Genomic DNA, 144179 nt, shown 5'->3' with positions numbered 1-144179 from the left:
GTATTTCTCAATGGGCAGGCACTCGAACGTCGACTCCTTCTATCTCTGTCAGACGTACGCGAGAATACCTAAACATCTGATACGGGACAACGCGAATCTGCTGATCCTGTTTAAACAGGATGGTACCAATTTGAAACACGTGTACAACGATCACGTGAATACCGACATGTCGTACGATAAATTTTGCTCGTTGTGCCACGATTGTTGGCAACAAAAGTACGAATTCGTAGTGATAGACAAGGACAGCGCGCTTTCGAACGGCCGATACAGAAAAGGATTTAACGTGTTCGCGATACCGTAAAAGCGATCAGTCGTTGCCGATACCTCGTCGAAGGTGAAACATTAGCGTTATTACAGAGAGAGAGAGAGATCGACACTCTGCTTTTTTTTCCGCGATGGCTGCGATCGACGAAAGCGAGACGATTCGCGAACGCGAGAAGGTCGTGAAAGAGATTGCAAAGACGAGTAATTCGATTCGCAAGAAACTTCGCGCTTTGAAGACCGGTAAGATCGAGAAGGACATTGAGTTGGACACGCACTTTAAACCTCTCATCGGGCCGTTGAAAAAGATCGTTGACAACTCGAGCTTGATCGCGGTGAAAAAAGAGGAGCCGACGGAGAGCGACGCTGACGCGAAAATCGAACCGCTATCCGTTCAACAGCGCGGGGAGGAGGAGGAGGAGGATGTTACACCGAAAAGAAAGAAGAAACGATCAGACTCCTGGCCGGATCTGTCATCGACACCGTGTAAATCTGATCAATCGAAACGACCGATAACCTCTACACCGACGCGAACCGTGCAACGTACAAGTCCCGAATTTCTTGAAACCGCGAATGTTTTCGAAACCACGGACGACTCGATCAGGACGACCGTTCATAATCGGTTGCAAACGTCGGAGGGTCGAAAATGGTTTATAGAATCGTTGGAAGATCACTTGGGTCCACTGAGCCGAATTTACATCGCAGATGTTTTGGGCGCCTGTCCATCGATGGACATAGCGTACGGCGTTTATCTCGGCAATAATAAATTGATGCTCGGTAATAAAAGTTTTGATGTGGACAAAGCGGATAACATTTATATCGACGGCGTACGATACGCCGGCACACCCGGTATTTACGAGTTGATCTTCAAAAAAATACCCGATGACGCGATCTACACGGAGGACGATAAGATCAAGTACAGGAGCATATTGTTGGCAATAACGAGTGCTCATAAATACAAGCACGATCCTCTCGGGCGACTAAAGGGCAACGTGGGATTCAAGTATCGATTTGTAATCTCACCGTTGATGTCTACCGAATCCAAGAAGAAAAAATCTGGAAAGGGATTATCCATGCCTCGCGCGATGACGCTAACCGACAATAAGATCGACTACGTGCACTGGGACGACCCCAACGAGCTGGTGGATCGTCTGCGATTGCTCGACAATGCCCACGACGACGAGATCATGTCGATCATCGAGGAACTTCGCGAAGCCGGGCTTATTATAAATTAAACCATGCGACGGCGATCCGTTCAATCAGCGTCGAAATGCCGATCAACAAATTTGGATTGTTCGAGCACAGCGGAGACGCGACGAACGCCATTTCGTACCATCGGTGGAGCGGATTAATGAGAAATTTCGTGCGCAATAACGCTCTGTGTCGCGCCGCCACGGACTTTGACGCAAAGTCGCGCAAGATTCGTCGCGTAGCGCAACCTGAGACTGACGGTGACGCGGTTAACAAACTGTACGTTGATCAATTCTTTAAAATATTGAACAATCAACGAAAAGAATCAGACGAGAAGCAGACTGCGTTCGAGAAAGATCTGCAAGCGTTACGGACTGCGATAAACAAGCTTCGCCATTCGACTACCGTTGAATCGGACGCGACAACGAACAAGAATGGACAAACGGTTCAACAGAAACGACTATCGAAGGCGTTCATCAACGACGGCGAGGAACGGCAACGAACAACTCGAGAACGGTCGATGACGGACGGCTGTCTAGCGGTTCGAGAACGGTTGTCGGACGGTTGTCGAACGGTTCAAAAACAGCTTAAAAACGATTACGAGCGGTTTAGAAACAGCTGCGAATTACGCGGAGACAGGAAAGGCTACAAACGGCTAGAGAACGTCGACGACGACGACGATGAGTGGTAAGAAGCAATTAACTGACGACGACGACGACGACGAGCGACAACGAACGATTCACGAATGGTTCAGAAGCGGTTACGAATGGTTCAGAAGCGGTTACGAACTGTTCAGAAGCGGGTACAAACGTTTGGAAAGTGCTACGAACGATGCACTAGAAGCAGAAACGGCGACAACGAAACATGAGACCGTTAAAATCGACCGATGCGGATAAAAATATCGAAAAGCGACGGTTGGTGGACGAACTGCACGCTCCGGCGAGAAGAAATTTCCCCGCAGACACGTCATAGTAGGCTGACATCGTCGAGATGCGTCCGTACTCGCGTTTCAACGGAGGCTACCACTACATACTCACCGTCATCGATGTGTTGAGCAAGTACGCGTGGGCCGTGCCGCTCAAGGGTAAAGGCGGCAGCGAGACAGCCGACGCTATCGCTGAGATAATTCGACGCAGCGGGAGGTGCCCTAGTAATCTACAAACCGACATGGGGATGGAATTTTACAACACCGACGTGCAACGTCTCGTGAGAAAACACGACATCAATCATTATTCCACGTATTCGGTGTTGAAGGTGTCGGTCGTCGAGCGATTCAATCGTACGTTAAAAAACAACATGTGGAAGATGTTTACGCTCAACCGAAATTACAAGTGGGTCGACGCGTTGCCGCGACTCGTGTCGGATTACAACGCGCGCAAGCATCGAACCATCGGCATGCGACCCGTCGACGTTACCCCCGCGAAAGCCGAAAGACTCTTGGCTACGGTGTACTGCGCGATAAAGATCGCGGGATTCAAAGTGGGTGACTCGGTGCGCGTTAGCAAATACAAAACAATTTTCGAGAAGGGCTACACACCGAATTGGACCACCGTGGTGTTTAAGATCGTTAAAGTGCAGCGTACCAATCCCGTAACCTATCTACTCGAGGACTATCGTGGAAAATCCGTCTTTGGAGGGTTCTACGAGCACGAGTTGCATCGCGCGACTTATCCAGACGTGTATCTCGTGGAGAAAGTACTGCGCAGGAGGGGCGACGAGGTTTACGTTAAATGGCTGGGATTCGATGGATCGCACAACTCATGGATACACAAGAACAATGTTATTTAATTCGTGTAAACTGTATTTTTATTCTTAACATAAAAAAATGCAATATCTAATATGTAATACATGTAAAATGTTTGAAATATGAAATACATATAAAGTACGTAAAAAAAAAATAATATACACATGTGTAATATTTTTATTATAATATTCTTTCCAATACTGTAATATAATACTCACAATACGTTACGTTATACTACATTCACACACATTCGTACATACATACGTTATACTACTACTACTACTACATTATATATTACGTTACATACATATACTATACATACGTTATACAATACACACGTTACAAAGGTATTCGATAATGTCCCCACGGTAACGTATCGGTCGAATTAGGTATAATGTATCGCTTGTCGTCGTACGGACTCAGAGCGATTTTTGTTTCGGATACGGTGTACACCTCGTGTTTTTCGGACCTTATGCAAGCCTGCTGTCGCTTCATTTCAATTTCGTCTCGCAGACATCTCGTGTAATCGTCGAACGTTATCGACCTGGCTACGACGTTGCTCTTGACACCTTTCGCTTTTTTACAGTCTTTCTTACCATCCACTCGCAAGGCATACATTTTCGCCCTGAGTCCGACGAATTCGGTCATGATCGCACCGTTATTCTCGTCCTTCATCAAGCCCGGCACTTTTTTGTTCTCGAGCGTTATACCGTACGCGTTTTCGACCGCGTAATCGCTTCTAGCGATATCGCGTTTCACGTTCTCGTACACATCCTCGCACCTCGATATGAATATCAGACTGTCCGTATCGGTATACATAATTCTACACTTGTCGCGATACAGGGGAGACATGGACTCGTGATGAAATTCGTACAAACAGACTTTCGATATGTCGAGAATACACATGCCGACGTAATAGGTTTGTCAAATTTAACCTCGAGTTTTCGCAGTTCGACGGCTATCAGATTTCTGAAAAAAAAAAAAAAAAAAAAAACGCTCCTGCGTGAAAATTTGGTTTCGAGATCAGTGCCTCCGCTCGTATCTACCGTTCCACTTTGTCCACTAATTTTACATCGACGTGATTTCGAAACGTCTCCATCTTTTCCCCCGAAAACGCGTTTGTTCATCAATTTATACAGATTTTTCTCGAATCTTTTTTGGCCATTGGTTCGAAATTTGTATTGAGTTCGAGGTAATTGCAAGCTGGGATTGACGAATTGCAATACGCGATAAATTTTGTGACGCGAAGACCGGGGCGCTGCATTGGCTGTAGGTTGCGGGTAGTGTGTGGACATACGTGCCTATCGTACACGTGGCGAGAGATTTTGTCTGCCGTTTTGCCGGGTGGTTTATCGAGCGTCGGACCGAACGTAGGTCCGCGTTCGCGTCGTGGTTATTCTGCGGATACTCTAGAGCGACTTCGAGAAGTAACCCCGGGACGAATCCAAAGCGTCGCGCTTAAACTCGAAATTCGAGACGTCTTCTACCCTCGAAAGTCGCATAAGGCAATGGTTGACACATTGCCGCCTTACAAGTTGTTTACGTCGAAATAGATCAGGTATGACATGGTTTCGATGTATCGTAAGATTGCATTTACCTGTTATTGGGCCTGCGCGTGTCTGCCGGAACATTGACTCAGACCCCGCGTATACCGGTTCGATGAACTTACCATGTCAATGTCGTCTGAGGCATTCGAAATTGATACCCGTATGCTTCAACATGCGTCCCCACTAACCCTGGTAGAGTGTAATATACGCCGGATCGAGTCCATACTCGCACGCAGCTATCGCGAAAATTGCAACGATATCGGCCAACAACAAGACATCGCTCTTCAGATACAGTCGCTGTAGTCATCCGAGCGTTCGATGGAGAACGCTGCCAGACGTTGACGGCTTGCTCGTAAGCGCTCTCGGACTACGGTGTCGCCTTCAATGAACTGTAAACGAGTCGCGCGATGGGTAGAACGCAAATCCCTCCAACTTTTCGACGCAGTCAATGACTCGTACGTAAAACACCTTTTCGCTTCAATAATTCGAAATCTTGGTCGGATAACGCGGAAAATTTGAACTTATAATTTGTACTATCCTTATCGAGGAGGATGCTATTTTTCGAACTCGCGCTAAGAATTTATACGATCGATTAATTTTATTTGATTCAACTTTTTGGTATTTTTATCCTCAGTGCTTTGACGTTTTTCGTAAATGATGTATTTTTCCTGCGTGATTGGAAGTAGTACTACCGTCCTTCTAGGCTGTAGCTATTTCCTTGATAATAAAATGCGCGTCGTAACCCGATAAATTAGGAAAATTATTGGAATGAAGTGAGAATTTTTATAATTTAAGTTACAATTAGAATGCGCGGGACCTCTATAACGACCGGTCCAAGTGACGCGTGATCGCGTATCGCGCACGTCGTCTGGCTCGAAACGTTTTTTCGCACACGTGGACAGTGTCGTTGCGCTATTAATTTTTCCACTCGTCGCGCGTAAGATCCGCCATGGGTATATTATCGGACAAGAATGTTCTTTACGTCGGTGTGCTAAACGTCTAGTTCCTCGGCGAACACGCGAGCAATCCTTATCGCGACGAAAATCATACGCGGATAACGAGTCGTCGTACGAGCACGCACGTATATCCTAGCTAATACCCATGATGTTGAACGTGATTTGGGACGTTGCCGGATCGCCATCCGTCTATCTCGAGGGTACATTCCAGGTCGGCGTATACGACATATGGAACTCGTTCCTGTCCTGCTGTGATCTTGGAATCTCAGCCACTTGTCATCCTCGCGATCGGTAGTCGATGGCACAGTTGTTTATCTCTCGCAGTCTATCCGTGGCTCCATTTCTCGCTCGATGAAAATAATGTAAACATCGGCAAAAAGAAAACACAAAAATTTTGAAAATTATTTTAAATAAAAAATAAATATTTTATAATTTTTAATTAAAAGGAGTATAAGGTCTCACCGATCGCAATGTATTTCGACCATCGTATCTGTTCAATTGCGAGCTCACGAGGCTGATAGATTTTTATCCCGCGAATTCCCCCTTGTCGTCTCGCGGGTCCGGCACGTACAGCAAATTGACGTGCTTTTCTCTCTTCAGGTCGGTGAGCCGTATCGGGAGAACTTCGCTCTTCTCTCCTTCGATGGCATACACATTGATGGTGTCGTTGAGTCTTCCACTTTTTAAGCTGTTTCAAAGTCATTGGAACTCAATCCTTGTAAATTTAATACTGTTGTGTAATCAGGTACGAGATTCCTCGATATGTTGATCTGGACAGAGCACGCGGCGACCACCTGACCCTCGAAGCACGCATTTTCCATCGATTGCACTTTTATCCCGCCTTTTTCATTTATTTTTTGCGGTAAATGATGTAACATCCCGCGCGCAAATGATGTTATTGGTTTCACGTTCACTGTCAATTGAGTAATACGCGACAACGCCCAGCGCGCTAATCGCGTTCCTGAACCTACTTCTAGCTCGATAAAGTAGCTCGATAACTGGTAGCTTCGTACCACTCGCCAGATCGGACTCACTAAAGAGTTACGGTTTCCCGTTCTGACACTTTGTTCGCCCGTTTGTCACCCGTCACAACCGCCGGTGAACGACTGTGTTTATCTTTACACTTGCGTGTTTTTTGCACGAGCGTTCCGCACCGATCGAGCACCGATGCTTCGGCGTCTTCGAGAAATTTTTGCGATTCGATGTAATTTATTTTTCACGCACCGGTCAATACACGGCCTTCGACGCGGCAATCGATCTCTCGGCCAAACGAGTCTTTCCGCGGTTTCGTTACCCTACTACTGCCCGCTCGCGTGCTCACCACCGGTATGTACGAACGTCCCTCTGTATAGAGTCTTTCGCACCATCGAGTCGCGGATTGCTTGCCACTAAAGATAACCTGTTTCCGACAGTCGAGAAGCCGTCTTGAGACTCCCGCGGACGTTTGTAACGACAGTCCCTTCTTCGAAGCTGCTCAAATAACTTCTCGCATCGCTGTTCCCATGCGAGATATTCTGTCCAAGGTACGATTTGGTTTGGTCCTTCCACCAGGTCGCGTTTCCGTTTTCTCGAGATGTTCCTGTTTTTTTTTTAATACATCTGTCTTTTTTTGTTTAAATCACTCACCTTCCTTCGATGGAGCAACTTGCACGTGATTCGATCCGCACGCTTGAACAATATCGTTTGCCACTTTTGAATGCATAGTGCGCAAACATAAAAGAACCAGAACTGAGTAGGGAGACATTAATCCCTATTATGCTCCCAATTTATCAACATCATCAAAGTCACGTTCATAGTTTTTTTTTGCAACATCAATAGATATTAGGATTATGAGAAGGTCCAGGTACATATACATACGTATCGAATTGTTTCATCACCACCATTCGACGTATTTCCCAATACCTGTATAATCTTGATGTATGTTTCTTCATCATCATAGAGCTGTCACAAAATTTAGACGCCCACTCGCGATATTCACATAGTCTAATATTATACTGCACACGTCAGCACGGCGAGCTGACGGATTCTTCCTCGCTAACGCACTGCTTCCGCGCAGCCGTCGATCCACTTTTCGTCTAACTTTAGAATCCCCGTATAAAGGAGAATCGGTATTTATAACGACTCTTTGTCTATGCGAAGCGTTGACCGGTTCCGCGTATCAGAGTTCGCGATCGCGAAGAAACTGCACCGCGATATTCTTTGCACCATCCGTCAATTTCACTCCTTGATCTTCTTCACGCAAACCATCGATGATATCTGTTGTAATACACATTCCATTATTAAACAATCGTCAGATTTTGGGATCCACAGTCCTCTTCAATTTCCACCCATGTTGTGCACGTTTGTATAATGTCCCACTTCGATATGTTTTTTATTACTATCATGCAAATCGAGCACATGTGCAATGGATTATTTGAAACAATGGAGTATTACGAGCACTGTGGCAAAATTGAATGGTCATACGTCGTACGCTCGGTTACATCTCTCGCACGTTCACGTATGTGCGCCACCAGTGTCGGTGAGCGATCATACACGAAATACACAAGTGGATCTAGCCGTATTCAAAATAAAAATAAATTGCGCAACACTTTGTACGTCCATCCAACGCTAAAAATTCGGGACGCGACACTATTTTTTTCATAACTTCTCTACGGTTATTGTCTTCATCGCTGTTATAGGTGCTGTCCGGCGACGACGACAATCATGAAGAAGTCACTGTCGTCCGTTAACTCGCGATCCATATCGGAATTATTGTCATCTCCTTTATCGTGAAAAATATTTTTCTGTATTGAATACTTGACACAAAAAATTTCACCCTTGAATATGAACGTTCGCGTCGCGAAAACTAGCCGAAGACTGATCCACAAGATGTGGATCATACTCATCCTGGCGCAACGGATGCTATGCGTTCGTAGTTAATTATCGTTAGACATTTTTGTTTATACTTCCAGCCGCCGATCGGCGCTTCGCTTTTTTGTAAGATTCCGCGCCATAACCGGAAGACGCCGCGACGTTAAAATCGTAATCGTCAGCGGCCTCTTCCTAAAAAAACAATGAAGAGACTCCGCAACGGTTAAATCGTCATCGTGACATCATTTTATCAATTGTTTACCTCGGTTATTTTTATCTTCAACCGGTCGTCGGACCATCGACGTTCGCTTTTTAGTGAGACGCCGTAACCGATGCGCTCGCATGTTCTAGAAAGGGTGCAGATCATGCGAGTCATGTCTACGCGCCTTGTTTCTTATATTCGCTGATAAATTCCAGCAGCCTAACGCGCCCTTTGTAATACCCCCGCGCCGATAAGTGACACACGCCCCCCTCTTGGCGTACCTCTTGTCAATACGATATGTTTTATAATATCTATAAACATTTCCCCGACCCGCTCGCGTACCTTCCCCCACCTCTTCCCCTCACCAACGAGCGTCCTCCCCCCCTCGCTCCTCCCTCGCCCTCGGTCCCCCCCCGTCATACCCTCGCCCTCGAATCGAGTCTTCTCCGCGTTTTCGTTACCGCTACTACTGCCCGCCGCGTGCTCACCACCGATATGTACGAACCGTTTCTGTAATAGAGTCTTCGCACCATCGAGTCGCGCGATTCTTGCCACTAAAGATGATCTGTTTCCGACAGTCTGAGAGCCGTCTGAGACCCGCGGACGTTTGGAACGACAGTCTTCTTCGAGCTGCTCAATAAACTTCTCGCATCGCTGTTCCCATGCGAGATATTCGTCCAAGGTAGCGATTTGGTTGGATCCTTCCACCAGGTCGCGTTCCGTTTTATCGAGATGTTCCATGTTTTTTTGTTTTTTTTTAATACTGTCTCTTTTTTAAATCACGTCACATTCTTCGATGGAGCACTTGCACGTGATTCGATCGCACGCTGAACAATATCGTTTGCCACTTTGAATGCGATAGTGCGCAAACATAAAAGAATCAGAACTGAAGTAGGGGACATTAAATCCATGATTATGCTCCCAATTATCAACATCATCAAAGTCACGTTCAAAGGTTTTTTGAAACATCAATAGATGATTAGGATTATTGATACGGGCAGGGTACATATACATACGTATCGAATTGTTCATCACCACCAATTCGACGTATTTCCCAATACCTGTATGAATCTTAATGTATGTTGCGTCACAATCATAGAGCTGTTCACAAAATTTAGACGCCCAATAGCGATAGTCAACAATAGGTCTAATTTGATACGGCACAACGTCAGCACGGCGAGCTGCACGTGATTCTTCCTCGCTAACGCACTCGTCCCGCAGCCGTCGATACACTTTTCGTCTAACGTTAGAATCCCACTTATAAGGAGAATCGGTATTGATAACGACTCTTTGTCTAGCGAAGCGTTGACCGGTTCCGCGTATACCGAGTTCGCGATCGCGAAGAAACTGCACCGGCGATATTCGTTGCACATCCGTCAATTTCACTCCTTGATCTTCTTCACGCAAACCATCGATGATATCTGTTGTAATACATTCCATTTGTATATCATCGTCAGATTTTGGAGGCTCCACAGATTCCTCTTCAATTATCCACACCATGTTGTGCACGTTATGTATAATGTCCCACTCGCGATAATGTTTTTTTATTACTTCATGCAAATCGGGCACATGTTGCATGGATATATTTGAAACAATGGAGTATTACGACAATCTGTGCAAAATTGAATGGTCATTACGTCGTACGGCTCGGTTACATGCTCTCGACGTTCACGTATGTGCTCCCAGTGTCTGGTGAAGCGATCATACACGAATAACACAAGTTATCTGAGCCGTATTCAAAATAAAATAATTGCGCAACACTTTGTACGTCCATCCAACGCTAAAAATTCGGGACGCGACACTATTTTTTTCATAACTTCTCTACGGTTATTGTCTTCATCGCTGTTATAGGTGCTGTCCGGCGACAACGGACGATCCTCGTCGGATGAATCTACATCCATTGTTGCCTCGAAATTATTGTTCACTGTTTTTTTGAAAAAAATGTTTTTTTATACCGCTTACTCGCCACAAGAACTTTAGCCCCAAGTATCAACTTTTAAGAGCCGCGATAATGTTTTTTTTCTTATCGTGTGCAAATCGGGCACATATTACGCGGAAATATCATAAACAATGATTCACGACATCTTGAACAATACCGGCCATGCGTCGTTCCGCGTCTCTCAACGAAGTGTTTTAGGCGAGCGTACATGCCGAAATCAAGGTCCCATAGTGCAACCATACACGGAGCACATAGTGCAAGTGCACCACCCGTTCAATAATAAAAATATATTACGCAATGTCTTTCACGTAAATTTAGCACTATTCTATCGATGACTTCTTCATGATTGTCGTCGTCGTCACTGAAGTAGTCACTGTCGTCCGTTAACTCGCGATCCATATCGGAATTATTGTCATCTCCTTTATCGTGAAAAATATTCTTCTGTATTGAATACTTGACACAAAAAACTTCACCCTCGAATATGAACGTTCGCGTCGCGAAAACTAGCCGAAGACTGATCCACAAGATGTGGATCCATAATCATCCTGGCGACAACGGATGCTATGCGTTCGTATAATTATCGTTAGACATATTTTGTTTATACATTCCAGCAGCCGGATATCGGCGCTCGCATTTTGTAATATGTCGCGCCATAACCGAATACCACCGCGACGGTTAAATCGTAATCGGCAGCGGCTCTTCCTAGAAAAAAAACATGAAAAGGACTCCGCAACGGTTAAATCGTCATCGGTGACAAATTTTATCATTGTTTACCTCGGCTATTTTATCTTCAAACCGTCGTAGGGCCATCGACGCTCGCTTTTGTAGTGAGACGCCGTAACCGAATGGCGGCTCGCATGTTCTAGAAGGGTGAGATCATTGCGGAGTCAAATGTCTAACTCGCTGTTTTGTTTATATTCGCCGATAAAATTCCAGCAGCCGAACGGCGCCGTTGTAATACCCCCGCGCCGATAAAGTGACGATCCCCCACCCCGGGGGACCACCCTCGGCGTAGAAGTGGACACCTACCCCCCCCCTCGGCGGTACCCCTTGTCAATACGATATGTTTATTAATATTTAATAAACATGTCCCGACACGCTTGCCGACCCCCCCCCCCTCGCTCCCCCTCACCAACGAGTCGTCCTCCCCCCCCCGCTCCCCCTCACCAACCAGTCATCGTCCCCCTCCCCGGCTGACCCCTCGTCTACGAGTCGTCCCCCCCCCGGCTGTCCCCTCGCCACCAAGTTGCCCCCCCCGGCAGTCCCCTCGCCACCAAGTCGCCCCCCCCCGGCTGACCCCTCGCCACCAAGTTGCCCCCCCCCGGCTGACCCCTCGCCCCCCAGTCGCCCCCCCCCCGGCTGACCCCCCGCCACCAAGTCGTCCCCCCGGCGCCTTCCCCCCCCGCCCCTCACCCCCCCCCCCTCGGAGCTCCCGAGGTAGATCTGTTATTGATATATCTACTCTTTTCAAAGAAATCACTTATCAAAGGAGCAATGCCAATTCTGAATTCTGATGAGCCTCCGATGAAATTAGCCAAAATTGATACCAGTGCAGTAATAGAAGAATCTCAGGACCTGATAGAAGAATTACAAAACATATCAAAATTTTCAACTCTCCCTACAAATTTTACAGTCTTACAGAATACAAAATCACAATCAGATACCAATGAATTTGCCATTGACACTGAAAAAGATACGCCAGTAACCAGTGATAGCAAATTACATTTAATTACATCGAATGAAGTTATTAAATCAACCATTAATCTTTGCAACACAATTAATAAAAATGATCTAAATGGTTCTAAATCTCTCTTTCAACAAATATGTGCCAACGAAATCCATATTAACCAACCTGGGGTAAAATGGAACTTTCTCAAATCATTGGAACCTCCAATACTAGTCTTTTCAGAATTAGAACTTGCATCAACACCGACGCGTGGGGAGAACAAAGTTCCAGTTTATACTAAAAAGGTGAGGTCTAAATTTTTTAAATAAACAAAAATATCTTTAATGAAAACAATTTAACTTTTTCAATAGGTAATCTTGGATGATCAACTTTATGTAAAAGTATTCATAGGCCAAAAGAATATTGTCGAATGTATAAGTGATCTCAAATGTCAAGAGAGGATTTGGAAAATTTATTAATAGAAGTAGATAAGATGATAGTATGTCCTGGTAACCCGAAAGTAGCAACATTTAAGAAAATACATCCTCAGTGTGCATATAAAGATGAAAATAACAAATGGAGACATAACTATTGTCCAACTGTTGTAACGAAGGGCAGTGTATGTCAGTACTGTGTATCTTTACACAAAATATTTGCACAGCATATTGATCGCCAACGTACTTCTAAAAAACGACTTGTCTTATCACCAACGACAAAAAACAAAGTACAATTACTTTACAGAAGAGCTCGAGTGCGAGCTCGAAAGCTAACAAGAAAAGAAACAAAAATCAAGCAAATAACAGAATATATAGACAAATTGCAGAAGAAAATGGATGAAATTGAGACTGAAAGTTTGGAGAAAAAAATTGAAAAACTGAATCTACCAGAACCACAAGTAAGCGGATAAATTTGTGTTTCTATTATTTATGAAATTATTAAATATAATTGTAAAGCCTCTCCAACATTATGTTCATAAAGAATTTTCAATATTAATGATTTGTAAATATTCAGAATTTCTTTTTAATTACTGAACCTCAAGATACTTCTGCGTTTCCAGATGTAAAATAATTTTAAAAAATTTGATATATTTTATAATGAGAATTATTTTAATTTGAAAAGTAATGGTTATTTTATTAAATAAATACTATATGTATCGAGGCAGTAAGAAATATACATCTTATTAAATATGTACATTTGATTATTTATACATCTTATTAAAATGTACATCTTATTAATTATATACATCTTATTAATTATACACCTTATTAAAATATGTACATCTTATTATTGAAGTAATATAAACTTTTTTATATTTAATATTAGACAATAAAACAATATATTGTAATCACTGTTGGGTTGCCATGAATCACTTCCTATATGCCACCGTATAAATTTTTTAGCAAGGTTTTTCGCATGGTTTTTTATTTCATCACATTTCCCTTTATTTCATTAAAAATTTATTCTTGCATGCCACTTGTATTGTGCCGCTTTCTTCCTTTTTTTAGGTTGTATTGATTAGAGAATGCATTTCAACTGCACGAAAAAAATCTTCTACAAATAATAGATACAGTAACGAATGGATGCTAACATGTTTACTCTTACACATTCGGAGTACGGCAACGTACAACATGCTTAGAGAAAATAAAATTCTTTCACTACCTTCTAAGTCAACTATCTGCAGATACCTTCGTAGTTCTAATACAGGGTGTGGTTTTGATGAGAAGTTTTTCACTTTATTTAAAATAAAATTGGGGAAACTTTCAGAAGATGCTCGACATGGAATTTTAACATTTGATGAGATACAACTGAGAGCGAGTCTTGAAGTCAACGTAAAAAATATGAAATTCGATGGTTTGATTGATTTTGGCACGGAAAATTGTCCTGATGTTCCGAATGCTATGGTACAAGCCGATCATGCTTTAGTATTCATGTTTTCATCGGTAAAGCATGCATTCCATCAACCTATCGGAATGTTTGCATGTAAAGGTGCAACATCCGGAGATGCATTGGCCGGATTGGTATTAAAAGCGATCGTTGAAGTTGAAAAAGCTGGTGGAAAAGTTCATGGTATAATCTGTGATGGGGCGTCAACTAATAGAAAGCTATGGACTAAGTTAGGCATAAGTGGAAAGCTGAAGATAAATGAAAAAGAAGGGACAGTTACACCTCCAAAATACTTTTTTCAAAACCCTGTCGACGATTCTCGAGTTGTGTATGCTTTTTCAGATGCTCCCCATCTTATAAAGTGTATACGGAATAATCTTTTTAATAAAAAAAAATTTAAGGTATTCATTACTATCATGAATTTTTCTCTAATATTTTCTCTAATATTTTATGTTTCAATATTTTTTAAATATATTTCTCAGATAAATGGACAAGAAGTTGAGTGGAGATTTTATCAAAATTTATTTAAGGAGGATAAGAAACTTCTTGCAAATCTCAGACTTTGTCCCAATAAGTTAACAGAAAATCACATTAACCCTACAAATACCGCGAAAATGCGGGTATCTTTTGCAACTCAGGTACATTTGATTTTTCATTAATCTTTATGTCAATACCCGGGTACCCTGGTACCCACTTGTGCATATACGAACAACGGGCGCACATTCCGGGTATTGACATAAGGGTTAAGGCCGGTATTCATAGTTATTTAAGACCATTTTAAGTTCAATCTTAAGATGTCATGAACCAATCACAGAGCTGTATTAGCGTCTTAAGACATTACTTAAGACGGCCTTGATGACTGCGAATACCGGCCTAAGACTGTTTTATCAGTATGTGCTGCATTATTCTATGGCTTCAATTAAAATTCCTTCTATCTATTAGGTTTTCAGTAACACTGTTGGTGATGGTTTAAAAAGCTATCTTGTTAGAAACCACCCTGATTTTATTGGCTGTGAAGCCACTATTTCATTTACGAAAAAAATTAATCAGCTTTTTGATGCCTTAAATCGAAAATTCTCGAAAGAAGGTATCAAAATTGGTAGCTCAGATTTAAAGGTACTTATTTTTCTACGTTATTTCAATTCTATGATACGTAATATGATTCTATAGGGAAATAAGCTAGGAATGTATTATATAATTAGGTGCTACGTGAAACCATTATCTGGCTCGATGAATGGGAAAAAGAATTGGCAGCAACTATTACTCCTATTCATTTTTTGTCGCATCAAACAGCAGAAGGTTTACGCGTGACATTGCACTCGACTATTGCATTGACAGAATATTTACTGACTACATGTAATTTCAAATACGTTTTAACAGCAAAGTTGAATCAAGACTGCTTAGAAGTAAGCACTTTTTTTCAAATAAATTTCTTCGGTCTTTTAAACATTTTGTTTCAATGAAATTTTTTTCAGAGATTTTTCGGCATAATCAGACAAGCTAATAGTCAAAATGACCATCCTACTTTACCAACATTTATGCAATTATATCATTTATTATCAATTTATAAAATTTTGAGACCTCCAAAATTTGGAAATTGTCATTTTTTATCACATGAAAAAGAAAATCAACCAAAAATAACAATGGAAGAATTCAAGGCTGTTTTTTCATCGACGAAGACCTCTTTTCATGAAATGCACGTTAAAAATTTGAAAACAAAAATGGATGATTTAATTATGTATACAGATTGGGAATGTGACGATATAATTGACAATGATTACGCAATGGCTGACGTAGTAGATTGCATAATTTACTATATAACAGGATTTGTATGCAAAAAAATGTTGAAAAAAACAGTTTGTGAAAACTGTCGTAAAGCTTTTGCATATGATAGTGACAATGGTATAAGACAACTTTCAGAAGCACATCTCGTTAATATAAAAACTCGTGGAAAACTTATTCATCCAAACATAAAAATATTTCAATTATTTAAAGAAATTGAAAATGTTTTTGCGAAAAACGTTACCAATTCAAATGTTTATCAAAAAACGCTGGACGACTTAATCGAGAATGATATTTTTTGTTTTCAATTGGAATTTCCTTGTAACGAGCATAAAAGTGACATTTTATCATATTGCATTCATTATTACATAACTCTTCGAATGCGACAGTTTGCAAAACAAGAAAATCGCAAAACTAAAAAAGTTTCTCGAGAAAAAAAGAAATTATCAAGATTATGTACAAATTAATTTAATACTGTTATGGTATGAATATTTCATAGCTAAATTTTATGTCATTTGAATAAAATAATTTTTTTTAAACTGATGTTCGTTTATTTTAAATTTTACAGCTTTATTGCTTTATAAAGTAATTTTTTAATGATCCATTTTAAATCATTTATGGCATTTTATGGTTACGTATACAAGCACAGACGTGGTCTACTAGTGGCCCACGTGCCGCTAGCGCCTCCTCGCGAGAAGGACTAGAAGTTCTTCAATAAGGGCGTCAGTGTACATAGAGCCGTGGCATCACCTTCCTTTCTTACACCGTGAACCACCCTAATACAGGCCAATCGCGAATCCGGGGACCGATTAATACTCCCCCGAGCATTGGTCCTTCGAGCCGGATTTTACTTTCTCGCGTCTAGAAACTTCCGCCGACCTTTCGCGCGATTCGATTGGAACATCGCCTAATCATTCTTAGTCGCATCGATTAATCGGCGCGTGCAATATTGTATTTTTCGCTTGTGCGCGTGCCATTATTCGAGCACTTTCGCTCCCGTATCGAGTGATCGGTGCGTGCACGTTCATCCCGCGTGATCCCTCTCGCCCTTCGTCGCACTCGGCACGTCGGGACAGAGATATCCGCGTAATTGTCGTTTTGCTTGCGCGCACGCCATCATCTCGAGCCCCCCTTGCTAATCACTGCATAATCATTGCAGTATTATTAATTCGGAATAAGCGGCGCGTGCGCGTTTTCGCCCCGCGAGATCTCTCTCGTCCGTTCGTCGCATCGGCACGTCGAGACAGATAGTCCAGTCAAATTAGACATTTGAGCTCGGAAGTGAAGCGGTATCAATGAAACCTTTTTAGGGTTGTTGGGGGGATGTAGAAGAGCTTATTTCTGAGTTGTCGGGCTAATCGGACCGATGGGTTTTTAAGGGGGGAAGAAGGAATGAAAAATTTCGTTTTTTTGCAATAACTCGGCGAATTTTGACCGTACATGATTTACTAACCTCTCATTTTGTAGCTCTTTTAAAGCCCTACAAATCATTTCCTGAAGACCCTAACTTAAAATCAATATTTGACGGTCAAAATTCGCCGAGTTATTGCGAAAAAAAACGAAATTTTTCATTCCCCCTCCTCCCTTAAAAACCCATCGGTCCGATTAACCCGACAACTCAGAAATAAGCTCTTCTACATCTCCCCAACAACCCTAAAAAGGTTTCATTGATACCGCTTCACTTCCGAGCAAAAGCCTTTTTTTTGTCTAATTTGACTGGACTAAGAGACATCCACGGATAATCGTAGATTCGTTGGCGCGCGCACCATTATTCTAACTTTCTGCATAATCGTTGCAGACTCCGCATCGCACATTCGACAGCGTCAAAGGCGTTCGAATACTCAACCATATTCCATCGCCTTCAATCACCTTCGCCTCTCGCGTCAATCAATTATCGATCTCGCCTGTCCATCGGGACATCAAGTCGAATAATCGGCGTGTGCTCTTCACGTGATATCCTTCGTCCGCTCGTCGCAACGGCACGTCGCGGCCAAGATATCCGCGTCATTGTCGTCTCGTTCGCGCGCACGCCATTACCTCGATCCCTCGCGCTAATCGCTGCTTAATCGTTGCAGCTCTTATTAATCTAGAATAATCGGTGCGTGCACCCTGCGAGATCTCTTTTGTCCGTTCATCGCTTGGGCGCATTGCGACGTGGGATTGCGCGTAATTGTACTTTCCGGCGTGCGTACCATTATTCAACATTTGATCTCGGCGGCGAAACTCTGCAGAGCCATTGCAGATTTCGCAGTGAAAATAATATTGCTAAATTAAGGCGCTCGAATATTTGAGTATACTCCATCGCCATCGATCAGTCGTTCGAACTCGAGTCGTCCGTCCGCCCCCCTCGACCTTGGCGAGCGGCGCGGTGTATTCGCTTATTGTTTCGGTTGTTTTCGTCTCCGAAATCCGGAGCGAGACCTATTTCGTGCGTTTGTTGTGCTGGCTGCCATCCCCCAAATTCTATCGACTTTCGAATTCGTCACTCCGTTCGGACGTTTGTGTATTCGCTGACGGCTGACGAGAGCAATAATATTTGTACCGTGTGTTTCGCAAGCGGCTTTCAACTCAAGATATCGAGTATCGCATTTCGACTACAAAATGACTCAGGGCTGCAAATCGCGGCGCAAGCTGTGCGTGCGGCGCATGCAGGAAATACACAAATATTCGATGCTCGCGGTAGACAATGTAGCTATGAGACCGACCTTTATCGTTCGATATCCGACGGTACCCCAATTAGTTCAGGATTTTGAGGAGGCTCACCTCCAGGTGATACAGGACGCCACGGACGAAGAATTCGCCACCGAAGACGCGATACGGGAGGAATTTGATAAAATGCGTTTCGCGGTGATAGGAAGGTACAAAAGTTTCGTGCCCGCGCGGGGGATCGATGAGCCCTCGCGGGGTGCTCCGCCAGTACATCACTCCGCGATCAAATTGCCGAAGATCGATCTCCTTAAATTCGCGGGTGATCTCGCTCTATGGCCGTCTTTCATCGCGTTGTTTAACACGGCAATTCACGAAAGGGATGGCGTCTCCGCCATCGAGAAGTTTCAATATTTATTGGCTTCACTATCGGGAGAGGCGCTCGGGGTCGTAAAAAACTTGCCGTTGACCGCGGACAACTACGCGATAGCATACGACGCCTTGACCTCGCGCTATCAAAACAAGCGGAAGCTGGTCGATCGCCACGTAGACTCGATGCTCAACGCTAAACCTTTGAAGGCCGAAGAGGCCGCCCCACTGCGTGCATTATTGGACACGTTTGTAGAGAATACGCGCGCGCTGACGGTGCTCGGATTTTTCACTGACGCGTGGGATTACTTACTCTTCAAATTTTTATCGGACAAGCTCCCTCGCTCGTTGCGGAAGAAGTTCGAATCGGAGCATCGGTCGGAGGAGATTCCTCACTATACCGACTTAACTAAATTTAGGGAGGAGGGGGGGTGATCTGCGTTCCCACCATATGGTTGGTAGGGGGGGAGGGAAGGGGGAAGGGCTTAAAGATAGAGGAGGTCCTAGGGGAATCAGGCGAGCGCGTCGGGACATGTTCGATAAACAAATGCCGCCTCGCGTCGATGTTCGGCCGACAGTATTCATAAACATCAGATGTCATTTCACACTTCAAATGCGAGCGAGCGCCTATGGCAGGCGGCTATAAGGGTGCATCCCGATGGAGAAGAAATAGCGGAACGGAACAGTAACGGAAAAGAGATATGGTGGGGGGTTAACCAATCAGAGTAGTTCCGTTTCAATTCCGTTCCGTTATTTAGTGAGTGGGTTCCCCATGGCACGGAGCAGTTACGGAACGGAAAAGAAACGGAAAAATTTCTAACCTATTCTGTCGAAAGTTCGCAAATAAGTGCAGTGGATCGATCGGTTTGCAACATTTTTATTTTTGCAAATAAAGAGCAATATGTCGTCATCGGTAGGTATTACATGTGAAAATAAAATATATATGTTAAAATCCTATGTTTTTAATATGTTAATGCTAATTAATGTGATATATAGGGATGCACCCTAATTTATGACCTGCGACTAGCGTGACACCGCGATCTTTTTCACTTTTTTTCGTAGGAAGAGCCGCTTATCGGTGTTTCGCGGCGCCATTCGGTTATGGCGTCGCGCGTTACAAAGGCGAGCGCCGATGACATGCAGCTAGATTTTATAAACATTAGACGGCATAAGCGCGGCAACGCGACTCAATTTCTATGAGTATCGACAAACGTCGATGACAGAATTTATAAACAGATATCATCTCGCACTGCGGATGGCCGAGCATCGATGGTCGCGCGACGTAGGTACTCAACCAACAAATTTTACGACTTAACCGTCGCGGGTTACAAAGACGAGCGCCGATGACAGGCTGCTAGATTTTATAAACACTAGACAGCGATGCGACTCAATTTCTATGGGTGATATTGTTTCGGTGCAGTGTATGCACACCATGCACTAAAACAGAAGAAACGATACGCGATGCTCTAGTTGGAACAAGAGGAAAAAGCAATAGAAAAAATATATAAGAAAGAATGAAGCGAGTCAAAATCACAGTCTGTGATTTGAAAGTCTACGCGTCGATACATCGATTGGAAAAAAAGTATAGCGAGATGACAATAATGCAGATATGGATCGCGAGTTAACGGACGACAGTGACTAGCAACATGGAACGGATAATTGAAAAGAACGAATTGAAAAGAAAAAGTAATCTTAACAATAAGTATATAACCTTTTTAGGCTATGATCACTATTTAATAAACGATATCGCCGATGCTTTGAAAAATGATGAAGATGTGCGAGACGAAAGATTGAGGGATGTGCGGCGAATATCGCCGGTACAGTTTCTTCGCGATCGCGAACTAGGTATACGCGGAACCAGTGAACGCTTTGCTAGACAAGGAATCGTTATCAAAACCGAGCCTCCTTATGCTTATGACTGGAATGGCGCCGCGAAACACCGATAAGCGGCTCTTCCTACGAAAAAAAGTGAAAAAGACCGCGGTGTCTCGCTAGTCGCAGGTCATAAATTATAGCCGCCTGCCATAGGCGCTCGCTCGCATTTGAAATGTGAAATGACATCTGATGTTTATGAATACTGTCGGCCGAACATCGACGCGAGGCGGCATTTGTTTATCGAACATGTCCCGACGCGCTCGCCTGATTCCCCCCCCCCTAGGACCTCCTCTATCTCAAAGCCCTTCCCCCTTCCCCCCCGCCAACCATATGACGGGAACGCAGATCATCCCCCCTCCTCCCTTTCGGATGACGGCGGCGCTAGAGTGTTTCTTCCCGGCAGACCCTTCGGTCGCGAGTCCTTTCCCCCGCCCCTCACCCTCCCTGAGATCCCCGGCCTAGAATTCTCATTTTTATGCTTACTGCGCCGCGTGTCCAAAATGCACGGAACAGCATTCGTTCGCTAAATGCCCCGGTTTTCTACATCTCTCGGCCAAGGAACGGCACAATCTTGTTCGCGAAAAAGGTTGTGTCTAAATTGTTTCCGTGCGTGACATAGCATGAAGACTTGCCCTAGCTCTTGGACCTGCCGGTCTTGTAGGTCGAAGCATCACTCCCTCTTGCACTTTGGACTGCGCAACGCCCCGCCTTCCGCGACCGCTCCGACGGTCACTCCGGTCGTTAACGGCATCGCGGCGCCGTCGAATACAGGCGATGCACTTATTGTTCTATGTCCAGCATTTCGAGTCGCGTGATCCTACTGTCGACAGTTTGCGCGGAAGCACTCGACGTGCATGGCAACGATTTCCCGGTTTGTATGTTGCTCGACAGCGCGAGTTAGTCGAATTTCATTACCGAAGGTTGCCTTCAGAGAGGCGGCTTCGCTCGGACAAGACATCGTGTGCCGGTGTTAGGCGTCAACAAAACTAAGGCCGCCATGACGAGGGGCCTTACCTCGTTCATTATACGGGCGCAAAGTAAAGACGACATTCGCTTCCCAATCGAAGCTACGGTGCTTCCGCGCATCACCTCGCCATTGCCCAGCAATCGAGTCGAGTCCAAATCGTGGAATCATTTACGGGGGCTGCCGCTCGCGGATCCGGAATATTATTTGCCCGGCTCGATTGATGTTCTACTGGGAGCGGAATCTTTCGTGTCCGTACTACGCACTCTTTGCACTTCTTCGCCACCACTATTGAGTCGATTGATGACGCGGTGGGACAATTTTGGGAACTGGAGAAAGTTCCCGAGCATACTCCTTGCTCCGTGGAAAACCAACGTTGCAAAGAAATATTTGACAGAACCACTTATCGCGACCATTCGGGTCTCTTCGTTGTTTCGTATCCATTTGCGTCGGAGCTCCTTACGTTCGCGGATTCCCGGCCGATAGCCGTTAATAGACTACGCGCACTCGAGCGTCGATTTAAATCGAATAAAGAATTTCGAGAAAGTTATAACGAGTTCATGCAGGATTACTTGGATAGCGGTCACATGGAGTTAGTAAGCGACCCCTTCCCCGTGGACGGGCGCGTGTATTACTTGCCCCATCATGGGGTTTATAAATTAGACAGCACCACCACAAAACTTTGCGTCGTTTTTGATGCTTCGTCAAAGTGCCCAAACGGGTTGTCATTAAACGACACATTGATTAGCAGCCCAAAGTTACAACCGGATATTGTCGCGGTGCTACTCCTTTTTCGCGCTGAGCCCGTGGCCATTACCGCGGACGTGAAACAAATGTTCCGGCAGATCTGGATACACCCGGAACATCTTGATTATCAGCGTATCGTCTGGCGCTTTTCGGAATCGGATCCGATCCTCGATTACCTACTCAAAACGGTCACATTTGGTACTACGGCCTCCCCGTTTTTAGCGATTTATTGCTTGCTTAAATTAGCTTACGACCACAGGGATCAGTATCCGTTTGTGTACGCGACGCTCCTCGAGTCTCTATACGTGGACGACGTCGTGGCCAGTGTCCGCACCGTCGAAAAAGTTATCGCGTTCCGCGATCAATTACTCGAGTTGTTCCGGAGTGCCGGATTCGAACTACAAAAATGGGCGAGTAGCCATCCCGCCGCGTTGGAGGGTCTCGATCCAGCGATGCGTAGTCAGAGAACGCTTTCCTTTGAATCGACCGAAGATCGGGCACTTAAAGTTCTGGGCTTTTGTTGGCATTCGCGGTCAGATAGTTTCGAGTTCCAGCTTAACCCTCTGACTCAAAAATGCACTAAACGCACAATATTATCGGAAGTAGCGCGTATCTTCGACCTCTTGGGATTTTTGGCGCCGCTAACATTTACCGCGTAGCGGTTGATACAGCGCTTGTAGACGCTGAAACTCGAGTGGGACGACGACCCGCCAGCAGATGTTGGCCGACAATGTGAACGCTATCAAGCTGAATTTGATTCGCTGGCTTCTCTGCGGATCCTTCGCACATTTTCCGCGGGAGATAGCGTCCGCCGCGAATTGCATGGTTTCTGCAACGTGAGCGAACACGTATATGGGGCGGTGGTGTACCTGCGTATCATAACTCCTTCGGAGACAAAAATCGTAATTCTTTGCGCTAAGTTGAAAGTGGCTCCGCTACGCGCCATCTCGCTACCTCAATTGGAGCTTTGCGCCGCGTTGCTCCTCGCCAACTTAATGGCTTACTTACGTTAGGTCCTACGGGGACATTTGGACATCGATAAGGAATACGCCTGGTCTGACGCCAAGGTGGTTCTCTACTGGATCTTTTTCTCCCCGCACCGATGGAAGACCTTTGTTTGTAATTGCGTCGCTCGGATACAGGAGAAAACTGCGGTATCTGCCTGGGGTCACGTTGCCACTGAGCTCAATCCGGCCAATCACTGCTCACGTGGACTTTTTTCTCGCGAACTCGTGGCAACTTCAATGTGGTGGAGGGGCCCGAAATGGCTAATAGATTTCGAGTCCCGCACCGAGCCTGTCCTTGACAAGGCAATCCCGTACGAGGAGGAAAGGATCGTCACGCTCGTCGCGCACGAGACACCCAATGTCATCTCGTTACTATTAAATAGATATTTGTCGTTAGATAAAATTAGTAGGATAATCGCGTATATCATAAGGTTTACGACTCGATCCAGGGCCAAGCCGGTACCTGCGACCTTGGGCGTGGATCAATTTGAAGCGCATTTGGCGCTACTGGCGGTGGTAAAATTGGTTCAGCTGGAGTCCTTCGGCGAGGAAATCGATTGACTAAGGAACGGAAAAAGACTCCCCAAGTCGTTCAGCAAACTTGCTCCGTTTCTAGACCCAACGGGACTTCTCAGGGTGAGCGGCAGACTCAGCCACTCGGGACTGAGTTTCGAAGCCAAACACCCCGTGCTGCTACCGAATGCCCACCGACTCACCGAGCTTATTATAGAACAGGTGCACCGCGCCCACTTGCACCCCGGTAGACGCACGCTCCAGTATTTGCTCGCCCAGCAATACTGGATACTCGGGGTCCATCGCGCGATACGACGACTCTTCTCCGATTGCTACGAGTGTTTCCGAGCAAATCCCCGCACACTCCAATCCCCCATGGCAGATCTACCGGTCGAAAGGGTTGGCGCGGTCAAACCGTTCTTAATTAGCGGCGTGGACTTTGCGGGTCCGTTCTCGATAACCCCCCGCCGAGCTCGAGGAGTCCCCTCATTTAAGGCCTATGTATGCCTATTCGTATGCTTCGCCGTTAAGGCGATCCACCTGGAGGTCGCGTTTTCTTTGTCCACGGACTCTTTTCTCGCTGCGCTGCGACGCTTCGTGACCCGTCGCGGACGTTGCTCCCTTTTACACAGCGACTGCGGCACCAATTTCGTGGGAGCATCGCGAAAGCTCGAGCGCCACATGTGCCGCGCGGCGGAGCGAGAAAGAATTAAATGGTCCTTCAATCCCCCCTCTGCGCCCCATTTCGAGGGTCTCTGCGAGACAGGAGTCAAGTCCGTCAAGACCTATCTCCGACGGGTGGTGGGGGATCAGATCCTGACGGTGGAGGAGTTCACGACGGTCCTCGTCCAGGTCGAGGCCATCCTGAACTCTCGACCCCTCTGCCCATTGAGCACCGATCCGTTGGACCTCGAAGTCCTTTCTCCGGGACACTTCTTGACCACGGAACCCCTCGTAGCCGTCCCCGCGCCCGATCTGACTCCGCTGCCGATAAATCGTTTAGGTCGATGGCAGCTGGTACAGCGAATCCATCAGGACCTTTGGAGACGTTGGCACCGGGAGTATCTCAACAATTTACAACAGCGCCCCAAGTGGTGGACCTCCGCGAATCCGCTTGCCGTGGGCGCCTTAGTGCTCATTAAAGACGACAACGCGCCCTCCTTGCGCTGGAAGCGCGGCCGGGTGGAGGCGCTACACCCGAGTAGCGACGGCGTCCCGCGTGTCGCCACGGTTCGGGTCGCGGACGGCTCGATTCAGCGTTCCCTGGTGAAGCTGTGCCTTTTGCCCATGGGCACGCTACCCCGGGCGACCGATACCGAGTAGGAAAAATACAAACGTTATATTTTGGTGGGCGGCATGGTTGGAGCTCACATGTAAATAGTGTACATAATTGTAAGATAGTAGTTAGTTGCACATGTATAATATTGATATGGTTGATTTGCGCTTGATACTCGTTGTATATTAGTCAGTAAGCTCATAATCGTAAAATTATCGTCGGTTTGAGACTCGCGCGAAACGTTGGCGGACCGCGACAGGTGTCAATACTCGCGCGACTCACCCGACTCGTGCTGCCCGCCCACGGGTGGCAGGCCCAATTATTGGGACAATAGTACTCGTTCGCGCCACGGAGCATCAGCCACAGTCGAGTGCTCGACGAAGTCGTTAGAACGGCGTTTGCCTGCTTGCCCGCTTTATGTTGCTTGCTGCTCGCTTGCTTGCTTGCCTGCTACCTTGTCTGTCTGCACGCCTCCCGCTTGCTATCAAGGAGGATTCGCCACCCGAGAGGAAAGACGAGATCGGCCGAGAGACCATCCCAGGAAAGCGCCGGGCTGCGATACGGTGAGTCGCTTCGCTTGATTTATCCCGCTTTACTTGCATTTAATTTCGCTTGCATTCGTGAGGGGATTGCCCCTCTGGCCCTTCGAACCACCCTAATACAGGCCAATCGCGAATCCGGGGACCGATTAATACCCCCCCCCCCCGAGCAGTATTTAAAAAAAATTAATAGCACATGACACGTGTATCTTATGTATGCGTGAGATAAGACGGTCCTAAATGACTGTTAATTCATGACTAATAAGGTAATCTTAATCCCATGCTTAATGTGTTTATGAATCACATTAACGATTTCAAATGAGATCATCTTGATCAAGGTACGCCTTGAGAATCCCGCCTTTTTTTTTGACTATGAATCTAGAGGTCGTCTTGAGACCAAATTTAAGGTGGTCTTAAGAATAAGTTCGGACTATGAATACGGCTCTACGTGTATTAATACCTTAAATTCGATGTCCACGTGTCCCAGGTTGCCGATGACGGGATCCAGATAGTGCGCTTCATAGTTTTTGGTGTCCAGGTGTAATCGTACGTTGAATTCGATGTCTAGAGGGCCCGGTTTCACAACTTTTAGTTGAACCCGAGTTTAGCTGAACCGCCGTTAAAGTTGACGCTGACGTTAAACCTGTATCGCGTTCCACACCTCATTTTTAACCGTTGGTTACGTAAACCTATACCCCATTAACTGAAACTCAGAACATACGCTTCTTTCTCTTAGAACGTGAACTGTGATTGGTCAGCTGAAATTTTGCAAAGAAGAGGTTAAAAGCGTGCCGGTAAAGAGATCAGCTGTTTGATAGTCCGATTACTTTTTCTACAGTAAACTAGTAAAGATTAATAGAAATAATAGAAGAATTGTGTGTGATGTCAAATAAAAAAGGATTGTCCGTGAAAGACAATCCGAAAAAGCGGCTACCGAATTTTTCGACAGACGAAAAAATGACATTAACTGAAATTATCGAAAGTAAGAAACACATAATTGAATCCAAGCAAACCGACGCTGTAACTATCAAAGAAAAAGAGAAATGCTGGTTAGACATAAGCCGTGAGTTTAATAGCAGATGCATACTAGCAAACCGAAATGTGGCGTCGCTAAAAAATTGCTGGGACAATTTGAAAAAGAGGACTCGGAGACATTTTGCGGAAGTACGTAAAGAAGTTTTCGCAACAGGTATTGTATATAAGCATATATATGAGCATATTGTATATGTATAGGCGTATTGTATATAATTATTAATAAATAATTGATATGTATAGGCGGCGGAAAGATGACTATCCCTGATGACCCGATAGCCGAAAGAGTCAAAAGTATTATTCAACCATCAGTCGATGGTTTAAAAAATCCATTCGACAGTGATCATGTACCAGGTATATATTTTATATGCTTTGAGATAATTATACACAGATTGTATACATTGTATAATGTGTAAGTGCCTTAGCATCTGAAATAATTGTAAACTTATTTTTATAGGCATAGATGACGTAAATGTGGATCAGGATACAAATGATGATGGTGACGATATGGTTTTTGACGTTGAAGTATGTACATTAAAAATTGTTTCTATAATCTTATCTCGGGGATGCTATTCTATGTACTCGCTTATTGATAATGCTAGTTGGTGCCAGTAAGCCGATATTCCGTGCATTTTGATCAAACGCAGCTCTCTTCTTAAAAAAAAAAGGTATATTGCGTTACCGACATCTATGATTGTTGGTCAATATTTTCAGAATGGCATTCGTGATGTTCCAAATATATTACTACAAAAATAATATTAATTACAATGTGTTTATTAACTACAGGCACTCGATGAAACAGATGTAGCAACGGTTTGGGCTAATTGGACCCCGGCAATGTTGAAATCGAACAAGAGTACTGAATTAGACGTTCCGATATGCAACGATAATGAAGTAGCTCCAGATTTGGACTTTCCTTCAGATGCTGAAATAGAGGCAGCTGTAGGAACATCGTTGAAGGAAAATCGAAATGCGACAAACCCTACTAGTTCGATCGTAAAAAAGAAAATTGTAAAGCGGGGAAAACATACGAGAATGCCTGTAAGGCCTGTAATAAGCGCTGTAAAACGCAATCAATGTTTTTATGATTTAGCTCAATCTAAAGCCGAATTAGTCGAGCTAATGAAGAAGGATCTGAGTGGAAAATCTGAAATAGAATTACAAATTTTAAATGTGCAACTGGAAAAAGAACAACTTGAAGTCAAAATTCTAAAAAAGCAACTCCAATCATATGAGAAATAAAACTGTATTAGTTTTTCTCTGTTGATTTTTTTATTGATAGCCTTACAGTAATTCTTATTGTATAAGGTATAAGTATATAAATATGCTTGAAATATTGTTATATGAAAAATAAAACTGTATTATTTTTTTTCTTTAATTTCTATTGATAGAATGATAGCCTTACAGTAATTCTTATTGTATAAGGTATAAGTATATAAATATGCTTGAAATGTTATTATATGAAAAATAGAACTGTATTATTTTTTTTTCTTTAATTTCTATTGATAGAATGATAGCCTTACAGTAATTCTTATTGTATAAGTATATAAATATACTTGAAATGTTGTCATATGAGAAATAAAACTATTATTTTTTCTTTCTTGAATTTCTATTGATAGAATGATAACCTTACAGTAATTCTTATTGTATATGTGTATAAATATGCTTGGGATGTTGTCTGGATGTGAACTGAAAGACTTGTTGCATTATAACGAGTGATAGTCATGTATTCGATACTTCGGCCAGCTTGATAATGTAGCACGAGTCTGACGATTTACTTCCAGGCTATGACTTCTACAGAAAGTATCAAAGGATAATTCAAGGTAAACGTTTATTAAAATAAAATAAAAATGCAAGTATAAATAATATAATGAACATGATTTCGTGTATGACTACCGTGAGTCCACGTATTGAAGCGAACACTTTTACATTTCATATTTTAAAAATAAATGTCCGATCTTTTTTGATTAAAAATGTACAAATTTTAAGATGCACTGCTAAATACATAATATTCCAACATATTCGTCAACTTTTTCCAAAGTAAGGATTATTTATTCTACAGCAGGCTGAAAAATGATACCAAATTTAAATATTACTACATATAACAATAATACGTACATAAATAATTTGTCTAATATTTTTATTCTCACCTGCGGAAATAATCGTTGATTAGTATGTTCTGCATATGATTATTACCAGGCGCATCATTCATAAGCGGTACATTTCCCTGTTCCAAAATTTCTTCCCACGGCAAGTGTAACGCGGGATCATCTGGTGGTAGTGGATCTCCAGCACGCCGGGCAATATTATGTAATATGGCAGTTGCTACAATGACTGGTAGTACTCTTTCAACTTTAGAAAATCGAGAACCCAGTGCCAAAATTGGAAATCGTCTTTTCCATATTCCAAACACGCGTTCAATGGTATTGCGTGTTCTAATAAGCGATTCGTTATAGAGTTCCTGCGCACGAGTTTCTGTATTGCGTAGAGGCGTCATTAAATAGGACCGAACAGGATAACCACCATCACCTAAGAGCAAGGCATCTCCAAATATTCCAGCCTCAAATAGAGCACGTATCCTGGAATTGTTGAAAATTGTGGTGTCGTGCACCGATCCTTGCCAACGAGCTACAAGGTCCGTTATTTGCAAGTTAGCGTTACAAATCGCTTGGACATTAATCGAAAAGTAACCTTTTCGATTTCTGAAGTATTCTGCATCATTTCCACCTGAAAATATTTACAATAATTATTGACACTTCTATAACAGCAAAAAAATTGTATAATCCCAAATATCAATGATATACGCAGTTTAAACTTTATTTACCAAATGACTGGATTTTTATATGAGTGCAATCTATGCAGCCCACAACCCTCGGAAATCGTGCAATGTCAAAAAACTGTATTTGCTCGGTTTTTATTTCATCCGCAAGAGTAGGAAATTTAATAAACCTTGGCCGAAGACGAGCAATGGCATTCGTTACGCGGTGGACAACTCTGTGTGCACTCGTTTTGCTCACTCCAGAAAAATCACCTGCTGATATTAAGTGGCTGCCAGTAGCGTAGAATCTCAACGTCAAAAGGAGCTGGTTCATGGGAGAAATAGCATTGTTCCTGATAAATAAATAGTCATAAATTAGTTACGTACAACATAAAAAATGTTAAACTACTACTTGGGATAAGCAACATGACTTGATGATTTTGAACTTCTCAACAATAAAAACTAATTTCTCTGCGTTACTGTGGTTGTACTTATTACTGTCCATATCTTTATTATTAATAACAATCAATAATTACTATTCTTGAAGGGCGGCGGTGTGGTCTAGTGGTAGAGCGCCAGACTCGTAATCTGAGGAACCAGGTTCGAGTCCACTAGAGCCATGTAACATGGAAAAGTTTTTTTCCGAAAAACCGCGCCCCTCCGTGCAAGATGCGGAGAAAACTGGGCTCCGTCTTTCGGAAGAGACGTTAAACCGTTGGTCCAAAGAAGGAAAGAGTAAGGTAGTGGATGAATTGGAGGTTAGGGTTGGGTACGTCCCATCAAAACGCCCTTTAAGGCCCCTTGGGGTATATAAAGTAAAATTCTTTATCCTTTATCCTTTAATTACTATTCTTGAATGACAGCTCCGTCAATTACAAACACTCTCAGTTATAATGCTGTTTTGTAATGCTGTGTATACTCACCGTTCGGTCGGATGTGAAATTTCGGGTTCGATAGCTTCTAATACTTCAGTAACGCATTCTTTCGATAATCGGAATCGAGCGTGAAAATCAACATCGTCAAACTCGTAAAAATAAGCAGGTTGTCTTCTAACATTATTTGGTCTTCGATTAACCATATCAGCAAAATCTTCATCATCTGATGACGATAATACATGTGCAAAAGCCATATTGTATAGCAAGAGACTTTGAGATTTCAATGAATCTTGGGAGAATATATTCCGTAAATTAAATACTCCTTTTCTCAATTCAACACGTGAAGCACACTGCACACGACAATACATAACCTTATAATTGCGAAACGTGCGAAACTGTCAAATGGCGCCACGGTCCTCACACTCTTCACGGTCGTAAACCTCGGTTAAATTGGTTGAACGCCCAAAATCGGAGGTTCATCTTTAACCGAGGCAAGTAAACGTTAACGAAGGTTTAAGGCAGTTGTGAAACGCCACAAATGCGCTAAACCGAGTTCAGCGAGTTAAACTTCGGTTAACTCTAGTTAACCGTGAATTGTGGATAGGTGTCCCAGGTTGCCGATGACGAGGTCCACATAGTGCGCTCCGTAGTTTTCGGCGTCTACGTGTATTAATACCTTAAATTCGATGTCCACGTGTCCACGTGTAGATAATGAATTTGAGGTATTAATACACGTAGAGTATATATGGTATATCTGGTATATATATATATATATATATATATATATATATATATTACCAGATTTAAATATTAAAATATTTTTATCCTCCAAAAATGTTCTCAGCGTTTAAGGTAAATGCACCTATTTGCGTCCGTGCACCTATTTGCGTCCGAATCTGATTAAAAAATAATAAAATCAATTAATATCCACACTTATTGATTCATGAAGAATATTTATTCCACTCTATAGACAATATTCTATAATTGCGTCTATTTTAAAATGTGTTTCATTGAAATTAAAAAAATATAACACGGTTTCAATGTTCATAGTGCGCGCCGTGAGTGACCATCTGTGTATACGCGTGCGCTGAGGGCAAATTCTTAGTAAATCGGACGGTGAAAGTGACTGTCATTTTTGTCGTTGTTGCGGATCCTGAGAAATAATCACGTGGTAAATCCAAGTGTTTTAAGCAATCCAGCTCCACAAGCTACTCAAAACGTGTGATTTCATCACACGAAAAGTCAGTAAATTATTAATTTCACACAATAGTAGCAAAGCAGCGCAACAACATCCTAATGTTCGTGCGTGCGTCTGGTTGCTTCGAATATTCAAAGTAATTGAATCGTCAGTATATTCATGCTAAAAATTGTCGTGATTGATGCGAAAAATATAACTTTTTCGATGTGCACTGTTTTTTTCTGCGGCACAACCTATAAAGTAATATAAGTTTTATCAGAATAATTCAAGTCCACCATAACCTCTGAAGAGCAGACGCAAATGGGGGCCCTACACATTCTGTTTCTATTTGCGACCGAAAACATCCAATACATATTCGTTTTATCCATGACCATGACGGACGCAAAATAGTGCAGTCAAATCGTCCTACTAGTTTGCGTCCTGACGCAAAGGGGGCAACGCAATGGACGCGAATACGTTCGAAAACTAATCAGGCGGACGCAACGACGTACAATGATACCTTCGCGTAATTTTAGAATTTTCCGGTGCAATATGTAGCAATTTGTCAAAACAAAAGCTTTTTTCCATAAAGAAGTATATATTTTTTAATCAGTAATGATTTTTAATCAAATTGGATTAGATTATACTCGTTTATTGGTCTTTTATTCTGCTATAACCCTTACATGGACGCAAATTGGTGCATTTACCTTAAGGGGCAGTCGAAGTAAGCTCCAATTGTATTTTTTGTTTCACAACTGCACTTCTGAACAAAAATCGATGTCATATCTTATACAGATAATGTGATAGCTATTTCAAATATTACTCTCGTAATTTTTTATATATTTATATAATTTTTTAATCATATAAAAATAAAAAGACTTTAACTGACCCTTAAGTCTTGTAATTTATTTGGAATGAGGATGTTACCACATCGAAAATCACTCTTATATTCATCACTTTCTTCGTCACAGTCTTCACGCGCAACATTGCTGAAACTACTCTCATTATCACTTGGTTGCTTCGTATGAGTATTTGTTGTTGTGAAATCTTCGTCAATCCCTCTAGTTAGGCACACTTCAGAGATGGAGTCGTTGACAGCACTTGTGTTACTCCCCACTGTAAAAAAATCTGCGGAATGTTTTCCTAGTATATACCTTCTCAATCGATAACGAATATCCAAGGCTGTTGGCTTATCGTTTGTAGCTCCCATTACTCGCAAGTAAGAAAAAAGATTTTCAAGCACGTCTTGATTCAAACGATTTGTCATAATATAAGACATGTCAATGTTGAACCTTTCTTTTAAGTCATTGAAAAGATTTACCAGCGAAGAATTACTAATGATAATTCCCTTTTGAAATGGAACCAACGTCTTCCATTTGCCGACTCTCATTTCTTCAATTGTTAACGTCATTTTTCGAAGAACTTCATTTTGTCGAGAAAGATCTACGCCATAACCGTGTATTCCAGGATGAGTTCCGTATTTTCCAACGCTGTTGAAAACATCGAACCAGTCATTCACCATTCTTACGAACGCAGCGGTTTTTTTCCCATTCAAGACAAGCATCCATGATTCCACCCCAGGTAGCAGACAGTCGTCATAATGACGTGATTTTTACGTCATTTTATGACGTATGTTACGTCATTTATTCCTAGAGTTTAACGTAAAAATGACGTATTTTACACGGTCCTAAGTCACATCCCAAAGACGTCATTTTCTGACGTTTTATTGACGGCAAAAATAGGTCCAATGTACGACATACCGGTTTCTAGAAATGTTTTTTATGAAATTAAAATTTTAAAATGTCTACTTGATAAACGTTTATAAAAATATGTTCTTTTTCTTTATTTAAAAAAAAAGCTTTTTTAACTGTTTCGTTACATGCCATGTGCATATAGCCGCTCTCTCAAGGCGGTCACCCATCCTAGTACAGTACCGCGTCGGAGTCGCTTGACTTCAATGATCCAGTGGACAGTGACGATCTTCTCACCCTGATGCTTCCTTATTAACTGCTGTACTTGTCTATAACAGATACATCTTTAAAGTGTTCAAAAATCTTGTAATGATATCTTCTTGATAGTAATAACACTGCATGAAATGGTTGTCATAAAACTATAATTACACACGCAACTAGATCCACTTATACCATAAATTCACCACGGCAATCATAAAGTTACAAAACACTTTATAAATGTAGGAATATAATTGTGAAAAATATTGTGAAAAATATGTCATTTTTACGTTAAACTTTAGGAATAAATGACGTAACATGCGTCATAAAATGACGTAAGAATCACGTCATTATGACGACTGTCTGCTACCTGGGTAGTCAATTAAACGTCTATATAATGTCATTTTACGAAGTCTTTTTGACGTATTAAAACATGACGTTAAATATACGTCACTTAATCGACGAATGACGTTACTGACCAATTATGACCAAATATTGACGTCAAAATGACGAGTGCTTGCTACCTGGGACCCGAACCACACCATTCGATCGCAGCCGCATTTGTGGCTGAAAATAGCTGAGTGGCAAGCTTGACATTTTGGCGTTGTGGTCTGGTTACGTTTAGATGAGTTTCAGATAATTTAAACGCAATTTTTAACTCGCCATTGTTGATTTGCAAGAGCTTCGACAGAGCGGCAGAAGTTACGTGATGTCCGTCTATGTGAAACCCGGAGTCTAGGAAATGATTACGTACCAACTTTACAAGGTGTGGAACATCAGCGAATACATAGATCTTGACAAAAGCTTCACAAAGATGCATGAAATATGTCTTGTGATGATCATCGTGTCCAACATTCAACGATTTCCATAACTTTTGATTGGCATTACCCAGGTCGCTCGTCATAGCAAAAACAGTGTAACCACTTGCATGTAATTGGGTTATGACGTCTGTTAATAAATCTTTCGTTACATCCTGGTCAAACCCGTAATAAACGGGCTGTTTCCACTTTTTAAATATTCCACGTGCAATAAGCACTTGACACCTTTTGTGAGGACCAACGACTCGTTCAGTTTTTCTTTCAATTTGCATTTGATTTGTTAAATAAATCTCATCAAAACAAATTACTGTTGCTCTCTCCATTGACGTCATGCTGCTACTTTTCGCTTTTATTATGGACAAAACGTCAGTCAGAATGCCTTCGTTGATGTTAAAATCAGTAATCCACTTGCGAAGAATGGACGGTGCAGGCAAGGGAATCAGCTTCAACTTCCTAATATATCTATATGCTTTTGAATTGACGCTCTTGAATGATATTGCTGCTGCAATATCTTCTTGAGACCAGCGGGTTTTTTGCTGTTTCGGGTTCATGTATATTCTTATTTGAGCCGGCGTAAAGAAGGGACTAAGCATGTTTTTAACTTTTTTTGCAACGTTTTGCTGCAGTTGTTTTTTTGTCGCTTATTAATTGTTGCCAATCGACGTTTTAGTAACTTCGTCTCAGAAACTGAAGCAGCAAGTGCTTTTTTAAGTTTTCTGTTTTCTTCTTTCAACAGAAGCATCGCATCGCTTTCCTGTGCCACGCCTATAAAAGCAAAAAAACAAAAAAAATACATAACGTAATTTTTGTAACAATCGGTTATACATAAGTAACTTATATTAACATAAATATGAAAAATGTATATAAAATTTCATAAAAAAGTAACACAAATTAAAAAGTAAAGATTATGCAAAAATTACAAATTTAGTAACTTGAAAAGGATAATATATGAAAAAAGCAAACTTACATTGACCTTCCTTTTTACTCTTCCTTGTTGACCTAGACGTGCTTGGAGTTACTGTGTTGGACAAAACAGAGTTACATGCTGCACTCTCTGCCTGCATAGAAGTGCAATCAATTCGTCCATTCTTTGTACAAGTCGATGTTCTTACTGTCATAGAATGTGATAAAGCCAAATTTTCATCGTTGCTTGCGACAGCAACTAGCTGTACGAAATTCGACTCGCAAGGCTGATCCCAATTTGTGCCATGATCAGTGCCTGTCACATTTCTCTGTGTATCATCTGTTCCTAAAAATCGTATCATTCATATTACAATTTAATACTTATGTTATAAATAATTTTTAATTCACAAATGTGTACTTAGAATTTAGGTTACATTTAGTAACATGTAAAGTTACGAATATTTCAGAAATTGTATTGGACTCACAAATGAATTGGAAAATATTGATTTGGAATACAAACACGTTTGTAGCAAGGATTATGGATAATATGTAAAGACCTGAAATATTGTCAATACTTACTCGATATTTTACTCAATTCTGTGTTGACACTATGATCTACTATCGATGCCATTGGAACCGCATCAGGAAATAGTTTTTTTGAGACTATTCCCGAGTCTCCTACTAAATTTTTAAGCCATGTCTTATTTTCGAATTGACCAAGTAGAAAATGTTCTGAACAAACTCGAGCTGCAAAAAACGTTACATAATTTTTATATATTTTACATATGCAAATTAATAAATATCTTATACATTTTTACAAAGCATGTAGCACGTTTTTATTTATATTAATTACACAAGTATTTTTTAAATTCATAAACAAAATTTATACAATAATATTGTACACTTACCAGAAGTAGGGTTAATGTTCTCTTTGCAGAAAACTTTCCACTTTTCTATCATTTCCGTCTTCCTCGGAAATCCCAAGAAAGTAATGTTTCGATTTTTTGCGTTTTGTGTGTTGTTTTTACAATTTTTTATTGAACACGACGGCATTATTTACAAATTTTGCACTTTTGACTGTGTACTAACTCACGGAAACACACCGACACAAGCATCTGTTAGTATGAGTTCAAAATGGACGATTTTTGTCACGATGCGCAGAACAGACGAAAATGTGTCCGCAATATGAGCACACCTTATTACTTCCACCATGAGAGAGATTGACCGTTCCGGTCAATGTTACCGCTGCGGCGAGCCCGGACATAGGGCCCAGAATTGTACAGCGCCTCTCCGGTGCCCTCTCTGTTCTAAGGAGGGCGCACCGGCGAGGCACAGGGCAAGGTCGAAAGCCTGCCGCCCCGCAAATAAAAGGAAGAGAGGCCCTGGCGCGCGAACGCGAGCGGCGGTAAATGCCGACGCGCTGGCGCCCGCGGCTGGCTCCCCCTCTGGGGGCGGCCCTGCGAGAGTGGAGGTGGAGGCTGCCCGGTTCGGTTCCTTGGATTCCCGGACCGGCCGACTGGCGGTCGTCCCCTCTACTAGCGCGGACGTGTCGGCGTCGGTGGCGAACTCCTCTGGAGGAGAAGCAGCGGACACGAAGATAGAGGTGGAGGCGGAGACCGTCCGATCCGGTTTTGACCGGCCGGCGGTTCTCCCCCCGGTGGGCGTGGACGTGACGACAACCGCGTTGGTCGATCTGACCGAGCCGGCTAAGCTGAATCGGTCGTTCTGGCTGGAAAAAGGGGAGGGACAGGGCTGGACCGGCCCCGAGGTGACGGGGTTGGAGGACCCGGAACTCACGGGTTAATGCCGGCGACTAAGGTCGCCCAGATTAACCTTAACCACGCCCGCCTAGCCCAGGATCTGTTGACACAGGTCCTGGCGGAGCGTGGTGCCGGGCTCGCCATGGTAACAGAGCCCTACCGTGTTCCGGCGAACCACCCAAGTTGGGAGAGGGCCGTCGCCCGTGGTGCGTGCGCATGGCGCGCACCAGCGCCGCGCACGTGGCGCCACGGGCATCGGCCGGGGAGAGGGAGGGGATGTAGAATGGGGAAGTGCTCTACCTCCCTGATGCCTCCCAGGAGTTGGGCGACGGAGTCGGAGGTGGTGTCCCCGACCAGTCGTGGAGTAGGAAGAATTCCTCCAATATAAAAAAAATGATGGGACTGAAGGGAGGGGTACCTCCCATAAGATACCTCCCCTTCCTCCCCAGGGATTAACGGCGCGGAAGGTGCCCGGAAGCATGCTGCTCAGCGATTCCCGAGCACTCTTTAGCTAAATGCCAGAGGTGAACACCCGCAGGAGTTTTAGTGGGTAGGCCCATTAGGGAGAGTCCTACATAACCCCGGCCCTATTACCCAGGGCTGGGGTATGCGTAAAGCATTTCCTCTGCAAAAAAAATAAAAAAGGACTCCCCTCCCCGAAGGATGCTGGCTCTCGGGATACGCGGACGACGTATTCCTGGGAGTCAGTGGGGAAGAATGGCAGGAGCTATTCAAGCTGGCCAACGTGGCAGCCGAATGTGTGGTGCACTCCATAAGGAGGCTCTACAACCGCTTCACGCGGGGTCGCCTCCGCGGGGTCGCCGTCCGCGGGGTCCGCCTCCGGAAGGGCTTAGCCTCCGAGTAGAGGGTAAAGAAGTCCCGATCACTCCGCGCTTCAAGTACCTGGGGGTGTAGCTGGACAAAAAGATGAGCTTTGGCGAGCACGTTGCCCGCGTGGCCCCAAGGGCCAAGAAGACTGCCAACAGCCTGGCAAGTAGCCTGCCTAACATCGGCGGGGCGGGCGGGCACGTGCGTCGCCTCTATGTGGCGACGGTCCACTCGGTGCTGCTGTACGCGGCACCGATGTGATGGAGGAAGGTAGGCGACAGCACCCGCCTCAACGGGCAAATGGCGGCCGCGCAAAGAGTGATCGCGATCAGGGCCGCCAGAGCCTATCGAATCGTCCCCCACTTAGAGGCGACCACCCTCGCGGGAATTCCCCCAATAGCCTTGCTGGCCAAATCGTACGCCGAGACGTACGAGGCGGTCAGCCGGATAAAAACCAATCAAGGAGAAGTCCTGCCGAGGGCCAGGAGGGCGCTGAAGCTCTAGGCCAAAGAGACCCTCCTCCGCAAGTAGAAGGAGTACCTCGCGGATCCCCGACACTTGTGGGGAAGGAGGATCATAGAGGCCGTACAGCCGGTACTGGCAGAGTGGGTAGAAGGCATCAAGTGAAGATACGTTGCCTTCCACGCGGTGCAGGTATTAACGGGCCATGGATGTTTCGGCGATTACCTGCATTGCATCGGGAAGGAGCGCACCAAAGGCTGCCACCACTGCCTTGAGGCGGTGCACACGGCCCTGCACACATTGGAGCAATGCCCAGCGTGGGCGGAGGAGCGCCGTGTCCTCAGGGCAGCGATCGGGGAGGATCTCTCCCTTCCCGCCGTCGTGGTTGCGACGGTACAGGCGGGAGATAAAAGGAGAGACAATTGGAAAAAGTTCGCCTTCTTCTGCGACAACGTAATGACGCGGAAGGAAGCGGACGAAAGAGTAAGGAGGGGAGAGGCTCCCCCCCACAGTCGGATGAGAGCGTCGATGCCAGTGGGAGTGGCAGCGACGACGACAACGACAGTGGGAGCGAATAAAAGACAACCGGACGAGGTACAAACGTTCGGGCACCCCTTCCGATCCGATCGGTGGGGGGTTGTGTCGAGCGGTAGCTGAGAAGGGGGCGACACGGGGGCGGGCCGTACTCGTCTTTCCCCTGCTGGGGGAAAGGGGGATCCGCCCCCCTGCCGCCATATTTGGTGCCGAGCAAGTCGGTGGAGGGGGAGGAGGCGGGCCGACGGGGGCTCGGGCGGGATTCCCAAGGGGTCCCTGCCACAAGCGGTCCCCTCGGTTCGCGCGGGCAGGGGGCCGTGAATTCTCGGGGGGGGGGCTTAAGGCCTTACCTCGGGGACACGGACCCCGCCTGCCCCTTAAGGGGGCGCTAGGGAAGGAAGAGTTTATGGCTCCTCTCTTGTTCGCCCGGGGGGCGGACGAGTGGTCGGGGATAACCGCTCGTCCGCTGCGCAAGCAACCCCGTCGGGAAGGGTGGCGGATGAGCGTGGTGACATTCATTCGTCACAAACTAGAAATCGCGACACGCCTTTAAGGGCAAAGTGCGGGGGGTTCACGGATGTGATCATTGCGTTTCCCGGGGCCCCCCCAGCATAGCACAGTGTTAGGGTCACTCATGGAAGTTTTAGCCGGTAGGCTATGAGAGCGGGATTGGATCCCGCGCTCATGGAATCCGGCACTTTCCCGTTTCACCCCGGGGGCGGGGGGTCTTCCCCTTTTCGGAGGGGTTACTGGTTGAAACCTACGGGGCGCTCCCCGATCAGGGTCCAGGACTGGTTGCCCGGAGAAACCCGGACGCTCCCCGAATAGACCTCGTGACTGGTTGCACCGCGGGGATTTCAGTAGTAGAAGATTTCTTCCATGTAAAAAAACGTTTCCGAACGCAGCCACAAGTAAAGCAATATGTGATTGAATCCACTACTTATTTAACTTCATATATCAGAGAAAAACATTCGGCAAGCCCTTATTTTCAAGGTACATACAAAATCCGGAAACTTCAGGGAATATTTTAAGACATTAATAATGTATTCATTTAATTGCTAAGTACATGTATTATTCATATATACATTAGATGTAAACAAGGACAGGATGACAATGGCACGCTCCGCGAACGCACATTTAGAATGACTTATCTCTTGATTTTTCGTACACATGCTCCTTATTATTACTGTATATTTAACATATATCAAATTTAGGTACCTATCTAATACTTGTTCTCACGAAAGGACTGCATAGAGGGGGAAAGAATGAGAGGAAAAGGGGAGTCGGAGGAGTTAGAAGAAGGAGGATGGAAAAAAGAGGGTGTGGGCCAAATAGAGATGAGTTGAGACGGGAAGGTAGGAGGCTGAAGGACGGAGTCGTGGCAGAAACGGAGGAAAAAGAAGAGGGATAAAGAGGATTATGGGGAGGAAGGGTAAACGTTCGTGAGGTTGCAAATGGCCAGGCATAGGGAAATTGAGTTTTTGTAAGAGGTTTGGGTATGTTCCTCATAAAAACGCCTTGTAAACCCTCTGCGTGGAAATACAATAAATATCATACATACATATATATATATATATATATATATATATATATATATATATATATGTGTATATATATATATATATATATATATATATATATATACATAAAATAAATTTGTATAGATAACATAATCTAAGATCTAAGACATATGTTCCGTTGCACACACACACACACCCATACATGTTAGAATTGTAATGTATCGAAATGATATATATATATATATCAATTGACTTGTGAAATTTTAAAATTTTTGAAAAAAGTCGAGACAATTCTAGAGTTGAGAAGAAATACTTTGTCTACTTTCTGTCTTTTGAATTATATACTATAACCAGGCATGCTTGATACGGCACCAGTCAAGACTTTAGCCAGGTTGCCCTAAAAAAATTATTTTCTTTTTAAAACATATATTTTAAGGACAACATAAAAAAATACTGATCTAGCATGCCTCATTATTCATATCTGATCAGGGCCGTACATGACAACAAGCACGCCTGTATAAATTTTTACTCGGGTAGTTACTAGATTCATACCGATTTAATTCTTTTTGCCAACATTATTACTTTATAAATAGCTAATCAATGATGATCAATGTGACGTTGGACAAAGGAAATGTAGATATATAACTTTCATAAATCTTTAAGGTGATGCTGGAGTCGTCTGTTTTACCGACATTTCTTTGTCGTCACGTAGCGTTGTATTAATTTGACAAAATTAAAAATCCTTTTCCAGAATTGCAGTACATACATCAATGATTCAGGGAAACTCCGATTTAATATAAAAAAAACAAAAAAATTACAGAATTACAGATTTCCTTACCTACTTTTATCTTAATATGGCGTCTCAAGTTACAGCGATCGCTGTCAGCTTATCACAAGAGATGTGCTTTATATAAAAGATATGCCATTGATACGAACGTGAAAACGAGTCTCCCTGAATTGCACAACAAGAAAAACATCGATGAACCCTCCAAATGGAGATTAGAGTCTAATATAAGAGTATAGTGTATATGACGATTCGTGCGTATGTGTGCGTGCAATGTAGGTGCTATCCTTGTCTATATCCTTGTCTATGCAAGGACAGATATAGGTTGATAACATAGAAAATGGTAATTTTGTCGGTTATACAGACGGCTCCAGCATTACAATAAATAACCGGAAATAAATTGGCGCTGCGAGTTCATATTTTTTAATAAACTATAGCTCAAACGATTGCTCCCTAATTGCTCCCTCAGAATCAACAATTGCTCCTTTTTTTTGCAATTAAATCCGGCATAGAACGATTGCTCCTTATTGCTCCATCATAATTTTTATGATTTATTGCATTTTTATTGAAAAATTAACAAATTAATCATTTCACAAGTGACGCCGCCGCCACTTATCGGCCGCCATTGGTGGTCAACTATGGCTCGGCAGCCATTGGCGGAAATATTCAAACGTAATATAATAGCTCCATTGTTCATAACTATATTTCAAAGAGTTTAGTCAACATTTCCTATTGATTTTCGGTAGAATAACTATTTCTTGTTTCGCTTTATTGGGATTTTCAATCGCTCCATTCGTATAATTAATTTTGTATGATATTTTAGCAAAGAACTGTTTATTTTCTTGGAAAAATACATTTCTCACAGTCTTCTGCAAGTATATCCAACATAAAACAATTGCTCCTTAATTGCTACGCGTTGCTCCATCATTACCTTAATGATTTATTGTATCTTTATTAAAAAATTAACAAATTGATCATTTCACAAGTGACGACGCCGCCACCTGTCAGCATTGTGCATGACCCTTTATTGACGTTAGGCTGAGTTTCCACTGTGCGCGTCACGCGTCGCGTCATCTGTCGTTAAAGCCCCTGCTTGCACAATGCCAGGCAACAGACAATAGGAACAGGGAATAGAAATCCGAAATCATGTATAAATGCAGAATAAACAGTGACACGTACTACGTTTACGCGAGCGTTACTTCTGTAATAACTTATTATGATAATTCCTTCGCGTAAACGGGATTTTGTAGTAACTTACGATAATTTACTTTGCGTAAACGGGTGAATTATCGTAAGTTACTACAGAAGTAACGCTCGCGTAAACGTAGTAACAGGCAATATACTACGTTTACGCGAGCGTTACTTCTGTAGTAACTTACGATATATTATTCGTTTACGCGGAGTAAATTATCGTAAGTTACTACAAAATCCCGTTTACGCGAAGGAAAATCCCGTTTACGCGAAGGAATTATCGTAAGTTACTACAGAAGTAACGCTCGCGTAAACGTAGTAAGAGACACAGAGTTTCCGTCACGTTGGAAATTCTGTGCCTATTGCCTGTTGCCAACCAATCATAGCATTCGAATTTTTTAGGTTGTAATTAACAATTTTTTGGTTATTTCCTGTTCCTGTTGCCTGGCATTGGGCAAGGGGCTTTAACGACAGATGACGCAACGCGTGACGCGCACAGTGGGAACTCAGCCTAAAGCCCGTATCAGACTATAATACGGATTGGGATTGAGATTGGATTAAAATTTGATCAATCAAAACAGAGAAAACTGACCTCAAGTTTAGTAAACTTTGCTCTGATTGGTCAAAATTTAATCCAATCTCAATCCCAATCCGTAGTCTGATACGGGCATAACGTCAATAAGGACTTATGCACAATGCTGACAGGTGGCGGCGTCGTCACTTGTGAAATAATCAATTTGTTAATTTTTTAATAAAGATGCAATAAATCATTAAGGTAATGATGGAGCAACGCGTAGCAATTAAGGAGCAATTGTTTTATGTTGGAAATACTTGCAGAAGACTGTGAAAAATGTATTTTTCCAAAAAAATAAATCTTTGCTAAAATATCGTACAAAATTAATTATACGAATGGAGCGATTGAAAATCCCAATAGAGCGAAACAAGAAATAGTTATTCTACCAAAAATCAATAGGAAATGTTGACTAAACTCTTTGAGATATAGTTATGAACAAGGAGCTATTATATTACGTTTGAATATTTCCGCCAATGGCTGCCGAGCCATAGGGTGCGTTCGGGAAGACGCTATTAGTGCTATTAGCTTATTTTATCCTTGTTTTACGCCTGATGAGCGATAAAGATAGAATGATGCAATAGCGCTAATAGCGCGCTTCCCGAACGCAGCCATAGTTGATCACCAATGGCGGCCGATAAGTGGCGGCGGCGTCACTTATGAAATGATTAATTTGTTAATTTTTTAATAAAAATGCAATAAATCATAAAAATTATGATGGAGCAATAAGGAGCAATTAAGGAGCAATCGTTCTATGCCGTATTTAATTGCATAGAGTTATTAAAAATATGTTTTTGAGTGAAAATTATAAATTTTACGTTTTTTTTTAATATCTTAAAATATAATATTTTTAAAAGGAGAGCAATTGTTGATTCTGAGAGAGCAATTGGGGAGCAATTGTTTGAGCTATAGTTTATTAAAAAACATGAACTTGCAACGCCAACTTATTTCCGGTCAATAAATAGAGAAAAAGAGGATTATATATAACCCTAAGAGCAAAAAGCTGACTTCTATCGAAACTTACTTGGCAGAAAAGTCGATTTTTTTAAGGACGAAAGATTCAATTAGGGGTTGAACATTTTTATTGACACTTATATCGCCCCTTGTTAGTTTGATCAAAAGAATGTTCAAATAAAACTTATTCTAGAGGACTCAATTCTCTATAATTTTTGTATATTTTTTTGCGGTGATTCAAAAAACACCAGAGATAGAGAGCGCCAAAGTTGAGTGTGTCTAGTAAATGCTCTTTTTCGTGGGGAAAATTCGCGGTTTCATTATGAATTGTCGTACATTATAAAACTTTTTTCCGCGAGCTGCACTGTGTGTTATTGTGTGTGTGTGTGTTGTTTGTGTGTCATTGTGTGTTATTGTGTATTATTTTCGGTCAGTCGTGAACTGTATTTCGAGCGTTTCAGAGTGAAATTTCACGAAAATGAGCGAGTGTTTTATTTGTGGGAAAGCGCTGAGCGACGGCAAAATTATTGTCGTTCAAAAAAGAGGTGTGCAAACTTTACATTTGTTTGCTATTAAGAGGGGCGACGAGGAACATGCGCGCATGCTGGAGGACGTCAACAACATCACGTGCTCTGTCGAAAAATATACATCAACGAGAGAATGGCTGCAGCGGCTCGTCGTCGGAGCAACTGCGCTGTCTCGATCTCAAAATCACCTCCGCATCTTCTTCGTCGTCATCGCAATCTTCGAACCATCCACCGGCATTCCGTCTACCGGCATTTGATTTTGAAAAACGTTGCCTTTTCTGCGCCGAAGTAATTGATGAGGTATTTATAAAACAGCAAAAATCATTGCCCGTTGACAGACAAAGAATAATTTGTGGAGTGAAAAGTTTTTCCCCCGGTTGACTTCAACGATTCCGAAAGTGAGGAAGTCGTCACCGAAGAAAGTCGAGATATCAATGACGATGATATTGATGAAAGAAATATGCCATGTCCAGCGACAAAAAAGCAAAGACTTGCATAAATTGTTTTTACAATATATAGAACAAAAGGCACTTTCTCGGACCCGTGGATTATATCTACTAGAAATACCACGTAAAAAAAATGCGCCTAAAACTCTACCTCATGGGTGGTGCTGAAAAGAGTTTTATAATATACAACAATTTACAATAAAACCGCGAATTTTCCCCACAAAAAAGAGCATTTACTATAGACACACTCAACTTCGGCGCTCTCTATCTCTGATGTTTTTTGAGTCACCGTAAAAAAATATACGAAAATTGTAGAGAATTGAGTCCTCTATACAAGCTTTATTTGAACATTTTCTTTATCAAACTAACAGGGGGCAATATAAGTGTCAATAAAAATGTTAAACCTCTAATTGACGGCACTTTTTTGGTTGTCCTTGACAGCTATTAAAATTTTTTTAAACAAAAGTTGTGGCAAATATTTTTCCCTGCAAAACTAAAAAAAAAAGAAAAAAATTCGACCACTAGGAGCCGAGATATTCAAACTTTGGATATTTACCCCTATTTTCAAGATGGCCGCCGACGCACAGGGAAATTTTGTTTGAACTTTGTGAATTTGGGCATCTCCTATGACCCTCTACTCACCCTCAAAAAATTGGCTTGTCAATTCGTTTTGTAGATATTTGGTGTTTTTCGAGCTAATTTTACTGGCCTAAACTTTCTATTCGAGAACTTAAGGCCGGTTTTCACACGCAATGATTGGTGGCGCCAGGCCGCGCCAGTCGACTAATGCCAGTAAAAATGTAAGTGTAAACACTTGATGCAAACTGGCGCTAGTAATGTGGCGTTTACTGGCGGTTATTGGCCAAAGCATATAACCTCAAAATTTGAGGTTATATGGTTGTTGTCATTTACTGTGTGTTTAATAAATATTAAATATTTTTCATATTATACGCCAATCACTGTGTAAACACTTGTGAGTTTGCCAGTTGGTTCTGGCGCCAATGAATGCCAGTCAGTTGGCGCCACCAATCATTGCGTGTGAAAACCGGCCTTAAGACCAAGTTTTCATCGTGGACACAGGCCTTAACATTCACGTGCAATTTCTCTCGAAATTATTATATCTTCTCCCAGATAGTACAGTGACAATTAATTGCCGTCTCTAACGTCATTATGACGGCATTATGACGGCATTATGACGGAATTAATACGTCATTTGACGTCACTGTGCTATCTGGGCTGTAATTTGTGGCGACGTTATTTTCCGTAGATAATCGCGAACGCTGCATAAATATTGTCGCTTGTCGGTAACATTTACCATCATCGTGTGATAAGCAACTTGCTCTTCGTTTTAAGGTGGAAGCGCATAAAATCGCAGGAGCCATGGGCAGAATGCAAAAGCCATATGCGCATACGTTATAGTATCTGCATTCTGCCCATGGCTTTTGTAATTTTATGTGCTTCTACCATATCGTCTGTTGTTGAGAAATCAATGACACTTTGTATTCGGGCAAAATCTGTCGAATGTAAGTATACATTATAAGCACCTTTCTTGATGTTTATGGTGTTATGAAATTTTTTGCGAAATAATAATGTCTATTAATGTCAAATTAGAATACGATTCTAACTAATATTATTGTATTGTTAATAATAATTATTTATTATTTTTACATTTCTGTAATAATTGCAACGAGAAACATAGAAATTGATACTATCAGTATTGATACTATTACATAATAAGAGTCTATTTTATTTTATTTATTTATCTTATTTACACACGTGTGTAAAATGCGATGATAGTTTAATTATATATAGTAATTTACAACTATGATTTCTAGTGATGTAATTACTTAAGTTGCAATCAACGGTTTTATTCATAAATTTCGACTTATTTGTAAAGAATCATTAAGTGAAATAAATATTGGCGGACATCTAGAAAGTTTGAAGACTGAATTAAATATTTGAGACTGTTTTACTTTTTTATAATATATAGCAATACACACTTTTTTACAAAATTTAATCGATACATACTTTTAATTTAGTAATTGATTTTCAATATGCATATATTAATTGATATATATATAAGATCAAGGTTTCAGAGATCAAAGTTTATTCGATAAGACTTAATAGAGTAGAAGGAATTATGGTAAAAAGCATATAATTTTACACTGCAGATAATTATTATTCTACAGCAGTAGATATTATGCAGTCTTGTTAGTTGAAAGAGAACGCTGCAGTAATTAGTGAAATTGTTATCGTTATGTTCCAGAAAAAATGTTTGTATATAAAAACATATTTTAATATATATAATCATATAATATTATATAAAATATTATATAAAATATGTCCATACATATATGTCCATACTATGTTCTTTTTCTCTTGTATAATCTCTGTTTGTATGCACAAGAAAAATAATAAGAAAAAGAATTAGAAAATAATTAAAAGGATAATTTTTGCATTGTTTTTTACAAAAAAATAAAGTCTGAGTAAATGTGAAAATTTTGCTCATATATAATCTCATATATAATCATATTTTACATATAATTATTTATATTAAATCTGATTATATATGATTATAATAAGCAAATAAATAAACAATGCAAAAACAATTAAAAAAAACAATGCAAAAATTATCCTTTAAATTATTTTCTAATTCTTTTTCTTATTATTTTTTTTGTACATACGAACAGAGATTATATAAGAGAAAAAAAAATATATAGATGTATGTATATGATGGACATATTTTATATAATATTTTATATAATATATAATTATATATAATATTAAATATGTTTTTATATGAAACATTTTTTACCAGGTAGCTGAAGAAATGAACATACAAGGTTATTGTGTATGAAATATACAGTTTGAAAATAAAATTAAATCACTAAAAAGATCTTACAAAAACATGATCATAAATAATAAAAAGACAGGCAGAAGTCGAGTATTATGTAGATACGAAACGTAAGTATTGTTATATTTTAACTAATAATTAAAAGATTAATATAATACATTTTTACTTTCATACATTAAGATTGTTTTTGGTTTAAATTTCTTCAAAAATCTACCTGAAAAAATTGTAGCAGCAGAACATTCTTTATAATGTAAAATGCATTATTACAGAGAATTGACAGATTTACTTGGAAAGAAGCATAATATTGAACCTCTAGTCGTATCAGGAAATAAAGGTACAATACTAAGAACTGAAAGAGCTATACCTACGTAAGTTTTATGTTAGATAATTACTAAGTTTACTAACTAATATTATATATAAAGAGTGCATATATAACACATTGCAGAATCAAAGTTTATCTATACATAATTACAGATTAGTTTAATTACATTATAAAGAATGTTCTGTTGCTACAATTTTTTATATACATTCACATTACATATACATTAACATAAATATAATTTCTTTTTTTATAATTATGATCCTTCTTTTGTTGAAAAAAAATTGCTGGATTTAGTTTGTTTTGAAGCTATTTTAGTATATAATTGTAAGACAGGTGGCCGAATTATAAAGGTGGCCAACATGACAGGTTATACTGTATTATCGAAAGTTTTACTAGAGAATATCCTGTTTATTTCATATTATATACCATTCTCTTCATTCTGAAAACAAACGTTATATCGTTAAGCGAGCACTGATATTTGATAAATTAATGCTTAGAAATACTCATTGTTAGTAATCAATATAAAAATTCGATAATTGATAATAGAATCACGTACCAGATATTTGAGTATATCTAACTTTTGACGATTGTTAATTAGCTTATCGTATTCATCAGGTGAAATTAGGAAGGTTTCCTGATTGTTTTCAAGTTTCTTGATCATATTACGTTGTGTGTTGTCGTTGCTAATTGTCCTCTCATTATCTTTGTTTTTATTGTTTATTTGAGTTCTGCAAATGTATATTGGTTATTATATATATATTAGCCTATTAATTATTAATATATAAAATATATTTCTTATTTATTATTTAACATATAAAGATATATAAATTTATGTTCAATAAATTATTTTCTAATGGCAAAAGTAAATATATTTCAACGAAATTTATTTGAAGTAGAAGAAAAAGAAAACAGAAAATGTGGGTAACTAAAGAACAATGCCCATTTAGAGTCAAAATTTGCCTGTAAGAGAAACTTATATGAAATCTGTCTATCTTTACATTTTTGGGTCTACTGAACTCGAATATAAGACTTAAGGTAGGCGTCTCGCTACGTGCTAGTCATGTGACTGTTTGTAGGTTTTCACGTTCAGAAAATATATTTCAGGCAATTTTTGCTAAGGAAAAAATAATTTTATGAATTATGATGTAAAATTTCATACGTGACAAAGTATGTTACTTTTTCCAAATTGTGTGATTTTTCTCATTTGACTCCGTTTTGATCAGCTGATCATGCGAGTCGTCGAGAAAGGTTACAAGTGAGGTTACATCTCTTTTTCGATTGAATTTTGACAATTACTGAGAAAGGGTTTCAAAACGCATGACAGGGGTGTCAATCACTATTCAATTCGGCTAAGAAAGACGAGCCCCATAACCTGCAACTACAGTGATTAGCCAGCGGCGTTGCCAAGTCTTTCCAACTTCACCTCGACCAAAAAATGTCTGCTCGATTACCGCATTTTCACTAAAATAAACTAAAAAATTAGCAGCGAAATCTCCGGTAAACTATATATTTTATGGTTGCATCGGATTCTTCGAAATCTAATGTACAAAAACAATGTTTTTTCTCACTTCATCTAATCGAAAAATTCGAAAATATGTGATTGAAACCGTGATAGAGCCTTCTTTTTCGTGCCGTCTGTATATGAAGTAATGTAAAATTTGTGATTTTCGAGATCGATTTTCTAGAGTATAAATAGTCGGTAAGGAGCCATAGAAAAAATCGACTGCAAAGTTGATCATATAATTTGATATAAAATCCAAAATCGAAAACTTTATCTAATACATGTCCTGACGAGACGATTACCTTAAAATTGTCCAGGGAAATTTGTGAAAATGCAGTTTTGTGATAGGAAAGCTTTGTTCAGTAGTAAGTATTTTGTAATGATCAAATGGCATTTGTAAACAAAAGAAGATTTTCTTTTTTTACTATCATCTTATTATTTTTTTGAGTTTAAAAAATGGAGCGTGTGTGTGTGTGTGTGTGTGTATGTGTGTGTGTAGCTTGTTTTTACTGTTGCCAGCATTTAGCTTTACCCAAGATACATCGCGTGTAGGTTGCTGGATTTGTATCTTTTCTGTCTTGTAAGTTCTATATCGTTACTGATTACGTTTGACATGACAGACATACTCACATATGACCTAACTAGACGAATTAGACCTTACGAGACAAAAAGAAATACAAATCCAGCAACCTCCACGCGGTGTATGCTAATGCTTGCATGGGTAAAGCTAATGCTGGCGGTGACCGGTGACAGTAAAAACGCGCGCGCGCGCACCCCCATCTTTTAAACTCAAAGATAGTGATAGAGTAAAAAAAGAAAGCCTTCTTTTGTTCACAAATGCCATTTGATCATTATAAAATACTTGCTGCTGAACGAAGCTTTCCTAGGGGATGTCTCGTAGCTTAGTGCGTAAGTGCGATAGATTAGTATGTTATAATAAGGGTATAATCATGAGTTCGATCCCAATCATCTCACATATTCCTTTTTTAAGAGGAGATATCCCGGTTTAAGGGAAAAAGAAAAAACAATTTTAAGAGTTTTAAGAAGTCGAGATTACAAGAAGGATCCCCCGAGAGAGATTAAGGGGTAGATATTGATTAAAAAATAGAGATGCATATTTTGCATCTGCTTTCAATGATTTTAACTTTCATATTCAAGTTTAGCAGATTCAAAAACATAAAAATAGACAGATTTTATACGTTTCCCTTACAGGCAAATTTTTGCCCTAAATGGGCACCGTTTTTTAATAAAAAGAGAATGATGAATTAAAACTGTTATTTACCGCGTAATTATCTTAATACATTGTTATTTCTCAATTAAAGTGTTGAAAAGTTGAAAAGTAACCACGACTATATATAATTGTACAAAGCAAATTATAAAACTTTGAACGGGAATTATCGAACAAGTGCGCTTTAAAACTTTACCAATCGTAAAACGCATTTCGTTCCTTACAATATTCTATATAACTTTCTTATTATCTTTTCGCAAATTAGGCTATCTATAAAATATCTAGTCATTCTAGTCCAATATTCATTCGATTACAGTTTGTGTTCTTTTGTCACATATATACAATGTTTGAGAATATTTCAGTCAGAAGTATAATTTCATTGCTTGAATAATTTAGGCGGGATATTCTTTTGAGAAAAATTTTGTTTCAAGCCACTATAATTGTTTAATCTCGAGCACTAACAAGTAAATCCGAACTTATCAATTTAAATAAAACTGCGCATCAGGTACATAAGATATACGTGTAACAATATGCTTCATTCAAATATCTTATCAATTTTTATATGCACAAAACTTAATCTTAAAAAAATTAAAAGAATACTTTTGCGTTTTACGTAATGTTTCCTAATAAAATATACCGTTTTTTGTAAAAATTTTAAGATAAATTAAACACTAAAAGGTTGCATAAACAAAATATTGGTCAATTTTTCGAGAAAGTAATTACAGAAATTGCAAAATTACACGCATGCAGTTTTTCGAAAATAATATTCTGCCGAAGTTTGACACCTATTCCCCAGCTTCATTTTTTGCGAAAAATTCACCTGATCGACTCAATGCCTTCGTCAATCATCGGTGCCGTATCCCACTTTGATAGGACATATGGTTCCTTAGAGAAGCCGCCAATGAACTGTCCGGTCATCAATTTGGGCATAATCAATGGCTTTAATAATGGCGCGATGCCATTTAGTCCGTTCGGCTTAGTTACTAAGCGCACAGGTATACCTTGGACATCGCTGCGCTTTCCTTGCCCTAAAAAATTTTTATATATTATTCTTACAATACACTATTAATGCGTTAAACGTATTGGGTTATTAAAACGTATATTATTACTATTTAGGTAAGAAAATATATTTACTAAAAGTAACGGTACGTACCTCCCCAACAAGTATGTCCATAGTATAGACAGGACCCTGGATTGAAATGATAAAGTGTATATATATATATATATATATATATATATATATATGCATTATATAATATTGAATATATTACAATTTACGGATTTGTAACTCCATTTTGTTGTTAACATATTTACATTTTACATCGCGTAGTAAGCAAGTAAAAGTAAATACAGTGGAATGTTCAATAAACATTTGTAGGTATGTGATATTAAGTTATGGAAATTTAATTTCGATTAAAACTGTAATATAAGATGACATGAGAATCGAATATAAAATTCGACTAAAGATGTAAAAATAATATTATGATGCGTCCATCTTTCTCCGGTGGATAAAACAGGAACCGTATTCAGTGCATTGCAAGAGAGAATGTAATAAACATTTATTTGAAGACTCTTGGTGTTATTATATTCCCCAGACGATGCTCTAAGATGCTCTAAGAAACGATCTTGTGAATCGTCTATAAGCGATATGGAGAAGTTTGCCTCGGCATTCTTTGTACGCAATGAATGTCAGGACAGATAATATCCCGTAAAATTGGCTTTTCGTTATTACTTTTATTATGATTTCGTTTAACATCACGTTTTAGAATTTATTACGCTCTGATTTTATTATGCTTTCGTAGTAAAGAATTTGCTTATTTCGAGAAATAATATATATTAAGGAATTAAAGATTCAAAATTATAAAAAAATTCTTAATGCCAAGAATCACAGGTACCGATTAATATGTATATAGAAGTAAAATAATTATATAATTAAAATAAGTAATATTTTTGTCCAGTCTCTATTCTTGTCTAGTAATATTTTATGCAACCTCATATCGATCAAACATCTAGATTGATGTTGTACTCCGCAACGTACTTTGGATCTATGTACGTCGATAATTCCATTCGTAAAATGGTTTGGGATTAAAAATTTGCGCGCGCGCGTGCATGCGTAAGAAGCTTTGAATGGAATCTCGATAAAAAAATAGGTGAGAAGTAATTGAAACTGCAATAGCCGGATTAAAGGAATGCTCATCGAAAGGGTTGCAATGGAATAAATGGAATCGGGCGAGCATGGATATTTTATTCACGTTTCGTTGTGAAACGGAAAAGGAACGACATCCGGTTGAGTATATATATGTATATATTGCTTTTGCAGCTCTGCCGCTCTATACTACTTTATAGGATAGTTCTTTGCTGGGAAGCAAAGATGCAAAATGCAGGATATGAACGAGAAAAATTCGTTTCTGTTCCCCGGAATGTGAATATATTCGATCTATCGTACGTTTACGTAACACATGTACGTAATATGTCAAGGGACTGTGGATGGCCGCGCGCGACTCCATTCTCAAAGCCCACGCTGACGGTTTTTGCTAGAATCGATGCAATTTAAACGTTACGTTTCTCTCCATCAACCCGATGGTCTTTGGCGTACTTGAGACGCGCCTTATTTGCACAAAGGTTCGTGATAATCATTAAGGAAACGGCTGACTGACGGCTATGATAGTGTAACGAATAAGAGCACAGGCCTTCGCTATATGGATAGTTTAGATTCAATTTCAATCTCGTCGCCATCGGATCATCGCAGCACTATTCTCGAAATGCAGTCTAAACGAGAACTTTACTCCGTAAAAATGAATAAAATAATCTTCATATTCTAAAACTTATTAAATTATGTACAATATAAATAAATTTTGGAAATTGATAAAAACACATTTTTATTAAAATCAATAAAAATGTTCTCTATCTTATAAATAGGCCGATAATAAGAGCGAAATAAAAAGCTAAATATTAATAAATTAGTTTATTCGCAACATAAATAAAAGAAAATTATACAATAGTATACGTTTTGGCTTTACTTAATCCTTCTTAAGCCTTCTTCGGTATCGAATTTTAAGAAATATAAATTAATTTAAATAATAATTATAACAGGAAAAATATTAGAACGGCAAATATTATTATAGATCATATGTGACATTATCAATTTATATTTGAGAAAAACAAAAAGGAGGTTCGGAAATGTGAATCTAAGGTCAAAACGACAGACTACAACATTGAAAAGAAATCTGGTCTTTTAACTTTTAACTTTTTTAACATCTGACTCAAATTCTCACAAATCCATTAGACATTTTGGACAAGCATATTCTCACCTTCCAACGAAGAATACGTCACATTGTATCTTATTTTAACCATTGACTTTAACATTGCGCGGACGCCGCGCCGTGGGTCTTGTCAATTTTTTGTATTTTACAGTTTTATTCTGATGTTTCAAAACTTATTTCCAAACCTTTTTGTTTTTCTCAAATATAAATTGACAATGTCACATATAAATAATCTATAATAATATTCGCCGTTCTAATTTTTTTGTTATAGTTATTATTTAAATTAATTTATATTTCTTAAAATTTGGTATCAAAGAAGGCTAAAATAAGTAAAGCCGAAACATATATAGTAACTAGCATGCCCCGCCGGGCTTCGCCCCGGAGAACATGTGTATTAAGACACGCAAATAGTCTCTCTCTCTCTCTCTCTCTTTTTCTCTCTCCCCTCCCTCTTCCCCTCTTTCTTTCTCTCTCTCCTTTTCCAAAAAAATTGGCAACGAAAAATTATATACTTTATAGCACTTCCCGGAAAATTCAACCCCTACTTTATGTACAATTTTTTGAGATTCGGTCATTCGGAACCGATTTCCAAAAAAATCGGTAACAAAAAATAGTACATTTTATAGCACTCCCCGGGAAATTCTACCCCTACTTCATATACAATTCTTTGAGATTCAATCAATTACTTCTCGAAAAAGTGGAAACATTAAAAAAAACCGGTTTCCAAAAAGATCGGTAACAAAAACTATACACATCATGGCGCTCCCCGTAAAATTCTACCCTTACTTCATATACAATTCTTTAAGATTCGGTCAATTAATTCCCGAAAAATTGAAAAAATTTCCGTACCGGTTTCCAAAAAGATCGGTAACAAAAAATTATACATTTTATAGCACTCGTCGGAAAATTCTACCCCTGTTTCATATATAATTCTTTGAGATACGGTCGATTATTTCCCGAAAAATTGAAGAAATTAAAAAAACCGGTTTTCAGAAAATCGGTAACAAAAAACTATACACCCTATAGCACTACTCGGGAAATTCTACCCCTATTTCATGTACTCTTGATAAAAATTCGGTCCACTAACGAATGAGTAGTTCGCGGACAGACGGACGGACAGACGGACGGACGGACGGACGGACGGACGGACGGACGGACAGACAAACAGTCGGGTTTTATATAATAGTATAGAAGTATAGATATAGATTTTCTCTTATCATTTTCTTTATATTTATGTGTTGCGAATAAACTAATTTATTAATATATTATCTTTTTAGTAGCTCATATATTGTTGGCCTATTTATCATATTACTCTTGCATTGCATAACACGACTAACAATCTAATAATTTCTCTATCTTCTCCATCGTTAAATGACATTAAAAAACTGCTAGATAATAATAACGCAAATATGCTGTATATACATCCAGCAGAGCTCGAGATATTTCGAGAGTAAAAACAAGTATAATGTTAAGTAAATAATTGATTAAGGCTCCCCGCTGTACGTTAATTTATAATGTTATTTTATGCTAATTAATACAAAAATAATGAATTGGCACAATTAAGCAGTATGCCGTAATTACAGTGCGTTTCTACTTGATTTGTTAGTAAATTAAAAAAAGAACTTTTTTTGCACTTAGCAATTAAAGAATTAAATATTAAAAATATTAGAAGCTATAATATATATAAAAACTCATTACAAATCACATCTTGAGAAAGAATCAAAGTAAAGCAAATTGATCATACTGATTAAAGGATCCATAATTGAAAGAAAACTTTGATAGTTTTAGAATATTCTTATTCATCAATGATATTGATTTCTCTGTTTCTCATCTTTAGTTCTGTTTTTAAATATATAATCTGAAGTTTATTAATTTTCCAGCATTCTTCTGACGTTCTTATATAGAAATATGAGATTTTTCCAATCGCGCAAACTTCATTTTTATTACTTTGTAGAACAAATACCCGATCTAATGTCTAATCCCTTTATTCTTTTGATATATAACTATTTTTCGATATATCAAGACGTAATTTTTAGTAATAACAATAAAGTTATATTTTACTATCTTTTATAGGGTAACTCCGGTATATACGCCGCAGCTAAGAAAGACTTAATTTATTGAGTACTATTTACTATGTTTTTAAGGCAAATGAATTATACCAATAAAAACTTTATACTGTCTACTACTATAAAAAAAAAATAGAAATATAAAATATTCATTTTTTGTATTTAAAAAACTTTTAGAAAATCTCTCTTGCATTTTTGCCATATATCCCAGAAGGGTGGGTTATATAACATTCATGGGTAAAACATACGCCTTATAAAAAATTACAAATAATGTTTATAAATAAGGCAATGAAATGTCATAATAAGTTATAAAATGTGTGTAAAAAGTGTATTAAGATGTAAGAATGATAAACAAATTATAAAACTGAAAAATTTTAAAAAGAAATTAGAAGAGCAATAGATGCATTAAAGATTATTGTTATACGATCCAAAAAAAGAAGGCAAACGAACACATAGGAGATTTTGAGTTTTACAAAGTGTCTGTACTATGGCATAAATCCCGCATGCTAACTTGTCGTATATCCTAAACAAGAGGGATATACAAGATATTAAGTTAAACAAAAAATACATAAGAGTTATGCACTTGTATTTTGCTGTATATTCCATCATTTACTATCCCTCTAAACTTATGTATCATGAAATACCTTTTACTTTCCCTACAGAGTAATCATTTTACGTAGGTCGTAACACAAGATCGCGCTTCTTACTACGGTGAGAAATCGATTCAACTCACGACAGTTTCGTTAATATTAACAGTAAAGAACTGAAATTTCAACACAATACTAATATGGCATAAAGGCACATAACAGAATAATTGCAAGCAAGTACCGTCATTCCTTCTATTTTTTCTGACATCTGCGACAGTAAAACCCCGCGCGGCGTAAATATCGGAGTTACCCTATATCTCTCTAATTTTAAACTCCGAATATTTCGATTATTCCATTAAAAATATTGAACATATTTTGTTTAAAGAATTGAAAAAGATTTTATCAATTTTCTTATGTTATAAATCCGGTAGCGGTAATTTTTATTAAATTTTTAATAATTCAATATATTAACACTGTATTAATTGCACAAAATGCTAATTGCTCAAAGAATCTTGTAATCCATAGTTTGAATGACAGAGAAGGTAATTGTAAAAAAATATGTATTTACTGTATGTAAAATTTTAAGTACATGCCAATTAAACTTTTCCAACTTACTTCGATGTTGAATTAATTTATGGCAAGTTGAAGACGAAATTCTATGTTATAGCGTTTCTCATGATAATCCACTTAGCGTTTCGCAAACATTATAATACGCTTACATCTTTTTATTTCAAATTAATGGCCACGTATCCAAGAACAGTCCGCAGATATCGCAATATCTTGAATAATTACCTTCCGCCCAATGCGCAAACAAAATGCAATAAACATTTTCTCAGTTACTTAACGTATTTCTGTTAAGGTTCTGCGAGCATGCCATCCAATGAGCACTCGAGTTGGTTTTCATGAAAATGTAATCATGATTATAGGATAATAAGATGCAACTGCTATGAGATTTGCATTTGTCTTACGTATGTCTTGCTCGCGTTATTTTATAAATGTATAATATCCATAAAAGCGAACTATATAATTTGTTGAAACTGATATTTTGTGCTGATTAATTTTGGAGCTTCGCTGACTTTTGAAATAATACTGATTAGACTGAGATTAAAATCTAACGATTATAGTTTACTTAATTTTTGACTGAAAAGCAAAATTTTAAGAGAAAAGATTTCGAATACGGACTAATTCTAAAGTGCACGTTTATTATTTGTATGAAAATATCATGATACAATAATTATAAATGTAAAGAATATCAATACATAGTATAATAAACAATTTAGACGGAATAGGTCAATAAATCTATTTAACTAGGGCAGCGATCACGTGACTTCCTGCCTAGGGCGAAAACGTGAAAAGTGAAAATTTTCACGTGAACTTGTGATCGTGTAATTCGACGAAATGTGGAAACGTGATCTCGTCAACAATAACAAAAAATTCACGCGGAATGGATAGAGCAAAAAGTAAAAAGCAAAAAATGAAAAGTTTCACATAAAATTACGTGATCAATACCTAGAAATATGTGTCTTTTTGGTTATCTAACTAATGAATTTTGAAAGCTGTTTACTGAGGACTAACGAGAATTAACAATTCATTAAATATATAAAAAAGGCCAAAATTAAAATTATTGATTATTAATTATTTGGGCTGTACTTCCGAAAACGTCCATGCTCAGATTTAGGTGAAACTTTCTGAATAGGTTCCTTTTAGATAGAAAACACATATACCAAAAGGATTTTTTGCGACTCCAAAGTTTAGCAAATTTTTTAACATTTTTAACTTACTGTTTCCGCACATACATTTTCTACGCGAAACAAACCAAAACAGCTCTCAAGTAATGTAAACAACTATAAAATCATACACAAAGTACAAATATATTAGTTTATATACTCTGCTGTATACTCTGCTTTACCGAAAGCCTACTCTGCCTCCACCACGCATACACTGTCCACGCGAAACGAGGTGCCACATAGATTCGTGGCGCGCTTTACAAGCTCGTTTAAGTAGAGGTGGTATTTCACCTCTACTTCTCACCTCACAGAGGAAGTTTCACCAATGATGTTTATGTTATGACTTTGACGGGTATGACTTTATGGTTGTTTACATTACTTGAGAGCTGTTTTGGTTTGTAAATACTGTGTGTGTGTGTTGTGTGTGTGTTACTGTGTTGTGTGAATATTTGTGGCGATATACAATAAAAAGAAATAAAGAAGATCCATTTTATGTATTACTAGATGATATAAAATATGTGTATTCAGGAAATTAGAGAATATATAATGTTTCATAATATATATATATATATAATTTTTTTATTTGTTTTGTATATAAACTAATATATTTGTACTTTGTGTATGATTTTATGGTTGTTTACATTACTTTTGAGAGCTGTTTTGGTTTATGAAGATCTTTAAAACGAACAATGTATATATGTTATGAAATCGGAATTTAAGCGACCCAACTGGCCAAATAATTTCCGATTTGTGAACTATTTACTGGCGAAGAAAAAGTTTCTGTCATGTATATGTTATGGTCAAAGCCCGAAACGCGGGTAGGTAATCCTAGGATTGACTAAGCAATTCTGCCAAACGACCAAGCGTCTTGGTCAAAATCTTTGTAGTAATTTGTTGATATGTGTAGTGTATACAGTACACAAATAGGCGGGAGAGGGGTTCCGTCGTATAAAAAAATTAATCTAAGTCCAAGCCTATTCTTAAAAACTGCTTTAACTAAGACGCTTGGTTGTTCCGCAAGATTGACCAGTCAATCCTAGGAATGCCACGTTTCGAGCTTTGACCATAACATATACATTCTTTTCAATATAAGTTCTGCTCGTATAGTAAAGTAATCTTGAAAATTTTGCAAAGTTTTTAATATTACGTATGTTTCATTATGATAGAAGTGCAACACAAGTTTTGAATTAAATTTTCTAATATATTTTATATTATATTACAATTTTTTGTTATATTAATAATATATTAATGTGTATGTATATTAATATATATTAATAATTATTATATATAATGAGAGAGAATGCTATATTTTGTCTAAAACGTTACAATTTGTGACTACAATTAATCTAGATTAAGAAAAGTGTGGAACAGATCTTCAATTAGAAACAGAAAAATGTTGTACTGTACCTACCGGATTCGCATCCGGCGAAGCAGAAGATTAATACGATAGAAGTCTGCATGAAAATTGTCCAAGCCATCTGATATATTTTGATATACTACTTTATGTGTATGAACGATCGAATAAATACGTTCCAGAAATGTAGCCCGAGGTTGTTTATTGCCTGCAAATCGATTTTAGTTTATTTTTTCGTATAAAAAAATTTTGTTTTTTAAATAAATTAAAATAAAAATTTATAGAAAAATTTTAAAAGGAAGATTTTTATTTTATTTATACAGAAAGATTATTTCAACCTTAATGACGTTAACTCAAGTACGACTTTTAGAAATACTAGCAAAAGCATTTTATTTTCTGAAGGAAATCTGAAGGAAATAGAATGTTTTCGTTAATTAATATCGATCACATGCAATCAACTGCTATTAGACGATAATATAAATTATTTATGCACAATCTAGACATATTTTCAGTAGTTCTTTATTTTATCAGTCAAATGTATTATTATCAATTTTATTTTTAAACTTATAATCACGTTTTAATAAATAAAATAAACCTATAGGTGTTTGTATAAAATGTAAACTGCTTTACTATAAAAACTTAAATAAAAATTTTTTAATAAACAAAAATTTTAAGGTAAAATATAAAAATATTTTGTCTTCACGTTAGGTTAAAAAACTTAAAATCCTGTTTCGGTTCTTGTTTGTTATTTAAATTTTCAATCTTTGCAAAATCTTTAAATAAAATCAGAGATAATAACACAAGAAAACAAATCAAATATATCTCAGAATTTTACCTCGTCGGAGATTTTCACCGTTCAAGACCTCACCTTCTCTTTTTCTATACGCTCGCAAAATAAGCGTGCGTATGTCACTTCACCTTTGCAAAGACGAGCGAAACACCGCTTGAGACTACGTTCTGCGTGCGTTTCACTGAATTTGAGGATTCTTTCTGCTGACAGAGGAAGGGTCGATTTTGATCAAAGATCGAAGAGATCGGCGACTGAACTCAAAGCCGGGGTGTCGCAACCACGGCTTTTATATACGGTGGCAAGCTCTACGGTGGTGCATGGTGGGGTGGCTGAGCAACTCCACCCTCCGGATGCGCACCTGCGTCGGCGACGGGGGACACGGGGGATTTGGTGGCAAGCGAACGAAAACAATTGTCGTGGGTGGGATTTAAATGAAAATTTATGATAACACTAAGATTTTGACGTTAGCCCCGCCTAGATATTGAAAGCAGAAAGCGCCTTTAAATCCGGATGAATCAAACATTATTTAAAAATGAATTTTCTACAGTGTATAGCTATTTCATGATGATGTACACATCGAAAAAAAATTTCTAATCGTAAAAATAATTCTTGCAATTATCTCAACTAAAACTTCAAGCTTATTTCATGTATTTTCATTTACTTCAGATTTTAATTCATACACGTTTAGTACTATATTTAGTTTATACATATATTTAGTATATTCAGAACTTTAAACTAGTACAACTGGTGTCCAGAATTATCATTGCTCTTTTCTTTTATCAGATCTTTTGATTAATTTCTACATTAAACGTTTTCGCAATCAAGCATCAATTTACTTTTTGAGAAAGTAAATTGCGTTTGATATTTAATAGTCTTGAAATTAAGAGGTAATTAATGTTCTGTTATAAATTTGTGTGGCTGAGATTCAACTTTTGTTTAAAGCTCATCATCTTCCGCTACATGAAATTCGAAAACTAATTTGTATCTCGATTGATATATGCAGAATATGTTTGTCATTCCTTAGGCGTTTACCTTCTCATTCGCGGGCGTACGAATAAGAGCACACATGTAAAATTTAGGCTCGCACCCACTAAAAACACCCCCTCTGGCATCCGGTCTCCGGTATGCCAGGGACCCCGGGACTTGTCGCACTACGTCAAGGCCCCAAGTTAACCGCGTGCTTTCAATCATATATTTTAAGATTCCCGACCTATTGTTAGCTAACGCTTCTTCAATATATATCTGTTAGTTTTCATGTCTTCTATATTAGAGATCACATATCAACTAATTGAAAAAATCGTAATAAGATTATATCTCAAGACATACAACATGCTTCCCCAAAGAAGTGTGATCTGTGTTATCTAGCGTTATTACTAGTATAACCGCCTGTAACTTGTCGAGATATCATTCTGCTGGCCATGTGGCTGCAACACTTGTAATTAGTATTATCTGAAGAAAAACTACAATAACATCTCGTACCAAGAAATATTTCTTACCATGTAGGTATATAAATAAAGTTTTTTCTTACCACGTTAGTATATAAATAAAGTTTTTTGCCGAAACGCTATGGCGCACTCCACCTTTCATTGAAACGAGAGCGCGTTTCGAAAGGTAATTTTTGTGCTTGCGCTTTTTAAATTACTGGGACCGGGGAGTCTCGCGTAACGCTCGAGGAAGGTGCAACAAGTTCCCGGATGGCTGTAGATCAGCTGGACGCTCGCAAGTGGTATAGATATCGCAGGGTGCATCGTCCGCGGGCGCGCTAATCATAAGTAGATACGAGCATTTCTAGTCAGACCTCATAGACGGATCAACGTCATACCTAGCGCTTAGTAGATTCGGATCAATCCTTTATTGACCTGCAATATTAATGAGCATTTTCGTTAATAGCTTGTTATATCTGCAATTTGCAGCCGCAAATAAGGATTCTGAATTGTGATCAGCCCGGATAATGAAAAAGACTTTTAACGAAAATTGTCGACGAAATTTTTTGTGCGACAATTCCGACCGCGTATTAATACGGAACGTAACGCTTCACGTTTGACAATGGAAGAACGGATGCACGGAACGAAGAAATCTCGGAAGAAATACTTTGTCAATAGATTATACAGCTAATTTTGGGTGAGGAATATCCTGTTCACTGTTGAGAATAAAATTTATGTGATTAATGTGGCATTTTTTTAACTAAAAATTGCAACAGATCTTTTTGAATTATCCAGCATAACAGCGCGGCTATCTTTATTCGGATTAGATTTACGGTTTAATCAATGTATTTCTTATACAGGTTGTTGGGAATAATATGATAAATCAACCTAGACTAACAACAAACTTTTTGCCATTTTGAAGTGTCGAAGCATCAAGCGCATCGCAAGTGTATCGAGAAGTTCAATATCGCGTCGCGCAAGAATTATGTCAACAGCTCTGTATCACCCGCTCTGTTTCATCATGGAGGAGAGTGGTCTCGCGTGCCAGTCGTAAAACCTAAGTCATCAGAAAGAGGAAGAGTGGCACAAGTCGCTCTTTCGTTGTCAATTACTTTCGCGGCCCTTCACATAGATGGCAATAAACGGGCGATCCACTGACGATTTAATCTAACGCGCACGGAGAATAGTCACCGAATTACTCATTTGAATGTTGGGCTGCTTTCGTCACTTCACAAAATTCACGATTAATATAATTTTATGGCGCCAGCTTCAATGGCGCGAAATTTGTTGGATCAATATATAACCCTTTCCCTTGTAAGCGGTATACAAATTGTCCCTGCCATTTTTTTAGCGCAATATTCTGATATTTAATGAAAAGGACGTGTACGGATTACGTATCGATTACGGATTGTTATATTTCAATTGAAGCTTAAATTTCATATTTAAAAGAGAGAGAGACAGAGAGAAGAATAAAATTAATTTGAAAATTTTTATATTACTAGATAATTAAATTCTCGAGGAAAAAATACATATAATAACAGCATAATTTCTTCTCTTCCTAATTCGCCAAGCTTCTTATAATCTGTAAGCGAAATTCTTACTCGCATATTAAACTCGATGAATCTCGGAAAGAATTTCCTACCAAGAGCCAAGAAGCAATATGTCGAATCATTATAGGCTTGCAGGAAGTGTTCCACTAACTAAGAAAACGTCCCTATTACGCGATACTAATACTTCATGCCAGATTTCACGATAATGAGTCCGATTTCTTCGATTCTCTAGAGATTGAAATGTAATTCAGCATATATAATAGGGTCACGCCGGGAACTTATCGACAAAAACATGCATATTAAATATATATTTGCATATTTACACCTACACCTACACACAGAAAAGTACGTACTACCTGTAAATATTACTTGTTCTATAAAGTATTTGATAAGTTTATATATCCGCAAATCTACCATAAAATTATCACAAGTATTTTATTTACTCAAAGCATATTCTGGATCTTAGCAAATCTAGTACTTCAAACAAGAATATTTCATTAATGCAAGAATTCGGTTTACTTACTGTATTAGAGTCTACGGAAGAGAAATGTATACTTATAAATATACATTCTTGAAAGAAGAATAAATTCTTATTTTGAGCACAAAATGATGAGCTTTGTCTAAGACTTGTGCCAAGTATATATCTTGAAACTATTATTAAGAAAATATTCTTTGTTGAAGAAAACTATTATTTAAAACAAATAAAATAAAATAAGTAATTGTTTTTCTTGTCTGTAGAATGATTTTTTTCTGCGTGTACCATGTTTTATATTACGCAGTTCTTTATTTAGTTGATGAGAACAGTGGCTTTATTTCAGAAAGTTTGGAACACGGTAGCAATTTCGGATTATTATTATTCTCTCGCTTGATCGATTGGAATATTTATAAGATTAATTGAATTAATTATCGGCCTCACAAAATCTGTTAACATTTGGTTTTCATATAGTTCGCAAAGATTATAATCACGAAATATTTGTGCAAAAGAGATATGTTATCCATAATTAATTTTCACTGTATGTGTTTAAAGAATAGATTTAGACGTCTATTAGATAATAATTATCAATTACCTTTCTCATGCCCAACAATAAATTTTATTACACCTACAAATCAATGAGGCACATAAGTATAGGGGAGACCGGAGCAAACTTGACACTAGGCTTTTTGCCAATTTAAATCTATCGTAGGAATTTGCCTTTTCTACTGTAAATGCATTTTTATGTGCCAGTGTTGTCAACGGAATTCGGTGACATTCAGACTTATAGTGTAATTTCTAATGCGATATAAGTGTTTTTGATGGTCAAAAGTAATTTTTCTGATCTCTCTAAAATTGCCACTCTTTTATCGAGCTTTGCTGTTGCAAATCTACAGATAAGTAATTTTGATGGAAAATTCGATGCTCTATATGAATCTGATAATCATTTTTGCATATTTTCAAAATTTTCAAGTTTTTGCAGTGACAAAAGTGAAAAACGACGTTCGGAGCAAAGTCGACACCACGCCGTTTCGTCGGTTCCCAATAACAAACGATACTGCAGCCGTATGGCTTATGATAAATGTGTGCGCATGTCGTTGAGTTTACCTGCATTAATTGTTTTTCAGACATGAGTTTAGATTAAGATAATTGAAAGTTTAATAACTTTTTCTCATTACTTCCAATGATTGTTTTACTTTAATCCGCATTTTTTTATTTTCTAAATACACGATAAACAATGTATTTTTATTTTCAGACAATAAAAAATTAAGTTCTAGATCAAGTTGTGTCGATCAGGTAAAGTGTCGAGTTTGCCCCGGCATTTTTCAATTTAAAAACTTGTCTTCGCGTCACTTTTCCTTTACTGGGGAAAACTAAGCGATATACAGCAAAACTTCCTTCAGCAATTTTGATAATTTGCGAACGTTCGTTGGTGGAAACAGGATTTCGAGAACGTAATAAGAGCCACGCACATCGCATGCCTACGTATACGCACGTATTTTTGCGTATACGCAGGCACGGGCCATTTCACAGCGGCAATCGATATGCGCTTGCAATAAAAAAGAGGGACAAACGAGCCGCGTAAAATGTATACAGCGGGTCGATTCCGTAGAAGCAGCCCCGTGGGTGGTGGGCTCCGCGCTGCCGTTAATATTCTATTTTTGCAATCGTGCGGATTTGAGGATATATATTATGCTTATGTCAAAACAGAAGGATAAAGCTGAAATTTACAGAGATTGTGCACTTATATATCCCAAAAACCTGTTAAATTTGCGATCGATTGTCTGACCCGTTTCTGAGATATTCGCTTTAAAAGTTACGGAAATTATATATATATATATATATATATATATATATATATATTCCCTATATGTAAATATAATATTATGTATCTCTGCTCCTGTACGGTAAAAATGAATGAAATTTTTATGGTACACTTCTATGACATCGAGAATTGTGATTACGGTTTTTTAAACTTTCCTGATATTTCTTTTTCAATTTCTAAATAAATTATTTAAACAATATTAAGTACAAAAATATGGGACAAGACTGCAATTTTTACGCTTTTTCTGTCCCAATGACATGTTGTTTATAAATCATTATTTCTGAGACTAGCTTTACACTGTTTAATCAAGAAAACAAAATTATACTATATAGCACATGCGACAAACCTCTTTAAGCTCCTTCATACGTCGTGGTGTGGTAAATACAATTTCATGACGTCGCGCGTATTACGAGCTCGTCCCGTCGCAAATGTGCCGTCAAAAAGCCTCGACGTGATTCCGTCGGTATTGACGATTTGCAAAAACGCTTCGATGAACTGTGCAAGGCCGAAAGGGCGAAATCTCATCGCATGCTTCCGCAAGGTCTCGTGGCATTTATCGAGTCCTTATAAGACAAGATATTAGGCGGAGGATAATTTTCTTTTCATTTTCTTGCCCGTAGAATTATTAGAATAGCTTTAAATTTACGGAGATTCTAGAAAATTGAAATACTTTATATAATTTTAGAAATTTTTGAAAAATAACTTCTAGCAAATTACAATAAATGTAATTTGTATAAAACAATATTGAAGTATATGGTAAAAGTAATCGTGTGATGTAAAATACGCAAAAATAATAATTTTTTATTAAATAACAAAGATACGTAAATACTATTTTCGAGCTTTTTTAAATTTAGTAGGAATTTATATTAATTGTAATATGATAACGCGTTACAGTAGGAGACAATTTATTGGCCTTTTATTTGTATTTTTAAATAACTGAGAAACATGAAACTCTCTCTCTTACCGCAAATCCGTGCTAAATTGTTGAAATTCAAAGCCAAAGTTTTAAATAACAATGTTTGAATAAGTCTGCAAACATTATTTGACATTTTCTTCCCGTTTTATATTAAATATTAACAAATTAAAAATAGATATGTTAGAAAATGCAAATAATTTTTTATGTAATAATAAGAAAGAATTACTAACCTTTGTTTGCATCATTTTTTAAATATTATGTCGCAGCTTTATTCTTTCACTAATATAAAAAAATATATAAAAACAAGATTATATATTATTTTATTTACGTATTAGTAGAAGAAAGTTTCAGAGAGAGAGAGGGGAAGGGGAAGAGAGAGAGAGAGAGAAAGAGAGAGAGAGAGAGAGAGAGAGAGAGAGAGAGAGAGAGAGAGAGAGAGAGAGAGAGAGAGAGAGAGAGAGAGGTGTCTGTTATCAATGTTATCTATAAAGACATAACAACTAAAACTTCAGATTTTTAAATTAACTGTGATTGATTGACAAATCAGTTAGACACATTTATTCAGAGAAACTTTGATACTTGTCAGTTGTAAGATCTGGCTAATATCGATATTAATCATTATGTAATTTAGCAGCGTGAAAGTTAATTAAATGTGATTTTATACATCAATTACATCATTTTCTTCTAATTACGATGTATATACATATAAAGTCACTTTGCCTTTCCGCAAAATTTTAAATCGCACCCTTCGTCGCGACTTCTCGTATTTTACGATCGATTTCACGTGTTTACGATATTAATGTCAGTCTCTCCCTTCTTATTCCGATTGTACGATGATACAAACGCGAAATCAGATATGCAGAGTGAAGAATGATGTCAAAAGCTTTTGGCAGCGTTTGTATTATCTGCGAATGTATCGTGCGAGTTGGTGGAATGGGAATGTGGTGTGAATGTCAATTAGAATGAAAGTGTGAGAATGCTGCGACGATCGTAAAATACATACATATATATACATATACTTTGCAAGCCAGTAAATTGGTTTTAAGTCGACGACGAGCATTGCCCGGCAATGCCTGAAATCTTTGTTATATCAATATAACTATTGTGTACACAGTATATACAATGATTATATTAATATCTATTGTAATAATATATTGTATAAATATAATAATATAATAATATTGTATATATAGTATACACACATAATAGCTATATTGATAACAGTATATACATCATATATTATGTATCAAGAGACACAACAGTATCTCGCGCCAAGTACGCGTGAAACAAATCAAGTAAAGGCACGGGCGCGGCTCTACTTACGCCTGCGCCGCCCAACTATTGTTTAGCACGGGGATTCTCTAACTCCTTAACGACAGGTTCGGTATCGTTGTGCAGGTATTATATATAGTAAAAAAGCTGCGCAACGATATCGAAACTGTCGTTAAGGAGTTAGAAAATCCCCGTGCAGGCAAGATTTATCGTTCCGTTATAACGGCTCAATCGATGAGATTCTGAGTTCTGAGTGGACTCAATCGCTTCCTTGGTTTTATATATACATAATAAAACTGTCTTTACTTCTGCTCTACGTGTTCTATGAACTGATATATTCAAATTCAAAGCCCGAAATTGCCAAAGTTTTACGTAAAATAAACCGTTCTCCAATTGTTCTCCAAGTGAAACTTCTGTACGTTACATGGCATGTGACAAGTCATATGTGATATCAAAATTCCTTTGTGCTAAATAGGGTTGTTTTTACTCTGGCTGTATTTTATATTTTCTTTAATAAAAATCAATCAAAGTCCCTCTGAATAAATGTATTTGACTGATTTATCAATTAATCACAGTTAATTTAATATCGATATAGTATATGCAGATAGCGATTATTTTTTTTATTTTTGCTGTAAATTAGTTTTGCAACGCAAGTGAAAGTTTTTATGTCTTTAGATAACACTGATAACAGACGTCTCTCACTTTCTCTCTCTCTCTCTCTCTCTCTCTCTCTCTCTCTTTCTCTCTCTCTCTCTTTTAAATAATAAGAAAACAAAGTTGTAGCCGCAAGAGAGAAGCTATTTTGCGGCAAGGAAAGACTATGTTCACGTGGTACCGTTTTGGTGCCGTATTATAGCGATTGGCTGAGTTTGCGCAAGCGCAATATCTTACTTTGATCGATTAAAAGTGAGAAAGAGTGAGAAAGTATTCTATTATTATAATATTGTATTTTTAGCCCACTCTCCATGTAACTAATAATGATTCGAGTTTTCTCGTGTTGCATCTCCGCTTCTTCGTTGTTATTCTACTTCATTTTTATTTTTTCTCTCAAGCACTAAGTTTCGTCTTAAATAAACACACGTGATGCGTTTGTAACGTATTTGCGTATAATCTGCGTTAATTAATAAGTTATCATTCTGTTATAGAGACATTTTTCTCTCTTAAAAAATATATATTCTAAAAAAATAAATGGTAAATATACTAACATATTAAACAGATATTGAGATTCGCTTTATGTATATTACTGAAACATGTTTAATATCATCTTTCCCGAGTATTTTAGATAATTTAGTACATTATCATAACGACAATAAGCCAAGTCCTTTTTGGAACTTCGTCAAAGCTCTTACTACAGTTCGAAGTTGTAGAGTATGCTCCTGCAATGCGATAACTGATCTCACAGTATAACGCATGATGCAGTCATCGATGCACTAAAGTTCTCTGATAAGTCATGTTACCATAGCATGGTGATACTCTACGTTTGTTCTAAAAACAAATGCCGGTCGATGACAAACGGACATTACCACATTCCGGTAAAATAGTATGTTACATTTGTAATTGTATCAAATTACCTGTATAAGTACACATAATTAAAATGAAAAGAAAGAGTTTTTTAGTACTTTGCTTAAAATGAGGGTAAAGGTATATTATAAACTTAATAATTTTAATGCTGCTCGCAATACAATATTATATATTAATACGTAATGTATGTACATATATTAAGAAATAATATATTTGTAATATACATCCATAATTTATCAAGAAATTTGTATCAATTAATTGATAAAAATAATAACCATCTATTTTCGTGAAAAACAAATAACGATTAAGCCGAAATATAGTGTGAGGTTTAGTAAGGGTTAGTAATTCCATCAGCAGTCGTAAAGGCTTCGCGAAGCGTGTAACATTATAAAGGAAAGTAGTGATTCAAGCAATTTCGCTGTCAGAGGCGATATCATAAGGCTAGATAAATCTCCAGATACTTCCGCCTTACCTCTCTTTCGTTTCGTAAACTCATTTTAAGATAATTATCCGCAATGTGACAAAGCACGAAATGTATATTTCGTAACTCACTTTTTTTATCAGATGAACAACATCCCAAAGATTTTTTTCTTTTGAAAGATCATGATTATATTCGAAGAGATTTATTTACTGTAATTATATAAATTTTATTTACAAGATAAATTAGACAAATAATGATTTAATATGTTTATAGATTCTTTTTGAAAGTATTTGGCTATGTCCTCAATTATTTAAGTAATTATATATAATATATGTGCATATGATGTGTGTGCGTGTGTGTGTGTGTATAAGTTTTTATTTATACATATTATAAAAGATATTAAATTAGCCCAAGCGGTTTAAAAAAATTTATCTTATTGACATTAAGTGAAAATTTGATAAATCGATGAGTCTGACATCAAAAAAGGCTTACAAATAATACTTAATACGATTGCAATTTCTTTCAATTGCATTCAAGATGTCGACTCAGCAACCGTATCGGCGATTTTCTGAGGTTCGAAATCTCGACTTGGCTCGAATTTTATCTCGTCAAACTGTCACTCTGCAGCAATTCGCGTTCCAGCAGTTTGCGGTCAAGTATCACTTTTCGACAAATCATATATACTTGCTCATTGTATTCAATATAAAATAGCATTAATAATTAAAATCTCTATTTAGATTTCAAAATCTAAGCATTATAATTAAAATTCAGAATAATAAGTATCTTTTCCAATGTACTCGCTCATTAACCCCCAGATTCATTTATAGGTATCTGCGATCCTTGTTTCACCTGCACAAAATTTATTGTATCTATCCTCACGCACAATTCAATTCTGGCCGTCATTCTTGTCAACTTTTATTTACTTCTATTTATATAACTATCTTCGTAAATTATTTGATAAACTTAAAGTTGTATAAGATAAATTATTTTATGTATTTTACTTTCTATTTCTATGGAAAATGCTTTATTATTTGTCAATGTATTATCGCTTTGAGGTCGAGATACTGAAAAACTTCATTACTTTTAAATACGATTTGTGTGACGAAAGCTCCGGCAACCTTGTATCGCTTGGACGAGAATCAAAATACGTCGTTAATGCGTACACATGCTCTCAATTATTTTACAAATGCTAGGCATTCAAGCAGGAAGCAGAATGCATTATTGGTGCACATGTAGCTAACTCCGCGCGTCCGTCTGACGAAGGAAATGAGCGGATGGAGCTTAAGGGGCCGGTCTGCGCAAGCACAGGTGCAAGTTCGAGGGTATAAAGAGGTGAAGCTCGAGCTCGCGGTGCGCACTTGTGCTTCTGTCAGTCATACAGATCGCACGATCGCATCGGTTCCGGGCCAATACATGCTATCGTTTCTTTTTTCTCTTGCGACGACACTTATTTTTCGCTACATTTGTAACTGCGCGTTATCGATTGCACTTGTGCGTCGTTTACTCACGTTTTGAACGGGATTTCTCGACAAGTTGGACTCTCTTCCTGTGCGGCGGCGTATAACTCACAGGTGAGTCGTATTTTGGGCTTGTGTGTTAAGTGATGAAAATAACATAAATTTAATATCAATTCTTTTCTTTTTCCGAAACTAATTTCCCGTTAAATGTGATAATATCTCATTAAATCCAATGACCACCACAAACTGCAAATCTATTAAGCTTGATCGAACGAATCCAACGCATTCCCGTTTACATTAACGGGCAATTAACGACAATCACACTATACCTCAATAAATCTACACCCGCATTCAATCTGCATTAATCTTTTACGCTTTTGATTGTCAATGTTACGATGGACACGTCGGTCGTGTGTGTGTGTGTGTGTGTTATGTGTTTCACTGTTAAGATCATTATGACGCTAATAATTATTCCGCGTGATCTGGCTATATTTAATAATAGAACACCGCGCGAAACAAATATTATTTATTTGTCACTATGTTTAAATTACTAATTATTTACATTGTTAATTAATATTTTCCTGTTTTACATAAAATATACGAGATGGAAATAAATTTTATCCATATTAATGGATATTAATGTAGAAAGTGAATGAATATTCTACATTAATATATAATAGGAAAATATTAATTAACAATGTAAATAATTAGTATTTTAAACATAGTGAATAAAAAAATATTTGTTTTGCGCGGTGTTCTATTAAATGGCCATTTATATCATGCGGAATAAGTATTAGCGTCATAACGTAAAACACGTAACACGACGTGTCCATCGTAACATTGACAATCAAAAGCGTAAAGGATTAACGCAGATTGAATGCGGGTTGAAATTTATCGAGGTTTAGTGTAATTGTCGTTAATTGCCCGTTAATGTAAACGGGAATGCGTTGGATTCGTTCGATTAAGCTTAATAGATTTGCAGAGTTCGTGGTAGTTATTGGATTTAATGAGATATCATCACATTTAACGGGAAATTATAGTTTTGGAAAGAGTAAAGAATTAATATAAAATGTATGCTATCTTCATCACTTAACACACAATGTATATGTATGTGAGAAAAAAAGAAAAATCGTGGAATATTTTAAAATTTTATACAAGTGATAAAATAATTACACTGAGATGTCCTCATTTTTCATGAAAATTAATATAAAATTTTAATTAAAATTGATAATATAGAACGAAATCTGTGAAGTATAGTGTGAAATATTTGCATTAACTGTTTTAAACATATGTACATAATTTTCACTATCGTTTCTGCATGTAAATTCTTTATAATTTTTTTTATTAGCTTATTCCACGATTTTTACTAACTAATTCCACGATCTTTCGTTAATTAATTTATGGATGCTCAGTTTCAACGCGCTGTTCGCGATTAAAGCATTAAAACAAATCAGAAACAGATATTGAAAAAAAAAGTTATCAGTGATTGAAAAAAAAATGGATCTGCTTTTCACAAATTTATATGGAATTTGTTACATTTCGATGCGGTCAAAGTAAAATAGTGATTGAATGGACTTGCAGCATTTCATTGCAGCGATTAAATTGTCGTGCGTTTTACAACATTGTATAGAAAATTATACGTGATATAGCAAATATACTTTTATTGGCATGTCACATCTATTGATTGTGTTGTTAATTCGACATTTGATTTTAATGTGACGCTTATTTGGTGTTGAACCCGGATCGAGTGACGAGAATCCAAATACTTGAGTGAAGTTTGATACTTCTGTGTGGCAACCTCGAGAGACCAGCCTAGAGAGAGAAAGAAAAGGAGAGAGAGAGGGAGAGAGAGTGCACCAGTGTTATTTAAAGCTTTAATTACGCCAAATGCGTGATTTCCACGACTTTATTTATATACGCCATTTCTTTGTCACTTTTTGACGGCACACAATAACGTTGCAAAAACGAAAAAATAAATGCGTCCACAGAAACATGAAGATGAAACGCAAATTCTTATTTTATAATTAGTATTATTATGAAGCAAACCAATTATTATTGAAATTACGCCAATTGGAAAAAAACTATTTCCCGAAATTAAAAAAAAAGTGTGTGTGTGTGCCAATTTTTTGATCATTTTTTCCACAAGAGAAAGGATATAAATTTTTCATATTTCTGCTGAAGCATCTACTTTTACCAGTCATGATATCTTAGGTCAGTTTGCAGAGTAAATTGTTATATTATATCTGTGATTTCCTTTCCTCGATTTCTGCGTCATTTAATATATAACACTTTCTATAATAATGTGCACCGATGGAAGAAGACATTTCATTTTTTATGATGTGATTACTACGCACGTGTGCGTTCACCGCCGCAAAATCACTATTTGATTATCGATAGGGTGCTGTGATATTTTATACGTCGCTAACTATAGACGAGGTGAGTGACGATGCGTGCAGCATTAAAATTTGCGGGCTTGAGCGTGAATATTAATTGCACAAATTGATGACACCATGAATAAGTCTCTTCACATAAGTCTAATTTAAAATGGCAGGCAGAAAAATCTAGGTAAATTTATTGCAAACTATATGTATACGCGGCTTATAGTTAATAGGCAAATAACATATGCTTAATGAGAGATGTGATAACAAGATTTTCAATGGATAATAAGATTACGATCGATTATATGTATATAGTACTTTAGCGCGATTCTTCATCTTCGTGCGATAAAAGCTATTATTCTCTAATAAAATCTCGTTTGACTGTCATACAATTTTCAAGAGACACTGGTTTCATATTTTACCGCAAGTCCGATTTATATAAGTGTTAGGATGTCAACTGTATAATATATATCTATAATAAATTTACGAAATGTTTTCTGTAGAATAGCACAATCGATTTTTGCAGATTATCTTAAAATGAAGATCTATGTATACTTCTACAAATATATTATAAATCAGTCATTTATAAATTAAAAGGAATTTTTTCTCTCTCAAGTTATCAGAAATCTGGGAATACTTGAACCGTTACTTTCTATTGAAGAGGAAAATTATGACATCTGCACGCGTAGTCATTAATGTATAAATGCAATCGATTAATTATATATATATATATATATATATATATATATATATATATATATATATGTATAGTATATACACACATACATCGTCTTGTAACAGTATCCTTCTCAATCATTAAATATTACTATTACTCTGTCGTCATCTATGGCCTGTTAAATCTTTATGAAAATATATCGGGATATATTACACGATATTACGAATCTAATATCGCCGGTGCACGTGTAACTTTTGTTTTGTGTATTTATACGTGATATAACTGTGACTCGTCTATTTACGTTTTCGATACACAAAGCGACACAAACTCAACTATAGAAAACCATCGTATTAACAGCATTAACTATTTAAATGGCCATGTATGTATACATGGTGTGATATGTCATTCTGATGCACCAAATATAAATTCAACAGTTAAATGATAAACGCGCGCGCGCGTGAAAAGACTCCGCGTACTATTCTTCGCGACATTTCGCGGTTACTAATGAAATTATTGCCCAATTCATTTTTGTTTTCACTCCGCTGAATCGCCATCGCCTGCACTGCGGATAACTTTAAACGATTTTGTCTATCACGTCGCGATATCGTAAGCAGTATTAATCTCTAGTGTGCAGCAGAACTTGTGCAGTATGAAAGCATTGTCCGTTAGATCGAAAAGTTTCATTTCGAGATAAAAATAGATACTATTTCGCAATTACTTATTTTATTTGAAACGTTGACTCTTGCTAAGAAACAAAATTATTCCAAATGATCGTAGTTAGTTCTAATAATAATTTCTGCCGATTCAAACAATTTCAGTCAAACAATTTTATTTTATTTATAAAAACGATTAATACATATGTATATTAGAAGAAAGTGAATAAAAAGTATTTATCTACATTCGATATTTTCAATACGATTGCTGCCTTCTCGATTTATCATGACGTCCAATTGGTAATGCATTATGATAATTCTTGCTATATGATTAATATAAAGTAATGATTTTATAAAAATCATTTGTTGGCGGCCGTATAAAATGACGGTCTAACTAATCATTGTTCCAACGGTGAGAGATAAATAGAGTTTTTCTCTTTTGACCTCGTTCGCGAATCACGTTACACAAGCAAAGAAATTAATTTAATTGTTCTCACCGGGGAGTTTTGCTCGGCGTCTCTTTATTACAATATTATTATCTCGCGTTGATAATGATTTCGAAATCTTTAATGCATTTAATGACCGCTCATTGCAATTTCCGCGGAAGAAGATGCACGTGTCCTTAATGAAATACTAGAGAAATATTTTTATGACAAACAATCTTTCTTTCTTTCTTTTTTTCTTTTTGAACCAGTGAACGCGCGCTTTTTTTCTCTCGTTAGAAAAACGGCTCATGATCATCCTCTAAAATTTATGACACTTTTAACTACTTCGACTGTGCAAAATCTTTAGCATCATGGGAATAATTTCGTGTTACGTAATCACAGACCTCCGTATAATTTCTTCGTCGCGAAGGAATTATACGGTTTAAACTTTTTGATTCTTGAGTAATTCAATTTAATGAAATGACATTTTTAAGAATAGAAACAATGTTGTTTAAAATTATGTTTTTTTTTTTAATCTGTTGCCTCATATTAATAAAGATTAATAAATAAAATATTATAATATAAAATATTATACTACTTAAATTTATTCAACAAGCTATATATATATATATATATATATATATATATATCTTAATGATTCATACAAATCATATATATACTATATCCAAATATTTATATTTAAATACGATAATTATTTAAGGATTCAAAATAGCATATTGCATAAAGTGGAGTTATACGTTCTGCGTCATCGAAGGTGGAATGTTATCTAATGTGATAAAATATTATCCTTTACTAAAAATACATCCAAGTTTCCCCCTTATTTCTTATCGCTATTACTTTAGTAGGAATAATTTGTCTGGAGGAAACTGAAATAAACTTGAAAAAAATCACGAAAATAAGAGATACGTTTCGTCGAATATCTATAAATGTCACTACGATGTTACTTATTATACAACACAAGGCGTTCCTCCATCTCATTATTGTTTCGCTCAATCAAATCGATATATATTTCCTGGGGCAAATAAAATTTTCTTTCTTCTTAATTTTATCCGTATTATCAATTCAATGAGAGTTAGAGAGTATCATTATAATAACAATTGTTATCAAATATAAAATTCGCGAGATTGAAAGCAAAATTTATAGAAAATGTCTTATTTTAATCCTTTCACAGAATTATCTCTGACACTAGTAGTTAGTCGAAGAAAATATATCATACCATATAAATTATTCTCAAAACAAAATAATTATGATCTAAAATATTTTTTCAATAATCATTACTTTCGAGAATAATCACATGGAAAGAAATAATATAGGACACTCTATATGTGCAGACTTGCAATGAAACTGGTAAACTGAAACTGCGTAAACATGACACATACAATAACAATTCGCAAACTCTGTTATCTTGTTTTTCTGTGTAATCAAGCTTGTAATATAATTTTCCACTAGTTTTGCCTTCCAATTTATAGCTACAGATAATACTATATATAATTTCGTGATAATATAATTATGGTCGATCGCAATATACTAGAATAGTATAAATAATCGAAACGGACGCGAAAATTAATAATTTAGAGTTTCTCTTATTTTTCGTTTATACGTATTATTTGATAAAAGAGTCACGGTCGGTCTCGCTCCGCGTGTACTTGGCGCAAGCTCGTCCGTTCCGACCACCTCGTGTATTCGTGTCCCGCTCCACAGTTGAATTGAGTCTCTTGGAAATAATTTTTGGAACAATCGGGTCTCACGATTCCTTTATATCAGACTTGAGTGGAGATATGAGAATTACTACTTGTGACTTTCTTACAAAGTTTATTCTATTCAATTTACATGTCGTCGTTACGGTGTCTCGTTTCGTACTGTTCTCGCGGAACGGATCGTCACGCTCCGACCTTTCTCTTCTCCCGAAAATTAGCGTGTCTCCGATTTATCGCCTTTACCGACAAGACAGTATATCGGTCGAGTTCTCCTAAAAAACGTGACGCCACTGCGATCTCGATGACGTCTCCTGTATTTTGGCGATCCGGTTGGCTATAAAGGTCTTCCAGTGTGATGATTCCTTGCTGATCCAGAGGATCAGACCACTGTACACTGTGGAGTCACACCAATGCCTCTCATCAATCCGCAACGCGAGCGCCTCGACAACTTTGTTCATCAACCTCGCTAATAGCAGTGCCCCACATAATTCCAGACGGGGCAGGCTGATTTCCTTTACTGGCATAACGCGCGACTTGACACAAATCAATCTGCATCTCCGCTCATTCTCCCTGTCGACTGACCTGAGGTATAAACACGCTCTTTTCGATGCACAAAAACCGTGCATCTCGATCCTTATCACCACAATCCTCCTCGAAACGCGCACTTCCTCAAGCATCTTGAGCTGTCGGTAGTAGCCCATCCACACCGTGTGCAAAAATGTCACTGTCGTTGACATTACATTAGTTTGATAGGTTAAATTATTGCGGCTCTTTTCGGCGACGCGATTAGAAGTGTATTGACGCGTGTACTCTACTCCACCTGCTTCAAATCAGCCGCGGTCGATGCTCATCCTTGAATCTTACTATCGCTACGCAGCCACGTGTTACGTGCCTAGCTCTTTCGGCCGAATCGTGTATATCAGCAGATCGGTGTTTCGGCGAGGCCGTTCGCGTCCTGGTCGTTCCGTACCAAAAGGGTTAAAGCATAAACGCCTAATGTTAGACATTCTGGCCGCCGTCAACAAACCTTTCAATTTTGCACAATTATAAACCTCATGACCACCATGGCATATCATGCAAAGTCGTCCTACAAACTGGTTGACATGAGCGCTTGCACTCTCTCCTCTTCGCGTGTTTGAGATCTTCGCGTTTCGACATATATATATTAAGTTGCCAAATAAGTTTGTGTGGTTTTTTTAGAGTGGAATATAAAACACAATTTTTTTGATACACAAAATAAATAATCAATTATATATTGACCATTTTTATCGATGACCTTTTGCCATCTTTCCACCAATTTCATTATGCCGCGTTTGTAAAATTTCTGGGGCTTATCGGCGGAAAAACCAATCCAGGTGTCTTTTGATGGCTTTCTCATCCTTGGAAGTTTTCCCGTTCATAGAGTTATGCAACAACCGGAATAAATAATAATCAGAAAAGACCAGGTCCGGTGAATACGCAAAATGAGGCAAAACATATCCTAGCCAAGACTAAACAATTTGTTCCGGGTGCTCAATGACGTATGGGGTCTGGCGTTGTCGTGGTGGAAGACAACACCTTTGCGATTTACCAATTCTGGACGTTTTGTGCGAATTGCTTGGTCCAATTTTGTTAACTGCCAGCAGTATACAGTTGAATCAATCGTTTTGCCTAATGGTAACAGCTCGTAGTAGATGACACCCTTGAAATTCGACCATATGGAGAGCATGATCTTCTTCGGATGCAATCCCGCCTTCGAGGTTGTCTTCGGCGGCTCGCTGTACCCCCATGATTTTTTACGCGCTACATTATCGTAGACGATCCATTTTTCATCACCCGTCACCATCCGTTTAAAAAATGGGTCGTTTTCTTGGCGTTTCCGCAGCTAATCGTAGATGGATATGTGAGTACGTGGCCAAGTTGGCCTCGGTTAATTTATATGGCACCCAAACATTGAGCCGAGAAACGTATTCCAGTTGGCGCAAAGGGATTTCTACGCTTGTATGAGATATATTAAGTACTGTAGCAATCTCTCGCACCGATTGGAATGGATTTTCATCGATGATGGCCTTGACATCACTCGAATCAATCTCAGTCGGGCGATAGGAGCGGGGCGCATCATTGACGTCGAAATCTCCAGAATGAAATTTGGCAAATCACTTTTGAAAGATATACGCGTTCTGTTAAGGCATCATCCCCATATACACATTATATCTTTTTATGAGCAACTTGTTTGTCTTTTTTGAAATAATAGAGCAAAATATGACGGTAATGCACGTTATTTACTTCCATTTTCACAGCTACGCAGCACGACTACTGATGTTAGCCAAATCAAAATTCACAGAAAGGTTATGTGAAACATACGCTTTCAAATGCGCATTTGAGTTATGCGATAACGTCGAGAAAAAAAGAATCGAATTGAATCTGCACCGAAGCAAAAACCGAACAAATTTATTTGCCAATCCATATGTACTTTATCAGCGGATGTTCCTGAAATTATCGTACGCCTTGATAATAATAACATCAAGCTCCACCAATGTAACTTCGGTACCTTTCATCTAGACCTAGAGTCTAGACGGTCTCATAATAATATATCGAATACAGTGCAGAGACAGGCAACGTATATGTATCCCTATATATGTATATACATACATGTAATGCTGAAAACTTTGCAGAATATACTGCGCGCGATTATTTCATTATACATGAACTTTCGTATCGGAACTTATTGACGTGGAAAATTGGCGGTTTGCTCGGATATAACGAGCGTGCGCAACATTTTTCGCGAAATGTAAAACCTTGGACGATAATCTTTGTTTCTGACGTTTCAAAAATATGCTGCGTGTTACTTCCAATTTCTATTACATCAAAGAACGAAGTAAAATGGTGTGTCTCGCTTTAACGATTTTTATAATATTGAATGGCCTAAAAGAATTTCTTCGTCATTTATCACGGCAATTTTCTTCGCGTACGTACGCGCTGATAAATTGTTCAGCTAAAAAAAATTTTTTGAACACGCTGTATCAGTTGTATATATTATATTATAGCTGCAAATTCGCCAGTGGTTTACTGTCGCAAGCGAACAGTGCCACGTAACACGTAACTTTAGAAATTGTTAGCTCAATGTTACTCACCGCTGCGGCGCCGCGGCGTTGCTGAATGCTACATATACATGTACCACCCACGTCACGCATCAGGAATGTGTCCATTTACATTTTCATGAACAACAAGATACACTGGAAAACAGAAATAACAGAATATCGCGCTCTCTAGAGAAATTTAAGTATAATTTAGATCATAATAATGTTTTTGTAGAACAAATCTAATTTTATACAGACGAGACTCTGTCCCAAAATTTGAATTATGAATTGCCTTTAATGCAGACTTAATAATACATGCATGTATTGTAAGAAAAAATACAGAAAGTTGTATATATATCTTTCAATAAAATTCACGATTTTTATGATTTTTAATTAACGTAACATATTATAGATGAAATCGGAAACGTCTTTAATTTCGGCGACGCGACGTCGGATAACATTAATATTAACTGGAACCTCTTGTCTCCGTAGAACTAGAAAAAGATAAAACGCAAATGTGGTGAAATTATCTAAACGACAAAATTTAAATCATACTATAGTGACCTTGGCCACAAATCAATTCTTTAAACGGTTTCGCCGATTATAAAGCAGTTAATAATTGAGATTTCCACAGTTTTTGTTGATAATCAATCGTGTGATACAACGTTATACCTTAAAAACAAAATGATAAAAATATGCGCTATTATTTACTAGTTCGAGAAGAAAAGTTGAGATTAATATTTATATAGTACTGTCATTTATATTATTATAATTAGTTATATTATATTTTAATTTTTTAAACAATAATATGACCTAACAAACATAAAAAAGATAGGACGATATAAAAACCTATGATATATCGCTAATGCATTTTATGTATAAAATATCTCATAAACCTACTAGCTCGAGCGCATATATGTATATTGACTTTGCATACGAATCAGGCCAATTATTTGGGCAAACACAATTCGTCGATACAATAACAGAGCAAGTTCAATAAGTTTCTCAACCGCACTTTCCGAACATTTGTGGGCGTTCTAGGTATCTTAATTTGGCCAGCCGTTCGTTAATTTATGTAATTTACATAAGAAAGGTAATAAAAGAATTTGATCGATAGGTTTGTTATACAGCGTGTTAATGATATAAAAGTTACACTTGATAATTTCATTTAATATTGACTGACATGCTGTATGCGGTGGTAGGTATCATTGAACAAGCGCAATAACAATATTATTTATTGATGTAAAAGAATTTGCATATTTGCACGAAGGGGATTGAATCGAGATTTTCAAAGTATTATTAAATTACAAAGTGAAGCTATCGAGTTTGTTGAAAAGATGCAAATTTATTCAAATTATTGTAAATCTGCAGCAAGATTAAATAATCAGTATTGTTACATGTTTACTACCTCTGTCACTTTATATTTATATAAAAGTTATTGTTATGTTGGAAAAAAGTTGTTTTTAATACATGTGATTAATTTCTTTGCTATTTTTAGAATATCGAGTTAATTAATATTAATTTTATTATTATATTATTTAAAATTACGTTTATAGGAAAAATTTTATATTTTGTGCCTATTATGGCATTGCTTGATGTTAATAACACACTGTATATAATATATATAAAGAAGAAGCCTTTTAAAGCTAATTTGAAGAAAAAATAGTCTACATTAAATAAAGGTACATAAATTTATGTTTAATACATTATTTTTCAATTTTTATTTATTTATGGCAAAGGTAAATATATTTCAACGAAATCTTTGAAGTAGAAGAAAAAGAAAACAGAAAATGCGGATAGTTAAGGATGTTCTGGTTAGTTAGTCAAAATGCTACGAAGTTAATGAAAATTTAATATTATATTCTGTATTCTCTTTCAAAGTTCGAGGCTACATTTCAGAGATCAATTCACAATTTAAATAAATATAATAGTAAAGGCTTATAAGATTAGAAAGGGTGCAAATTACAAACTTGCACATTGCTTCCTCATTATTACAGCTCGCTACCATTGCTCCTATTTTATTTCGCTTATAAAGCTTCTTGAGGAAGCTTTTATTTTATTTAATGTATAATTATTAGTATTTATTTTTTGGCTTCCTCATAAAAGAAGCTTTGTGTGCAAAGTTCTACTTGCACACTTAAAAACTATAAAGAAGCAATGTGTAATTTCTCAATATTTGCGGAAGTTAGAGCAAATTTACCGAAATTTCTATAACTCTAGAACTAATCAACCAAATCTTAACGAATTATATATGAAATAAGGGTAGAAAAGACTGAAAAATATAATAAAATTAGAAATAGATCGATATCTCCAAATTTGCGGAAATTAAAGCATAAACAAACATTTCTGCAAATTCAAAATTTTATTAAAAAAGAACCCCTTGATTATTAGCAATTTTTATTAATTTTATTATATTCTTCAGTTTTTTCTACCCCTATTTTATATATAATTCGTTAAGATTTGGTTGATTAGTTCTGGAGTTATAGAAATTTCGGTAAATTTGGCACATACATACATACATACATACATACATACATACACACACACACACATACATACATACAGACATTTTTTAAAACTGCAATTTTTCGACGTTTTAGAACATTCTAAACACATTCAGAAAAACAAAAAAAAATTTTTTTTTACGAAAACAAAGTTTCCTTTATGAGAAAGCAAAATCAATCAAAGAAAGATGGAGCGTGGAGCCGTAACAAGGTGTTGGTGTTCATAAATTCTATATTATACATACGTATAAAGAATTAACAAATTGTAATGTACATATCGTACATATACATATATTCCAATTTAATAAACTGCGCGTCGCAAATTTGTCGGACTTTATACGTATGTATAATATAGAATTTATGAACACCAACATTTTGTTACGGCTCCACGCTTCATCTTTCTTTGATCAATTTAGATATTGAATATCCGTTTTACATCAGAAAGTTTTATAGAGAAAAGTGTAAAAAAATGCTTATACCAATTTAATAATATTTTACACACAAGTAGATCATCAACAAACAAAAATATAGCAACAAAATTTAAAGCGATTTACAAAAAAAATTTTTTTGAAAAATTTTTTTAAAGTAATTATAGTAGTAGCAGTTATTTACAGTCACTAAATCTATGTCTTTTACATTCTATTAGATTTGCCGTAACTATTTATATACATTTTTTTATCTTTGGATCCCTGATGGAGAATTAATATCGGTGTTCTTATTATTTTCTGCATATTTTTGGTTAGGACGGTGCCTCCAGAATATTGATCCTTAAATAATCGTTATAATCCGAAGAAAAAAAATTTTGGATCGGATAGTATAAGGTAGTTACTATATAAACCGAATTACAAGCCGCCGTGTAAACGTAGTCATAGTGTACGTCATATTAGTTTTGTATTAATAACACATGAAATATTACATATTGTATTGAAACTTATGTGAAATTATCGAGCTTGCTGAAATAATCGTAAACGTACTTAGACGTGCGTATAATTTCCTTTATATAACTAGACGCTTCTAAAACGAATAATGACTTAATTGTTCCACTCTCGCTATTTTTATTGACGCGTGACAGTCCAGAACGCAATAGAAAATTAGTATATAAGACTTTGGTGCAAATTTGATCACTGTACCAAGTCGATTAACCGTTTTACCTTACTGCGTTTGTCTACCTATACGAGTTTCTCAGCGTTTACGCGTTGTCCCGTTTATTAACCAAGTAATTACGGGCGACCGTATTATATGTCGGTCTTTAGTCGATGGAGTATAATACACCCAAATTCTATTTCTTGGCAAGTTAGATGTCAGTTACTACAGGCTATTTCTGATAACGATTTAATTGATGCTATGGCTGTAATGTAACAATCATTTTAAAGATTTGCTAGAAACCGCGAGCGAGAAAATTATGTGGACAGAACAATGAATAAAATATCATTCAGAAGCACAATCTTTTTTTTTTTTAATATAAATTCAAGTAAGGCGACGCCGCGATGTAAAGAAACGTTATGCATATTTTTCGCGAGGCTCTTCCAAGTATCGTCAAATCCCGAACTCGTGTTACTCGTTGATTCTGTCAACGCGCGAACAAAGTTTTCCCGTACCGTCGGTAATTTCAGTGAGAAATGAGTGGAGAAATCGCTTCTACGTCAAATATTATCAAAATTTTCTAAAAGTCACTTTGCATTCGAAATTAATTACCCGTTAACTCTCCGTATGTATACAAATCCCACCGAGAATTTATAAGCAACTGAAACTGTTCGTGCTCACTCGCGGCCTGGTCGTCGATCTAGCACCCAGGGTGCTCATACACAGCAAATGTTGCCGTGCAAACGATGTCGGAGAAGTACCACCGCGGCAGGTTTTCGCTCTCTTAATGATCGATCGAGACATCGTCGTCGTCGTCGTCGTCGTTGGCACTGCGCGACCATTAAATTAGCCGTCTTCAAAGTCTAACCGCCCCCTGTTCTTTACACTCTCTTTGAAGCGTGTTCTTCGTTACGCGCCGCGCGACACTGACATTTTGCCGTTCCACTACTATACCGAAGTATCAAGCACCAGCATAATGCTACGACATTAGAACGCTTAAGATAACGCGGATTTGCAGAGACGAGGAAAACGTTCGCCCAAAAGTTAATCCAAATTTCGCGATAATCGAGCTTGGTAAACTTTGTTACTATATCTGCTGTTAATATCCCGATTAGAGTATCGGTTCCTAATGTAAGTGTCTCGTTGCTCCTGCGTTTCAAATACGAGGAACGTCGAAATGGGTTGCATGATTAACGGAAGGTCTCGATGACCTGTGACATGATTGCTCGATTGAACTTAATCTAATATCAGACTTAGGCCGACTCACGTGCGGCTTATTATCAATGCAATGTTCGTGATCGTCTGACACAAGGCTTAAATAGATTGGATTAGACCACGTACGCAATATAACGACTGTGAAGTTAATCTCATATTGCAGACCTTACTGCACATCGGCTTATCGCAGGATCGTCGAGCTTATGATGAATATAACAGTGATATGTAATGAAATCAAATCGGAATAGCACTGTTCATTTTTGAAACGCGATACACAACAGAGAAAAAAAAGGGAGAGGGTGAGGGGGAGAGAAAGAGAGAGAGAGAGAGAGAGAGAGAGAGAGAGAGAGAGAGAGAGAGAGAAAGATTCGTGCGTCTAAAAATTCTTGATAACGATCTTGATAGATTTTATTTTTATGTTATTCCTAAGAGTTATTTTCTAATTTCGCAAAAATCTAATTAGTTTTGCTTTACACTGTATTTTATACTGATGCAAAGCAAATCAATTAGATTTTTGCAAAATTAGAAAATAACTCTATTAGAAATGAAATAAAAATGAAATCTATCAGGATTGTTATCTGCAGGAATTTTCTAACGCATGCACAAATCTGTCTCTTTCTCTCTCTTTCTCTGTTCCCGCTGAAGTCCTGTAAATTTTATCAAGGGTTTCAGATCCACGACAAATTAAATATAAGCTACTGACTGCGAAAGAGCTTATTTGCCGATATTTTCTCTCGGCAGTCTTTTCAGCGACTGTGTATACTACAAAAATAATAAACTTTTTTCCGTTTCATATAATTGCATCGTGTTGTGTTTACGATGAATGTATTGCATTTATGCAACAACAGAGTATATCTTATAAATTCGTGGTTATTAGCAATTATGCGACGAGTGTAAGCGGATCTTCAAATTTAATTAAGCTAACGGAGTCTGATACGGTTGAAGTTTCATAGCCTCCGGTTACGCACGTCTGTTTCAGAAATCGTTAAATTCGTATAACCAGAAATACTATTGAGATTTCCATTTTTCCATCGATCAATTAATGACAGCTGTTGACTGTTCTCCACTGCTGAAGAGAAATTCATTTCAAACTATCATCGTGCGATTCGTAATCCTCGAGGGAAACGTGCGTGCTAAATAATTTCGCAAATGTACTCTGTGTTCGGTGCGCCATGAAAGATGTTTTAACTTCGTTATTAACATCGTAGATACACGTTGCATAAAGACGTATAATTAAGGGAAGTTTATGACAAGGGATGAATAAAATTTTGCTGCGCGTATAATCGCGTTCCCGATATTCAATTAAAGCCTTTGACCTTGGTGTGTACGTGCACGTATGTTTGTGTGTAGAAGCAAGAGGAAATTTGTCCTACGCGCGATAGTTGGCTCGATCGCGAGTTGATACTTGCATAACTACAGTTTCGGGAATAAGGCGATCCACTAAGGTAACACAATGTTGAGGGAACGCGAGTTTAATCAAACTTTATAAATATGTTCAATCATTTCCTTTCGCGAGAAAAGGAAATGATTAAACCTCTTATGACGAGAGATTTCGGTATTTGCTAACAGAGTCAGCTAACAGAGTTGCGAACTAAGCCGTCGCAATATGTACGAAAGTTCGCCAACTGCCGGGTTCTTAACAGTGCTTCTCTTCGAGTTTAAGACTATTAAGTATCTTTTACAATTCTCCTAGTACTAATTAGCGTATATCGATGGAAATTTCATAGATGTCTATCACGATGGATCGGCTGCGTTTGAAATGGTCTTGAATAAAATCTTAATAACGTCTCTACCCTCCGTACAGTACGAAGCGATATTTAACGTACCAAGCTCTTTAAATTTATTAACTATCGATTATAATTCTCGTTGCGCAACCGAGCGATAGTACAGGTATATTTATTCTCTGTTTTGCATCAAACCACAGCCAGTCCATTGATTTTCCATGTCTGAATTCAATCAACCGCGTGTTCTTACTTGCATTTACCTCCTCGACGTCCCATATGCATGCAGCAGATAAAGTGATGCAATCGAACATACGCTGTCGATCAATAAGTTTATCTTACCGGTCTGGACAATGTGTGAACAAATTATGAACGGATTCTACAAGTTAATCAAATTTTTTTAAATTACATAGTTGTAAGATGTATATAACAAAGAAAAGAGAGAGGGTAAGGAGAGCAAAAAAAGGCTAACGGTGTACAATTGTGCCCCGATAATATTTTATAATAATTTTTTCTTTAAAAAAATCTAATTAAAATCTTACATTAAAATCTTAATTAAAACTTATAGCGTGCTTTTTTCGTAGCACGTTTTGCTAGGCACAACCACAGTAAAAAAAATTAAGTAACAAATTATAAAAATGATTGCAAGAACTCGCCCGTTCAGACTCATTGTGGCATGTGATTAGAACATCTGTTGTGAAATATGTAAAAGAATAATTCGGTTCTCGAAAACGCGAGTATACAGTAAATTGCAAATCTGTGAAACTTAATTTCAACATACGAACGTTATAATAAAATCTCCTCCGCTCGACTCTTGCTCTCCTAAGTAAATGTAAATTTTAATTCTACGATTCAGTGTTTGTGTTCAAACTTCAAACACACCACTTATTAAATTACATTTGCTCGCATTATACTTATTATAAACAGACAGAATGGCTTCTAGCTTCTAGCGTACCCAACGAAAATTATTTGGCAATCAATTTTTCATGTAGTTTTGCAAGGCACGGAATAAAAAGCGAAGCAGAAGCTATCGCAATGTCGTCAAATGTTTTTTCTGACGTTACAAAATAGCACCGTGGAAAAAAGTGCTTCCTCCACTTTTCACGCAATAGAATAACGCTCGGCTTGACCCTATCGTCGTTTACGTAATTATAGATGTAGAGAAAAGTGTTGTTAAAAGTTATGCAGAGAGCGCACAAAGGAAGAAAGGTGACGCACGTGGCGAATCAAAAGTGATCGCAATTGTCGCGGAAAACATTCACAACGGAGATCTCTTATCTTCCAGTAAATGCGTTTTTAATTTCCTCAGAATTGCCGCCAACATTTATCACGGTCTGCTAATTTCGAAGATGAAGTCGCCTTATTTCTTATGCCGCCACTTAATCTCGAATTAACTCAGATCGTTAAAAATTACACGCTTGATGTTTAACGAAGATTAACGAATCTTAAGAAAAAAAAAGATAATTTTATGTCTATTTTCTATTATTTATTTGGTCTACATTGTAAGATCCAAAATGTGCGCGTAAAGGATGCCGTAATGATTATTGGTGTTTTCTTAGTTTTACAATCGCTTTTGCCATTAAAACAAGACGTGGCCCAGACTGCCAATTTCTGCGTGTTTGTTTAAGTCAATTTCCTACGACTTTCCTACGACTGATATTATGGGTCGCATTTAAAGCACCGTTTAATGGCACTCGTAATAGACAGAGCCAAGTGCATATTGCAGTGAACATTTGTAGAAGCTCGCGTTAAATTCCTGCACCGTCGTATCCAGCGAATGCTGTATTTCGAGACTTCAGAGATAATCACGTAATAATATCGTTTTATTTATTTAATGTGTCGAGAGGGAAAAAAAGGACTGAGCAATACCATCGGAATCGAATTATATCCTTTTATATATAAAAAAATATGAGTTATATTTTTTTTCAATTCTCGTACCCGTAAAGCAGAAGTATATTTCTCTCACGGTTAATTTTGTTCGAAAATTTGGATTTATATTGCTGAAATAAACATTATTTTTCTGCAGCTTATATCGGCCAACTGTTCTAACTTATTTTTTATCATAACTCGTATTTGATCATAAATAATACAAAAAAAGATTAGCCACAATCTGAGAAATATACTTAATTCTATTAGAATTTAAAGAGAAAGTTTGCTTCAAAAGTAAAAAAACCGTGTACAGATAGCGCAAAAATAAAACAAAAACTACAAAATTAAATATATTATTACAAACTTGAGCATTCTTGGAAAACTAATAAAAATAGCAATTGCAAGATAAACACACTGAGAAAAAGTTATTAAAATAAAACAAATTTTGTTTTAGGCCAAAGTTATTTATTTGAATACTCCCAACTAAATATTTATTTAAAGGAAATTAATAAATTTTATTATAAAAAGATGATTTTTAGTTAAAAAAACATACTTAAAAAAGAAACTCAATATAATTGCAATAAACAAAAAAACAAATTTTAAAAGTAAGGAAATATTTAATTTACGTAAAATTTTTGTTATTAAACTTAAAGAAAAAATATCTAAAATAAAGGAATTAATTACATTAAATTAAATAAATATCTACTGCTTTTAAATTAAATAAATTGTTTGTAAAAATATTGTATACAAAAAATTAATTTCTTTTACTAAAAAAAATTATAATTAAATGTAAATAAATAAATCTGTAAGGTAACAAAAGAAAGTATCAAGAAAAGTAAATGTTTTTTAATATCAAAGAAATAATTTCTTTGGATGTATTCGGATGTATCAATATTTTAACAAAAAAAAAATTTTTTCTGTCAAATAGTTCTTATATTTTTCTAATATTTTAATAGTTTAATTTGTATTCATGGCTATGGCCCGTTATTGCATTTAGCAATAACAAATAATTCGTAACGCTGGACTGTTTCTTGTCGCTGAATCGCGAGGATACTCGCTCATTCGCAGATTCTTTATTAAATTAATTAATGTAAAACTCGCAAAACGGTAAAAGATTTTTCCATTCAGTTTAATCCATTCTCTATTTGTTCACGAGAGTTACCTACGAGAGGCACGGTAATTATCATCAGACATGGCTGGGCCAATTAAGTTCTTAATAGGTTTAATGGATAGCTTCATTGGGTTTGAATTATAAAATTACCTTGGTTTTATTTTTTCTCTACGTGTCCTACGAGCGGATATTACAAATCCAAATCGGGAAATTTACGTTTGAAACTTTCAAAACATCAGTTATCTGTTCGTTTTTGCTAAACTTTTTGGTTCATCTTTTCTTTTTTTCTCTCCAACGTGAAAAGAAATCGTTTCTGGGGTCAAACTCAAAGATAATAAGGTAATAGTAAAAAAAGAAGGTCTTCTTTTGTTCACAAATGCCATTTGATCATTAGAAAATACTTGCTACTGAACAAAGCTTTGTCATGCACTGCATTTTCACAAATTTCCCTGGATTTTGGTGAACTTTAAGTTTCATATTCGAGTTCAGCAGACTCAAAAATATAAAGATAAGCAGATTTCATACGTTTCCCTTACAGGCAAATTTTGACCCTAAATGAGTACCGTTCTTTAGCTATCCGCATTTTTTGTTTTCTTTTTCTTCTACTTCAAATAGATTTTGTTGAAATATATTTACCGTTGCCATAAATAAATAAAAATTAAAAAATAATTTATTAATCATAAATTTAAATATACAGGTTGTCCCATATTAAACAGTCAAATCGAATATTTCAAATACTGAGCCCAATAAAAATGTTTGAGACAAAAGTTGCATGGTTTCGAGGGGGCCACATGATAAAAATATTGACTTGACCTTGAGTGACTTTTTCAAAGTAAGGTCACCTTAAATGTTTTAAATAAAACCCCCTATTTTTCGTGTCATATTCTTGTAACTGACTTCAAGACCTTTTCAAAACACTATTAAATAAAGTATTTTTTTGCAAGGTACTTTCCGAATTATAAGATAATTGCTTTAAGATAATGGATTGACTTAAACCTTCACCTATTAACTTTTGAGATGAAAGTTAAGTCAATCCACTGTCTTAAAGCAATTTGATTTGAGACAAGGTGTTTTTGATTGTAAATAATGCTCACAATGAATGTCGATCTATAATTCGCTTTATTGCACAGACTTCGCGCGCTTTCGTTACATGCTCTTCCGCCATTATTACTGTTCTGTCTTCTCCTCTATACTCTAGCCTCGACTCCCTTCACTCTAGCCTCGACTTCCTACACTCTAGCCTCGACTTCCTACACTCTGCACAAATCGAACAAACTCTCGCGAACATATGCCGCCCCCTTGAAAGGACTATCTTTCAACAAAATCTGCCTTAAACTTCCAGATGCTATTGTAGTAAATATTGATCTTAGAAACATCGAAATTAAATCAAACTGCAAGATGATTGCCTGTATGTAAACTAAATCAACTAAATGCTATAAGTCGTTAAATAAATGTAACTCAAATCTGCTAATAAATGTCTTAATACTAAATATAAGTTTCTTATGCTATTTACTAAATGTCTTTAACAAGTTCAATTAGTTCTCGTTTTCTGCACTTGGTAGTGGACAAAGCTTCTTGACTGGCCTTTTGAAGTCACCGCTCTTAGTCTTAACGGTAACCACTCGCACCACACCGTCCTGTCCAGGATGCAAGGCTGTGACTCTACATTGTAGCGGAGGGAGGTGGACCTCTTTTATCAGAACCACGGTATTCAGTTCGATGTTGTCTCCTTTATCCGACCACTTTGTCCGCTGCTGCAATTCGTTTAGGTATTCTCTGTGCCAGCGGATCCAAAACTGCTGACGCAATTTTTGCAGGTTTTGCCAACGGGTGAGATGTTTCTCTGGAACCTCAGCGTAATCATATTATGGTGGCTGTATAAGTAAATCACCTATCAAAAAATGAGAAGGTGTTAAAACAGAAAAATCGTTTGGATCGCTAAATAGCGGCGTGAGGGGCCGCGAATTCATTATCGCTTCCACTTGATACAGTAGTGTACTACATTCCTCGTATGTAAGTACTCTCCCTTGGGTTACCGTATATAAATGCCGTTTAGCGACCTTGACTGCCGCCTCCCAAATACCTCCAAAGTGTGGAGCGCGTGGAGGAATAAAGCTCCATTTTATCCGTTGATTGGCCAGGCTGCGTCCTATTTCCGAGCTCTCCTTTTCTAGAAACGTGTATACCTCTTTTAATTCTCTGGATGCTCCTACGAAATTTGTCCCGTTGTCCGAAAATATCTCCGAACAAATTCCACGACGAGCCGTGAACCGATTCAAAGCCGCCAGGAATGCTTCCGTTGTCAAATCCGAGACAGGTTCAATGTGCACCGCCTTAGTGTTTAGACAGGTGAAGATCGCTATGTATCCCTTTGAAAGGTGAGGTCTCCCTCTGCGTCGACTTTCGCGGAGCTGAAGCGGGCCTGCGTAATCCACACCAGTTCTTCTGAACGGTCTGTCGAAGCCGATCACTCTTTGTTTAGAAAGATCTCCCATTTTTATGCCTGGAACTGTTGGTCGAAATCGAAAGCAGCTTAGACAGCCTTTAACTGTTTTGCGGGCTTCTCTGCGACCGCTCAAAGGCCAATAACGTTGTCGCACTGCATTGAGAAGCTGCTCAGGGGGACAATGAAGCAGACGCGAGTGTTCTTCTCGCATGATCAGACTGGTTACTCGATGTTTTGCTGGTAATACGATAGGGTGCATCTGACTTGCTGGCACACTCGCGTGTCGAAGCCTTCCACCTACTCTCATCAAACCCTCTTCATCTATGAAAGGATCTAGAGATCGCAATTTGCTTTTTCGCGACAATTTTCGCTCTCTCCTTAGGACGGCGAGTTCCTCGGAAAACGCTTCCTGTTGCACCTTCTTTAGGATCGTCCGGTCTGCCTTTTCCAGATCTTTGATTTTGATTGCGCTTACTTGCTCCTTATCAAGAGCTCTGGCCTTAAACTGATGACAGCGAACAATCACCCGCTGAAGTTTTCGGTACGTCGAAACCCTCGCCCACAAATCCAGTGTCCCGATAGTCGTCAGTGTGACTACTGTGGATTTCCGTTCCAGAAGATCGACTTCCGGCTCTTCCACAAGTTCCGGTTCTTGACTCTTACTTACGATCCAGGGAGGCCCATGCCACCAGAGCTTACTCTTCTCTAGCACGTCCGCGGTGGTACCTTTTGACAGCAGATCGGATGGGTTCTCATCCGTCGGCACGTGACCCCAATCGGTGTTTTCTGTTAGGTTTTGAATCTTGGTTACGCGATTCGCAACAAATGTCTTCAGTTCATGTGGTCTCGCTCGAATCCACGCAAGCACTATCTGGCTGTCGGTCTTTAGTTTGACGATGTTGATCCTGTTGCCGTACGCGTCGTTTGCAAGGGCATATAATTTTGCGAGCATAAGTGCTGCTTCGAGCTCCAAACGCGGTAGCGATATTGTTTTGAGCGGCGCCACTTTCGTTTTGGCGCATATGAGATGTGAACTGATAACTCCATCTTCATCCCTGCTTACTGCGTACAAGCATGCGCCGTAAGCCTTCTCCGAGGCGTCCCCGAATCCAAATATGTCGAATTTATCGGACGCGTTCTTTGGATTGACGTTTCGTGGTATCTGTAGATCACCAACCTTTGCTAGAGCCTGATTGTAGTCTTTCCATGCAGGTACGAGCTCCTCCGGAATCTCCTGATCCCAATCTAGGTCGAACAGCCATAGACGTTGCATTATTATCTTCCCTTTGATCAACAGCGGGGCGATGAGTCCCAATGGGTCGAACACTTGCGCTATTTTTGACAAAACGAGTCGTTTTGTCACAGTTTGACTTTCTTCCGTTTTGATTTGATACTGTAGACGGTCCGTTTTCGCGTCCCACAGAAGACCCAGAGTCTTGAGAGCTCCTTCCTTATCTATAATCAATAGTTCTTCGGTTTTGCTCTGCTCTGCGAGATGCGCCAAAACTCTTGGGTCGTTGGAACGCCACTTACGCAAGTGGAATCTGCCTCGTTCCAACAATTGAGTAAGCTGTCGTTGTAATTCGATCGCCTTTTCTAATGTCTTAGCTTCGCTGGTAACGTCATCCATATAGGTGTCTTCCAAAAGCGCGAGCACCGCTAGCAGCAAGTCCATTCCGTATTCTTCAGCCAGTTTTCTCAGCGTTTTGATTGCTAAGAATGGCGCACAGGTCGTTCCGTATGTCACTGTGTTCAATCGAAATATCATCACGGGATCCTCTGGATTTCTTCGCCAAAGTATCAATTGCAACAATCGATCCTTTTCTTCAACTAGAATCTGCCTAAACATCGACTCTATATCCGCTGTTACGACGTATTCATGTGTCCTGAACCGAAGAATTATTAGGATCAAATCTCCCTGTAGATTTGGTCCCGCGATCAACTTGTCATTCAAAGAAGTATTCATGGTCGTTTTTGCAGAGGCGTCGAATACTACGCGTAATTTCGTCGTTACGCTATCCGGACGCACGACAGCCTGGTGCGGCAGTATGTAATGCTCAGACTTCAGAACTTCGTCCTCAACCTTTGTCATGTGTCCTTGATCGATATAGTCCTGCATGAACTTGCAATATTCCCTTTTAAATCAGGATCTTTAGCAAATCGACGCTCCAATGCGATGAGGCGTTTGAAAGCAAACTCTCTGGAGTCTCCGAGTGTTACATTAGGCCGAGTAGGTAAGCGCACGATGAACCTTCCCGTCGCGTCCCTCTTGTATGTGGTCTCATACAGCTTCTCACACTCTTTTTCTTCTTCCGACAGTTGTCGAGTTCTTGGTATCTCTTCCTGAAGCCAAAACCTTTCTATCTGTCGCAGTAGCATTTCATTAGTCACCGCGAGACAGATTGCTGATGACGGCGGATGCCTTTCGGTCATTTCCCCGCCTATTATCCATCCGAATTGCGTCTGTTGTACTGATGGTTGTCCCTCGATTCTATTTTTCGGCGACCCGATGAGACACTTCCAATATAGTCCCGCACCGATAAGTAAATCAATTGGACCCGGTTCGTTGAAACATGGATCCGCAAGTAAAGCGTCTTTTGGTAGAATTATTTTCCTTACGTCAATCTTACTCTGCGGAAGTCGCTCTGTTATCGTCGGTAATACCAAACATTGTAATGTCGTCTCGAACTCGTTGTGGATGGACTTGATCCGTAGTTGCGTTACCTTTCGAGCACTCGTTTCCTTTTGCCCTATGCCTGTGATGGGCCGTTCTTCTTTGCTGCAAGCCAAATTGAGTCTATTCGTCAAACTTGTTGTCACTATATTTGTCTGCGATCCGGGATCTAGTAACGCACGACAGACTTGCACGTTGCCCTTCGAATCGTATGCATGTACTCTAATTGTCGACAAGATCACTCGAGTTTCTGTCCTTTGCGTGTAGTAAACACTTAAGGACGGTTCCTCTGACTTTTCGCTCACTAAAGTCTGCGTTTTCAATTCGCTTTGCATGCTCGTTCCTTGAGTAAGGCACGTTACGACCGGCGTTTCCTTTTCACTGCTCTCACTTGTTTGCGGCTCAGATTCTCTATGAAGCAGCGTGTTGTGGCGATTGTCGCACTTCTTGCACGTCGCTGATCGGCAGTCCTTTGCGTAATGCCCGGGATTCAGGCAATTTATGCAGAGTCGTTTGTCTCGTATTGTCTTCATTCTGTCAGGAGTTGATTGCTTTAACAATTCTTCGCATTTGTATATCGGATGTCCTCCTTCGCAGATCTTGCATCTTGCTGTTGTCGTCGTGAGTGAGACTTTCTTCTCGCTCTTCTTTTGTGTCGCTGGCTTCTCACTGGACGTTTGCTTTCCCTTATTCTGATTCAAAACTCTCAACGTGTGACATCGCTCCGTCAAGAATTTCAGAAACTCTTCTATCTTCGGCATGTTTCCTGGCGTTCTGTTCTTAGTCACATTCTGCCAGTCACGCTGTTCAGGAAAATCCAATTTCTTCTTTGCCAGATGAATTATCATCGTGTCCCATTCATCTACTGGCTGCTCTAGCGCCTGCAGTGATGTCATGTGCGTATGAATATGCCATATAAATTGTCGTGTCGAATTGAGTCAGCCTTATTTTCCTTTGCAATATTTGGAAATTGTAACAGGGCATCAAGATGAGTCTCGATAATTAACATCTGATTATCGTACGTATTCTTCAGGAGTGTCCAGGCATTCTCGTAGTTCTCGTCCGATATATTAAACCCCTGAATTACTTGAAGAGCTTCACCTTTTAGAACACCGACCAAATATTGGTGTTTTTGCATCGGCGATAGGTCGATATCGCGATGTATTGTCGTTTCAAAACTGTTCTTAAAAAACATCCATTTTGTATAATCGCCGCTGAACTCTGGCAATTTAATTTCAGGCAACTTTGGCTTATTCCGTCGCTGTCCTTTGTCTCTTGGCTCTTGTACGTGATGCTGATTAGCTGCTTGCTGTGCAGCTGCTTCCGTATTTATTATTTTCCGCGCTTCCGCTGCAGCCTTGTAGTAACTGCTTTCGAAGATCTCTCGTTCCGCTTCGCCTTCGACCTGTCTCGCCTCGCCTCCGCTTGTTCGTCCGTTTCTGCTGGCCGAGCGTCTATTTCGTCTTGTATTTGCTCGAATTTGTTCCATAACTCTTCGAGCTTTTGTAATCGCACTTGTGCTTCTGCTGTGCTTTTTACGTCCTCCGTGTCGAAATATATCCTTATTCTGGTGACTTGCCCCTTTATCTGGGCCCTTTTTTGCTTTAGCGTTCTCATTTCCGACATTTTGGAAAGAATCTGGAATGCACGTGAGTTAGAACGGTATTATAGACCGATTTACTCACTTTCTCGATTTCGATGCTTCACGTCTCGTTAACCGCCACGTTAAGGTTATGTTGCGGTATCGCTTCGTATCTGTCGTCACTACGCGTGCGAAATCCCTTGGTCCGCCAATTGCTGTGTATCGTAATGCATCCGCGTGAGTCTGCCTCGACGCGTTCAATCTCGTACGTGGTTGCGACGCCTTGTTTCACGCGTCTCATATGCCTGTATGCGCCTGCCTCAAGCGCGTTTCGTATCCTCCTCACTTTTTCTCGATCTCAATCGTGTATTCAATAGCCGTACCGTTGGGCGCCAAATGTTTTTGATTGTAAATAATGCTCACAATGAATGTCGATCTATAATTCGCTTTATTGCACAGACTTCGCGCGTTTTCGTTACATGCTCTTCCGCCATTATTACTGTTCTGTCTTCTCCTCTATACTCTAGCCTCGACTCCCTTCACTCTAGCCTCGACTTCCTACACTCTAGCCTCGACTTCCTACACTCTGCACAAATCGAACAAACTCTCGCGAACACAAAGAAAGGACGATGGGGTTGACGTAGACTTAGTGTTCTCAAGCTCAGGTCGTGATCAGTTTTAATTTTTTAATATTTTTTATTCTATTTTTCTACTTTTAGCGCTACCCAAGAACAACGATTAATTTCACAAACTTCTGAGGATTAATTTCACGAACTTCCGACCTCGAATCTAGCCTATTTAATTTTTTTCATGTAAAAATACGTAAAAAGAAATTTTCCTTATCCTCCAGATTTGTTTGACACTGCAAAAACTTCTTCTCGTCAATCTGTACTTTAATCTTTATTTGCCGAAGCGTGATAATTGGATAAAGAAAGAAAGAGGGAGAGAAGAGAAAGAGAGAGAGAGAAAGAGAGTGAGAGAGAGAGAGAGAGGGAGAGAGATGAAGGTAAGTCTTAAAATAATATTTAAATTTATGTAAATTTAGCAATAGCGCGTTTGTAATTTTTATAAAGTTCATGTACTCAGGTTTACAATTGTGCTTATTACGTATTAATATGTCATTTGTTATTGATTTTCAATCAAATAATATGTTTATTGTTCAGTTGACTTAATTTTTCAGTTTTATTATGCACAGATATAGTATGCAATTATAACAATCAACTCGCAAGTTAATTGGCAAGTTGATTAACTAATAGCAAATTTTAAAATTAATAAATATGGACGGGCAGGTTATAAAATATCAACATAAAATTGATGCTTTATAAATAAATATAATTAATTATTATTAGCACAATTTTTTATTTAATAAATCAAGTGGAATATATGCTGTGAAATATTTTTTTGTTTTTTTATTTATATTTATGACATACTAGGTTTTTCGCTTTGCGCAGACTCAAAACTTTTTTCTTTTTTTTAGTCTAAATCCCTTCCCTAAACTAATCTTTGTTCTTACTTTTTTCTTCGCAGACAATTTTTTCTCCATTTTAAGTTATATTTTTTTCTTTTAAGTTTATGTATATATAGAGATATATATTTATTTTTCCCGTGCATCGCGCGGATGTACCCTCCGCTGACCCGCTATTTTTAGCTCACTTTCATTTTTTTCAATTATTTTTTTTAATTCTGTATCAGCGTTTGCATTTTGGCACTCAAATCAGATAGTACAACCCTTTTATTTACTCTCACTTTGATAAAAATTTATACGTTGTTTTTAATTTTAAAAAAGTTTCAATTTTTCTACATCATAAATGCCTGTGTTTTCTATCTAATTTTCGCAAATTTTAAGATATGCCATTTTTTTGTTTCTCGTTAAAGGAGAAAAATGCCTAATGCATACCCTATATAGGGCCGGTCCTTAGGGTTATGCCGGGCTTGCCCCGGCATTAACGTCCATTACTGAAAAATTAAACTCATCGTCGCCATCCCCGAAAAATTAGAAAAATTTTGTAACCGGTTTTCAAAAAATCGGTTATAAAAAATTATACACATTGTCGCCCTCCCCAAAAAATTAGACAAATTTTGGCACCGGTTTCAAGAAAATCGATCAATTAATAAAAAATTAAACTTATTCTCAAAAAATTTTAAAAATTTTGGCACTGATTTCAAGAAAATCGATTCATTAATACTTATTATTTCTCAAAAAATTAAAAAAATTTTGAAACCGGTTTCCAAAAAATCAGCAACAAAAAATTATCCATAAAAATTGTCCATAAAAAAAATTCAGCTTGATATCTCCAAATTTGCGGGAATTAGAGCAATCACGTACATTTTTTTAAAACAGAACTCGGAAACCCCTTTATTATTAGCAATTTTTTTAATTCTATTACATTCTTTAGTTCTTTCTACTATTATTTCATATATAATTTTTTAAGATTTGGTCAATTCTCGAAAAATTGGAAAGATTTTGGTACCAGTTTCCAAAAAATCGGTAACGAAAAATAATACACATCACCGCCATCCCCGGAAAATTCTACCCCTGTTTCATATATAATTCTTTAAGATTCGGTCCGTTAACGAATGAGTAGTTCGTGGTCAGACAGACAGGTCAAGTCCATTAATGAAAAATTAAACCCATCCCCGTTTAATAAAAAAAATTTTGGCACCAGTTTCAAGAAAATCGGTATATTAATGAAAAATTAAATGCGCTGTTTTAAGAAAATCGGTTAATGAATAAGTAGTTTGCGGTCGGACATTAGATACTTATTATTTCCCGAAAAATTAGACTTTCGGTACAGGTTTCCAAAAAATCGGAAACAAAAAATTATACACGTTATGGCAATCCTCGGAAAATTCTACCCCTACTTCATATATATAATAATTCTTTAAGATTTGGTTCGTCCCCGAAAAATTAGAAAAATTTTTGTACCGGTTTCAAGAAAATCGGTGAAAAAATTTTTTTTTAAATTAAATTAATTTTTATGGATAATTTTTCGTTACCAATTTTTTAGAAACCTGTTTCGAAAAAATCGGTTTAATTAGAAAATTTTTTGCACCGATCTTCTTGAAACCGGTGCAAAAATTTTTTTAATTAAACCGATTTTTTTGAAACAAATTTCCAAAACATTAGTAACAAAAAATTATCCCTAAAAATTATCCATGAAAAATATCTCAAAATTTGCGGAAATTATAGCAATCACGTACAATTTTTTTAAACAAAAATCGAAAACTTTTTTTATTAGCAATTTTTCTAATTTTATTACATTTTTTCGTTTTTTTTACCCCCTATCTTATATATAATTCTTTAAGATTCGGTTAATTATTTCCCGAGAAATTGGAAAAATTTTGGAACCGGTTTCCAAAAAGATTGATAACAAAAAATTATACACTTTATGGCACTCCCCTGAAAATCCTATCCCTACTTCATATACAATTCTTTAAGATTCGATCAATTATTTCCCGAGAAATTGGAAAAATTTCGAAACCGGTTTCCAAAAACATTGGTAACAAAAAATTATACACTTTATGGCACTCCCCGGAAAATCAAACTTTTAGAAGATTTAAACTCGCGAGCATAAATAAAAATAAGATATTTTTGCAGATAGAGTAAGCTTGGTGAAATGTGATAAGCAGTGATAGTGAGTTTCGCAAAAGAGAAATTTAATTGTCTACAAATCTGATAAAGGCATTATTCTATGCACTTTTTGCCAAACACACTCTATACTTAAATAAACTTTTCAGGGAGAGCAATTTTCAGGAAACCATGAACATATTATACATATATCAATTTTATCAATATTATTTTTGTGAATAATTTAATGTAGGTATCAAGTATATATTAACTAAAAGAAATAGACTATACTCAACTAATTAAATTATCGATTTTATTGATTAGATAATTAACGAAACATGAAGTAATAAAGAAAAAGAAATAAATTCCACACACACAAAACCAGTAATTAATAAAATACTAACATTTTTAGAATATAAAGCTTTTATTTCAATTTTTCATAATATTTTTATTTTATGAACGATAAAAATTGGAACAATATTTTTATTTTCTGTACTTTTATTCAAACATTTAATTCTCTGTAAATTACGCAAAATAAAAATAAAAAAGGGTGCAAATTACAAACTTGCACATTGCTTCCTCATTATTACAGGAAGCTTTTATTTTATTTAATGTATAATTATTAATATTTATTTTTTTGGCTTTCTCATAGAGGAAGCTTTGTGAGCAAAGGGTTCTACTAGACAAAATTCATATATAATATTGCATGATATATAATTTTTTACACATATATTTATAATTTTTTTTATATATTTATATATAATTATATATAATCTTAGATAAATTCCGCACCGCGCGTCTTCCGTCGTCTACGATTGTGCGGCGCGAGCGGCAACGCGGGATCGCGCTGCGAGAGGGTTCGACTCGCGCCCGCTACGCGCCGCATTGTCGTATATTTTCGCATTATTAAGATTCAACATCGACCTCTATATCTAGGGCAGCTTGGCATCTCCGATATTTCACTTACCGATTAGCGACATCATTTTTTGATTTACCCTTGAAACTTGGTGACATTCATGAGTATATAATTTTATAATATTGTTACGCTTATCCGTGCGTCCGCTGCTCACTCACACACTCACTCGCGAACGCGGCGCGTAATCCCGTTTCCAGGAATAAAGACTCTCTTTATGTTAGAAAGGAACTCGTTTAATAGGAACTCGTTTAATAGGAACTCGTTTAACAAAGAGCTCGGGTGCACACGTCCGAACGAATCGGAAACCCAGAGCGAAATCCCACAGTCAATGTGTAATCAATAAATCAATAATCCCGTCGTTAAGGACCGCGCTTCGACTTGAAGCTATTCGAGCGAAGTTCACGTGGACGAAGTTCAGCGCGCAACGGGTGTCTCGGCACGGGCGCAACACTGCCCTCCCTCTTCCAGATTGTCGTCCCGACAATCCGGAAGGGCAGCTGAAGCGGACGGTTCCCCACCGGGTCCTCTTCCTCAGGAAGTCCAGGTCTTCCCCGAGACGGATTCTTGTCCTACCCCGAGCTGCTGCTACGGGTAACCAGACTACGTCTCCTTCGACCACTTCCTCTTTGACTCCGCAGGACTCCACTACATTCCGGCTCGGTGCGGACCCCTTGTTTCCAGCGCTGATCCGTTCCTCTTGAACGTCTTCGGACTGGGAGGGGGAATAACTCTCCGTGGACCCTGCGTCTCGCAAGACTCCCCCAGTCCCCACCTCGGCATTTGCCCTAAGTTCCACGGAAAACCACGGATCGAAAACCGTGGGCGAGGCAGACTTCTTTAGAAGACTTCAGGCGATCACGTTGCCTTCTTTCGGGTCGAAAGTTTCTTCGCTCTTCCTCTCTTTCTGCGAAAGCAAACATTAAACGCAGCAACTTTCACAAAATACACAAAAGCATAAAAAAAATTTATTAAAACACGTAAACATTGTAAACATAAATAAAAGAGTTCCCACTACCCTCGGGCTCCGCTAGACTTCTCGCACCACAACCTAACCCAAATGTCTCTCTACAAAAGGAGCTAACCTATCGGCATGCACAATTTTCTTCCTATTCCGAGGAGACCTGTGAATACAGAATACTACGTCACTTAATTTCTTAACTATAGAATACGGGCCCTCCCAATTGTTCTGCAACTTAGGAGCCCTCCCTCTTCTCCTTTGAGGATTAAACAGCCAAACTTTCTGCCCCTCTTGGAAAAGAAATGATCTTGCTCTCCCGTCATACCAGGTTTTAATCTTCGAAGATCTCAACGACATTCTCTCTCTTGCCTCAAAATGAATTTTTCCTAACCTTCTCCTCAAGTCTTGCACGTATTACCTTGCAGATTCCTGCTCCTGAACATCTGGAGAATTACCTCGTAATAAATCTAGAGGAAGTTTTAAGTCTCTAGCGAAATATAATTCTGCTGGAGTGAAACCCGTGGCCTCATGCTTAGATGATCTATATGCCAGTAGGAACATGGGAATCCATCTATCCCAATCTTTCTGATTTTCAGAGACAAATTTTGCCAAGAAATTTGTTATCGTCTGATGTTGACGTTCGACTTGGCCATCCGACTGGGGATGTAAAGGAGTAGTCCTTGTCTTTTTAATTCCCAGAAGGTTCATTAATTCCCGAAATAACTTAGACTCAAAATTTCGTCCTTGGTCAGTGTGGATTTCTGAGGGAACTCCGTGTCTGGAAATAACCTCGTTAACGAAGACCTCGGCGATAGTCCTTGTCCTAATATTCCTGATCGGAAATGCTTCTACCCATTTAGTGAAACAATCAACGATCACAAGTAAATATTTGTTTTCGGTGGAAGTTCTCGGGAGGGGGCCAAGTATATCCATCTGTACCCTCTGAAAAGGGGTGCCCACGTTATAAATTTGAAGAGGAGATCTCCCTTTGCCTGAGGGACCCCTCCTGGCTACACAGACACGACAAGATCTGCACCAGTCTTCTACATCGCGCTTACAGGTAGCCCAATAAAAACGTCGACGGATTTTACTTAGGGTCTTATTTATTCCAAAATGCCCTCCCGAAGAAGAATCGTGAGCTTCCTCTAAGATCCTGGCAACCTGACTTCGGGGAACTACCAGCTGAAAGAAGACAGAATTTAGATTAGGGGCTTCCCACTTCTTATAAAGAATATTATCTTTAACAACAAGAGCATCCCAATATGCCCAATAAATCTGAGAAGAAATATCTCCTGATACTACTTCAGAACGAAGAGGACGAACACCTACCTTCTTCGCCTGTAAAATTAAAGAAATGTCCGGATCCAATCTCTGCTCCTTTCGCCAGAGTTCCAGACTTTCAGTGTCTAAGGAGATTCGAGCAACAGTCTCTTCTTGTCCCTGAGAAAATTTCTTTTCCACCCTTGCACAATACTGACAATCTTCCATCTCACACAGTCGCCTTGATAAACCATCGGCATTCTTGTGAGAAAAGCCTTTACGATGAACCACAGAAAATTCAAATTGTTGGAGCCTCTCCAACCAACGAGCCAATTGTCCTTCCAAATCTTTGAAGGACATTAACCACTTCAAAGAGACATGATCCGTGCGAATTAAAAATTTTCGCCCCAAAAGGTAATGGCGAAAAGATTTAAGAGAGTCGACAATCGCCAAAAGTTCGCGGCGAGTCACACAATAATTTCTTTCCGCCTTATTTAAAATACGACTGTAATAAGCGATTACTCTTTCTTTTCCCTCCTGTTCCTGAGAAAGGACCGCGCCAATCCCAACACCAGAAGCATCAGTGTCGACAATAAATTCTCCTTCCCCATCAGGAAAAGATAGAATTGGGGAAGATGATAATGCAAGTTTTAATTCTTCATAAGCCTTTTGACAATTTTCTTCCCAAACAAATTTAACTTTATTTTCCGTAAGAATAAATAAAGGCTTGGCTATTGAAGAAAATCCTCTAATAAATCTTCTATAATAGGAGCAGAACCCGAGAAAACTCCTCAATTGCTTCTTAGTGTGAGGGACAGGCCAGTCTCTCACTGCAGAGATCTTTTCAGGATCTGTTGCAACGCCCTCGGAAGAAATTACATGACCTAAATATTTTACATTTCTTTCAAAAAGGACACATTTTTTTGGATTGATTTTTAAATTAGCATTACGTAAACGAAGAAAAACCTTTTTCAGATTCTCAACCATTTCGTTAAAATTCTTCCCGAAAATAATTACATCGTCCAGATAAACTAAACAAATCTTAAATAATAAACCATGAAGAACTTTTTCCATAAGACGTTGAAAAGTCGCGGGGGCGTTACATAATCCGAATGGCATCACAGTAAATTGCCAAAGACCATTACCGATAGAAAAGGCAGTCTTTTCCCTATCCTCGGGATGTATTTTCACCTGCCAATATCCGCTTTTAAGATCGAGTGTAGAAAACCAAGTGTTACCTGCTAATTGGTCGAGGATATCGTCAATTCGTGGTAAAGGAAAGGAGTCTTTCATAGTAACATCATTCAATTTTCTATAATCCACGCAGAATCTCATCGATCCATCCTTCTTTTTTACTAATACTGCAGGAGAAATCCAGGGGCTTTGTGACGCTTCGATCACTCCTTGTTCCTTCATTTCCTCAATAATCTCATTAACTTCCTTTCTCATGTTAAAAGGGATTCTGCGTGGTACCTGTTTAATAGGGAGAGAATCTACAACGTTAATTACATGACTAACTACATCACAATTTCCCGCAACAATCTTTTCAGAAAATACATCCCGATATTCACGAATGAATTCAACAAAAACATTTTGCTGATTATCGGAAAGATTCTTAGAATTTTTAGAAAGGAGCTCCTCCAAAAGGGGAGAGAACTCCTTAGAATCTTTCGTTTGGGCAATCCTTCGAATAACAGAAGGTGCGCCGAAAAAAGAATCGCAAACTCGACCGAAATCTGTCTTCCGAAGAAAATCCACCCCCAGAAGACAATCATCCGCAATGTCCGACACTAATATCGGAAGCTCGAATGAGTTTTTACCGAGTTCAACCTTGGCGAGAATTTCGAAGTCAACCGTAACGTCTTCCCCCGTGGGATACTTGAATCTTCGACCGAATACCGGAAATCTCCGTTCCCCTTCACGAACGAATTTCCTATTTATTAAAGAAACATCGGAACCCGTATCTATTTTGAAAATGCATTCTTTATTATTAAGAAAACCAGTGTAACAATAATCTTGAAAAATCTTATGCACTCTATTAACAAGAAAACACCGTTTCGTCGGGGATTTATCCATGCAAGCTGATCTCTCCCCGCCGAGATCAACTAAACCACGTTTTCCTTTTTTTCTGGACACTCGTTACGGAAATGCCCTTGCCTCCCGCAAAGCCAACATTCCTTCGGCTTACTCTTAACAAATTTTCTCCTTTCTCCTTCTTTCACGTTCTTTTTCTCTTTCTGTTCACCTAAAGTAGGATTCGCTGTTTCACTAGTCCCCCCATTTTTATTGAAAAACTTTCCCCCTCTATTTCTTTCCCCAAAGCTTTCGCCCTGAATAGCCTTAACCGCCTTTGCCCTTTCCACCGCGATCTTTAATGAAGTGATCCCTTCCAATTGTAAAGTTCTCTTGACAAATCCATCAAACAAAGCAGAAACGAACTGTGAACAAGCAATCTTATCTCGCACGGCATAAGTGCATTCGGGATAGGCCAGGCGCGAGAGCCTTTCAAGATCAGAGCCCAGCGCTGCGTATTCCTCCCCGAATCTTTGTTTTCTAAAAGGGAGTAATAATTTTGCGAGAGGTGCCCCTCTCCGAAACGCAGCTCGAGCTTTTCAGTGAGCTCCGCGTAAGTGAGAGATTCGATTCCATCGGCGCACGATTCGAGAAGTGACCGCGCCTTCCCGCGCAGACACGAAGCCAACACGACCGCCTTTTCCGCCTCGGTCCACAAATTCGCGCGCGCGATTAAAAGAAATTGCGCTAAGAATTCGCGAAGCGGCGCCGTCCCATCAAACGTATCCGGCTTCAACTTCAAACCGCGCGGCGCTTCACTCGAACCTTCACACGCGATGCGCCCCGCACACGAGCCCACGCTCGCGCCCATCGCCCGCAGCGGCGCGACCGAATTTCCGCACGCGGCGCGCCCCGCACACGCGCCCTCACCCGCGCCTATCTCACACGACGCCTCACTCAACATTACGCCGCGAGAAACATTATTGGAGGGACTTAGCTGGTAAACGGCGAGTTGCTCCTGGAGACGTACCATTGCAGCATCGCGCTCCTTCAAGCGAGCCTCCATCTCACTGCGGAAAAGCTGTTGCTCTTGCTGCTCCAGCCGCCGCTCCTCGCGCAGATTTTGCAACTCTAAGTGGACGGCTTCAAAAGCGCCCGTCCCCGCCTCCGTCGCCCCCGCATCCTGCGAATGGGACGAGGCACCCGTCTCCGCTCCTGCCGACGCCGCGGCCTGCGAACGGGTCCTCGGCGGGGAGTGCATGGTCGCCATCCTGGTCGGAATACTGCGCTCGTCTAGAGTTCCTTATTCGCTCGTTCGTCTTCGCTCGTCCGATCCCGGACGAGCCCCCAAAAATGTTACGCTTATCCGTGCGTCCGCTGCTCACTCACACACTCACTCGCGAACGCGGCGCGTAATCCCGTTTCCAGGAATAAAGACTCTCTTTATGTTAGAAAGGAACTCGTTTAATAGGAACTCGTTTAATAGGAACTCGTTTAACAAAGAGCTCGGGTGCACACGTCCGAACGAATCGGAAACCCAGAGCGAAATCCCACAGTCAATGTGTAATCAATAAATCAATAATCCCGTCGTTAAGGACCGCGCTTCGACTTGAAGCTATTCGAGCGAAGTTCACGTGGACGAAGTTCAGCGCGCAACGGGTGTCTCGGCACGGGCGCAACAATATTATGAGGAAGCAATGTGCAAGTTTCTACTTGCACACTTTTTTTTAAAATTTTAAAAAAAAATTTGGTTGATTTTAAGCTAAACTTTATCAGGGTTTTATGTATGTACAAAATGTCTGTAACTCCAGAACTAATTAACCAAATCTTAATTAATTATACATATATGAAATAGGGGTAGAAAAAACTGAAAAATTTAATAGAATTAGATATAGATCGCTATATCAAATATTGAGAAAGCTATAGGATAAAACACGCTTTTCTAAAAAAAAAAATTCGAATAAAATCTATACCGGTCAACCGATTTTAATAAAATTTGAGGAGAACATACTTTCTATGATACTCTATTGATTAAAAAAAAATGCATCCCGATATCTAAAAAATTGTAGAAGTAGATGCGTGTACAAAAAATCCGTACACACACACATACATACAAACTTCCGGACATTTTTTACTAATACGATTTCTTGACATTTTGGAACATTCTAAACTTATTTCCATCAAAATCTCGAAAAAAAATTTTTCACCATCACAAAGCTTCCTCTATGAGGAAGCAATATTTTGCAGCAATATATTCCATTTGATTTATTAAATAAAAAATAGTGTTAATAATAATTAATTATATTTATTTATAAAGCAAGTATTTTATGTTGATATTTTATAGCCTGCTCGTAATTTTAAAATTTGCTATTAATTAATCAACTTGCCAATTAACTTGCGAGTTAATTGTTATAATTGCATACTATATCTGTGCATAATAAAACTGAAAAATTAAGTCAACTGAACAATAAACATATTATATTTGAGTTGAAAATCAATAAAAAATGACAGATTAATACGTAATAAGCACAATTGTAAACCTGAGTACGTAAACTTTATAAAAATTACAAACGCGCTATTACTAAATTTATATAAATTTAAATATTATTTTAAGACTTACTTCCACATATCTCTCTCTCACTCTCTCTCTCTTTTCCCCTGCCTCCCTTTTTCTCCCCCTCCCTCTTCTCTCCCTCTATCTTCCTTTACCCAATTATTACGCTTCGGCAAATAAAGATTGAAGTACAGATTGACGAGAAGAAGTTTTTGCAGTGTCAGACGAATCTGGAGGATAAGGAAAATTTCTTTTTACGTATTTTTACATTTAAAAAATTAAATACGCCAAGGGGCGGAAATTCGTGAAATTAATCCCCAAACGCGAGAAATATATATACATACAAGGGTACTTTATTAACAAAAAATAGATTATTTTACGAACTTTTAACCCCCGGAATGATTTTTAAAGACCAGATTCGTTTCTTTCATGTTAAAATATATAAAAAGAAATGTTTCTTACTCTCATATTCGTTTGACACTGCAAAAACCTCTTCTCGTGAGATAGAAGAACGGAAAATATGTACTTGTAAAAAGTTTTAGGAGATGGGATATTGGTTTCACACGTGCAAAGCAAGAAGTAAAACTAGACAAAATAAAAAATTACTTTAAAAAATTTTTTTCATTTTGATATCTATATTTCGCTAAATCTTCAAATATTGTGATTAGCCGAAATTGCTCAAGTACTTTAGTTTAAATAAATTGACTTAATTAATCTACTTTAACAATTCGGTCGAAGAAACCAGAAAGAAAGGAGTTCCGTGCATATTTGATCTGATCACGACTCTATCCAATCTTCGTTCTTAGAGCTCTTTAAAAATCCGGCTAATAATTTGTCTCGTTATAACGCAGACATACTCTAACGAAATCGTGACATTATGAAATATGTAGGGCGTCTTTGTGAAACAGAAAAGGTATATCTGAGCAGTAAATATCGCGGTACGATCGAGTAAGATTTTATAATGGGTATTTCACTCGTTCGATGCAATATAGAAAGCGAATTGAATAGTTTGATATTGTTTCGCTATGTTTTTTATTTAACTTTGCTGAGATGTCCACGACAGTCACTTATTTTAGTGCTTATAGAGACGATACGAGAAAACTTTCAAAGCATTCGCGCGCACTGAATTCGCGGGCTTAAACGCTCGTTTTAAAATGAGCTTTGGACAAAAGGGTCAATAAAAGCACGTTTTAACAAACTGAGCGTATTCTCCATTTAACGTACCACCGCATACCTGATTAACTCGGCGGGGTTTTTAGCCGCCGGCGCGCATTCAACGAAAGAGTAACATCCACAGTCGCATATAATCGTTGTCTGTTCCAACCAATGTTAATCCTTTGCAATTTATTCAGCGGGACATTGAAAAACGTAGTATCTTCACTTTAATACAAATAAAATACGTGGGATCGTGTTTGCAGCTCGTAGCATTCAATATCGAGTTGACGACGATTGCACTATATATGCCTGGCGTCAAAACGCATACATTGATCATATAATATATATAGACTACGTTTACACGACGGCTTGTAATCCGGTTTAATAACTACCGTATACTGTCCGATCCAAAATTTTTCTTTTTTTTGATAATTAAGTTTTCAGATAATTAAATGGAGTCGATTTATTTCCGGGTAAGGAAAGGTTTTAATGTTCCAACAATAATTGTGTTTCGAGAGTCCGATGCGCAGTTAAATAAGTTGGAAAAATATATGTATAATATGTATATACACACAAAAATTAATATTAGGCTGTCAAAGATTTAACAAGGGACCTTCAGGCTAACGGATTTTTTTTTTTTTTTTTTCGTACTTACTGTACTTGAGAGTTATCATTCGGACATCAATTTCCCAAAGTATTAAAGCGCGCTTTTCAGAAAAACTCGAGAAAATCGACTTTGAAGAATTCCGAGCGCGCTATGTACACAGAATTTTAATTTTAATGTAAAATTTATCAAATCCATGTTAATTAATATTTAATCGTTTTCAATTTCGTTTTTAATGAAAAATTTACACTTTCTTATTTTGAATATTGGTACAAAAATGAAAAACGTCAGGTAGAAAATAAAATGGTTTTATATTTTTGAAAATTACGAGAAAATACAGCGCAAAAATGATATTAATAAAAATATTGTTTAATTTTTAAAAGTGAATTATATGATATGAAATATATAGTTTAAAATATATTGTATACAGTTGTTTTACACGTCAATATTGCACGAACCAGGATGATATTCATCGTAAAAGCAAGGAAAACAGTAAGTTTCACGGCATCTAGCACACCGTATTACGAACGCAGATATTTTACAGGCATTTTAATTAATTCTCGAGAAAATTGCATTAAAATTCAATTTATTGTACATCACCACCAGCTGTTCTCTCCAATCTTTAAGAACATGATTCGAAACGCGTGGCGATTCGCTTCAAACCTTTGTGATGACAGAGACATTTTTATGAACGTCAATGAAGTATGTTTTCCAATAGACATTTTAAAAAAAACCTTGCGCCTGTAAAATATCTGCGTTCGTACGGTGCGCTAGATGCCGTGAAACTTATTGTTTCCCTTGCTTTTACGATGATTATCATCCTGGTTCGTGCAATATTGACGTGTAAAACGACTGTATACAATATATTTTAAACTATATATTTCATATCATATAATTCACTTTTAAAAATTAAACAATATTTTTATTAATATCATTTTTGCGCTGTATTTTCTCGTAATTTTTAAAAATATAAAATTATTTTATTTCCTACCTGACGTTTATCATTTTTGTACCAATATTCAAAATAAGAAGATGTAAGTTTTTCATTGAAAACAAAATTGAAAACAATTAAATATTAATTAGCATAAATTTGATAAATTTTACATTAAAATTAAAATTCTGTGTACATAGCGCGCTCGGAATTCTTCAAAGTCGATTTTCTCGAGTTTTTTTGAAAAGCGCGCCTTAATACTTTGGGAAATTGATGTCCGAGTGATGACCCTCAAGTACAGTAAGTACGAAAAAAAACAAAAATCCGTTAGCTTGAAGGTCCCCTTTAAGTTTGGACTGTATGGCATTTTATTATAATTTTATTGTACATCGTAACAATCCTATTTCTCTTGTTATTATTAATTTTTTTAATTATGTAAATAACAATTTTTGTGTGTGCTTGTGTAATCAATAACTTTTGATGCTAATAAGCATCCTTTTTAAATTACTGTAAAGAATTTATTGCAAACAATATCATAAAAAAATTAAATTACATTCAAAATTCAAATTTTAAAAATTAAAATTAAAATATAAATTAAAATAAAAATAAATTTAAATTAAATAATCTAATCTAATAAATATATAATCATTTGTTACTTATAAATATAAATTATTGTCATATTCATGATAATTATTATTAGATTTATGATAATTATTCATAAATATGATAATTTATTTTAATTATATGTGCAACAGCGGAATTAAATTACGTTGAACTGTAAAACATAAGCATATTCAAGTTATAGCAATGCTCTAAATAATTAATACTTTATAAAATTTTATGTGTGAAATAATTGTAACGAGAGTGATTCTGCTAGTAATGCAAGTAAAACAACAAATTCAACACCTCCCAGGCCTCCTCCTTTTCTCAGGACTCTTTCTCTCAGTTCCTTCGTTGCACATCTCACAACACAACATTCGCGAAAATACCGTTAATTACAATTGCGGTACTTTAAACGGACGTGTACTTTGATAAATCGTGACAAAGAATAACAGAAAAAAATAATATAAATGTATACAGTAATCCTACAGATAGCGTACGTCGGCGAGCGATCTGTAAATACTAACTTTGTTTCGTAACTACAAAATATTTAACACAAGTTAGAAAATACTTCGCGGGGTTTAATTAATCACTCGGATTGATAATAGTTATTTGTTTGTAAGAGGCACAAACGCAAACTCTTGATTTTTATCGCGACCACGTTTCGAGAGATAATAACGTTACAAAATACGTCATGCACCCTTTTACTCGCCGCCTCGAGGCATCTTTACCTGTCTTACACGTGCACCTATTTCGCTACTAGAATGAGCATGTCTAGCCTTGTGTAAGCTCGCCGACTTTGTATAGATACAAATGTACAATAATATACACGGCATACAATAACACGCCGAGTTCTCAGTTGATTGTCAGTCGCCGCGAAATGTTCAGCCACAAAGCTATTCTGTTCTTTGCATTTCGAGTTGATTACCTTGAATTTAATATGCTATTATAAATTAAATCTAACATTGATTTGATCCACAAAGATAATCTTAATCTGACCAAAATAATATTGAAAGAGTAAATTATTGTAATTTTGTACGAAACTTTTTCGCTAAAGAAATAAAATAGCGTGATTTTAATTAATCGAGAAAATAATATTAATCGTCGGGAAAAACGTATATAGCAATTCGTTTTTCTTTTACTTCATTAAAATTAAAACACCTGTTTGCTCCTTTCAGAAGATAGAACTTAAAAAAAAAAAAAAAAAAAAAAAACAATAAGAATGATAAATTACTTACTTTCCGATTAAAAAACAAAGATAAACTTTATTATTTTAATTTAGATTTAAATTTAGATTTAAAGAATAACTGTTTGATAATTATTTTTAAGGGAAATAATTAATATCAATCCATCACAGTTTTATTAAAAAGAAAATTTGGTGAAAAATTTTAATTTCGGTGTAACAAAATTTGTTATTAATAATCAACTTATCAATATTAATTAGTTGTTGTAACATAAGAAACTAAAAGACAAAATTAGCTATATAGCAGTAAAGTTCGACATTATGTGAAGTATAAATGTCAATAATACGATTTTACGTATACGAGTAAGTGCAATTATCGATTAACTTTCGTTGCTTGTAACTCAAAAGTCATTACGACTTGGATATGACTTGGATTAAAACAAAATTCTCAACTTTAATTAATATACATCGTTAATTTAAAAACATACGGTAATTGGAACATTTCATATATTTAAATATATAAATTATATAATCATGCAATTTATATATTTTTAAATTAGAGATATTGAAACTTTTTAAAAAGAAATGTATTTACTTCTGATGGCACTAACTCTTACATCGTTTTAATTCAGTACATTGTAAAGTCGTAATGTAACGAAGGCATCGTCAAGACGGATAATGAATGCAATCTATGGTACGTAATTGGGTAAGCTGCTTACGAAATACAGCGCGCACGGTACACGTATATTTCATTCAATAGTCACGAGCTAAGAGCTGATAAATGCGGCCAGATTCAAATGAAACTTCCGGCGACTAGAGGATGATTCATCACCGCTTGCTATGCAACGTTGCTTCATTTAAGACCAATTGGCATCACAACGAGACCGTAATGTCTTCAATAAAATCAAATATTTTTTCACAAAATAAAAAATGCGGATTCTGAGAATATGTATGTTTCTATTACGCGATTAAAACTAAATCTTATACGAGAAGGTCCATATTTCGAGATGTTGTTTTCATTGCATTTTTATATTGCAATTTTTGATTGCGCGTTTGTTTGAATATATTTTTATAAAACTTATATTTCTTCTTCTTTCCAAAAAAATGCATGTACAATTTTAAATATAAAAATCGTGTGCAATAATAAAGGTAATGCGAAACGCGTTATTTTCAATCCGCTCAGCAGTTTCCATGTAATTTCATCTTTTTCGAGAATTGCATAAAAAAATTATAAACCTCTGCAACAGTGTTTTACCCTCAACGATCGTGATTTCCTTTTTTCAATATGCGCATTTATTCGCGCAAATTCTTTCCTATATTTCCACGGACGAACAAAAAATTTTTTCTCGGCCATTTGATCCATTGAGCAAAGTACTTTTATTTGCACATAGCGCTGTTATATTGTTATATTGAGTGATGCATGTTTCTGAAGCATGAAGCTCGACACAGCATTGTTGCTCCCAGCGGTAGGAAGTTGTAACAACAAGGCTTTACAAGAGCTTCATGTTCCTGTCAGTGTAACTACCTACATAGTTATCGCGAAAGTTCTTAAGGTATTTTAACATATGACGTTCCGACGCGACGCATCTTATTTTTACTATTAGCTTTACATTAGATATACGAAAGAGCGCTTTTATTTTCCCAAAAGTTAATATACTTGCATTATGTAATAGAGAGCTTTTTCTGGAATCAAGCCACATCCCTGATGTATCAAGCGCAGAATATCAGCGTGTCGAAATCTCAAGAGAATCCGTCCCGTAATATCACTGTTATGAGAAAATCAGGGCCTAGACTGTCCTTGGAGAACCGACAGTTTTTTTATGTGACGTGAAAATGAAGTTTCAAAGATTACCTGCCGACATATATTGGTGCACATCATATTATATATAAAGAACTATTTACAATAAAAGTCTCGATCTCAAAAACTTTAATGTTCGATAAAAGAACGTTGAAACAATGTTAATGATGAGGCGTGTGATATGTTGATTCATATTTTAGATAGTATTGCGTTTCAATCTAAAGTTGTAGGAGTTATAGAAACGCAGAGAGGGAAGTTTCACAACTGAGTTTTTCTTTGTGCAGTGTTTGCTCGGGATTGCCGTGTATTTCCTACCGTACAAAATTACTTAAAAAAAAAAGTAAAAAAAGGCGCCAAGTTCACCCATAGTAATGTACCTATATGTTGTTACGTTGACAAAAAAGAAAGTGATAGTATTATACCTCAAAAAATTTTAAGTAACAAGTGGTAGACGTAATTTTTATATCTCAAAAAATCTTGAAAAAATCTAAGCAGTAGTATCATTATTTCCGAAAAATTTTAACCCATGTGATCTATCAAGACATCACAAAATTATGTTACCTTATCAAAAAGAAGAGTCGCGCTTTAAGTGATCTATTACAATTACAAAAAAGAAATGATATCTCTTTAAATTACAGCGCCAATTACAGAGAAAACATATATATTGCCTCAAAAAATAATTGTTGCACTACTTTGAAAAATCTTTAAATTGTGTTTAAATTTAACAAGGGAATACAAGATATTTAAATACAAAGTTTACATGTGTATTTTTTAGTGGTCACAAAGAATTACAGAGGTAACAGTACAAAAAAAATATTTTATTAAAATACATAAATTTTTCTTGTAAAAAAACTTGGCGCTGCTAAACCTCGAAATTTTAAATAAATAAATAAACTTATCCTTTACTTAATTATAAGCCGCATTATCCGCCGTCCGCGTCGTCACGCACACCCATATCACTCACTCGCACATCCACGCTGATAATCATTTAATATTACTCTCATCGCATTCTTCTCTGAATTATTTTTATTTATTGTTGTCTTTATTTATTTAAAATTTCGAGGTCTAGCAGCGCCAAGTTTTTTTACAAGAAAAATTTATGTATTTTAATAAAATATTTTTTTTTGTACTGTTACCTCTGTAATTCTTCGTGACCACTAAAAAATACACATGTAAACTTTGTATTTAAATATCTTGTATTCCCTTGTTAAATTTAAACACAATTTAAAGATTTTTCAAAGTAGTGCAACAATTATTTTTTGAGGCAATATATATGTTTTCTCTGTAATTGGCGCTGTAATTTAAAGAGATATTATTTCTTTTTTGTAATTGTAATAGATCACTTAAAGCGCGACTCTTCTTTTTAATAAGGTAACATAATTTTGTGATGTCTTAATAGATCACTTGGGTTATAATTTTTCGGAAATAAAGATACTACTGCTTAGATTTTTTCGAGATTTTTTGAGATATAAAGATTACGTCTACCACTTGTTACTTAAATTTTTTCAAGGTATAATACTACCACTTTCTTCTTTTTTCGACGTAACAACATATAGGTACACTACTATGCGTGAACTTGGCGCCTTTTTTTACTTTTTCTTTTAAAGATAATTTTGTACGGATATCACGCCTTTTTGTAGTGTTACGCATCTTAATCTTATAAACAATATATCTTATAATCTTATAAACAGTATATACAAGGTATGAAGCTAAAAATGTTACGGACTATTATTTTTAAAGAAAACAACAATTTAAAATTTTGCTTAGTTTAGTCTAGGTGTCCCAGGTTGCCGATGACGATGTCTGGACAGTGAGCTCCGTAGTTTTCGGTGTCTACGTGTATTAATACCTCGAATTCGATGTCTAGGTGTCCTACATTCAGATTTAAAGTTATTAACACACCTAGACACCAAAAACTACGAAGCGCACTATGTGGACCTCGTCATCGGCAACCTGAGACACGTAGACATCGAATTCGAGGTATTATTACACCTAGACACCGAAAACTACGGAGCGCGCTATCTGGACTTCGTCATTAGCAACCTGGGACACCTAGACATCAATTTCAAGGTATTAATACACGTAAACACCGAAAACTACGGAGCGCACTATGTGGACTCGTCATCGGCAACCTGGGACACTTAGACATCGAATTCAACATACGATTACACATGGACACCAAAAACTATGAAGCGCTCTATCTGGATCCCGTCATCGGCAACCTGGGACACGTGGACATCGAATTCAATGTATTAATACACGTAGACACCAAAAACTACGGAGCGCACTATGTGGACCTCGTCATCGGCAACCTGGGACACGTAGACATCAAATTCAACGTATTATTACACCTGGACACCGAAAACTATGAAGCGCACTATCTGGACCTCGTCATCGGCAACCTAGGATACCTAGACATCGAATTCAAGCTTGATTCATAAGAATCGACTTAAAAATTCCCTAGCGGCACTTTCTGCCAAGCGTAGAAAATCTTCTTTTCCGTTGACTCAATATATATTATATATATACCTAATTTACCTAAATAGAAATCTTTTTCCTGACCGATAAGTCTATCGACCTAATTTCGAAATACGCGCGCGATATCGAAACTGGCGAGACCTGCGCCGCCAGCGTCAAAAAAGTGAAAGGGACGTTTCTCTGATAATCATAATAATAATATGAATGAGAGCGTTAGGAGGAATATCTTAAAAATAAATTTTCACATTTGGACTTTGCGTCGCAATATCTTCGCTCGTAGGGCACGTAGCGGAATATTATAAGAGAAACCCCCCCTCCCCTAATTGGACCCCAAGCTATCAATCAAGCCTACTTAGAACTTGATCCGTTCACTCGTTATCGAGATTTCAACATCTCGGATACTCGCAACCCGTCGCGTCGCGTAAAAGAGTCACGGTCGGTCTCGCTCCGCGTGTACTTGGCGCGAGACACTACCGTGTCTCTTGATTTATGAATTGTTTTACATGAGTTACGATACATCGAGATGCCTAACTTGATGTAAAATGTATCGTGTAACGTAAGTTCTTCACGGTCTTTTTATTGGGGTTCCCATTTCTTTGCAAATTATAGTTGAGCGTTTGAGTAAAAAAAAGCGCAAGATTCTTGTCATTTTTTTTTTTACGATCGAGAGTGATGTTTAATTTACACACTCGCGCTTCTTTTTCTTTAATTAATTTTAGTATAACAAAGAGCTTTCCTTCCGGCGGAGTTGCTTGCGATCAATCAATATATGACGCTGTCTTTGAAAACAGGCATTATAACAACGAGAACAGAAAAATTCTGTTGATATTCCCTCTTATTCGATAAAAAGCGCTCGTTATTACGGGAATTCGTGAAATTTAGTGCCCGCGAACTGTCAATGTAACTCGACCTAATTTTTGAATTATGTTTTTACAAAATAAAATTAGAAGTCCTTAAGAAGCCATCGAGTTTAACCTAATTAAATCAGGCTAACGCCCATGGAAAATTATTATTGCCAAACAAAAAACAAACATTGCAAAAAAAACTTTCGCGCATTGTACATCATTCGTACGCAATTTTTTTAATAATTCCGTACTCGCGACAGTTGGGATTAAACGAACAGCTCTAAGCGCATCTGTTATCACGATATGAGAATGACAAGAATGATATACGTGGCGTGATGCAGAGAGCGTGATTTAATTAAACATTAAAAGCTACCCGCGAGATACAAGTAGGCCATTCGTTATGCGATGCCACTCTCCGATTCAATGGAGAACTACTCGTGCTTTGTCATTATGCGTAAATATCTTCAGTCTCTCTCACGTGCTATTAACTGCATTTTTCAAAATTTGTAATAAAATAGATTTCTCTTAAAAATGTTCAAATATTGATGAAATAATGACAGTAAATTGTCTAACGTGTGTCTAATAATGCTGCCAAAAATCGGCGCTGTTATGACTGACGTTGTGAAACAACATATTTCCTACCATAACACATATACTACATATTCTTATCACAACGTTACTGATTATTTCTCAGCTTGCTGTCTCCGAATAAGCGCCATAATTTAAGCACGGCTTTACATCCTGTTACAACTCCGCTTTATCTTTCGAATTGCCTCCTCGAGATTCGCGAGAATCTACGCGAAGTGAAATCGAGGTACAAATTATACCCATATTTTTCTCCGTTGATTCAGCGTAGTATATACTGTATTATACAAAATTACCTTTTTTAAAAAAAGGTAAAAAAAGGCGCCAAGTACACGCATAGTAGTGTATATGTTGTTACCTTAAAAAAAAAAGAAACTGGTAGTATTATATCTCGAAAAAAACCTAAGTAACAAGTGGTGGACGTAATCTTTATATCTCGAAAAATCTCGAAAAAATCTAAGCAGTAGTACCTTTATTTCCGAAAAATTATAACCCAAGTGATACACATCACAAAATTATGTTACCTTATTAAAAAGAAGAGTCGCGCTTCAAGTGATCTATTACAATTACAAAAAAGAAATGATATCTCTTTAAATTACAGCGCCAATTACAGAGAGAACATATATATTGCCTAAAAAAATAATTGTTGCACTACTTTGAAAAATCTTTACATTGTGTCAATTAAAAAAAAAAGTATGATAACAATTTTATAAGATTAAAAAATTTTATTTAAATTTAACAAAGGAATACAAGATATTTAAATACAAAGTTTACATGTGTATTTTTTAGTGGTTACAAAGAATTACAGAGGTAACAGTATTATTAAAATATTTAATCCAACGAGGGAATACAATTTGTATTTAAATACAAAGTTTATATATGTATTTTTCAATAGAATAAAAGATTTAATCACAAAGAAATACAGAGGTAACAGTACAAAATAAAAATATTTTATTAAAATACATAAATTTTTCTTGTAAAAAAACTTGGCGCTGCTAAACCTCGAAAATTTAAATAAATAAATAAACTTATCCTATACTTAATTATAAGCCGCATTATCCGCCGTCCGCGTCGTCACGCACACCCATATCACTCACTCGCACATCCATGCTGATAGTGCGAGAGCCCACCGCAAAAATTTGGGTCCATCGCTTTTATGGATAAATTTACTTGCAAAAGGTAGTTTATAAGTCGTATTATCATAAACGATTGTCAGCCAAACTCGTACCCCCTGCGTTATGAGCAATAAAAATTTATTAACAATTGGATTTCTAAGCAATTTGGGTCCATCGCTTTTATGGACGAAACTTGTTTCATTCGAAAGGGCATCAAATTCCCTTTCAGAAAATACCCGGCTGATTTGCCCTGGCCCCTGCAAAACCCAGGCTGATCATGATTTTTGACTCAACGCGCGAGTCAGATCGAGCGTGGCGTTTGAAATGCGCGCCGTAAACAAGGACAGAGCGTCACGCTTTTATTTATACTTTGGATACTATCTAATATCATATATTTTTAAAGATCATAATTGTTGTTTTTGTTATTATTTAACGTTTATGATATTATAATATTTTGTAGGGATTAAGAATATTTTTTATTTTCTTTATCATTCATATTATTATATTTTATATGTTAATTATATACTTTTATCATTTATCATAGTTAAAAATATCATATTTCCAGATAAAAAGTATGGAACTGTCAGAGAACGTAATGTAAATTGGAATTTTGTCGAATATTTCCAAGTTTTTTACATTTTTTTATAATTAATTGAATTTTAACAAAATCATAGCAAATACTACACGGAAAAAATGATATGTAAAAAATAATAAAATTATCAATAAAAGATACTGTTTAGCACTGTAATTTAGTCATTTTACTGAATTTTTATTATAAATTGATGTATGAACCTAATCTTACTGTTTGAATATATATTAATATTATTATACACTGTAAAAAAAGCATTGATGTGCATATCAAAAATTCATTTGACGTGTTAGTAGTATCTCATTCATTTTATTGAAAAATTACGAGTTTATCATTACCCGTGGTTGAGTTACATAATAAACTGTAAATAGTCATCAGATTTCTGACGATTTTTTACAGTTTATTTTTTTCCGTGTAGTATTTGCTATGATTTTGTTAAAATTCAATTAATTATAAAAAAATGTAAAAAACTTGGAAATATTCGACAAAATTCCAATTTACATTACGTTCTCTGACAGTTCCATACTTTTTATCTGGAAATATGATATTTTTAACTATGATAAATGATAAAAGTATATAATTAACATATAACATATAATAATATGAATAATAAAGAAAATAAAAAATATTCTTAATCCCTACACAATATTATAATATCATAAACGTTAAATAATAACAATAACAACAATTATGATCTTTAAAAATTTATGATATTAGATAGTATCCAAAGTATAAATAAAAGCGTGACGCTCTGTCCTTGTTTACGGCGCGCATTTCAAACGCCACGCTCGATCTGACTCGCGCGTTGAGTCAAAAATCATGATCAGCCTGGGTTTTGCAGGGGCCAGGGCAAATCAGCCGGGTATTTTCTGAAAGGGAATTTGATGCCCTTTCGAATGAAACAAGTTTCGTCCATAAAAGCGATGGACCCAAATTGCTTAGAAATCCAATTGTTAATAAATTTTTATTGCTCATAACGCAGGGGGTACGAGTTTGGCTGACAATCGTTTATGATAATACGACTTATAAACTACCTTTTGCAAGTAAATTTATCCATAAAAGCGATGGACCCAAATTTTTGCGGTGGGCTCTCGGACTATGATAATTATTTAATATTAGTCCAATCGCATTCTTCTCTAAATTATTTTTATTTATTGTTGTCCTTATTTATTTAAAATTTCGAGGTCTAGCAGCGCCAAGTTTTTTTACAAGAAAAATTTATACATTTTAATAAAATATTTTTATTTTGTACTGTTACCTCTGTAATTCTTTGTGATGAAATCTTTTATTCTATTGAAAAATACATATATAAACTTTGCATTTAAATACAAATTGTATTCCCTCGTTGGATTAAATATTTTAATAAAATATTTTTATTTAGTACTGTTACCTCTGTAATTCTTTGTGACCACTAAAAAATACACATGTAAACTTTGTATTTAAATATCTTGTATTCCTTTGCTAAATTTAAATAAAATTTTTTAATCTTATAAAACTGTTATCATACATTTTTTTTTAATTGACACAATGTAAAGATTTTTCAAAGTAGTGCAACAATTATTTTTTGAGGCAATATATATGTTTTCTTTGTAATTGGCGCTGTAATTTAAAGAAATATCATTTCTTTTTTGTAATTGTAATAGATGACTTGAAGCACGACTCTTCTTTTTGATAAGGTAACATAATTTTGTAATGTGTATCACTTGGGTTATAATTTTTCGGAAATAAAGATACTACTGCTTAGATTTTTTCGAGATATAATACTACCAGTTTCTTTTTTTTTTAAGGTAACAACATATACTCTACTATGCGTGTACTTGGCGCCTTTTTTACCTTTTTTTAAAAAAGGTAATTTTGTACGGGTATCACACTTTTTTGTAGTATTACGCATTTTATAAACAGTATGTACAGGGTAAAGCTATTTGGAGGTATAATAGAGGAAAGTCCCTTATTATGATATAGGCTCCTAATATGCAACAGCGAGGTTTCTGCTAAACTAATAGGCCCTATCTGTTGGTTCCACCATGAACTTATTGCCCTTGGGGTAAAACCTATTTAGTGGAAAATTCATTGTTTGATCGTGCGTGTAGTCGTTGCAGAAAAAAAAATTATGAAATTGGATGTTGTCAAGTGCCATGGATATGAGTCTCTTTAAACCTTGTTTATTATATATATAATTAATAAATATTTGCCAATAAGTTCTGCATGCAGCGATAGAGTAAGGTCGTATTAATATAGGAAAATACGGTATATATTGAGTTGCTCAATTGTAGAGATTATTATAGATTTGGTGATCGTGTGAAACCGCAAGGCGTGGTGCTTGTAACATGAGATACTCGGGTACTCCTGGGTTGCTGGAGTATGAAAGTTATTGTATAGTAATAAAAGAAGAGAAAATACTATATTAACGTTAAGGGAAGATTTATACGAATTTATAAGACTGTGCTGACCTTGATTTGAGAGGGAAGGGTGGAGGGGGAAGATTAGGTACAATATTGAGTATAAGTGGGTTTATGATTGTTGCAAATATGCTTCTCTATTACATTTGTCTTTCAAAAACTTTAAATAAAGTTTTTTAATTGCAATATCATGTATTTTGCACTTCATTAGCGATTTTCCGGGATCTCTCATATTAGGAGCACACTTTTGCGATTTTGCCGAAAGTTCATTTTTCACATTTTTCTAATTTTCAGCAAAATTAATATTTAAATTAAATTTTACATTTCAGCATCTTAAAGCTTATTAAATTCCCTTCAAAATAACCTACTATATTTTTCAATTCTGCCCATAGACTTTCGGCAATTACACAAAATAGATATGGTATCTCATAATCGGGTACTTTCCTCTACTACCACTTTGGTTTTTTCGAGGTAACAACATAACAGGGTAACAACACAATACACATACACTACTATGCGTGTACTTGGCGGTTTTTTTACCTTTTTTTTTAAATTTGTATTACGATAAAGTATTTGTATATCGCAAAACATTTGTATGTAAACAACATACAGAATAATACTCTTTGAATAAAAGTGACAACTTTACCTTTTGCCAGATTCATCATACGGATCGGTACGCGATATAACTTTATTGTGCTCATAATTCGGCACATTACGCGCAAATGCTCTGACGATGCAAGGTCTCGGAAAATTTAATACTTCATAAATAACGCATCCAAAGTAAATATTATAATATACGTCAAAATTAGTTTAAGTAATACTTGCATATCATATTTCAGATTCTCATATCGTGCGGTTATGTATAAATATATATCCATAAAAAACTCCGTATTCTGTGTCTAAATTCACAATACAATGAAATCTCACGAATACAAAATAATACAATATCAAACTGTATAAACACGGTATCTAGAACAAACGCAAGAGAGAGAATATTCCGCGTGTACTTGGCGCGAGACACTACCGTGTCTCTTGATTTCACATTTACCGTATTAATACAAATGACAATACCGAAAAGATCGAATATTTGCGTATTTCTCACAAAAAGAGCAGCGATTAGAAGCAGAAGAAACTGCTGGCTGCGATGGCATTTGCAACGAAATTAATATATACGATCGATATGCATCTCGGAATGCGACTGACACTACAGGAAAGCGAAGAACAATGACAGTGACAAAGAGAGACTTTGAAATCTCGTGAATTCTGTGTTATTAATATAAAAACGGCATGGTAGCTTTAACAGATTCAATATCGTGGGAGAAAATGTAAGCCGGTGAGAAATGCAAATTGAATCGTTGCGCAATTTTCTTAAAATTTTGCATTGAGGAGATAGAAAAGCCTAGAAAAGAAATATGATAAAGCGCTATTATGTATAAAAAATTATTTACAAAAAAAATTATATTATAACGCGAGTAACAATTTAAATTAGAATCAAAGATTCAAAACAATCAAAAAATTCGAGGATAAATCATTAAAATTATAATTCATTTTTATATAATAGTTTATTTTCGAGTCTTTTGATTCGAGATATCTTTTCATCAATGTTTGCAATAAACAGTGACATACAATACATCTCTATACTCTGCGGGATAATAATAATATTATCTCATTGATCTAGCAATTTTGCTTGTGAAATGCGTAAATATAGCATAGAGGAGATCGGGGCTCGTTGGCACAGTTTTCACAATTTCGGCATTTGATTTTTTAAATAACTAATTATCATGATTAAACAGTACTAATATGATAGAGAGACCTTCCTCTACATTTTCATGCCAGGAACGATCCTTTATACTGTATGGTTTCTTTGCAATAAGTAAAATACGAACATGCTGTATTGAAGCCAGCTTGCCCCGATAGTAGGGTAAGTTGGCTATACGACAAAAGTCCATGTTGAATTAATGAAAACGTAATAGAAATACAAAACGTATCAGATATATACTTCTTGATAAAGATTATATCTTTTAAAGTTATAGTTTTTAATGATCGCAAATAGCAAAATGTAGCTTTCTTCAATATAAAAATTTGAAATATAAATATATATCTAGCTTCTATCCGGATTGTAGGTAGCAAATTACATATTTACACACGTCTCACGCGCGCAGTAACAGCAAGTCAAGCTAAACATGCCTTAATATGAGTCAACATGCCCCATCCCTAAATACGTTTGATTTCAGTCATTTTATTACAATAAATTACTGTTGTTACTCAAAATAACATGTTACATAGTAACAGAAACTTATTTTTTAACTAATAATAGGTTACTTTGATTTACTTCTCAAGCTGAAGAATATTAATACAATATTTTAAAACGCTCGAAAACTTGCCACTTCTTGAATTAGAGTTTTCTCTTTTTTTTTTATTATAATACTTGTTTGATCTAAATAAAACTTAGGGAAAAGTACTTATGTCATACAAGAGATATTTTGTGATAACTTTTCCATTATTTCTTTCGTCATAAATACATACACTGAAAAAAAAACCATGTACTTTTACATGGAACTTACATGTTTGAAATCAGACAATTATCTAATTATTACTGTAATATTTTCCCCAGATTTTTTAAAGTGAAAGTACATATTAATGGTAAGATATAAGTGAAATTACTATTTTTATGTAAAAATCACTTGTAGTTTTAAATTTAGCGGTATTTTCACAACGATGAACGAAGAGAAAACAGTTTTATTTCATGAAAAATTACATATAATCTGCAATTTTAAATATAAGTAGTAATATTGCATGATTATGCTGGGTCGGAAAAAATCCAGCATAATCATGTAATTTCACACAAATATTTTTTTCAGTGTAAACGAAACGCATTACTAACTTGCCCCTTGTGCCAACGAGTCCCGGTCTTTCCTACGACAAACATGAGAAATTATTTATTGTTAGAGAAGCGATGAAAAATTAATGCTTTTATGATGATTCCTATATTTTATGTGTCGCCGGGCCTGCAGGGTTAGACGCAACGACGACACCTGGAAAAGTCATAACCACTTTCCCGCAATGCATCAGGTCCGTTGTAACATTATCAAGTTGAAAGTGCCAAGCGAATTGCACGATTCCTCGTTATACAGAGCTTAACAGAAGGCTGGAAGAAAAGCGAGCGGTGCAGTCATAAATAGAGGAAATTGCGCTTCACGCGACACCGCGCGAATAAGTAATCTGCTCCTGCGATTATCCCCGCGAGCTAGGTGGAATATCAATTGCGGACGTTCACAGGCAAATATTCAGATTTAAAAGTTGAGCTCAAATGTGTGTGTCTCAATATCTGGACTTGTGAAATAAAATATGCCGTAAACATAACGCATTTCTAAAAAAAAAAAAAAAAAAAAAAAAAGATAAATAAAGAATTATGCGCCGATCTAGGATACAATACGTTATAAAGGAAAATGAAAATTCCTGTAATATATATTCGCCTTTGGAAAATTTCATAAAATACGGCCGGTATACGGCGGTATTTTCTGAAAAGATTAACAGCACAGATTCGACAGATAGAGATTTCTATTCCGAGAAAAACGTGCCTTTCTGCGGTGTTGAAAAGTGCACGAGAAAAATGGCAGATACATGGCTATGATCGTAATAGTTTTCACGAAGTGCAGCTCGTAAAGACGCCGGCGACTTTCTCTTGACGCTTTCCTTCTCAAACTTCACTTCTTCATCATTTCTCCCTCAAATTATTACTTCAAAAAATAATAAAAAAATTCTGGCTAATGTCTTGCGCTTTAGTATACAATTTTTCAAGTGTGAACGTTTTCGTCAGTAGTAAAATAACAGTAAAAAACGCGTCAAAAATCCTATTCTAATTTGTGTGTTCATAAATAACTCGAATATTTGTTCACATAAGAGATCACGTATGTGTCTAATAGAAATCTTTAAAAAAAATTTAGCATATGTTTCTGTTAAAGAACAATATGTTTCGAAAATTGTATAATATATCTTTTATATCTTATAAATAACGCTTTTTCACCTCCTTCTCTCTCTCTGTAAACGACTAAAAAATACAAAGCTTTTAACACTACTGATTAGTATGACGTGTTAGCCGTTATAATTGACACTAGAGCATGTTATAGCGCGCAGATAACGGGATTGTAGTGATAGTGATAGCATTTTCGGCCTCATAGCGCAAAGCGTATGTTTATGGGGCACAATAGTCTTTGCACCATAACGCCACTGAGATCGATCTTTACACGTCAGGATATCATTCATAAACAGCGTATGCTATAGTAATATAGACAATGCAGTGTCGTCGAAACGCGATCGATAAATCGCAGCTGAGAACGAGTAACACAAAATTCAGAATTAAAACAGAAAGTGAAAGTCACCGATCAATTAAAATCGCTTTTAATTAAATTGCAGTTTACGTATGTATATGTGTATGTGGACAATATGCGCTCATATAAATGCCGTAAATTTCCTATCGAATTTTAATTATCCGATAATAAACACACAATCCCCGCGCAGTTGCCCGGCGCATATTGTTACATGAAGCTTACGCGCCAAATTGTTGATTTAATTAACTACTAAAATTAACTATTAAACCGTGAACAATGTACACGGGGGCATCGATGCTTCAGTTACTTTTGCTACGTCGTTAACCAAGAGCCCAATTATAAGATAAATGTAAATTCCGGGAATGACGTGCACGAATTGACGTCAAGATCAATCTTAACGCGAATATTATTGGCAATTAAAAAATGCGAAATTAATCATTCTGCTATGCTGTTCTGATAATTTATCAAACACTTATTTACTTGTAATCATCCTGAAATCAATATGTTTTTATTAAGAGCGTTCAATTGAACGTCATTTTATAATAATTCTCTGCACTCATATACGCAATAAAAATTTAATTTGCATTAATTACTGCCATAGCGTTGCATTTCGATTATCATCGCAATTGTTTGCAATCGTTCTTACCGGTAAGTTTCTTATATTAACGCAGAGACGACGTCGACGATTGTAAATGAGATTTTAAGGATTCAATTATTCAGAAAGATACTTAAAAACAAAAGACAAATTTCGTCTGACCGCGTCGAAAGCTAAGTAAAATTGCTTTCGAAATTGCGTGAGTGTTCGCGCGTTTCTGTATCCGTGCAATAAGTCAGATAAATGTAATATAATTTTATGCGGAAGTTAATGTTAAATATATCCAAAAAGTTATTTCAATTGATGAATTGAGCAAATTGCAATATAATGATTGACTATTTTATGTAATTAGATTAGTATAATATCGCATACAACATCATTAAAGAGGAAAACACAAAGCGTTTCAAAGCTATACATAATTTGCAACAGTAATTAATCACTTCGTGAATTATTTAGAGTAAATTTATTATGTATGAATTATATCGTTAATATAGAATTAATACTAATGATAACAAACAGAAGAAAATTTTTATTTATTCGATTGATATCAAATAATATGTCATTAGTTTTAAGTATTTATTTATTACCCGATTCAATATGGACTCGTACACTTTTACACTTATTTTTCTTGAGTACGCGTGTATCATAGAGAATAGCAGTAGGTTTATGAAAAATACGCACCTGGATTTAAAAATGCATCGTTTCGCCGACAGATGCTTCATCATTAATCTCGCTTGATTCAAGCAGCATCTTTACTATAGTAGACTCTATGTGACTTTATACAAGTTTTCAGTAAACGGAATTAGCATATTAAATGAATTAGCGACTCTGAACGCGTGTCTTACAAGAATCCGATTATCTCATTAGAGAGACGCATCTCCTTTAAAAGAAAATTGGGGTCATTTATCGAGATATAGTCGGCAATTATCGAGTGCCTTTATATAGACGGATCCAAAAATAAAAAAAAGAGGAACTGTGTAAAGCGACGCATGTCGCTATATGTCGCGATACGCTTGTGTACTTGCAATTAGTTAGATAACTAGAATAACCGATGTCTGATCGTAAAAAACCATAGCAAAAATGTACATTAATAGATGTTGGGATTGTGCTACTAAGAAAAAGATATTCTCTTAAACTCGAGAGATTATTATATGTAAAGACTAACGCTGGTCTGTGGAAAAACACCACAGTAGTTTCAGAAAGGAAAGAGAGTGTAAGAAAGCCCTTTAAAACCTTAATCGTTTCTCACAATTTCCGTCTTGAAAGTTTTTTGTTTAATCAATTAATCTGTGTAATTAATTATAGCTGAAATTACTGCGCGCGCGTTCTGTCGTCAAACAGAAAGTTATGAGAATTATTGTAAATGGCTTTTTCTCGCATTAATAAATTATTACATTAATTAAGATTAATCGGAATAATTATGATGTATGAATGCTACTACAATGTTTTAGGATTATTTATGTCATTCTCAAATATTTGAAAATATAATAAAAACAAAAACGGATTAATTAGTAAATCAATATATTAGAATATATAAAGAGCGATGAAACAAGTTTAATACTTTTAGTAAGAGATTGCAAGTCTCGTTAAATCGTCATCGTATTTTCATATAATGACCTCGCGAATATATCGGGTCAAACTGTATATAAAGTGGCCTGATACGCACACACATACACATGCAAGCGAAACACGATTACTTTTTACTCTCGAGATAAAAGAAGGGTCGGTCGCTTGAGACAATCGACCCTGATCGTCACTCGATCGCGAACGAATATTAACACTACGCACACATCTATAACGCTCCTTTCTCTCTTCTTAACTTCGTAGGGTCCAAAGATGCCGTTATCGGAGTTTCGCAAGAAAAAATTACTCTTCGTCTTCAACGCTTTCTTCGGTAAGTATACTACCGCATACAATTAAAATGCACGATATTAATTTTAACTGGATATATTAATTTGCATTAACAGCAATATTCTGTTATCAACGACGATCGTGTAAATAAAGTTGCTATAATTTCGCTAAATCAATTTCACTAAAAATAAATAAAACTCTGCAATATTTATAAAAAAAAAATTAGAGGTCTATCGATCGTTGTGAAAGCTGGATATTAAATGAAGGCAATAATAATGGCGATAAAGTTGTCTCAAGCATAGTATAAGGATGGTATTTTTAGCTTTTCAAGCCTGACTTTACGCCATTCATCCATTACGAGACTTCAGTCATCCCTTTCTCGCGAGTGTGTTTATATTTCCCGTAATGATGAAATGTATAAAAATTTGTTCTGTCCTTATAAAGTTATTTTACTCGCAATGTAGAAAACTGATGATAGACAACTATTGCATTAATTTAGTTTGGTTATTCTAACTTGTAGCATTTTTGGTACTGGGATTTTTCTTTGCCACACGATTTAGTCCACGTTACTATAGACAAACGCGCGCTTGACAACGACAGCGAACGGTTTCCCCGACATTTCGAGATAACATTTATCGTCCCCGCAGCGCTCGTTGGGCGAAAATCTCTCTCGTCGCCCGTCGTTCCGTACATCTCGACGAAACAAATCCTCATCGAGCGCTAACGTAACGAACGAGGTGTCGCTTCCTCCTTGATGGCCTTTCCGCCGTTCCTCTTTGTAACCCCACCATCCGCTCGCATTTTCGCCGGAGGATTCTCTTGATTCTCTCTCTTAACGGCCCTATTTCATTCGCGCTCCCTTTTTCGCGCTCTTCGCGAAAAGCTGCGCGAGCCGTATTGTTTCGACACGAATGAAATACGGAGTGCGCTCGGAGGGTCGTCCTCGCGGTCTCTCCCACGACTCTTTTTGGAAGGATCGAGGTTGTGTGCGCGAGCGTGCAGTTTCCATGTGGCATCTATGTGTCGATCCATTCAGATAAGAACAAGGCAGGATGTGTATACGCCTATTTACGAACTGTGAAGAAGATAAACAATGGACGCCGTCGGGTCCGGTTAAGGGGTCGCTTCGCCACATATGATGTGTGTGTGTGTGCACGCCGCGTGTTCTAATTCCCTCGGGTATGCGTAGAAGTGAGTGTTTCTAACGTAGAGAGATTCGTTTTAAGAGGGCCTAGGGCTACTTTTCTCTCTTTCGAGATCTCCGGTATAGCACCGTATCGCACCGGATGTAATAAAGCGGAATCACGTTTGACATTAAATAAAATAAAGTGGAACCATATGTTTGATGTTAAATAGAATTTCCATTTATCTTACCATAAAGTTGTAAGAGAATTGCTCAATCACCGAACCGAAATAACGCTTTTTGTTTGCGTATTTGAATTGGAAATGATGTGCGCGAAGGGTGAAAAAGTTATATGAGATTTAGTTTTCACATTAAAATGGAACATTTTACGATCGTCAATTTTGAGGCTGCGTTAAAAAGAATCCCGCACTAAATCAATGGTAAATGGTTTTCAGTCGAATAGGCTGAAATTTTTATATGTTGTAGTTTAGGGCATTCTGATTAAAAGTCTCAGTGGATACAACCCTCGAAAATGGATCGTTTCCGTGTTATTGATCTTAGAGCGTGCGATCCGACTGATGATGCAAAGGTTTCCTTATACTTCGGAAGTGTATTAAATATTTGCAGATTCTTGAACACACACACTAGCTCCTACACACCCCCTCACACACACATATACAAGAATATATCTATACAAGGTGGACCATTTAAAGTGTTAAAAGCTGTTATCTCTGACATTAGACACTATAGCAAAAAATGTGTTAGTTAAAGGGTTAGAGAGTTGCAAGGGGCACATAACATAGTAATATTCGTTTGACCTTAGGTGTAGGCGTCAACATCATGTAAAAGTTACTTTCAATTTTTTAAATAAAAACCCCTATTTTTTATTGTACTATTGTTTTCTATTAATTAATTTGAACAACTTTCGTATTATAAAACATTTTTTAATTTTCGCAATATTTTTTTTTTATATTTAAGAAAAACTTAGTAACTTTTTCAATATTTCGATAATTAAGACCGTTACAACATCAAAATTTAGCTTATTTATCGATAATTGTTTGTCAGAAGGAAAAGTGATGACTTTTTGACTTGATTTGATCTCGAGAATATGTTACTGCAATTGTTCGAACTTATATAAACACTTGTGCATACATAAAAGCTCCAAGAAAATTTCAATCATGTATAAGCCTTAAATTGCTGCCCTAAACTACAACATTTCAGAATTTCAGCCTATTCAACCGAAAGTAATTTCCCATTGATTTAGTGGAGTTCTGTAATAATGAGCACCAGTGATTTTTTCACTGCTTTTTTTGTTTTTCCCTGTTTTTTGTCTGGTCTAAACTGAACACTGAACTAGAATAAATCCGTTCGCAAATAATACCTAAATCACATGTAAGCACACAGCCATACACCACCGATTACAAATCATAATATTCACATAGCGTTATAACTCCCGAGAGATGCTCTATGAGCCCACAGCAATGCAATGTATCTGTAACCTAAATAAGCTTGTTTATTAGCTTTGGTGAACAAAAATTGTCACTGCAAATTAGCAAAATAAACATGTGGGGTTCTTTGTCGATTTTTCGTCTATCTATAAATACGATATCACGTTTAATCAAACCTTTATTACATACTACACATCACATACGCGCGCGCGCGCTATTCATTTTTAATATTTCACTGTTACTATTACACTATTAACAATACAACTGTCAAAATATGCTATAACAGCCGCTCGTGAAATAAGCGCAACAAGAGAACCAATCGGCATCGCGGAAAAGCAACAATATTTCGATAGATTCGAGTATCGATGACATGCCCTTTTTAGATAAGAGAGAAGGATTCATTTTTTTTTTGCGTTTGGCAGTTATTGCGCTTTTTTTCACATCTGAGAAAATTTCAATGTTCCTCGACACAGCTTTGCGAGCTTCATGCATCCTACTTACGGGGCTTAATAGACGAAAGGCTCTACCTTGTGGACGCATTTCAATGTATGCACATGTTTTTATGACGACACATAATGTAAAAATGCCGCGTACAAAGCAGAGTCACGTAGGGGGCGGAATCCCGCGAGTGTGCGTACGTGTGCGCGTGTATTACACGTGTGGATGACGCCAGTGTGCGTGTACATGAGCGACATAGTGCGCCGCACGTAGCGCGAATCATGGAGGTCACAGGCGTGCATACGCCTCGTAGCCCTCATTAACCCCTCGTTTTCTTCTCCTCTTTCACCACCGCCGATTGGCCGCTAAACATATCCCACGATCGCTTCTGCGGGACTGACAGATTATTTCACCTTAACTTAGGCGCGATTGGCGCGAAGGGGCCTACGGGCATAAAGTTGCCGTAATGCATTTTCAGTGAACGATTGTTCTGTTGTTTTTGAATTTGCAGGATTGTATATCATCTCGAAATGTCATTTATTACCACCGCGCTAGTTGACGATTCGAAATATCATTTGACGATAACTGACAATTTATCTCTGATAACATCGTGACACTAGGAAGAATTCGTTCGTGTAAAAAAAGCGTGAATACGTTATCTATCTATTATATCCACTACCCTATGCAGGAATCCGATTAATCGATTTTTAATCTGTCCGCGAGTTCAGAGTTTTTGCCACAAGTTGTACCATTAAAGACACCGGCTGCACGGTACGTTCGGACGTCGGTATTAATTTCATCGTGACCTCAGTTTGTCAACCGTGCTCGACGGAATACCGGGGAGACAATAAATTCTACCTCGTTGAATCGTAATCGACGCTTAACAGGATTCCAACTACGAGAGTCAAGAAAGGGTGAAACGGAGGGTAGCTTCCTCTATTCTACAGTGAAACGGAATTAATAAACGACAAGCCACGGACGGAAACCGCGCAAAAACGAATAAGCCTGCGATGGAAGTGGGTCATCTTCAGAAAACTAACGATATCCGATCGTAGCCAAGCGGGACCGAAATCGAGTGGAATGATCGTTCATCTTGTCTTTTAAGTGAGAAAATGTACGATGTATCTCGGGAATCTTAGCGACACCTGGAGCAGCATTTTATTCGAAATAATAAATAGCTTTGCAAAGAGCGGAATTACGCTAGATAATTGAATTTTTGATCAAATTATAAATTTAAATGAACAAACAGTTTTGACAATTAGATAATAACGATAACGTTTTATTGTTATTTTTTTTTCCAGATGTTAATCAAAGTGGCACCATCGACATAAAGGATTTCGATCTTGCCGTGCAAGTAAGCATACGTTGAATTATTTCCTCCCCCATTATTAGATATGTTTTTATTAAGAATAAAAATATCGAATCTATATAAATAGAAATAAAACAAATCTGACTTACAGAGCGTCTTAGAATCAAACAAATTTAACCGCGACAAATTCAAACATGATCAATTACCTACCTTTTTTTCATCTGTGTCGTTCGCGCTCATCAATCGGGAATATTAAAGAATTTTAGCTAATTTGCGTTTATTTTTTCTTTGTAATACAGCGAATCTGCAACTCCAGGCATTGGAAACCGGACGATGCCACGTCGCAACACATCAAAGATACTTTAACTAAAGTTTGGGAAGGCCTGAAACAACGGGCCGATGCCGATCAAGACGGACAGGTATAATATTTAAATTATTTCTCGCTATTTTTTTTACGCTATTTTCACGATAGAATCATATTATGATTTATCGGACTTTAAGGTATATTTCTCTCTCTTTCTCATATTTTATATTCTCTGAAATAACGTCCTAAACTTTTAGCATACCTCCGTTCCACTTTCTACATTTATCGATTTTTAAAACGTTTTTCTATTTACAACTTTAAAAATAACCTCGCGGCTATTTGCTTATATATTTGTATTTTATTTCTAAAAGAATATTTTGCCACGAAGTGTCTAACGTGATTACACGAGATTATTGAGAAAGCCGGAACACCTGCGAAACCGGAAAACCGAATTTTAGAAACATATAAGAATATATCGAACTACTCATCACTTCATGGGTTCTTTTTCCTCTCAAAATCGATTGTCGCGTGTAATTTCATGCTCGCATGAAACATTTAGGTCCACGTCAGTTCATGACTTATTTAAAGTGTCGCACAATCTACGACGATAAAAAGGAAAAGGGCTCGAGGTAAATCGTATTATATATTGTAGGTATTGTTATGAGAGCCCGTTGAACGTTTTCAAGAAAAGCTTAGAGGATCGTAGGCGATATTGTGTGCCAAAGTAAGGGAGGTTAACTCATGGAACGCTGTGAAAGTTAAATGCGATTCCTCGTCGCAGAATAATGTAATTGTTAGGATCAATGACAGTGACAGTGAAACAGCTGAGGGTTCTTCCAAAGAACACTCTGGCGTTCGCGCTGCTTTAAAAATAGTTTTGCTCTTATTGTGCGCCTTAAATTGCGAGAAAGCGTCATCCATGTCTTTAATCAATTTTTCCATATATATTTGACTAAATTCTTCTTCACCCATCTTTCGTTTATTCTGGAATTGACGAAGAGGGGGACAATGACACCGAAACAAATGATAAGATGCAGACACTTCGCTCAGTGTCATTGAATGCGTCTCGAAACCGTCCGACGTACTTTGCGACTTAATTACGGTTAAAATTTAAAAATCTTATACAGGAAAACATAGACATAGTTCGCCGATCAAAGGCAAATATGTGTACGATGTTAAGAGTTTCGTATTTTTCAGATCAGTCGAGATGAGTGGTATTCCATGTGGGAGGAGTACGCGAAAGATCCAGCGCACGCACTCGAGTGGCAGCAAACGTACATGAACTTCATGTTCGATTTAGAGGATTCTTCCGGTAAGTCTTGAAAGCATGTGCTTGTTCCTCGTAAATACTTTTATATCCCACTCACGCGCGCGTGACAGTAATTTATTATGCATTTGCGATCGCCACACTTATAATAAAAAATAGCCTTAGCTATCTTTTTTAACATCTACAGAAAAATAAGTTAAATATTTTAAATTTACTTACACGTAGCAGTGCCGAATTGCTATACGTGTGGAACCAATGACAAAAGTCCAGTTTCTCCTCACGAAAATACCCAACTACTCGTGGGATGCGGTTTGGAATATAAAATTTACTGTGATCAGGTAGACTCGAACCCAACTTCTCGAGGTTACGAGTCTGGCACTTCACTACCAGACCACACTGCCACTCTAAAATAGAAATATAAAAAAATTTTTTTACATCAGCCGTACGTGAACCGGTGTCCTATGAAACACTAACCCAACATTTTAGTCGCTGAGCCATGACCAGCTTAGATGCTGCGTTGACGCAGCAGAAGAAATCTGTAATAAGAGTATAAATTACGGAATAATTTACACTTTTTTAACTTATGTGAATCTGGCTTTACAGGTACAAACGATTCCAAAACAATACCCGCTCGCGGATTTAAAATTTTTCTAAAGACAAAATTAACTCTTACCCCTATTTTATAATTTTAAAAATATAATCAGGGTAATTTTAAGGGTATACAAACGAAAATTGGCTGACATTTCCGTCTATGATAATCCGCCCACATCCGACTTACAGTCTTCTGAAGATATCGCATCGATATGCCGACAAGGCAAAAATGGAACGAAAGTAGAAACATTCGCCAATTATATAGATTTGAAACTGGACTTTGAATCTGACTTAGACGTCTTATAAGACTTTAGACGTTTATATTTTGTCAATCTGTTTCCTGTTGCTTTGATTAACTGTAATACGGTATATTTTTGGAACGTTATAAAAATTGATGAGCCGATCGTGAATTAAAAATAAGTGACGGTTTCGGCCGAAAACGAGGATTAATAACTTTATAAATAGTAATTAAGCGTCTCTTCCATTCATTATCCCGTATCCATTAATACTATAATAACATAGGTTGCCTCGCCCGACAAAAATCTCAGTTTATCTTCGGTTCCTTATTATCAGTTCCTTATATACAGTTAGTTTAAATACATGAAACGTGGATAGCGTCAAATTCAAGTCAAATACGGTCCGTGTTGTCAGGTGATGGATCGATCGACGAGACTGAATTCAGCAAGGTGTGCAGCAGTCACGGCGTCGAAGAGGCCGAGGCACGTGAGGCGTTCAAGAAATTGGGGGTGGTGAGTATCAATCAAGCGGAGAAGAAAGATAAGTAACGATAAAAAAAGAGAGGAAAAAAAAGACGACGTTACAGCGGCGGTGACGAGTTTCACGAAACTGTTTATTCTCTCCGCAGGGTAAGGAGGTGACTCGTGAGAAATTTGCCGATTTGTGGAAGCAATACTTCTGCTCCGACGACCCAAGCGTACCTGGAAACTTTATATTTGGAAAGACTTCTTTTTAATTCCGCCACCCTACAAGATTAAAGGCGCGCATATACATACATATATTTTACGACAGATTATTATTTTATGCAAACGTACGACTCGTTAATGGGATAGACGCAATTCTGTAATCTAATAGCCAAAATTCTATTTCATTTACTACTCTCCTGTGTAATTATTCTGTGTAATCAAGATGATGAAGATAATTATAATTAAACGATCAAAAGAACTTTGCGTTATACCTTCCGCTCTTTATTATCGCTCTCTTACACTCAGCAACGTGTTTAAATTCCATTTACTACGGTAAAATAATTTTGGCCAAATAGTAAAATTTCTTTACGTGAAATGATAGTGACTTGTATTTTTAATTTTATTTACCGCGTTATCGGATATTTTTATTGTAGGTATCCGCTAACGATTGGTACGCAACAAAGGAAAGTTAACAAAATTAAACAAATTTAACGAGCAGTTTTTTTCTTTCGTTGCTGCTTCATGTAATTTGTTATTTTTTGACGATTACAACAATCTTGTGTAACAACAAAAACTGCTGATTGGTTTTATTTTAAATGTTTGACATGGTTGAAATATTCTGAGAAATTTACAAGTAAAGATACATTGGTTTCTTCGATTGCAAAGTTTTCTATATGTTCAATATTTCATAATAAGTGTTAGGATTAAGTATCTATCTTTACAGCGCATATCGATCCATCATCGAGGAGCTAATTATGCTTCATAGTGTGTAAATAAATGTCTTTGCGAATTATAAAAGTGATTATACGAAACAAAGAAAGGCGGATAGCAATCGATGATTTCATTGCATTGTATTTGCGATGCGTTCAATTCTTTCTTCGTTTCGCGTATTAAAACAGCGTAATAATAAGGTTGGGAGATCAATTATAAAATCCGCAAAAGTTTGCTTTTCTTTTTCCGCTAATCTCATTTTGAGCGTACGTCGAATTGAACAATTTGGATAATTTGCTGAACTGCATTTTATTAGCATTTAACGCTAAAAATAGAAAGAGAGAGGAAAAAGAACGAGGCTTCTTCCGGCCTGTGAAAGATATTTTGAGAATCGAAAAGCACCAAACACATGCACCTTTTGCAATAATGGTATTTTTTTAAGCCGTCACGATGTACTTACATTCGTTTTATCGATATAGTCATCCTTTGCCAATTTTTTCTATACATCTGTATAGAGTGAGACGTTTTTATTAATTTAAAACCCTTTCTCTCTCCCTTGTTAGTATCTTTGTATCTATTCGAAGCTACGGTTTTTTGCCTAAAAGAAAATTTTAATTCCTACGGAAATCTCATCGTGTGAGCACAATATCCAAAAAAAAAGAAGAAAACGTGAAGCAGATCGATGTGATCGCCCTGTAACGGCTGTTTATACACGTCAAAGATTTCCGAGCCCAAATGCAAGAACATGCTTCCGTCCGACCACTTTACGAATCTCGCGTTATACTTTGCTTCACCATTTTGCCCTCGTCGTTAAACAATTCCTTCCACCTCAAAATATTTTCAACCTTGAGTTTCAATCGAGCGCGACCTCCTCTACTCTCCTCTTCCTCCTTTTTTACTTTAAGGTTAAGTTGTACCTGTAATCGTAACCTGTACAAGTAATCGTAAAACAAGGATAAAAATAAAAACACATACCTGCAGATTATTCGCGCCGCCTTGCTGTATCACGGACCACGGACCACGGAGCTTTCCGTTACAAATCACTCATCCCTCACGATACTTTTTTTTGTAGTTGTTAACCCCGCGCGCGCGCGCGCGCTACGCGCGGTTAGGGTTATTAACGCCTTCCAGCCCCGCCTTTGGGCTATATAGCGTAACTTGGTCTTGATCCGTGGTTTTCTTCAATCCTGTATAATCTCTTTTTTTCCTCGTACAATCCTTTCTCTTTGGTCTACGATGATTCCCTATGCTTTCTTCCACCTTATAAATTCCTTTTTTATCTCGCACATTTAATTATTCCTTTTTTTCCTTGTACAATTTTTTCTCTTTGGACTATGATCCCTTGTGTAAAATCCCTTTTCATCTCGCACACTGGAAGACACTTTTGAGACAATCAAGAGAGGGGAAGATTGGTCAGAGACCCTCTCTTGATTATGTATATGACTGTGCGTATGTGTAACTGTGTGTGTATGTCCGCGGTGTACTGACCTCGGTATGCCGTGGGTGCGTTGGGCCCAAGGAATTGCGCGGATCAATTCCCCCTGCGGCCCATCCCTCACGATACACATTTTTTTTTGTTAAATCCCTCGGATGAGGGAAATTAAAGTGCCGTCAGCACCACCTTAAGGCTATATGACACTGTGTATATATGTATGTGTGTATGTGTAACTGTGTGTTTATCCGCGATGTAGAGAACTCGGTAATGCAGTAGGTGCGTTAGGCCCAAGGAACTGCGCGGATCACTTCCCCCTGCGGCCACGATACACATTGACACGTGACGAGGTTAAAACAATATAAACAACATTCGATACGAAGTAAACTCGCACAACGCATTGAGATAACCAATCGGCATCGCGGAAAAGAGGCAACAATAATTTCGATACAAACGCAATTCACTACGCCTTTTTTAAAAGTGGACTAGACACTACAGACGCGCGCTTCGCGCGCGCTATTTAACTTTAACATTATGCTATTACTATTGCACTATTAACCCTTGATACACACAACTGTTAAAATATACAATGACAGCTGCAAATAAAGTAAGCGCAGCAAGAAAACCAATCGGCATCGCGGAAAAGTGACAACAATACCTACGACATGCCCTTCTTAGAAGACTAAACACTACAGACGCGCGCGCTTCGCGCGCGCTACTTAGCTTTAACGTTATGCTATTACTATTACACTATTAACCCGCCTTGATACACACAACTGTCAAAATATACAATGACAGCTGCAAATGAAGTAAACGCAGCAAGAGAATCAATCGGCATCGCGGAAAAGTGACAACAATACCTACGACATGCCCTTTTTAGAAGAGGAGGAGTCACTATAATTACCTATCTTCGATCCGCTGATATTTCGCGTGGCACTTCGATCCTTGCGTGACGCGACCGAAATTCAGAATTAAGCGATTTCATATTTATAATAATGATGAGAGATCACATTAATAATAATATTAACCTCGCGACACGACGCGGGACGATTAACCTCGCGACACGACGCGAGCTGTCACATCACGACACACACGACGCACTACACGCACGAAACTCGCCACACTACTCCGCGATGACAGTCCCTCAGGGATGAAGCAAGCTCGCGGCGCGGCAATCAATCGAGATAGCCAATCGGCATCGCGGAAAAGATCGAGGCTTCAATTTTACGATACAAACGAAATTCACTCAGGTAACACGCCTTTTTTAAAAGTGGACTATTATAGAACAACACAGGCGCGCGCTACGCGCGCGCTTTTATTTTATTTCACGAATAGAACACAGGCGCGCGCTACGCGCGCGCATTAATTTTATTTCACGAATATACAACTATACATTTTTTATATTTTTATTAGAAGTGAAGAGGTAAGTCGCTAATATCGATAGGTCCTCTAAAGCAACACCTTTCTATTTCTCGAAAACTAAACACCGTACTTTATTAATGCTGATGAAGACATAATTTACTTATATAATTAAAGACGTAAAAACCCATACTTCATACATTTATTGATTTTTATATATAAAATTTGCTAAAAACAAAACATTTAAAAGCAATTATTAAAAATAAAATTTACCGAAATTTTTTTTACTAATTGTACAGTTCAAATAATAGTAAATATATTATTAATAATATCAGATTATTTTACATGTTTGTAACGTCTTGAAGATATTTAAATTTATCTCTTTTTTTAATTTTTTTTATAATGCAGTTTTATATTTAAATTTAAAATTGAGATGCAACGTAAACCCTTACAAAAAAGTATTACTAGCTGGTTAGTAATAAATTATACCTCGAAAAAACCTAAGTAACAAGTGGTAGATCTTTATATCTCGAAAAATCTCGAAAAAATCTAAGCAGTAGTATCTTTATTTCCGAAAAATTATAACCCAAGTGATACACGTCACAAAATTATGTTACCTTATCAAAAAGAAGAGTCGCGTTTCAAGTGATCTATTACAATTACAAAAAAGAAATGATATCTCTTTAAGTTAGAGCGCCAATTACAGAGAGAACATGTATATTGCCTCAAAAAATAATTGTTGCACTACATTGAAAAATCTTTACATTGTGTCAATTAGAAAAGAATGTATAATAACAATTTTATAAAATTAAAAAATTTTATTTAAATTTAACAAGGGAATACAAGATATTTAAATTATACAAAGTTATTTACATGTGTATTTTTTAATGGCCACAAAGAATTACAGAAGTAACAGTACAAAATAAAAATATTTTATTAAAATACATAAATTTTTCTTGTAAAAAAACTTGGCGCTGCTAGACCTCGAAATTTTAAATAAATAAAAACAACAATAAATAAAAATAATTCAGAGAAGAATACAATGGGAGTAATATTAAATGATTATCAGCGTGGATGTGGGAGTGAGTGATATGGGTGTGCGTGACTACGCGGACGGCGGATAATGCGGCTTATAATTAAGTATAGAATAAGTTTATTTATTTATTTAAAATTTCGAGGTCTAGCAGCGCCAAGTTTTTTTACAAGAAAAATTTATGTATTTTAATAAAATATTTTTATTTTGTACTGTTACTTCTGTAATTCTTTGTGGCCATTAAAAAATACACATGTAAATAACTTTGTATAATTTAAATATCTTGTATTCCCTTGTTAAATTTAAATAAAATTTTTTAATTTTATAAAATTGTTATTATACATTCTTTTCTAATTGACACAATGTAAAGATTTTTCAATGTAGTGCAACAATTATTTTTTGAGGCAATATACATGTTCTCTCTGTAATTGGCGCTCTAACTTAAAGAGATATCATTTCTTTTTTGTAATTGTAATAGATCACTTGAAACGCGACTCTTCTTTTTGATAAGGTAACATAATTTTGTGACGTGTATCACTTGGGTTATAATTTTTCGGAAATAAAGATACTACTGCTTAGATTTTTTCGAGATTTTTCGAGATATAAAGATCTACCACTTGTTACTTAGGTTTTTTCGAGGTATAATACTACCACTTTCTTTTTTTTTTTAGGTAACAACATATACACTACTATACGTGTACTTGGCGCCTTTTTTTACCTTTTTTTAAAAAAGGTAATTTTGTGCGGATATCACGCCTTTTTGTAGTATATTACGCATTGTATAAACAGTATGTACAGGATAAAGCTATTTGGAGGTATAATACTACCACTTTGTTTTTTTCGAGGTAACAACATAACAGGGTAACAACATAATACATATACACTATTATGCGTGTACTTGGCGCTCATTTTACCTTTTTTTTAAAAAGGTAATTTTGTACGGATATCACGCCTTTTGTAGTGTTACGCAACTTAATCTTATAAACAATATATCTTATAATTTCATAAACCGTATATAATACAAGGTATGAAGCTAAAAGTGTTACGGACTATTATTTCTAAAGAAAACAACAATTTAATATTTTGCTCAGTTTTTTAAAAATAATAATCTGTAACCCTTTTAGTTGTACACCTTGTATATATTTTTCAATTTCAACATAAAACATAATCGCAATAAAGCATGATTAATGTTAATAAGTCGTTAACTGTAAAATTCTTTATTTATTTTTATTTGCGTGTCTTACTGAATGTTGTTCGCAACTGTATATGTACCGATATCTTCAGGTATCGATATTTTTGATAATTATTTTTACGTCAGACATAATTTTAATTCATCCAATTTTTATTATGTCTAAACATAATTTTTGTCCAATTTTTATTATGTCTAGACATAATTTTAATTCAGCGATTTTTATTATGTCATGACATAATTTTAATTCTGCCGCTAGGGAAATTTTAAGTCGATTTTTATGAATCAAGCTTGAATTCAATGTTTAGGTGTTCCAAGTTGCCGATGACGAGGTCCACATAGCGCGCTCTATAGTTTTCGGTGTCCAGGTGTATTAATACCTTGAATTTGATGGCCACGTGTTCCAAGTTGCCGATGACGAGGTCCACATAGTGCGCTTCGTAGTTTTCGGTGTCTACATGTGTTAATACCTCGAATTCGATATCTACGTGTCCTACATTGGGTGCGTTCAGCCGATACTTTGCTAGCCTAGCAATCGTGAGCAGTCGCTCGTTTTCGCTCGTTTCCTCTTTTTTGACTTACTGGATTAAAAAGAGAAGAAACGAGCAAAAACGAGCAACTGCTCACGATTGCTAGGCTAGCGGAGTATCGGCTGAACGCACCCATTCAGATTTAAAGTTATTAATACACCTAGACACCAAAAACTATGAAGCGCATTATGTGGACCTCGTCATCAGCAACCTGGGACACCTAGACATCAATTTCAAGGTATTAATACACGTAGACACCGAAAACTACGGAGCGCAATATGTGGACCTTGTCATCGGCAACCTGGGACACCTAAACATTGAATTCAACATATTATTACACCTGGACACCGAAAACTACGAAGCGCACTATGTGGACCTCGTCATCGGCAACCTGGGACACGTAGACATCAAATTCAACGTACGATTACACCTGGACACCGGAAACTATGAAGCGCACTATCTGGATCTCGTCATCGGCAACCTGGGACACGTGAACATCAAATTCGAGGTATTATTACACCTAGACACCGAAAACTACGGAGCGCGATATCTGGACCTCGTCATCGGCAACCTGGGACACGTGGACACCGAAAACTACGGAGCGCACTATGTGGACCTTGTCATCGGCAACCTGGGATACCTAGACATCGAATTCAACGTACGATTACACCTGGACACCGAAAACTATGAAGCGCATTATCTGGATCCCGTCATCGGCAACCTGGGACTCGTGGACATCGAATTCAAGATATTAATACACGTAGACACCAAAAACTACGGAGCGCACTATGTGGACCTCGTCATCGGCAACCTGGGACACGTAGACATCGAATTCAACGTATTATTACACCTGGACACTGAAATCTATGAAGCGCATTATCTGGATCCCGTCATCGGCAACCTGAGACACGTGGACATTGAATTCAAGATATTAATACACGTAGACACCAAAAACTACGGAGCGCACTGTGTGGACCTCGTCATCGGCAACCTGGGACACGTGGACATCGAATTCAAGGTATTAATACACGTAGACACCGAAAACTACGGAGCGCACTATGTGGACCTCGTCATCGGCAACCTGGGACACCTAGACATCGAATTCAACGTATTATTACACCTGGACACCGAAAACTATGAAGCGCATTGTGTGGACCTCGTCATCGGCAACCTGGGACACGTGGACATCGAATTCAAGGTATTAATACACGTAGACACCGAAAACTACGGAGCGCACTATGTGGACCTCGTCATCGGCAACCTGGGACACCTAGACATCGAATTCAACGTACGATTACACCTGGACACCGAAAACTATGAAGCGCATTATCTGGATCCCGTCATCGACAACCTGGGACACGTGGACATCGAATTCAAGATATTAATACACGTAGACACCAAAAACTACGGAGCGCACTATGTGGACCTCGTCATCGGCAACCTGGGACACGTAGACATCGAATTCAACGTATTATTACACCTG

At 37.3% G+C, this 144179-nt stretch overlaps 6 protein-coding genes across 8 annotated transcripts; 4 read left to right on the top strand and 2 right to left on the bottom strand.

The window, feature by feature from the left end:
- Nucleotides 1–21909: 21909 nt before the first annotated feature.
- LOC143895693 (uncharacterized) lies at nt 21910–24191 on the top strand. Its single transcript, XM_077403004.1, has 3 exons — nt 21910–22131; nt 22443–23129; nt 23637–24191. The coding sequence occupies exons 1-3, from the start codon at nt 21910–21912 to the stop codon at nt 24189–24191; spliced, it is 1464 nt and encodes a 487-aa protein (XP_077259130.1).
- Nucleotides 24192–24518: 327 nt separating this feature from the next.
- On the top strand, nt 24519–25466 carry LOC143895692 (uncharacterized). Its single transcript, XM_077403003.1, has one exon. The coding sequence runs from the start codon at nt 24519–24521 to the stop codon at nt 25464–25466; it is 948 nt and encodes a 315-aa protein (XP_077259129.1).
- A 1125-nt stretch (nt 25467–26591) lies between these two features.
- On the top strand, nt 26592–28609 carry LOC143895690 (uncharacterized). Of its 2 annotated transcripts, none has more exons than XM_077403000.1 (4): nt 26592–27122; nt 27234–27344; nt 27448–27515; nt 27777–28609. In XM_077403000.1, the coding sequence occupies exons 1-4, from the start codon at nt 27038–27040 to the stop codon at nt 28230–28232; spliced, it is 720 nt and encodes a 239-aa protein (XP_077259126.1). In that variant the 5' UTR covers nt 26592–27037; the 3' UTR covers nt 28233–28609. The 2 variants fall into 2 exon arrangements, with proteins under 2 accessions (XP_077259126.1, XP_077259125.1); XM_077402999.1 differs by having other exon boundaries at nt 26597–27147.
- A 19362-nt stretch (nt 28610–47971) lies between these two features.
- Nucleotides 47972–61011, bottom strand: Ccha1 (neuropeptide CCHamide 1). Of its 2 annotated transcripts, none has more exons than XM_077402995.1 (6): nt 60785–61011; nt 60007–60157; nt 52106–52141; nt 51773–51980; nt 48780–48951; nt 47972–48662 (listed from the first exon to the last, which is right to left on the bottom strand). In XM_077402995.1, the coding sequence occupies exons 2-6, from the start codon at nt 60071–60073 to the stop codon at nt 48642–48644; spliced, it is 504 nt and encodes a 167-aa protein (XP_077259121.1). In that variant the 5' UTR covers nt 60074–60157; nt 60785–61011; the 3' UTR covers nt 47972–48641. The 2 variants fall into 2 exon arrangements, with proteins under 2 accessions (XP_077259121.1, XP_077259123.1); XM_077402997.1 differs by having other exon boundaries at nt 60818–61011.
- A 10474-nt stretch (nt 61012–71485) lies between these two features.
- Nucleotides 71486–136701, top strand: Scp2 (Sarcoplasmic calcium-binding protein 2). Its single transcript, XM_077402998.1, has 7 exons — nt 71486–71711; nt 129016–129082; nt 133350–133402; nt 133657–133776; nt 134859–134973; nt 136171–136268; nt 136385–136701. Exons 2-7 carry the CDS (start codon nt 129025–129027, stop codon nt 136490–136492), a joined length of 552 nt encoding a protein of 183 aa, XP_077259124.1. The 5' UTR covers nt 71486–71711; nt 129016–129024; the 3' UTR covers nt 136493–136701.
- On the bottom strand, nt 77720–78184 carry LOC143895691 (uncharacterized). The gene has a single exon (XM_077403002.1). The coding sequence runs from the start codon at nt 78182–78184 to the stop codon at nt 77720–77722; it is 465 nt and encodes a 154-aa protein (XP_077259128.1).
- Nucleotides 136702–144179: the final 7478 nt, after the last annotated feature.

The sequence above is a fragment of the Temnothorax americanus genome, unplaced genomic scaffold (genome assembly GCF_048541705.1).
Source record: "Temnothorax americanus isolate GAGA-0224 unplaced genomic scaffold, ASM4854170v1 Scaffold165, whole genome shotgun sequence".
NCBI lineage: Eukaryota > Metazoa > Arthropoda > Insecta > Hymenoptera > Formicidae > Temnothorax > Temnothorax americanus.
This window is presented reverse-complemented; position numbering and strand designations above follow the sequence as displayed.

Bases quoted from the DNA above. Each gene is read 5' to 3' on its own strand.
- Ccha1 (XM_077402995.1), bottom strand. From the start codon at position 60,073: ATGGCTTGGACAATTTTCATGCAGACTTCTATCGTATTAATCTTCTGC. The intron at 51,981-52,105 runs GTACGTACCGTT...AAAATTTTTTAG, and splicing joins TGGACATACTTGTTGGGGAG to GGCAAGGAAAGCGCAGCGAT. The intron at 48,663-48,779 runs GTACGTGATTCT...GTTTGTTTTCAG, and splicing joins TAGATATACTCAAATATCTG to AATGAAGAGAATGGTATATA.
- LOC143895693 (XM_077403004.1), top strand. From the start codon at position 21,910: ATGACGAGGGGCCTTACCTCGTTCATTATACGGGCGCAAAGTAAAGAC. The intron at 22,132-22,442 runs GTACTACGCACT...GAGTTCATGCAG, and splicing joins GAGCGGAATCTTTCGTGTCC to GATTACTTGGATAGCGGTCA. The intron at 23,130-23,636 runs GTTCTGGGCTTT...TACTTACGTTAG, and splicing joins CCGAAGATCGGGCACTTAAA to GTCCTACGGGGACATTTGGA.
- LOC143895692 (XM_077403003.1), top strand. From the start codon at position 24,519: ATGGCAGATCTACCGGTCGAAAGGGTTGGCGCGGTCAAACCGTTCTTA.
- Scp2 (XM_077402998.1), top strand. From the start codon at position 129,025: ATGCCGTTATCGGAGTTTCGCAAGAAAAAATTACTCTTCGTCTTCAAC. The intron at 134,974-136,170 runs GTAAGTCTTGAA...CCGTGTTGTCAG, and splicing joins CGATTTAGAGGATTCTTCCG to GTGATGGATCGATCGACGAG. The intron at 136,269-136,384 runs GTGAGTATCAAT...TTCTCTCCGCAG, and splicing joins CGTTCAAGAAATTGGGGGTG to GGTAAGGAGGTGACTCGTGA.
- LOC143895690 (XM_077402999.1), top strand. From the start codon at position 26,841: ATGTCAAATAAAAAAGGATTGTCCGTGAAAGACAATCCGAAAAAGCGG. The intron at 27,345-27,447 runs GTATATATTTTA...TTATTTTTATAG, and splicing joins CGACAGTGATCATGTACCAG to GCATAGATGACGTAAATGTG. The intron at 27,516-27,776 runs GTATGTACATTA...TATTAACTACAG, and splicing joins ATATGGTTTTTGACGTTGAA to GCACTCGATGAAACAGATGT.
- LOC143895691 (XM_077403002.1), bottom strand. From the start codon at position 78,184: ATGTCAACGACAGTGACATTTTTGCACACGGTGTGGATGGGCTACTAC.